Raw genomic sequence first — 129,656 nt, forward strand, 5'->3', positions numbered from 1 at the left:
CATGGGCTGGGGAGCCAGCTGTGCAGGGGGTATTCTCAAGGGCTGGCTTCCACGTACGTTAAGCTCCCTTTATGCTGCCAGAGTAGCTTAAAAGGGCCTCAGGTTAACTGAGAAGCGAGGGCCCTCTGGTTTCTATTCTCTCTTCTCAACACATCCCCAGAACTCCTGCTCTCGTACCAAGAATCTTTCCCAGGGCTGCGGCTGTGGCTGCTGCTGCTTCCCTTTGTGGTGACTCACAAGGAGAATTCTTCCCTAGCATTAACTCCTTTGCAGGCTATTGGTGCATTCCTCCTCCCCCTGCCTGTCATGGCTCAAGTATTTCATCTGCATCCACTTATCCTGCCACAGGAGATGAAATGTCTTTATAATGGGGAGCTGGAGGGGAACCCCTCTGTCTGCCTTCCCACTTCTGTACAGCTCTTTTCACCCCTGGATGGCAGAGCACTCTGACAGCTACATTACACTGGCAATTAACTAACTAAGGCTCCTGAAAGGGAGGTGAGGGTCATTACCCCTGATTTACAGATGGGGAAACTGAGGCATAGAGCACTATCACTTGCCCAAGCTTACATGGCAAGTCAGTGGCAGAGCTGGGACTAGAACTCGGAGGCCAGATTCATATTCACCCTGGGGGAGCAAGTGTGACTCCCTTGCAGCTGCTGCAGTGGGGGAGGGGGGGACAGGTGGGATTCACCCAATGGGAGCCCAGGTGAGATAGTGGAACAGTACAACTTCCCTCCATCTGGCCTGGCCTTGGTTGCTCTGGGGCCAGCTCTGGGGTTAGCCTCTTATAGACATGTGGCTGACTTCAGATCTCTCAGCAGAGTAAGGGTGCATCCTTGCTTCTCTGCATCCTTACTCATGGACTTTCTGCAGCCGAGGACCCATAGCTGTGCATTGAATCTGGCTCCAGGGGTAAAGCAGCTCCTCAACTTCTGCTCTAACGACACACACGCACAATCCTTGCTTCCCTTGTGGATTGCTGCTGGACCTGATTGTCGCACAGCAGTCATACATGGCTTGCAGGACATGTGACAGGTCCCCAGATTACTTGATCCTGGATGTTTGCACCCTGATGTTGTTTCGGGGCGTAACGATGCTGCAGCTTCATGGCTTGGTGCTGCCGGTGTTGTCTTATGATGCCAAAATTCATGGATTCCAGACCTGCTAGGGTGGTCAAAATTTGAGGTGCTCAGCATGCTGGCGAGCATTGCCTATGGACCTCAATAGAATTATTTTGTCCTACAGGAAAAAATGTTAAATTTAGTCACTGTGGTGACTCCCCTCATTTGATCCCTCGTTCCGAAATAAGGTATTTGAGCCTCTGCTTCATTAAAATCAGACCACTGTAGAAATGGCAGGTGTGATCCAGGGATAAGGTGCAGACAGGGGCACAAAAACACATCACAGGTTCTGTACAGGTGCTATTTCCTGTAACACCTTGGCATTCCATGGATGCTTGTGGCTTGGACTTTGCTCCAAAAGCCTCCACACTGGGGTTTTGAGTTCTAGATCTAATCTCTCCACAAAAGGTCTGTTACCCAGCGCCAACCTCACTGTGTCTGTGCGGCGGGGGGGCACTCACATAATGCAGCAGGAAGGGTCACGGCAAGTGTTAGCACGGCGGGAAAGTGAGAGCAGTAATAACAACTCCCCTGCACCACGTATCACCTGGGGCTCTCAGAGCACCAAACAGTGAGTGAGCCTCACAGCACCCCGTAGGGCAGGTCACTACTATCATCCCCATTTTACAGCAAAGGAAAGGGCCAGAGGGTGCCATTTATCCACTGCCCTGTGCTGGAGGCGGTGCTGAACCACCAGTCCCCAGGGAGAGCTCAGGGAGGTACAATCCATTCCTGAGCTCCCTGGCATGCAGGGGGGACACGTGCACTGCACCATCCCTTAAGAATGCAGCCTGCCCCACTCCATGGACTGGTGCGAAGGGGGACAGGGCCATGGCCCTGCATGGTGGGTTCCACGGGAGAAGCCTCCTTGCACTCTCCTGCCCATTCTGCGCAGGGGCCGGGGAAACTGGTCCCTAAATGACTTGCCCATGGTCACATCGCAAGTCAGTGGTGGAGTTGGGAATGGAACCCAGCAGCTGTCTCCCTGCCCCTTTCTCTAACCATACTATTATGGGTGGCACAGGACTCCTCCATTTGGGGAGGCTGTGGCCCCGCCTGGCCCCCCCCTTGCCTGCCCCTTCCCCTGAGGTCTCCCCCCTCCACCCGCCTCTTCCCCCGAGGCCTCCACCCTACCTGCCTGCTGACTGGCCAGCCAGCCCCTCACCTGCATGTGCCTCTTCACCCCTGCCTCTGAGGCCCCCCTTAAGGGCAGAGCGGGGACGGGAAAGGGCAGAGCTCTGGGGGAGGAGAACAAGCGGGAGCGGGGCCTTGGGGCAGAGTGCAGGCGGGGCCATGGCCCGGGCACCCTTTCAGCAGCAGGCTGGCTGTTTAGGGAGGCTTAGCCTGCCTTGGCCTCTTACACTTACCCATGCATACTACCTCTCTTGGCTTAAGAGAGGCTGAGACGCTGAAGTCCCCAAGCAGGGGAGAGGGAAAAACTGAGTGTCCTCTATGCCACGGGAAAGCGTGGCAGGTAGGCTGAAGAAGAGAACAGCCCAAGAGAGGTTTGGGAGGGCTTCCCCTTCCTGTTGTTCAACAATAGTGTTTATATTAGAAGAATGCTGCCACCCACACAGACAGCGCTAAGCTCTCCCACTCTCCACTGCAGGAGGTGCAGCTGGGGAAATTGGCACTAGTTCCCTCTGACCCAGTACAAAGAAATCGAAACTATAAACTTGGAGGCAAGAGACAACCTGATGAAAGGGGAACAATGGTAGCCCAGACATAATGAGAGGGAAGTGATCCCTGGCTTCGCTGTGACACAAATGCCCCTGGATCCTGGCCTGCACTTATGCAAGCAGATGCACACATGACATTAACCCATTCAGCGCTGCACCACACACTGCTACCAATGCTGCTCAGAGGTGGTTTACAGGAAGAGGGTTTTGTGTGACATTGGGTAAGTGGATGGACAGGGAAGTTGCATTTTCCAAGGGCATGAGCCACAACAAAACTGTAGCCTGGAATACGGACGGACGCAGTAAAGGTCTCCCGTGTATCCTGATAGTCAGTACTAGCCAAGTGTTATTTTGGTGCAAGCCAAAACGGTAAGTCTGTACATTTACCATCCTTAAAACCCTTGAAAACACACATCACTCCACACAGCAGCTTTGTGAGCGGGTTGGTGGTATTATTTCTGTTTTACAGATGGGTAAACTGAGAAGGAAATTTGAAATGATTTGGTCAGGGCCCCAGCGGAAGTGAGTGTCAGAGCGGGGCATAGACATTCCTAGCTCCCAGTCCTGTGCTCAGAACACTAGTCCATGGATCTCCCTCATAGCCTAGTGCGACTCCAGGTAAAATGTATTCAAGTACATCCGTGATGGGCACAGTATAGATCACTAGTTAGAGAGACACCAGTCCTAGTCCAATTAATATGTTACATGTGTACTAAAGCACAGCGTGACACTGCTATAATACAGTGCTTCTCTTCTGCTGTGTGTGTGTGGGGGGTGCAGCTAACCCAAGTGTTTGGCGTGCTTTCATTTTCTTGAAAGCATAATTTGTCCGTGCCAATGAAGCACAGGGCAGTGAACGCTGTCAAGCCTATTGGCTGTTGACAAGCAGCGTAAGAAATGCTCAGTATTCAAATACACTTCACGCAATAACGTCAACATGGGAGGATCTGCAGGACTTGGGAGACTAGTAATGGGGCTCAGTCTTTCATTGCCACAAGCTCAAGTCTTGTCCCGGGCAGGCCAGCAGTTTCCATTGGACGGTTGTTCAGTTGTCTCCTTCTAACTCCTAGTGGACCAGCCTTCGCAACTGGTGCTAATTGGCCCATTTGCCAAAGAGGTCAATCTTTCAGTCAGCCTGATGTCACCCCATATACATAATTATCAGGGAGGAGTACCAAGCTCTCAGACACCCAATCCTTGCTAGCGGGGGGAGGGGAGTTCACTCGTCTCACCCTTCCCCTTTAAAACAGGCCCCACCCCCGTAGTAGGATGCTCCAGGCCACTCAGAACAGCTGCCAGCATGTGGCTGAGAACTTCAGCAGGGGAATCTCCTAGAGTGGTAAGTGTTGTGAGGCGCAATGGGTACCAGTTACCATGCCATGCTATGTTCCTAGCCCTGGTATTTCCTTTCAAACATGAGGGAGGGGATAAGAGCAGGCATGTGTTGCCTGTCCCATAAAGCATGAACCCCTGGTTTTGTCTGTTAGTTGGCAGCATTACTGGTCAGTTGTTCTGCCAAGTGAAGGTAGTTACCCATTTGCTGAGACATACAAGAGGAATTCTCACTAGAGCCTTTAAGAGCAGGGCCAGCCTGGGCTTCTCAGTGCCTAGGCAAAGAAAGGCATACGAGTCCACACCCACCTTTTCTCTTCCCCCCCCCACTCCCACCTCCATGGTTCTTTACCCACCCTCTCATTTGGCCTGCTGTATCCTCCCTTGCTATATGAGTGCAATGCTGAGCATAGAGCGCAAGAAGGACAGTTGCAATCCTTGCTCCAGGCAGGGAAGCGGGGGCTGATCCTTGGGCTGGCAGACAGGCTGGCTGCATGTAGGGAGGTGGCAGTCCTGTACCACTTTGTAAGATGCCGTGACTGTTCATTGGGAAGTGAGGATGAAACCCCCTCCAAACCTTATGGTCATGGGGTCATTGTCTGCATCAGATACCTGCAAGCAAGCTGTAGCTCACGAAAGCTCATGCTCAAATAAATTGGTTAGTCTCTAAGGTGCCACAAGTCCTCCCTTTCTTTTTGCGAATACAGACTAACACGGCTGCTACTCTGAAACCTGTGTTATCGTAGAATGTTCCAGAGCTCAGATGTTAGGTAAGAGCTCTCTCCTTCCCTGGCAACTGCTCTTGGTTCATTTGACAGCTACCACATACCACATAATTACATGCCCTTGCATGATAATGGGAAAACTATGTAGCTTCTGCAAGTACTCTAAGTACCAGGTGCTGTAGCTTTGACCAACCATCAGGGAAATATAATAAAGAGCTTGTGAAAGAGGTGCTAATTAGAGACTCTCTTGCTTACATCTCCGCCTGGAGAAAGACGACTTTAAACCACTCCCTTTCCCACCCAACACTAGCACTGCAGACCAGAGGATTAGAGGGGCTTTGACTACCCATGATGTATAATGGTTTATCCACTGCCATGCCTGAGTGGGTGCAGCAGGGTGTGAGCATACAAGATCTGCTCACCTGATCAGTGTGCAATTGTGTGAGTAACCTGGCTGGAGGAGGAGCTGAAGGTGATGATGAGTAAATAAAATAACACCCAAATTGAGAATGGCAAGAGCTATCTGCAGCCTGATAAGCAGCAATCTCTTTCTAAATGGTTGATGTATGTTTATAAGGGGTCCTATGGCCTAGGAGAGCAGGACCTCCTCCCTCTGGTGCCCTTCTGTTCTGCTGCTGCCAGCAGTGGCCAGTGAGGATAGGCTGCTTCTCTCCCCAGGAGCTCTGAGTATTTACAGGCATGGAGTTGAGGCTTCAGTTCAGACACACATACACATTCCCCTCAGTGTGGCAGGGTTGAATGCTGCAATGAATTGCTAGGCTGTTGATAACAGGATCTTGTGCAAAGAGTTCTTTTTTTGCTTTGCTCTGGTGAGTAAAGAAGGGGACTGGAGAGGTCTTGCAGTGAAGATGGGGCCAGACACTTAAAATGGCAACATCTTATTTTGAAGGTTGTAGATGGGGTTTTGCTGCCCACTGAGTCCATGGTTTAGGATTATGTGGTAATCATGGAATGGATATAAATGGGATCCTCCTGGATTTCATCAGCTCTTTTTTGTCCTTAGACTCTTATTCTGATGTGCTTCAGTACCTCAAGGGGTAGGTGGATTGCTCCTTATTTGTAGCCAGGGTAGTACACAGAACTCTTAATTGGTGACTTATGGATATGTTTCTATGGCTTTCGCTTTCTAGGCTAAGCTGCCTTAGAAGTGACTTCCTTGATCACATTTGTAGTGAGAGTTGTGTTGCTGGGGAGACTTGTAAATGCCGGTAGTTTTGATGATGCATTCAGTCAAAACCCACTATGGCTAATACCCTGCTGATATAGATTGATGCAGCTCCTGTGAGGTTAATGGAGCTGAAATGGTCTACACCAGTAGAGAATTGGGCACCACCTGTTAAATTCGAGTCCATTAACTCTTATTTCTCAGTGCTGGATTGTTGCCTCTTGCTCTGGGAGGATTCATGTTAGCCACGTACTCTGTTGTACCAATGGCAGGAATGTGTTTCCCCTAATTCCACAGCAAGCCTCTGTGCAGACAATGCTTTAGGTGCTTCATTCTTCTGTATATACCAAGCCTTGCTCTGACTTCACCTCTCCACTGCCGTAACTAAACGCTGTAGGTTGATTGGGAAGTGGTGTGGTCACACCTCATTATACAGGGTTCCAAGCAAAAGAAATCTTGCCGATACCCCAGCAAACTGGGGCAAGTGCTTGGTACTTGCAAATAGGTAACAATTCTGGGAGTCCAGTAAAGGACTGCCCCTTCCTCAGTGCACCAATCTTACTATGAAGACGACAAATCCCTTAATTCCTGACCAACTGAATCCCTTCACAGCTAATCTGAGGTGTTCGGTTACAACTGTGATGTGGGTGGTTAGAAGAACCTAAGTCAGCCTGGCTTGCTGTGCTTGTCTCCAGAGCAGCTGGTGGCCTTTGGAACCAAGCTTCTGGTTACTCCGTTAGAAAAGGACACTTCCCTGAGGGGCCCATTTAGTTCTGCAGCAATTAAGATGGAAGGGTTAAAAGTAGCACCAATGAAGAGATGAGCAGACACTCTGAACAAGACAGGCATTGGCCTTGAAGACTGTTGCAGCTGTATGGAGGAGGAGGGGAATTCACCAGAGAAGTTATTCCTGGGATTCAAGGATTCTGCTATCAAGAGTCTAGTTTCTGGAGTCTGTGTTTAGAAGGGGAGACACTGAAAACAGTCTGTGGATAATGTTCTACTAACCAGTTGTGCCTCCTATGGAGGAAATTACAATAGCTATGCCTGGGGAAGGAGGCGAATTGGTGAGACGTACTTTCCACACTGTAGCTAAAGATATCAATTTAATTTGGCCCAGATAGACTGCAAATAATCCCTGTTAAGAGGTCAGAATTTGGATCTGGTTGTTTAGATCAGCGTGGTGCTGAACTTTAGTAGACAGCAGGATTTCTCATGTCTGGCTCAATCCTGCAAGGTGCTGAGGCCTCTGGCCCTGGTCAGCACATGCTTAACTTTAAACATGGGAGTAGTCCAATTGATTTGAATGAGATTACTCATGTGCATAAGGTAAGCATATGCTTTGCTGGAGCCCTTACTGTAGATCAGTCTCTTCCCTCTGAACAGGCTCTGGCTGGTCTCCTATCCCTCTAGGCTTCTGGAATCCATGTGCCAATGCAAAAGGCTCTCTTGTCATGTAGGAACATAAAGAAAAGGAGTTTGTGGCACCTTAGAGACTAACCAATTTATTTGAGCGTGAGCTTTCGTGAGCTACAGCTCACTTCATCAGATGCATGCCGTGGAAACTGCAGCAGACTTTATATATACACAGAGTATATGAAAAAATACCTCCTCCCACCCCATTGTCCAGCTGGTAATAGCTTATCTAAAGTGATCATCAGGTGGGCCATTTCCAGCACAAATCCAGGTTTTCTCACCCTCCACCCCCCCACACAAATTCACTCTCCTGCTGGTGATAGCCCATCCAAAGTGACAACTCTTTACACAATGTGCATGATAATAAAGTTGGGCCATTTCCTGCACAAATCCAGGTTCTCTCACCCCCTCACCCCTGGATTTGTGCTGGAAATGGCCCACCTTAATTATGCACATTGTAGGGAGAATGGTCACTTTGGATGAGCTATTACCAGCAGGATAGTGAGTTTGTGTGTGTGGTTTTTGGGAAGGGGGGTGAGGGGGTGAGAGAACCTGGATTTGTGCAGGAAATGGCCCAACTTTATTATCATGCACATTGTGTAAAGAGTTGTCACTTTGGATGGGCTATCACCAGCAGGAGAGTGAATTTGTGTGGGGGGGGTGGAGGGTGAGAAAACCTGGATTTGTGCTGGAAATGGCCCACCTGATGATCACTTTAGATAAGCTATTACCAGCTGGACAATGGGGTGGGAGGAGGTATTTTTTCATATTCTCTGTGTATATATAAAGTCTGCTGCAGTTTCCACGGCATGCATCTGATGAAGTGAGCTGTAGCTCACGAAAGCTCATGCTCAAATAAATTGGTTAGTCTCTAAGGTGCCACAAGTACTCCTTTTCTTTTTGCAAATACAGACTAACACGGCTGTTACTCTGAAACCTGTCATGTAGGAACATAGTCAACCAAATGCCTGGCACTGCTGTGACAGAAGGAAACAGGTGGGTGATGCTCGTGATTTAATCTCATGATTGACATTTAACCATACTCCCCCCACCCCTCACACACAATGGGAAAACGACATCAGTTCAGAAACTCTGAACAATGCTGTGGTCCTCTGACATCATGTCAAGTACTCTCATATGATTTGATGCAGGAGATGTAGCAAAATGACTGGCTGAGATTTTCAGACACCCAAGTGACTTGGCACAAGTCCTGTTGAGTTTCAATGGATTTGTGCTGTTAAGTTGCTTAGGCATTCTTGAAAATCCCACCCATCGTAGGGTTTTTGACCAGGGGATATTTCCAAGATTTCTTCATAGTAAGGGGCTACTAAATGAAGAGCCTGGCGGGGAGAACAGTGCAGGGTATGGTCTCCTTTTCAAAAAGACACGCATGATTTCCCTTGCAGATTAATTCAGGTGGAAGCCTGCATCTGAGGTTAGTCTATTCATCACACACATTGGCAAAAGATCTAGAACAGGGGTTCTCACACTGTGGGTTGGGACCCCAAAGTGGGTCGGGACCCCATTTTAATAGGGTTGCCAAGTCTGGTGTTGGCCCTGGGCCCCAGCAAGTCTGAAGCCCAAGCCTTACCGCCCAGGGCTAAGGTTACATGCCCCACCCCCCAGGGCGGAAGCCCTTGGGCTTCAGCTTTGCCACCCCACCCCCCCAGGGCAGTGGGGCTCAGGCGAGCTTGGTCATCAGTCCCCCCCCCCCCCCCCCGGGGTTGTGTAGTAATTTTTGTTGTCAGAAAGGGGTCATGATGCAATGAAGTTTGAGAGCCGCTGATCTAGAAGGTTTTAATGGGAAGTAGCTGTCAACAGGAGGCTTAGGTGGCAGAGAACCGCTCCGGTGGAGGGGGAATCACAAAATGTGGACCTTGTTTATCAGTGTTAATAACGACTGATTTCTTGGGCTAGTTTCTAGGAACAGAGAAGAGACTCAAATAATGCAGATGTGCAGTCCCAGCTCTAAAGGATCCCAAGAAATACTTTAGTCTCTGGGTACTGCCATTTCTTCTCCAGCACTTCTGGACGATGAACTGAGTTGGACAAAGCAGAGCCATTAGTTCTGCAGACTTCTTCAGGGTTGCTGGCCTGTACACTTCTTTGTATATACAGTTGTGTTTGATAACTGCATGCCCATGAATAATCACCTTTTTTAAACTAAAGGTGACCTCCAAGGTGTATGGTAGGAATTCATTTGTTTTGGGTTTTTTTCTTATAAAGATTTTAATACCTTCCGTCTAAAAGGGTGGGTGGGGGAGGGGAGAAAGTTAGGGAAGTTTCTGCTTGTTTGATAAAGTGGAAATCTGGTCTTTTCTGCCATGGAGACAGTGTAGCTGTGACATCACAAGAGACGAGAGTGAAAGCTAAGCTAATGAGAAGTAATGTTTAATTGGACTGTTTGAAACTGTATTTTTTATTAGTACTGTTTAAGAGCAACAAATAATGATTGCTTGAGGGAAAGGTAGCCTTTTCTTAAAGAATCATTTCCCCCTTACTTTTAGTTGAGGTGTAACAGCTCACAGCAAACATCACCTGAGACCCCCACCCCAAGAAATCCTCTGGCGAAACAAGATGAAACTTGACATTCTTGATATTTCTAATGTAAAAAGAAAGCTGGAACCCACCTGTTCTTTCTGCTACTTAAAGCTTACAGGTGATTTCTTTACTTCATAAAGAAAAATGGAGCACAAACCCAATTAAAACCAAAACCCCCTCGCCAGTTGCCCTTAAGAGATGGGGATTTGAACAGATGCCTGTGTATACACTTAAGGGCGTTTTCTTGAACTCTTGAATTTCTGGCATGGCTGTATCTGTTTGCCAGATGGCTTGCTGGGATCTTATTTTTCCACTTCTAAAAACACATGGGCATCAGGCCCAGGTATGATAAACTCAGAACCCCTCTTATGATTTATTTTGAATTAATCTAGTACAGCATGGAGTCTCCCTGGTGCCTCAGCAACGTCGTCTCCCTGCTCCAGGCTGGTGACTGGTCTCCCAAGGAAAATGTTGTATAGAGACCTCAAGGAATGGCACTTACAGGACAAAGCTCTTTAGAACATACCATAGGGATTAATCTGCCCTGGCCCTGAGGAACGGACTAGTTGATCTACTAGGTCAGTCCTTTCTCTAATTTCTATGTTTACATAGCTAAAAAAATCCCCAAACCTGCCAGCTTCTAGCTACATCTTTCTGATTGTGTCAATACCACTTTTAAAATCTGCTTTATATGTCAATCTTCCTCAGCTAGGTTCTGAAACTTTACTTTTATTTATTTATCTTCTTTTTGCTGTTGTGGAGTAACGTGTTTCTGGGCTTGATTGATTGTTGCCATATGGTTCCTTAGCACCATCTTAACTGGCACAAAGGAATCTAAGCTGCCTCTGCCCGCAACTCTGAGTAGGGTGGACCAGAACAGGAGGGCAGCCTGGCTGGGCTGTTCCTATGCCTTGGCGATTCTTCTCCCCTGGGCAAGAGGAGTGCAACTTACACCTGCCCTACCCTGTGCCAGGGGCTGAGCCAGCCCCAAGAGATCCTGGGTAGGGGAGGCATATGGCCCTTGTCTCTCTCCCTGAATAGTTCTAGCCCAGGCGTGAATCTGTCCCTCTGAGCATCAGTGATGATCTCCCCCTTTAAGTGAGGGGACCACGGCTCTTGTGCATTTGTTATGGTGCAGGTAGCCAGCTTAGCATCCTGTCTCTGCTCCTGCTTCTCATTAACTAGCCGGTCTATGGGACCTTGGCTGCCGCATTCGCTCAGTTTGCCCTTCAGCCACTTTCCCCTTCCACTGCTTCACACGTGAGTAAGAATACAGTGAAACTGCAGTGAAGCTACTCCATTCCCTTAGGGCATGGCTGGCTTTCATACTGTATGCAATGACTTGCAGCTATTTCGTACAGGGGGTTACCAGTTTTTCAGTCTGCTTCCTCTGCTATTTTTTGTGGTCAGTGGTCACGTCGTCTGATGTGCTGAAACGGGTTAGAAGAATTGGGGGACAGCAGTCTATTTTAATGATCAGTTATTTATATAGTCCATGCTTCTTATAGCACTCTGCACCGACCGAGGAGTCATCATCAGAGGATCTTAAAGCACTTCACAAAAGTTGGAGATATTCGTTGTGTGCTATAGATGAGGAAACTGAGGCACATAGAGGCTATGTGACTTGAGTACCGCACAGGAAATCAGTGGCATTTTGAAGTAGAACCTACATCTCTTGAATCCCATTCTCCAATCATTAGACTTCTTACTTTCATACTGTCTCCCATTGCGGGTTTAAATTTACCTTCTCACACCTGTCCTCCATTTAATCTATGGATAAATGAGACACAGTCCTGAAGGATTAAATGCTACAGTGCTGGTGATCTGAAAGTCAGGAAGATAGGCTACTGCTACACTATTGAAATTTGACTCTCCTCTAGTACAGGCTGGTAGGGCTGAGAGCTGTTGTGACCAGATGGCTATAGGGTGTTAACTATTTTATATGAAGTGAGTTGAATGGTCTCATTTCAGCATCTAGCAGACAGGAGTCCATGTCCCCTTAATCACCTGGACAGAGATGTATGCATTCTTGAGAGCTGGCTGTCTCTGGATCTGATGCTGCAACCCTTGAATTTCAAGGATTTAAAATACTTGGATTATATTCCCTAGTCTAAACTGAAGTGCACCAGGATTCTGTTATCATTTCACATCACTGCTTCTCCCACCTGGAAAACACTGGCCATTTTGTCAACGTGCTTTTCTAGCTTTCTCAGTCTTCATTGTGTTCTAAGGTTCTTGCAGCTTTAGTGTGGGATACCTGGATTAGTCACGAGTGGCAAAGCCATGAGTGAACTTCCTGAACGAGTGCCAGTAAAATTGTTCTGCTGCATTCTGTATGTGTTGCTTGAGATTTTCAAAGCCAACTGCCAGGAGATTTAACCATAAAACTCCCCTTAAAATAGGAATTTCATGGCTGAATCCACTACGTCAGTGGTCCCCAAACTGTGGGGTATGCCCCCATAGGGGGACACGGTGGAACAATCGGGGTGGGGAACGCAGCCTGGGCCTGCCCCCAAAGGGGGCAGGGAGGGAGCATGACCCAGCTCCAGCCCCTGGCCCCCCACCCCTGGCCAAGGCCTCCAGCTCCCTGGGGTGGCAAGACCAAAAACGTTTGGGGACTACTTCCCAAAGTCGTTTTGAAAATCTCATCTTTTTATATATATTTGTGCATGTGTCTCTAGAGTTGCCAATATTTGTTGGATGTATTCTTGGAGATTTCATCACGTGATATAATCTTTAATTAAAGATTAATCTTAATTCCTGGAGACTCCAGGCCAATCCTGGAGGGTTGGCAACCCTATGTGTCTCTGCTTTGTATTAGGTAGGCAGGTATCCTAACTTAAATCAGTAGCTCAGGCTGAGGCTTACTGAGTGCCTTATTATAAATGCCTTCTGTTAGGGTCATAAAGGACTTTTGATATCAAAAGCAAACTGATCCTGAAATTGCTGAAGTTAAATTCTCTACTTCTGCTGATCCAGTATAGACAGCAACAAATTGCTTAGACATCTGCATCAAAGCACAATTCGCTGGTCTTGTGGTAAACTGAGCTTCATGGAAAAATTCTAGGGGGAAATCGGATCACGTGTAAAGGCTATGCGAAGGATGTGATCCATAACCCATTCAAAAATTCCTATTGAGTGACTTTTGGATCAAACCCCACATGTGTAACTTTGTTTCAATGTGTGCTCCAAGGAACAGAAAATTCCCATGCCTGATAACCTTCCAAGAAGAAGAGATACTGAGCCTCAGGCTGAGGGAGCAACTCACCATCACCTCAGACTGTCTGCTATGGTGTTACAAAGCATCAGCTTCAGGCCAGGCTCCCTTTCAGACTGTTAGGAGTATACATGCACCATGCTGCTGACAACTAACTTTCCATGCTTCAAGTGGCACGAGTGCCCCTGGTACTCTGTACCTATCCAGGGATGCTCCAGACACTCACTGCCAGTATCTCTGCATCTAAAACAGCGTCTATTCAAACACTCCTCTTGGCCTACATCTGCTGCTATTGACTTTGACTTTAACTGGAGCCAGAATAGGCCAAGGCTGGGCGCCTTGGACGATCCAGTCCTAGATCACCTGCAGCATAGGATGCTTTTTCGCTTAGCATGAACCAACGACTTCCCTCTTCCCTAGACTTCAGAACAAATGTCCTCCACAGCACTTCTCAATGGAAGGTCTATCTGCATGACTGGGGAGCGAAGGTCTCCTGTCTCAGGACTGTCCCTCCATGTTTGAGGAGCACACTCCACAGACCATCATGGCCAGTATTTGCTTCAGAGCCTAGTGATGTGTCATGCAGGCAGGCTCGAGTGATCAGAATGGGTTCAGGTAAATCTGAAACCCTGCCCCTTCCCACCACAGGCTACTACCTTAAAAGCCCTTCCCTTATGGGCACTAGATACACTATGTGAATTCTGCCTTCCACCCCCCGAAAAACCACACTCTTCTCCCAAACTCCTCTGCCAAGCCTGTTACGTGGGGTTAGTCCCATGAGGCAGGAGGAAATATGTTCCAAATGGTGTTTTTGGAGGGAGGCGAGGGAACACTGTATGGAGGCTGCCTCTTAAACATGAGTGGGCTGAGGAAGGAGCTCTTCATACCCCATCCAGGTCTGTGGTAAAGTAGAGATGACCTGGGAGAAGAAGGTGGTGTGGCCCTGTGGCTACAGGCATAGCAGCATTGTCTGAAATGGCCCTGTGATGGAACTGTGGGTAACTGGCTGCAGTGTGGTTGTAAATGAGCTATTCGCTGGTTAGGTTAGTTTTCATGCTGTCACTTGGACAGCATAGGGGTCACTGAATGTGTTAAGGACCTCCATGATGTCCTGTCCTGTCCTGTGCCCAATCAAACGTGTTACAGGGTATGAGGCCTGTACGGGAAAGAAGTCTGATGCCATCCAGTCATCGTGTTTTGGGTCTTCCAGGAGGGTCTCTTCCATGCTGCATTCATAAGGTCAAAGTCGAAGATGATTTTCTCAGGTGTGCTGGTAGGCATTTGGAGCAGATACCAATATTACCTTAGAGGGGTGGACCTGTGTAGTTTGAAAATGGATCTCTCTGTTCAACTTGAATTCATACCATTCGTTTTTGATCATTCGGAGATGCTTCATTGGAATGGTGTCCAACTTCAAGTTCTTTCTTAAAGTTGGCCATCTTTTCAACAGAAGGGCCAAGGTAGGTGAAATCACAGACACTGTCGACTGGGTGACTGTCACTAAGATGACACAGCCTGCAGCGTGTTCAAAATGGACAACCAGAAGATTTTTGGTTTTTCTCCCAATTAATTTTCAGGCCAACTCTTGCTACTGAACTTTTCAGGGTTTTAAGTGCTTCAGCTAGTTTTTCCATAAATTTGGCAACTAGCCCTGTGTGAATGGCCAACAGCTGAGCTTAGAGCTGGGCATTTCTCTGCACTGCCCTCTGCAAATTGAATTCTGACCTAACTCTTGAAGGATGGGGGAGGGAAATGACTATCCAATCTAGAGGTTGGTCTGAATCAAAATCCTTGACCCAAATATTCTGAACTCTGGTGACATCTGGTTCTGTGTGCCCCAGATGGCCCACATCTCTAAGGACTGAACAAAACCCTGGCAACAGACACCCCAGAGCTAATGATGTCTAGATACAGCCCTGGAACACCGCTTTGGTTAGGCCTTTCTCTCATAGTGGGCAGGCAGCTAGTGAACAAAGACTAAGGGGACAGTGCTGATAAAGCAGGCAGCCAGCAGGAATGATTGCACTAAAACGCAACCCCCACTTTATTCCTACCTATCACATTGACTGAGCCCCAGACATGGTATGAATCTTTACTGGGGCAATGGAAAGAGAGATGGGGGAACCTGTGTAATGGGATCCTGTCTTTGGGCTTTTCTTATGCTGAGACTTAACTGATCTCCCACCTCTCCAAAATAATGATAATCTTTCCAGGTCTGTTTTATGTGCTATGCATGTAGGGCTGGATCCAACTCCCACGAAAATCTTAGACTCACATTTATAGATGAGTTGGATTGGCCCATAGAACTGTCAATGTGTGACATGCTGCCAGCCACAGAAGACAGTCACTGTGCTAGATGCTGTCATCAACAGAGGATGGAGGAGATGTTATGCCCAATGTACTTGGTCAGTCAACTTATGTCCCCTCTCGATATTGAGAGGTAAGGAAGTGGGGTTTTCCTTCCATGAGAGAGGTGCTTTTTTTTTTTTTTTTTAATCGTTGGAAATTCTGAGTAGGGGAAGAGGGTGGAATCTCATTCAGAAGGAAACTGCTGCCTAATTTTGTGAAAGCAACGTGTATGGTGCAGCTACATTGTGCCTGAAAGCTCTGCGGACCCAAGTTTCTTGCCTGAGGTTTTGGCTGATACTTGGCAGAGATGATTCAAGCAGGTGTCCCACCCACAGCGAGCATGGATCTGATAGCCGTGATGAGGCACAAGGACAGGAAGCTCTTTCGAAGCCAGGAAGGGAAATCTGGCCTGTGGTGCTGACCACAAACTACAATATGTTCAGTCAAGGGTATGGCAAAAAATAAAAACAACTTGCTGACCAGGGTTTCCTTCCATTCAAAGACCAATCAAAATGTGCAGAGATATTGGTAATTTCCCCCATGATAGGCAGAGGGAATGAGTGTACTAGAAAGAGGAAGCTCTACAAGCCCTACAGACTGCAGCTGGTTTACGGTAATTCTCTCTTGGTTCTCCAGCGTGCCTCTGGCTGGTCTGGCTTAGGCTGGCCTACACTTAAATCTAGGGGCAGAGCCAGGGGTCGAGCACCCCTCCCAGCACAGCGGAAAGTTGGCACCTGTGCCCTCTACTATGAGAGGCAGGGTGCAGCACAGAAAAATGGAGGGAAACCTGCCACTGAAGGATGGTGGAGGAAAGTGGCGAGCAATTGAGACAAAAGGATGTTCCTACTGATTCAGAAAATACTGAGGCCAAGTTCTGACCCTGCTCCAGCAGTATCATGCAGGCTTATAGCCAACTCAGCCAGCCAGCTGGGGAGCAATCTTGATCTGGAAGCCAGAGAGAGATGATTTATGGAGCCTCTAATGTATATTTCAGAGATGACTTTTTGACTCTTAATCAGGCTTTAAATCCTATTTTGGAATCAGCCTTGGTGTGCTGCTGAAAGGACGGTGGATATCTCAGATGGTGTTTGGGCTTGTCAGGAGTTAATCAGAAGCTTGCCTAGAAAATGGCTGGTGAGGCAAAGTATGGGTCAAGAATCAGAGCTGACAGTGAATGTCCCTGTATTTTGAGCGTTTTGAGTTCTAGCTTGGCCCATTAGTGAGCAGCCAGTGTGTTTTGAAGTTTGAATACAGAGGGTTTGAGCAGGAGTTTAGTGGCACACAGGCCTGGTGGTGTAGGTTCTCTGCACAGGGGTGAATTACATGTCCACACTTGGGGTGGAAGGCCCTCTTCCACTGAGGGCCCACCCACAGCCCTTCATACTGCATCCAGCTACTTTTAAACAACCACTACCGTAAGAGCAAGCGGAGAAGGGCTCTATTTTCTTGAATATGACACACACATCCATATTGCATACAAAGATTCTTTTTACCTAGTGCAGTTGTGGCATTCCTCCAAAAAAAACCAGACACATAACAGCTGTCCTGGCCAGCAGCCAGTATCAGTGAAATAGTCATCTCTTTGAATGAGTCTGGAAGATAGGTTGAGATAAAGAATATCCTATTCCCAAATAAGGAAATGCAGAGAATTCCAGGGTAAGGGCTCCTGGGAAAATATGAAAATTCCCTGTGATTCATGCAGGTAGATTCAAAAAGTGACTCCTCCTACCCCACAGCTGAAACTGCTTAAAGGCCTCTTGACATGGACAAATAGAAGCAGGAAAAGGTTCTAACCTAATGGTCCTATATGTCTGTGTCTGTTTATGGAGCACCTTTCATCAGAAGGATCTTAAAGTATTTTGCAAACTATATATATGCAGGCATTGCTGTCTGCCACCATAATGGTGCTGGCTCTGGGGAGGAAAGGCAGCAGCCTACCAGAGTGACACCACACAACAGTGCCAGTGGATGCTTGCCCGAGGCTGCCAGATTAAAATCTCTACTCTCCCCCGAATTGTCATGGGATCCTTAATGGCCATCCAAAATCTCCTCAGAGAAAACTGTGTGGAATTGGATTTGATCTGCCTCAGGCAGATGGAGGGCTGTGTTCACCCTGTTGGATTTGAACCAGTACTTCCAGGCAATTTGGGTATTTCCAGCCAGACACCAAACAGATACCAAGCCCATAATTATAATTTATGCTTATTGGTCTACGTCTAACAATCAGGTGCAAACAGCTTGGGCAGAGTGAATCATTCCTCAGAGCCAGATTCAGCTCTATACTGGCACAGAGATAGTGGAGGCCAACTGCACGTTCCTTATTCAGAGGCTGTAGGGACCGGCGCAACCCTGCTTCAGTGGCCCCTGTGGGCTTCCCGAGGGTGCAGAATAGCCAGGATGCAGCACTGGCCCTTTCCTCCTCCTGTGGCCCCTGCCCTGGACCCACTCTAGAATGAAGCCTGGTTCTGCAGCTCCCTGAGGGACCTTCATAGTGTGCATCCCCTTTGAATCACCCTAGCTAGTGTAAAGAGACTGGACCACAACAATAAATAGAGGCCAGTGTCCATTCCAAGAGTCATCAAGGATGAGACTTTGCAGAGGCTGGCTAGACCTAAAGTGGGTTCATACTTTCCACAGCTCCTAGCTAAACCGCACAACAATTCAAGACAGGAAGTAAATACTGTATTCAATTGAAACCAGTGGGGAATTTCGTCTAGGCAACTGGAATTTGGGGAAACTGCCAGGGCTGCTATGAAAAGTGTTGGATCTTTCGCGATCTAGTGACAACCTCATTGTTAGATGTAAGAAAGTGCAGAAAGGCTCAACTTGATATATATGGTACATTCCTATATACCAGGATCAGCTTGGTGCGTTTTTTGTGGCATTCCTCTTAAGAGGTGTAATAGCTGTCCTGGATGGTAGCTGTTTACAAAAATAACTTTCTGTTGAATGAGTTGAGGGGAAAGCCTGTATAAGGAATGTTTGTGTTTTTTGTTTGTTTTAAAATATAGAAATGCCAAATGCTCCAGGAAAATGTCTGAGTCAGTGCCCAAACTCACAAGGTGTAGCTCACCCGATAGGGCACCAGTGCACCACTTGCAGCATCTTGGGCTTTTCTTTGCAGTTTCATAGTCAAATATTGGATAGACGTGTCCCTGTTTAGCTTATGACATCAGATGTGATCACAGCACGAGATGGTGCAGCTCCAGGCGCAGGTGGAATTCTGCTACATTCTGTAGTTCTCAATGGTCAGTGATTGGCAGGTAAACAGCCACAGGCTGGGATCTGTTTAGATTTCCCTGCGACTAAGTGCTCTGAATCTCTCTTGCTCACTGCAACCCGCAGAGCCCCTCAGTGCCAACTGACAGGGGGCCCACTATACTTCTCTCATGTGAGGCCTGACACACTCACCACCCCTAACACACTGTTGTCCTAAAATGTATCCAGAAGGTGTCTTGTAAGGTATCATATAAAAACTGGTGACATACTGGTCATTAATAGGGCCAGTCTTTTCTGGCAATGAAAACAGAGTAATTTCAGATTTTAAAGCTGTCTATTTCGGATAGGCATTATAATAATACAATATATACATGTACTATTTTCCCCCTGTATTTCCGATTTTCATGTTGTCGTGCAAACACACCAGTAATTGTGAGCCGTTGCTTTGCTGCTGTCACATCGCTGCTCTCTGCCCTTTGTTTTCTTTTTTCCATTTCTGCAAAATGACGTGGGCCTTCCATGTCGCCGACTATACAGTCCTTTTGAACACGGCCAAGAACTTTGCTGCAGATTGTACCATATAACTTCCCTCCACCCACATGGAGCACATGTTTGCCGAATTCTTTAACTCTAGCCTAAGCCTTAACCGTTTTAGGCATTGGTAGTAAACAGCTTTGAAGGGCCAAAGCACAAGGTGGAAAATCAGAAGGAATCGGCATGCAGGAGGATCAGGGAGGGGCTCTAGCTGTGGGGGAACAACACTGAGCCTGCAGGCAGCTGGGGCAAGGTCCAGCTGTGTGCAGGAGCGAGATGTGAGCAGTGTGCCTACAGCCAGCTGTGTGCTGGGGGAGCAGGCAGGAGCCAGCTGTGCAGGGGACAGATTCTGGTCACTAAGGGCTAGAGCCAGGCCAGCTGTGTGCAGGGTAGGTGAGCGGGTCAAAGGTGCTGTGGATGTTGCCAAGAGCAGGTGCAAGCACCGTCTGCTCAGCAGTGTGGCCGAGGGAGTCCAGCGCCCCCCTGCCAAATGCCCTGCTTGCCCAGGGGAAGTTCTGTTGCAGTTTTGTTGAGCCCAGGCCTGTGTGAGGAGGGAAGTTGGCGGCGAGTCTCAGCACCAGTCAGCCCCAAGCCTCTGCTCTGCACTGTTGGGAGGAGGCGGATGTTTCCTGGCAGAAATCTGGGGGGTGGCTGTCTCTTGACCCTGTGTGCCCCCACCGTGCATCGCCTCTGATTGGCGATTCCAGAAATGAAAGGTGATTTCAGGAAAAAACAACAACACGACAATAGCGACAACTTCCAGAAAACACCGGCCCTAGTCATTAATGTTATTGTGTGAGGTATGTGTGGTTAGTGTGGAAAGAATGATGTAAGTTTGCCGAAAATATATTCCTAAAATACGTTCAGACCAAGCGATCTGAGGAGAGCGGATAAACAAGCTTGTCGTAGACAAAAGAAATTTGTTTCACCTGTTTGCCCGTGTCTCCAGTAAATTGAGCAAGGTGAGGCCAGAGACATTGGAAGTACAGTTACGTCTAAAGTAAACAAAGCAATCAAGCTAACAAGTGGCGGAGGAAACAGCTTAGTGAGCATAGCTGGGGGCCGAGTCTGCACCCTCAGGAAGTCTTCCTGACTCTTGAGACAATGGACTCTGGATAATATAAGACAGTGGTCTCCAACCTTTGTATGCCCAAGATCACTTTTTGAATCTAAGGGCGTGGCTACACGTGCAGCTGTAGAGCGCTGTGAGTTAAACCAGCCCTCGGAGACCGCAGCAGGGAAAGCGCTGCCGTGTGTTCACACTGTCAGCTACAAGCGCAGTGGCGTGGCCACATTTGCGGCACTTGCAGCGGCACTGGGAGCGGTGCATTATGGGCAGCTATCCCACAGAGCACCTCTTCCCATTCTGGTGCTGTCCCTTGCGGAAAGGGGGTGGGGTGGGGTGCAGGGCATTCTGGGTCCTGTCCCAATGCCCCGTGATGCATCACTTCACCACCCAGCCACCCCTGTGCTTCCGTCCACATTTGGCGCCATCTTTCAACGGTTTTGGTACTGTTAATTACTGTCTTCTCTTTTGGTCTGCGGGAATGGATCCTGAACTTGTGAGGAATATTCTGATGGGTCGCGCCATCACGTCATGAATGGCAGTCGAGTTACTCCTTAAGCTACAAAGTGACAGTGACGAGTCTGATGATGATGTCAACTCACATAACGCATACGACACGAGATTGCTTGTGGCATTCACGGACATGCTCACCGCTGTGGAACGCCACTTTTGGGCTCAGGAAACCAGCACTGAGTGGTGCGATCACATCGTCATGCAAGTCTGGGACGACTAGCAGTGGCTGCAGAACTTTCGGATGAGGAAAGACACTTTCATGGGACTGTGTGAGGAGCTCGCCCCCACCCTGCGGTGCAAGGACACGAGATTAAGAGCTGCCCTGCCAGTGGAGAAGTGGGTGGCTATTGCAGTCTGGAAGCTGGCTACTCCAGACAGCTACTGATTGGTCGCTAATCAGTTTGGAGTGGGAAAGTCGACCGCTGGAATTGTGTTGATGCAAATTTGCAGGGTCATTAATCGCATCCTGTTCAGAAGAACCATGACTCTGGGCAACGTGCATGACATTGTGGCTGGCTTTGCACAAATGGGTTTCCCTAACTGTGGAGGGGCAATAGATGGGACGCATATTCTAATTCTGGCACCAGACCACCTAGTACATAAATTGGAAGGGGTATTTCTCTATGGTTCTCCAGCCGCTTGTGGATTACTGTGAGCATTTCATGGACATTAATGCAGGCTGGTCTGGAAAGGGGCATGATGCATGCATCTTTCAGAACGCAGGCCTGTTCAGGAAGCTGCAAGCCGGGACTTTCTTCCCAGACCAGAAGATCACTGTAGGGGAAGTTGAAATGCCCATTGTGATCCATGGAGACCCCACTTACCCTTTAATGCCGTGGCTCATGAAACCCTACACAGGGAGCCTTGACAGCAGCAAGGAGTGGCTCAACAGGCTGAGTTGGTGCAGAATGACTGTTGAGTGTGCTTTTGGCCATTTAAAGGGCCGCTGGCGCTGTCTGTATGGGAAGCTGGACCTGGTTATAGCCGCGTGCTGTACCCTCCATAACATTTGGGAGGGGAAGGGTGAAAGCTTTACTCAGGCATGGACCATGGAGGTTCAACACCTGGAGGCTGAATTTGAACAGCCAGAGAGCAGGGCTATTAGAGGGGCCCAGCACGGGGCTATAAGGATTAGGGATGCCTTGAGGGAGCAATTAGATGCTGAAAGCCACCAGTAATGTTTGGTGCCCTGCACGGGAGTGAAGTACAATTGTTCCAATGTTAGTAGGCATCTGTGTTTGCTACGTATGATGCACTGACTTGCAGTGCCTGTTGCTTTTCTGGACTATAGTTTTTTATTTAATGCAATAAAGAATGTTTTCAAAGCCAAAAAATTAGTTTATTGAAAAGAGACAACTGCTTGGGAAACGGAATTAGCTTGCAGAACTCATTGCCACAAGACATCAGTGAGTCCAAGAGTTTAGCAGATTCAAAAAAGGGATTGGATGCTTTTGTACAGTAATCATGATGATTAAAATAGTGTTTTGGAAAAGAGATAAAACTTAGTAATTCAGGAGCGGAGTAACCGCCCCGCTACACAGCAATTGAAACTCAGCAGGACACACACCCTGAGGCTAGAGAGGTGCCTTTTCTTTGTCCCATGAAATTCCATTCAGTCTTGCCTGCATTATAAACTATTAAATCACCACATTCTTTCACTCTCCTGCATTCCTTAGGAAAATGCTGGCAGTAATAGCGCCACCCTCTGTGCTGGCCACTGTAGTGGGGGAGGGTGGGGTAGATGGGCTCAGCTCCTCTCATTTCCCTCCTAACACCCAATACCTAGTTCTAACATCCCAGCGCCTCCTCCTGAGGGCCAGTAGTGGTATAGACTGAATACCCAAACTGCACATTCCGGTTTGGCAAACACTACCTCAGCTCCAACTACTGCCAGAGAGGATGAAAGCTCACCCGAGCTGACCGTGCCACCCAAACAGGGTGGGAAGCAAGATGTAGCCGCCTGATGGGTGCGGGGAGGCGGTGACTGTGTTTATTGATCAGGAGTACCTGCTGGTGGGGGGAGGAGGGGGAGGGGAGAAATGTGTTATAGGCAAGGAGGGAGCTATGTTGACCTGTGCATGGGCTCTGTCACTTATGGCCTTTCAAACCTTAGGTTACAGGGATAGGTCTAACTCCTAAGCAACTTGTCCGTGTAGAAATGAAGTCTCTTACACTAAGGCTCAACACACTGAGAATGATGGTAGAGGGGACTCTGAATTGGAACCAGAGCATTAGGTTGTGCTGAATGTTGTTTGTGTTGCCTGGAACGTCAGGACGAGGGCTGGAGGAATCATCGTATAAATGAGAACTGACCCTCAGCCATCGCCTAAAACGCAAATCAAAACCAAACACTCTTGGAGTCTTAGAAACCTGTGGGTTTTTTTTTTTTTTTACTTCAACTCTTCCTTGCACTTTCTAGTTTACAGTGGGCAGCAGAAGTAAGACTCTGTCCTTGTGATATTTTGGTCCGAACTAGAAAGCACTGGATATCTCATTAGAAAGCCTCGTCCACTGAGCTTTGCAGTCTGATATTACTAGAGCAAAGAAGTTAGCCTGAAAGAAAGAACAGTCTAGAAGTTAATACCACAGACCTGGGAGTTAAGAGATCTGGGTGATTTTCTTTGTTTTGCTACAGACTATTTGAGACCGTGGGCAAGTCACTTAAGGTCTCTCTACACTGGTTTCTCCTGTAAAATGTGGATCATAAATACTTAGTTACCTCAAATAGATGTTTTGAGGTTAAATTATTAGTGTTTGTAAAGTGCTTTGTGGTCGAAAGATGTTGACGTTCCCAGCCCATACAATGGGGCTAATACTGCCTTTGTCTGGTCTATGTAGAATGTAAACTCTTCCGAGAAGAGATTTAGAGCACCTAGCGTAACAGGGCCCTGATCTGTTTTGTGGTTTCTAGATGCTGCTGTAATACAAAGGCTAAATAAGTGCCATTTATTTTTATGATCTGAAGTTTGAACGCCTTTGTAGGGTTGCTCATTGCTATTTTTAAAGCACTAGATTTGAGGGCATATTCCCATGACAACATCCCCACTGGCACCTTTGAGGCAGGGAGGTTGTGTATACTTGCTCCTTAGCTAGGACCTATTGTATGGAATGTACATGAAGGCAGGCTGACAAAATGCCAAAGCAAAGTTTAATTGGCCATGAAAGAATGGCTCATTCTCCTGTAACCTGAATCTGATTAATTCCTATGAGAACCATTTCAAACAATGACCTTCCAGGTGGAGTGGGTTAACTTCCATCTGGTGTGAGGATTTAGAAGCTGCCTGCATTGCTGATACCCGTTCCATAGGATTTGTTAGTCATGTCCCCAACTATCCTGGCATCTGCAGCAATTTATGAGGCCGAGGCCCCTACCGGACGAGGCGGTCCCTACTGCTTCCTATTCAGTTTGTATGTACAGTAGAACCTGAAGAGTTTCGCACATCTCGGGAATAGAGGTTGTTTAGAACTCTGAAATGTTCGTAACTCTGAACAAAACATGATGGTGGTTCTTTCAAAATCTTACAACTGAACATTGACTTAATACAGCTTTGAAACTTGACTGTGCAGAAGAAAAATGCTGCTTCCCCTTGATCTTATCTATCTATATTTAGTAGTTTACATTTAACACAGTACTGTACTGTATTTGCTTTTTATGTTGAGGAGGTGTGAGCCGGAGCGACATCGTGCATCGACTCTGAGAAAGGGACTGAGATACTTTTTCCGTTGGACCACATGAACTGGAACCATAAACTCACTGAATGTTAAATCTCCCCAAATGAGGGTCAATCCATCCTCCTCATCGTATCCACTCATTATACTCCACACCTGAACATAGCCATCATATGAACAACAGACATTGAGATATGAGGGTATGTACTTTGACCTGTTAACCTTTTACCCCCAATTGGGGATATTGCAGATTATGTATTCCTTATGCCATCTGATCTTAAACCAAACTTTGCACCCCTTGATAATCTGTACGTTACTCCCTGATAACCAGAAACTTCTACACTTAAACTCTGTACAGTTCACTTTTTTTAAACATCATCTTAATAAAATCTGAATGCAGGGGTAGTGAAATGTTGTTCTCAATGTTGTTGTCTTTGTCTGAGTAAAAGGGAGCAGAACTGTGCTTCCCTGCCCAAATGAGGGGGTCACCCTCAGCTGAAAGGACCTCATGCCAGACCCCTGTGAAAGCAGAGAGGGATGGGGACAGGTGTCCCAGCCAGGATTCTCCCCTCTGGTCAAAGACAGAGCTAAATCTGCTCCATTAGGAGCCTTTTGTTATTTTAAATGCTTAAAAGAGCTGACAGACACTTGTGGTGGGACAGCTTCTCTGCCCAGCCTCAGAGCTGAAAATCACTAAGAGCTGGGTGGGTGGACCCTCAAGAGACTGAGCTGCAGAGGTCACAGCAGAAAGGCAGGTGGCAGAAAGTGACCAGAGGAGCAGAATGAGCGGCTGGCAGGGCGGCCAGCGGAGGAAGTGTTCAGATGGCAGAGCAAGCAAGGTGCCTTCTTCCCTAGGTGGAAGGTGAACTCCCACAGGTCCACCTCTGAACCCTGGGTCCTCGCCGACCAAGGGCAACCCCGTGAGTGGAGTATGGTGAGTGAGCAGAGAGGGGCACAAAAAAGGAAATTTTGGTTGTAGAACTCAAGAACATGAGGCAGAAAGCACTGCCCCACGCACTCTGGGGTGAGTGTCCTATTCACAGTTTTATGATTAGGAATCCTGCTTGTGGCATTTTTCTAATTAATCGACTTCCCTCCTTTCATTAAAAGTTTCTTTTCTGCACTCAGACTCTGTGCTTGCGAGTGGGGAAGTATTGCCTCACAGAGGCGCCCGGGGTGATGTGTAATTTTCCCAGGTTATTGGGTGGGGACTCAAGCCAGTTCTGTGTTGCATTGTTAAAAAGGAACCCTGAGATACTGAACCCAGCCCTGGTTGCTGCCGGCTCCATCTGAGCGAAGGGTTACTATATCTCATCTGAAAGATGGCAGCTCCAGCAGCCCAGCACCTGCTCACTCCGCTAAGGCCACTTGCTGCCGCACACTGGATTTTCCTTAGAGGTTTCCCATTAAACTATTCATGAGGGCTGGAGGATCAACAGATATCATGGGATCTGGCAGTGAGAGCTCATTCCAAGGTGGTATGGCTTGTGATAAGGCAAAAGCACTTTAAATGCTGTTCTACCTTCAGGAAATGCCTCTAGACCCCTTCTTCCATCCCCAAAACTGTACAAGGGAGCATATGAAACTTCCAAAATAAACTGGAAATGAAAATGTTGACCGCTTTTGACTTGCTATTTATTTAAAATCTTTAACGTGTTGCAAAATGGTAGACGTTTCAGCAGGTCCAGTTGATGTGGTCACAAGATAGGCAAGCCTTCAGACACAACTCTTCTAGGGCAAGTTTTTCCTGATTTGGAGAACAGATGTTTGATCGGCTTCTTCCTTTGGGGCTGCATGGCCAAAGTTGTAGCAGCAGGGACTTTGGAAGAGGATGGGGCTTGTGAGGAGAGAGAAATACATGAAATGACAACATAACCTACTGCATAATTCACTTGGATTTGTTATGTTCATGGCACACAAAAGAAGTTAAATAAAAATAATCTTGCTGGAAAGTTGCAATGTAACCATACTTTTTCTGAGAATCAGAATGATGACACACAAGAACCCTAAAACAGAGAAAACAGGCTGCTCCCTAAAAGAGGCACACCTCACCCGACCTGACTCGAGGCTGTCTGTATGCAGACTCCCTGCTGTTGGGCCTAGATCGCACGCTTCCCTACAGAGCCCCCTAGGCTACAAGAAGGACCAGGAAAACCCCTGAAATTTCAAGTGACTGATCACAATTTTAGTACCGTTTTCAATACACCACGCTTTTGATCAGAAGATTGAGGGTTTTGAGTCCTTTTCTGGTGGGCTATAGCGGTAATGTAGTCCAGTGGTTCAGGGCGCTGGCCCAGGCCTCATGAGGACTAGGCTTGATGCCTGACTCTTCTGCTGTGTGAGACTTCAGGCTAACACTCCGCTTCTCTGTGTTTTTTAGTGTTTCTGATCTGCAATAACCTCTTATCCTGACTCAATTCTTCTTTATCTGCTGTTTCTTAAGGATATTTACTTCTGCATTTTATCTCTGATCAGGCTAGTTTCAATTACCCCTCTGTGTTAATGCTGCTCACAAGAGTAAACCATAAGGAGTGACAGGAAGGGGAGAGGAAATTAAATGAGTGCTGGGTGTCGTCTCAGTAATAAGGTGCATAGCTTTAAACTTGAGTCACTTTATTGATATGGCAAGGTGCTTAGGTACTAGTAAAGTCAGTACCTGGAGGGCCTGATGATGATGATAACATCTACCTCTCAGGGTAGAGCCAAGAACAGAGTCCAGGTCTTCTGAGTCCTAGTCTAGCTTGCCCTCCTGCTTGACTGCTCTACTCTGAAGAGACACTCAATCCTCATCTTGTGTAAATACATGCGGTGGCTGGAGCTACGCCCATTCATGCCCGATGACGATCTGGCTCCAAGTAGCTATTTCCCGGTTTTGTGGTGGTGGTAATGAAGTGAAATGCACTGTTGACTTTTGCATTGCTCTCCATTTCTGGGTCCCAATTATGGCTGGGTGGAAAAAAAGAACTCCGTTTTGTGCCTGATTTGGAGCAGGGACTTGAAGCTGGGTCTCTCACATCCCTGGTGAGTGCCCTAATTGGCAGGCTGTTGGTTATTCTGGAGTTCCTCGCTCTTAAAATTCCACCCTGGTTCTGAGAGAGCTTCACCAAAATGGAGATGTTCCCATGAAAAGTTTTGTTTTTGACAAATTGTCATCTTCCACACACCCCTCCCATCATCACCAAAAAAAAAAAAAAAAATTGTCAAAATGCCTGCCCAGCTCTGGTCCTGATTCTTCTGCAGCAGGATATGAGTGATTCCCGTCAACTTCAATAGTATTGCAATGGGGGAACAAGGCCACTTTTGCCACCTGTACTCTTCTTCTCCCTGAATTTATACAGTTTTTCTTCCTGGTTTTTGTCTGGGGATAGGGATGTTTCTCTTACAGCTTCCAATAGTTGGAGGAAATAGCTTCTCCTTTAGGAGAGTGTCTCTCACCACTTCTTCATCATGACAACAAAATATGCACTAGAAACGGGGCCAACACAACCCACCCTCTCAGATCCAAACAGCCCCACAGCCTGGAGGATTTGCATCCAAATCTGAATGTTGTGGTTTGGGCCCATCTCTGCTGTGCCCAGGGGGCTAGATCCAGAGGAGCTATGCTGTCTTGTGCCATGTGAGGAATTAGCTCTTAGAGCAAAGCCAGAACCTTTGGGAGAGATGATCAGGGCTGTGACCTTGTGTAGCTATTCTTATCATGAAAGAGAGTGTGGCAGAGTTCTTTCTGCCCAGGAACCCGTACCAACATGGCACTGGTACGTTGGGGGCGGGGAGTACCCACTGTTCAGCACTATGCTTCAGTTTTAAAAGTAACTCTCCGAGTTCTCACTCTCCTGTTTTGGGGCTTCCCCCTTTTCAGTTTCAAGCTTCCTCTGAGGCACAGATATAACTACGGCATTGTGTTTCAGTTTCCATGGGTACTTACCAGTCTAATGCCATGCTTGAGGGGTCACCTTCTGAGCTACACTCCATTCCCCCTGGCTGCGGATGGGCACTGAAGTGTTTGGCTAGCTCACTGTCTCTGAAATGCTGCCTGAAACTCAGGAGAGACTGTGCCAAGTACACCTGACTCCACCAGGTGTAAGCAAATGAGACCGAGAATGTCTTGGCAGCAATACATCCCTCTGTATTTTAAAGGGCTGGTGTGCTCTCCGGAAAGCTGGCATTAACTGGGTCCCTGAGATGGAAGGTCTGCCAGAAGGGAGACTGCAGTGGTAGTAAGTGGCTGTATCGTCTCTACCAGGGGAGCCTATGAGACCTCATAAACACCACCCTATACCGGAAACCTACTGACCGCTATTCCTACCTGCATGCCTCTAGCTTTCACCCTGACCACACCACACGATCCATCGTCTACAGCCAAGCTCTGCGATACAACCGCATTTGCTCCAACCCCTCAGACAGAGACAAACACCTACAAGATCTCTGTCAAGCTTTCTTACAACTACAATACCCACCTGCTGAAGTAAAGAAACAGATTGATAGAGCCAGAAGTTACCTACTACAGGACAGGCCTAACAAAGAAAATAACAGAACGCCACTAGCCGTCACCTTCAGCCCCCAACTAAAACCCCTCCAACGCATTATTAAGGATCTACAACCTATCCTAAAGGATGACCTAACACTCTCACAAATCTTGGGAGACAGGCCAGTCCTTGCCTACAGACAGCCCCGCAACCTGAAGCAAATACTCACCAACAACCACATACCACACAACAGAACCACTAACCCAGGAACTTATCCTTGCAACAAAGCCCGTTGCCAATTGTGCCCACATATCTATTCAGGGGACACCATCACAGGGCCTAATAACATCAGCCACACTATCAGAGGCTCGTTCACCTGCACATCCACCAATGTGATATATGCCATCATGTGCCAGCAATGCCCCTCTGCCATGTACATTGGTCAAACTGGACAGTCTCTACGTAAAAGAATAAATGGACACAAATCGGATGTCAAGAATTATAACATTCATAAACCAGTCGAAGAACACTTCAATCTCTCTGGTCACGCAATCACAGACATGAAGGTCGCTATCTTAAAACAAAAAAACTTCAAATCCAGACTCCAGCGAGAAACTGCTGAATTGGAATTCATTTGCAAATTGGATACTATTAATTTAGGCTTAAATAGAGACTGGGAGTGGCTAAGTCATTATGCAAGGAAGCCTGTTTCCTCTTGTTTTTTCCTACCCCCCCCCCCCCCAGATGTTCTGGTTTAACTTGGATTTAAACTTGGAGAGTGGTCAGTTTGGATGAGCTATTACCAGCAGGAGAGTGAGTTTGTGTGTGTGTATGGGGGTGGGGGGATGTGAGAAAACCTGGATTTGTGCTGGAAATGGCCCACCTTAATTATGCACATTGTAGGGAGAATGGTCACTTTGGATGAGCTATTACCAGCAGGATAGTGAGTTTGTGTGTGTGGTTTTTGGGAGGGGGCTGAGGGGGTGAGAGAACCTGGATTTGTGCAGGAAATGGCCCAACTTTATTATCATGCACATTGTGTAAAGAGTTGTCACTTTGGATGGGCTATCACCAGCAGGAGAGTGAATTTGTGTGGGGGGGTGGAGGGTGAGAAAACCTGGATTTGTGCTGGAAATGGCCCACCTGATGATCACTTTAGATAAGCTATTACCAGCAGGACAGTGGGGTGGGAGGAGGTATTTTTTCATATTCTCTGTGTATAAATAAAGTCTGCTGCAGTTTCCACGGCATGCAGCCGATGAAGTGAGCTGTAGCTCACGAAAGCTCATGCTCAAATAAATTGGTTAGTCTCTAAGGTGCCACAAGTACTCCTTTTCTTTTTGCGAATACAGACTAACACGGCTGTTACTCTGAAACCTATGAGACCTGTGTAGCCCAAAGAGGGGGCAGTGCTCGCTGAGGAGGGCTGCAGCCAGGGTAAGCACTGATTCAGTGTAGCCCAACCAGCTGTGGCGGCTATGGAGCCAATATTAACGGTGCCCCTACCTAGTGGAAACTCCAGTTTGGGACAGGTGGAGTGACACCCTTGTCAACAAATGGTGTCCACCCTCCACATGGAACCTAGGTGGCCCAGCTGGTGTAACTTATACCTCCTTGCCCCGGCTTCAGTGAAGTGAGCTCATAAGTAGACTTCCAAAAACAGATCACAGAAAACCTCCCAGTTACAATGTGGACCTGTTTTGTCTGCAGCTCTGTTCCCTGGCAGCAAATAAATAGGATCAATCCCCTCCAACAGCTTGTCTGAATGGCAGCAGAAGCAGTTCAGCTGTTCTCTCTGTGCCCGGGGGTTTGCGTCACACACAGCCTGGACTGCCCCATGATGCAAGATCCAGGGCGCATGGAGAGTCTCAGAAATGCTGAAGGCATCTGCTGTCATTCAGACATAGCAGGGAGGCAGGACTCCATGCACTCATTTGCCACACACACAAATTCCCCCGCTCACACATGGTTATTTTTTTTCACTGTGCAAACCCCGCTCAGCAAACATTGCTACAGCCCTGCCTACACCTCTCACCTTGTTTACACCAAGGAATTTTAGAAAGAAAATTCCCATCAGGGCTACCTGGAGTTCAGCAGTAACAGCGCTAGTCCTTCTGGGAGCAATAGCATGGACAAGGTGCTGGCACTTTGCTTCTTGGCCAATTCAACTGGCAGTTTGTTGGCTGGTTTGGAAGTTTACTGACTGGCCACTGTTTTCCTTCTTCCTGCTTTACAGAGACCGTTGCTCAGGTTGTTGTTTTGGTTAAACCATCAGAACTCCTGAAATGGATGGAGTGAGGTATTTTTATATTTAGTCTCCTGTGAAGTGCTTCTCTCTGTTCAGACTCTGGCCCTGGTAGAAACCACTTCCACAGTTTCTTTATTTGTGTTTAGGTTAAGGCCGTAACAAGGGGAATCCCTTGCACTTCTGAATGGCCTCAGCGGGGAGAGACGACCATCTCTGTGTAGTCCATGTGACTGTTTCAATATTGCCAACTCCAAAAGTTCAAAAATCACAAGTCAGCCCCTTGTGTTTTTTTGGGGAGTCTGTCTTCTGAGTTTTGAACTCCCTTCCACCAGTGTGTCTGAGTGTTGCCAGCGCTCACTGTACTCTATGAATTCGGGACTTTGGCCGTACTGCAGGAGCTCTTGCTGGGAGACCCAGCTGAGACCAAAACACACGTCTGTGTGAAATACTGTGGTGCTTCCAGCTTCTTCCCAAACCCCCAAATTCTGATTACGCCTGTGCCCCACATCTACCCATCCCAGCAATTAATTATACTCCCCAAACCCTCACATCAGTTCTACCCCCAGAGCATCTCTGCTCCTCTTACATTCCCCCCTGCCCCATTCCCAGACCTGGGAGAGCCCCTCAGGAGTCCTTCGCTTCCCCCTACCCAGGTGTTGCAGGGATGGGGAGGGGAGGGTGGAAGAGCAGAGGAGATGACTCACTTCACAGGAGGGGAGGGGGGAGCAGAGCCACTCTGAGCTGTGGGGATCTGTCTGCTTCCCCCCCCCCCCCGCCCCCATCATGTGAAGGTAGTACTGGCTGCTCCTTCTCATCACTTCAGAGGATGGAGTTTTTTGGGAAGGGGATATATGGGGGGAGTACTGCCTGCCCCCCGCAGCAATTCTGACTGACTGCTCTTCCCCAGGAGGCAGGGAAGTGGGGAAGGCAACCAGTAGGAGAGTGTCTTGCCACACTTGTTCAAGCAGGAGCTAAAATTGCTTCCTGGCCATTGGGAGTGTTGGTAACATTGGCTAATTCCGGTTGTTGGGTTTAGTGTGCAGGTACTAGGTGATTGATATACAGGAGGTCAGAGTGGACGATCTGGTGGGCCCTTCTGGCCTTAAACCCTGCCTGTGGCTCTACAACACTGCTAGCTTCCTGTTACGATACTCCATGCTCCTAATGTCATGGACCCTCAACCAATCCTTCTGAGTCTTCTTGTTTGCACTTTCCTGGCAGAGGAGATCTTATGTGGCAATAAAACCTAAGCCAGAGAAATGACCATTGCAAAGAGAGGTGCAGGATGAAGGGACCAAACTCCTGGAAAATTGTTTTGGAAGAGAGATTCTCCCTGCAAAATGTTTAGGACCAGATCCCAAGCCCTCAAATCTGATGTTTTTGCACTCTGGGAACTGCCCTAACCAGGAAACCGGAATTCCCAGTGCCTAGGGGAATCCCTGAATGCTCTGAGACCAGACTAATTAGTTCTGTGCTACCTGATCCTGACTCCCCCTCCAGTCCCACTGCAACAGAGGGGGTTTGCTGGGGCTGGAGCGCGTGTGGCTAAAGCACATTGTTCTATGGCAATACCAGGGGAAATAGCCCTTCCAGATGGCCTTAGTTAGAGCAACACTGAGAACCAGGCCCCTGGCTACCCCTAGAATCAGGGCCTTGGATGGAGCCGAAGGACAGTGGAAAGCCACCTCTGCCCCATGCCTCTTCAGGTCCACTGGCAGGGGGAAAAGGGGGAGGATATGGAGTGGACTTTTCCAAAGTGCCTAAGAGATTTAGGAACACCAGTCTCACTGAAAGGCAATCTGACTTGTGCCCCTACATCTCTAGGCACCTTTTGAGAATGTCCCCAATGGCCCTGAAAATCTACAAACCCTGAACTCTATCCCCCTTCCTGCTTTGACACACTCTTGTGAAAGGAGAGTATCACATATTTGGAATTCCCTTAGCCCAGTCTTGTATAATTGCCCAGAATTTACCAGTCCAGGCACAGAATCAATCTGCCTTTCCTTTACCAAGATGAGGATGGGAAATGAATGAGGTTTTCTTTGCCTCTCTCACAAGAATAATTTTGTACAGCTGCCTCAGTCTTCTGAAACACCCTTGTTTTTTTCATAGGAGGGCTTCATTTTGTGATACTGCTTAAAATGCCTTGGCAGATGGAGCCAGTATTTTAAGGAGCTGAAGTCAGTGCAGTGTTCAACTGACCTGTTGAAGTCAGTGCAGTGTTACCAACCCCTCGCCTTAAAAAAACCATGAGTCAATCCCCTGCCCAATCTTGACTTTAAATAAAAAATTGGGGAGGTTTTTTTCGTGTTTAGGGTGCACTTTGGTCAGATTTCCAAGCTTTCCTCTGCAACCACGAAGGCTAGAAACTTACTTTTTAAAAAAAAAAAATATTAAAGCTGGCATTCTCCCATAATCATGTGACTCCAGAAGCTGGGGCTTTAAGGAAAAACAAAAAATGTCATGAGACTTGTGATAAAATCATAAAAGCAGGCAACACTTCCATGGGAATCTTTCCATAGATTTCAGTGGGCTTTGGATTGGGCCTACAATGAACAGGGGTTCCCCAGGACTGTCCTTTCTGCCCTCTTTTACCATGCTGGCTGACTCTTTTAAGGGGAGTGTTGGTGTAGCCATGTCAGTCCCAGGATATTAGAGCAACAAGGTAGGTGAGGTCATATCTTTGATTGGACCCACTTTTGCTGGTGAGACAAGCTTTCAAGCCACCCAGAGCTCTTCTTGTTTCTCTCACGAGCAGAAGTGGGTCCAATCAAAGATATGTCCTTACCCACCTTGTCCCTTTAAAGGGAGTCAGACTCACCCTGGCCTGTGGCCTAGCAGCTATCCCCCAGCTGGTTCTGATTTGGCAGCTTAATTATAATTAGTGATCCCAGCTGTGAAAGGGTCAGGACAGACTACATGAAGAGGGAGAATGCGGTGAGGTTGTAGGGAGATCACCAGGATGGAGTTGTACCCTGTGGTGAGCGCTGGAAAGACAGAGAGGGGGTGCTCCAGGGGGGTTGATATTCCAGAGATGGTGGGAGGAGTTAGGGGAGAGGCTGTGTTAAGTTCAGGCTCTGAGGAAGCAGCACAAAGGGGCTTAGGGGCAGAAAGTGGCCCAGGGAAACAGCTGTGTATCTGAATGAGTAGGCCTAACTGCTTAATACAAGGTCCCTGACCTGGAGCTGAGGTTGGGCCTATTCCCCTACCAGCTCCGAGGAAGGGGCATGCAAGTCTGATGTAAGGGCTATTGTGTGTTCAGGGTGGGGCTGAGGATGGAATGTGAAGGACAAGCTGAGGAATAGCCCCAGCCTCTTGTTTTGGGACTTTCATTTGTACCTTTCTCACCTGGGAAGGGGTCTAGATCAGGTGGGACTTAGCCAAGGAGAGCTGAGTTGTGGACAGACTCAGGCCATCTCAAAGCCCTAGTGAAAATGAACAGGGGTTCTAGGGGTGCAGACCTCTGCAGTGCCATGCCCTGATGCCAGGGGGTGCTATGGGAGATAGTAACTGCTTACCCCCTGGCAGGAGTGAGGCTCCACAGCTACTGTGAGGCAGACTGGTATAGAATGGCTTCACTGGAACCAAACGAATGATGCAAAGATTTACAGGAAAAAAATAGCAGAGCAATGAGGAACCCCCTGCTGTTTCTCAGATGTTCTTGTCAACTGCTGGAAATGGCCCACCTTGATTATCACTACAAAAGGTTCCCTCCCCCACCCCGCTGTCCTGCTGGTAATAGCTCAACTTAAGTGATCACTTTCGTTACAGTGTGTATGGTAACACCCATTGTTTCATGTTCTCTATGTATATAAATCTCCCCACTGTATTTTCCACTGAATGCATCTGATGAAGTGAGCTGTAGCTCACGAAAGCTTATGCTCAAATAAATTGGTTAGTCTCTAAGGTGCCACAAGTCCTCCTTTTTCTTTTTGCGAATACAGACTAACACGGCTACTACTCTGAAACCTGTCATTAAAACTTAGCCCTGGTCTACGCTAGGAGTTTAGGTTGAATTTAGCGTTAAATTGATGTAAACCTGCACCCGTCCACACGATGAAGCCCTTTTTTTTTTTTTTTTTTACTTAAAGGGCTCTTAAAATCAATTTCCTTAATCCACCTCTGACAAGTGGATTAGCGCTTAAATCGGCCTTGCTGGGTTGAATTTGAGGTACTGTGGATGCAATTAGATGGTATTGGCCTCCGGAAGCTATCCCAGAATGCTCTATTTTGACCACTCTGGACAGCGCTCTCAACTTGGATGCACTGGCCAGGTAGACAGGAAAAGGCCCGCAAAGTTTTGAATTTCAATTTCCTGTTTGCATGGTCACCTGCAGCTTGCCACGCTGGCCAGAGTTCATCGGCAGAGGTGACCATGCAGAGCTCATCAGCAGAGGTGACCATGATGGAGTCCCAGAATTGCAAAAGAGCTCCAGCATGGACCGAATGGGAGGTATGGGATCTGATCGCTGTATGGGGAGAGGAATCTGTGCTATCAGAACTCCGTTCCAGTTTTCGAAATGCCAAAACATTTGTCAAAATCTACCAGGGCATGAAGGACAGAGGCCATAACAGGGACACGAAGCAATGCTGCGTGAAACTTAAGGAGCTGAGGCAAGCCTACCAGAAAACCAGAGAGGGAAACAGCCGCTCCGGGTCAGAGCCCCAAACATGCCGTTTCTATGATGAGCTGCATGCCATTTTAGGGGGTTCAGCCACCACTACCCCAGCCGTGTTGTTTGACTCCCTCAATGGAGATGGAGGCAACACAGAAGCAGGTTTTGGGGACAAGGAAGATGATAGCTCACAGCAAGCAAGCGGAGAAACCGGTTTTCCCAACAGCCAGGAACTGTTTCTCACCCTGGACCTGGAGGCAGTCCCCCCCCAGACCCACCCAAGGCTGCCTCCTGGACCCACCAGGTGGAGAAGGAACCTCTAGTGAGTGTACCTTTTAAACCATGTATAGTATTTTAAAAGCAAGCATGCGAAAGGATTAATTTGCCCTGGCATTTGCGGCTCTCCTGGATGTACTCCCAAAGCCTTTCAAAAGGTTTCTGGGGAGGGCAGCCTTATTCCACCCGCCATGGTAGGACAGTTTACCACACCAGGCCAGTAGCACGTACTTGGGAATCATTGTAGAACAAAGCATTGCAGTGTATGTTTGCTGGCATTCAAACAACTTCCGTTCTTTATCTCTCTGTGTTATCCTCAGAAGAGTGATATCATTCATGGTCACCTGGTTGAAATAGGATGCTTTTCTTAAGGGGACATGCAGTGGTGCCTGTTCCTGCTGGGCTGTTTGCCTGTGGCTGAACAGAAATGTTTCCCGCTGTTAGCCGGGGGGGGGGGGGTGAAATGCGACCTTGGAACGAAAGCACATATGCTGTGCATATAATGTTAACAGCAAGGTTTACCGTGAAAGAGTGTAGCCATTGTTCTAGAAAATGTCTTTTAAAATACCACTGCCTCTTTTTTTTTCTCCATCAGCTGCATGTGTTTCAATGATCACAGGATCTTCTCCTTCGCAGAGGTTAGTGAAGATTAGAAGGCAAAAAAAACGCACTCGTGATGAAATGTTCTCTGAGCTCATGGTGTCCTCCCACACTGACATAGCGCAGATGATGTCCGAGTGCAGGAAAGCACAATATGACCGGGAGGAGAGGTGGTGGGCTGAACAGAGTAAGTGGCGGGCTGAAGAGAGGGCTGAAGCTCAAATGTGGCGGCAGCATGATGAGAGGAGGCAGGATTCAATGCTGAGGCTGCTGGAGGATCAAACCAATATGCTCCAGCGTATGGTTGAGCTGCAGGAAAGGCAGCAGGAGCACAGACCGCCGCTACAGCCCCTGTGTAACCAACCGCCCTCCTCCCCAAGTTCCATAGTCTCCTCACCCAGATGCCCAAGAACGCGGTGGGGGGGCCTCTGGCCACCCAGCCACTCCACCCCAGAGGATTGCCCAAGCAACAGAAGACTGGCATTCAATAAGTTTTAAACTTTTAAAGTGCTGTGTGGCCTTGTCCTTCTCTCCTCCACCACCCCTCCTGGGCTACTTTGGTAGTTATCCCCCTATTTGTGTGATGAATGAATAAAGAATGCATGAATGTAAAGCAACAATGATTTTATTGCCTCTGCAAGTGGTGATCGAAGGGAGGAGGGGAGGGTGGTTAGCTTACAGGGAAGTAGACTGAACCAAGGGACGGTGGGTTTCATCATGGAGAAACAAACTTTCACACCATAGCCTGGCCAGTAATGAAACTGGTTTTCAAAGCTTCTCTGATGCGCACCGCACCCTCCTGTCCTCTTCTAACCGCCCTGGTGTCTGGCTGTGTGAAACCAGCAGCCAGACGATTTGCCTCAACCTCCTACCCCGCCCTAAACATCTCCCCCTTACTCTCACAGATATTATGGAGAGCACAGCAAGCAGTAATAACAGTGCGAATACTGGTTTCGCTGAGGTCTAACCGAGTCAGTGAACGGCGCCAGCGTGCTTTTAAACGTCCAAATGCACATTCTACCACCATTCTGCACTTGCTCAGCCTGTAGTTGAACAGCTCCTGACTACTGTCTAGGCTACATGTGTATGGTTCATGAGCCATGGCATTGAGGGGTAGGCTGGGTCCCCAAGGATACATAAAAGGAGTACTTGTGGCACCTTAGAGACTAACCAATTTATCTGAGCATAAGCTTTCGTGAGCTACAGCTCACTTCATCGGATGCATACTGTGGAAACTGCAGTTTCCACAGTATGCATCCGATGAAGTGAGCTGTAGCTCACGAAAGCTTATGCTCAGATAAATTGGTTAGTCTCTAAGGTGCCACAAGTACTCCTTTTCTTTTTGCGAATACAGACTAACATGGCTGTTACTCTGAAACCTGTCAAGGATACATATAGGCATTTCAACGTCCCCAACAGTTATTTTCTGGTCTGGGAATAAAGTCCCTTCTTGCAGCTTTTGAAACAGACCAGAGTTCCTGAAGATGCGAGTGTCATGTACCTTTCCTGGCCATCCCATGTTGATGTTGGTGAAATGTCCCTTGTGATCCACTAGTGCTTGCAGCACCATTGAAAAGTACCCCTTGCGGTTTATGTACTCACGGGCTTGGTGCTCCGGTGCCAAGGTAGGGATATGGGTTCCGTCTATGGCCCCACCACAGTTAGGGAATCCCATTGCAGCAAAGCCATCCACTATGACCTGCACATTTCCCAGGGTCACTACCCTTGATATCAGCAGATCTTTGACTGCGTTGGCTACTTGCATCACAGCAGCCCCCACAGTAGATTTGCCCACTCCAAATTGATTCCCAACTGACCAGTAGCTGTCTGGTGTTGCAAGCTTCCACAGGGCTATTGCCACTCGCTTCTCAACTGCGAGGGCTGCTCTCATCTTGGTATTCTTGCGCCACAGGGCAGGGGAAAGCAAGTCACAAAGTTCCATGAAAGTGCCCTTACGCATGAGAAAGTTTTGCAACCACTGGGAATCGTCCCAGACCTGCAACACTATGTGGTCCCACCAGTCTGTGCTTGTTTCCCGAGCCCAGAATCGGCGTTCCACTGCATGAACCTGCCCCATTAGCACTATGATGCCCACATTGCCAGGGCCCCTGCTTTGAGAGAAGTCTGTGTCCATGTCCTCATCACTCACGTTACCGCGCTGACGTCACCTACTCGCCCGGTATCGCTTTGCCAGGTTTCGGTGTTGCATATACTGCTGGATAATGCACGTGGTGTTTAATGTGCTCCTAATTGCCAAAGTGATCTGAGCGGGCTCCATGCTTGCCATGGTATGGTGTCTGCATAGAAAAAAGGCGCAGAACAATTGTCTGTCACTGCCTGACGGAGGGAGGGGCGACTGACGACATGGCTTACAGGGTTGGCTTATAGGGAATTAAAATCAACAAAGGGGGTGGCTTTGCAAGAAACTGAATGGCCCCCTCAAGGATAGAACTCAACACTTCAAGGATAGAACTCAAAACTGGGTTTAGCAGGCCGCAGATTTCACAGAGGGAAGGAGGGAGGGAGGAGAAAATGAATAAAAAACAAATCTGGTCTATTTCTTGTTTTGAGCCACTTCATCTATCTTTATACATCTTGCGGGCAGCAGACTGTGCAGTACGACCGCTAGCTGTCATCATCTCCTGGGTGCTCAGCAGAAGACGGTGCAGTATGACGACTAGCCATCATCTTCTGCTGGCCGGAGGTTAAAAGACACTGCACTGCCAGTAGGACTGAATCGCCACGAGACGAAACTTAAAAGGGAAATGATCTGGCTGAGTCACTCCCATGTTTGCCCAGGCGCCCGATTAAAAGAGCACCCAGGACTACGTCGATGACGGCTACCAGTCATACTCCACTGTCTGCTGCCAAAAGGCAATTTGCTGCTGTGTAGCAATGCAGTACCACGTCTGCCAGCACCCAGGAGACATACGGTGACGGCTAGCTGAGCGGACTCCATGCTTGCCATGGTATGGCGTCTGCACAGGTAACTCAAGAAAAAGGACGCAAAATGATTGTCTGCCTTTGCTTTCATGGAGGGAGGGAGGGAAGGGGGGCCTGACGATATGTACCCAGAACCACCCGCAACAATGTTTTAGCCCCATCAGGCACTGGGATTTCTACCCAGAATTCAAATGGGCGGCAGAGACTGCGGGAACTGTGGGATAGCCACCCACAGTGCAACGCTCCAGAAGTCGACGGTTGCCTCGGTACTGTGGACACACTCCGCCGACTACATGCACTTAGAGCACTTGTGTGGGGACACACACAATCAACTGTATAAAACTGCTTTCCACAAAACCGACTTCTATAAATTCACCCTAATTTCGTAGTGTAGACATACCCTTAGTGTGTGGGTCAGAGTGACCCTGTTTGGCAGCGGCTGGGCTCATTGCTGTGTTACTCTGTCATAGCTTTGCAGAAGTGCGGAGTTCTCCTGCTACAGGCAAAGGGTGGCAGTTTCTCATTGGACTTTTAGCTCCCAACCTAACGACTTTCTCCACTGTATCATGGCTTCCATCAGTACAAACCTCCCAGGAAGATATCTCAAAACCGCATCTCCACCAGAGAGCATTCTCGTTCACACTAAGCGTACCGCTACGCAGCAGCTGTGGGGTGAGCGTCACAGCTTGACTAAATGTACCAGCTTGTCTTGAATTTGGGCCTGAGAATAGCAATGTGGCTGCAGTGGCATGGGCTGCCTGCCTGAGTATAATGCTGGGGTATGTACCTGGCAGGGCCGTCCTTACCCATACGCAAAGTACACACTTGCGTAGGGCACCAAATTTCCTGGTGCCCTACGCAGCTGCCTGCAGCTCCAGCCCCTGCTCTGCCTCTTCCCCATGACCCCCGCCCACCCCTTCCCCAAAGCCCCTGCTCTGCCCCCACACCGCCTCTTCCCGCCCCCACTCCACCCCTTCCCCTGAGGACTGCAGCAGGGGTCAGGCGCCCCGCACTCACCGGGTGGTGGTAAGTGGAGCGACCTGGCCCCAGCCCGCTCCATGCTGCCGGCTCCCAGCCGCGCCGGCGGTGAGTGCTGGGGGGCAGTTCCCCCTGCCGCCCAAGGCTGGGAGCCAGGGGAGCGGAGTGGGCTGGGGCCAGGTCGCTTCACTTCCTGCCGCCCCGTGAGTGCGGGGTCGGGCCTGCTCTGCACTCACGGGGCAGCAGAAAGTGAGTACTGGGGGGCAGTTCCTCCCCAAGCCTGCTCCTGCCCCCCCCAGAGGCCTGGGGCCAGCCTGCAAAAGCCTGGGGCCACACACACACCCCCACGGAGTGGGGGGAGGGGGCGGCTGCGTAGGGCACCAAAATGGCTAGGGATGGCCTTGGTACTTGGGCAGCTAGGCCCTGCGGCTGCAGCCACTCTACTGTTTTTAGATGCTAGCTCAAGCAGAGGTTGTGTGTGTACCTGAGCTGGGAACTACCCCACAGCTGCTGTGTGGACATACCCTAGGACAGGGGTTCTCAAACTGGGGGTCGCGAGGTTATTACATGGGGGATCACGAGATATCAGCCTCCACCCCAAACCCTGCTTTGCCTCCAGCATTTATAATGGTGCTGAAAATATTAAAAAAGTGTGTTTAATTTCTAAAGGGGATTGCACTCAGAGGCTTGCTATGTGAAAGGGGTCACCAATAAAAAAGTTTGAGAGCCACTGCCTTAGGAGGACCCCTTCATAATGCCCTGGCAGTGGAAAGGGACCATAAAGTGGCTGTGAACTCATGCTGCCAGAGCAGTGTGAGGGAGGCTTTCTGGTAAATGAGAATTAGGCCCACACTTGGTAAAGGGGGTGCTATGGGAGAGAGTAACTGCTGATTGAACACAGAGTAGAATCATGGGGCCATATTATTTTGTCTTAGTAATTTGTGCTTGATTTTACTCACGCCCAGCTGGGTTCATTTGGGCTACTCCTAGAGTAAGGGTCTGCTCAGTGTAAATAAGGTAATTAGAATCTGACTCAGAAGACCTTGGAGCTGAAAATGACTTACCCAGGTCTTCCAGTTCCCCTCTTTCTCTCTCCCCCTCCCCACCCCCGACAGCTCCTAAAGGTGAGCAAGATGAGTGCAAATATCCCCTTCCCATTTCCATCCTCCACCCTGAGGTGCAGCATCCCTTGCAGTTGCAGGGGTTTGCACCTCCTGAATCAATCCCAGGTGTCTGAATAGTCTCTTGGCCCAGGTGTTTGCTGTCTGTGCTATTGTAGCTGGACACTGAAACTCCGGCAACCTCGGCTTGTACAGCCTGAGGCGTTTGTTTTATTAACTGGCCAATGTAGATGCTGGGGAAACAGGCCTGTACAGCAGACGCAAAAGAAGCTATGAGGTGGTGGTTACATGCTGCTGCCAGGCTTCTGTTTTGGGGTCCCCCTCTGACATTGCATTTCAGTGTTGGGAGACTTCTGCCTTTTTCCTGCCACTGATGCCCCTCTGACATACCACCCCCCCTACCCCTCCAGCGTAAGTCTGGCAGTCACCTGGGCCACAGCGAGGGCTCATTCTGCTTTCGGGGCTTGCTGCAATATCCCTCTGTGTTGTGATATGCTGCGGCGAGGAACGGCATCTACTGTCTGCATGACTTCCGTGCTAGGTGTTTGAGCCACGAAAGTCCTCTTCAGTTAGCACTTTTATAGAGACTCAGTGGGGCTGACCTAAAGACCTGCTGCAGGAGCTTCTGCTGACTCTTCTCAACTGCACTTTGTTCAATCCAGAGCTTCTGCATTCTGGCAGCAAATCACCCAGGGTGCAAAAATAAGCAAATGTGGCTAATGCAAAATTAAGCAGCTCTGCAGCATTACCATTCAGCCTAGAGCTTCCAAATGACTGACTTTGCCCAACAGAGGGGTCTTTCATGTACAGGCCAGCCATCAGGTCCTTCATTAGCTCTTACTACCCTGTATCCTACTTGTATAGATAACAAGCACTCTGGACAACAAAACCAGCACCCTCTGCTGTATTTATTTGAAATAACAGGCTCTTTGTTTTTGCTTCTATCATGACCTTGGGACTCAGGAGTTGCTGAACTAAGCCATCTGCAGGATCTTGTGGCCAGACACAATTCTCACTACGTATAAACTGAGAAAGTGAAACTCATCCGACCTGGCTGGCTGGCCTCCAAAGAAGGGTATGTCTACACTTCAGCCTAGCATGAGCTTCTCAGCCCGGGTAGACAGACTCCCGCTAGCAGGGCTTGAAATACTGTGCTAAAAAGTAGCAATGTGGACATCTCAGGCTTTGAAGCCGAGGGGGGGGGTCAAGTGACCTTGAGAGCCTGAGCCAGAATGTCCACACTGTTAATTTTAGCACACTGAATCACACAGGCATTGACTTCTTCCTTTCCCTGGGGCTTCTCAGACCCATGCCCCCGCCCCTCCTCTTCCTGCCCCTGCTATGACCCCACCCCTGCTCTTCCTGCCCCACCTCTTCCGACCCAGTTCTACCCTCTTTCCTGAGCGCACCCCATATCGGCTACTCCCCCTCCCAGCGCCTCCTGCATGCTGTGGAACAGCTAATAGTGGTGGGTGGGAGGCGCTGGGAGGGAGGGGGAGGTGTTGGTCGGCGGGGCCACCGGTGCTTGGGAGGCGCTGGAGGGGAGCGGGGGTGCTGGTGGGTACTAAGCACCCACTAATCTTTTTCCGTGGGTGCTCCAGCCCTGAATTGAGCCCCCGCTAGCACGAGTCTGTCTACCTGCACTGGGAGACTCTCTTCCAGTTGCAGTATAAACACACCCAAAAGCTAGGGCGGGGGCGTTCTGCTTTTGCAAGGAGTTCTGTTTTTGCAAGCTGCCTGCTTGGATCTGGCAATGAAATGACTTTGTGTATCAGTTCATTCATTAAAAAGTTGGGTCTCTTAATAAATTCTTCACAGCGAGAAGGGACTTCTTTTAACGCTGACGTACGCGCTTCCTGTAATGAGAACCAATAGGAATACACCAGTGGCTGAAATGTCTGGTTGTTCAAGTAGACATGGGTCTGAGTTGCAAAATCCCAATGTGGATCCGAAGTTCAGTGGTGTGGTGGTCCAGGCTTATCTGTGGAATTTCCTAATGTACAATAGGGCCTGGTGTCCCTAGAGAAATCCAGGTTACAGCCTCCTTTGTCTAGCCTTATTCCTGCCATAAAGGATACCCAAGACTCTTGGAGCTGATGTGTGTAGTCTGGACAACTTTCTTGAAAATATCCACCTCTTTCAAGCCCTGATCCAGCAAAGCACTTAAGCTCAGGTTTCATTTTAAGGGCCTGGGTTGTCCCATTGACATCAATCAGTTTTCAGGAATGCTTAAACTTAAGCAAAGCTTAAGTGCTTTGCTGGCAAGGGCCTCAGTGAGAACCTGTTGAAGATGATGCTACTTTGCAGTGGGAGGGAGAACAAAGATTTCGCTGTCAGACTGGCCTGACCTTCCCCTGCATGGTCTTGCCCTCAATGATGGTCCAGAGACCCAAGATTAGGAGTCAGGAGATATGGGTTCAATTCCTGGTTCTGACTTCTGTGTGAGCCCAGGCAAATCACTTTCTCTCTCTCAGTTCCTCATCTGTAAACTGGGGACAATACTTCCTGTCCCCTGTAGGGGTGCGGGGAAGTGTTGCTTGCTCATGTCTGCAAAGAGCTGGAACGTGCAATGGAAAGCTGGAGTAATCGCTGGGTCACTCTAGTGCCTGTGTGCTCCCCCCTGCGTCGGCTGAAGACGTTGAGTGGACTGGGGATGAATGCTGTGGACAGTGGAGGCAGGAATTAGAAAGGGATGAGACGACAGCCTTCAGGTTTAAAATATGGGACAGGAAGGCAGCTGGCTCTATTGCTGGATCTACCAGAAGTTTCCTGTGACCTGTCATTTAACTTCTGTGACTTGGTTTCCCTGTTAGGTAGGGGTTGGCTCCATCTCCCCACCCCTTCCCAAATTCACAGGGGCGTGGGAGCAGTAAGGGCCTTCTCCTGCTCCCATTGAACCCAACGGCAAAACTCCCGTTGATTTCCATGGTGCAGGATCATTACATTCATTAAGATTTGCGAGGCACTCAGACCACGGAGCTGAGGGCCGTAAAGATGCTCATAAATAAGGGCCAAATTGTGACACCCTTCCTCATGTTGACTCCTCAGCAGAGAGTCCCACTGAAGACAGGGAGGGGAAGGCCTCCTGGTGTGAGGTGCTACCAATGTGATTAATGCATCTGGTTTAATGTCGATCCTAGGCTAAAGTGGGAGTGATTGGGAGTTTTGGGTAAATTGGGCAGCACAGGAGGAATAAGTGACCCCAACGACATAGAACTGTGGGGAAGGAACAGAGAAGATCTCAAGATGGGAGGTGCTGAACATTCAGATGGATGAGATTACAGTAACTGGAATGAGTCCTTTTTCAATTTGTCCTGAGTCCAGGAATTGGGTATCATCATAGTACTTCATCCCTTTCAGAATCTCTGCACGAAGCTGATTCACCGGCACCATCTATTGGATTTGCTGTGCATTACCAGTTTGAGGATGTAACAAAAACACTTCATAAAAGCAATAACTCACTTGCAAGAAGAGCGTGTCGCTGTGCTGGGAGATGTAAATGATATTTTTTTGGGGTGGGGGGAAGAGGGTGGCTGAATAATCATCAAAATGACAATACCCACATATAGCACCGCCTTTTACCCAGGATTTCAGCATGTTCTGCTAACCTTAAGTAAGGCACATAAGGGGTACATAGGTATTGCATTGCTCACCACTGAGATGCAGCCTCCTTTGTTGTGGAATGTGGTGGCTGTTTAACAGTGTACAGAATGCAGTTTGGGTCAGGAGGAGATGAATGCTGTATCCTGCTGAAATGTCTAGTGGCATTCAGGGATGCAGAATACAATCACAGAGGTTTAAATTTAGCTGGGATGCTGCAGTCCTGCCCTTATTAATAGTGCTGTGTGCTCTGATGACCTGAGTTTAAGACCTGAGTTTTTTGTGTGATTTGAAGGATAGCTGAAGGTGTTTTGCTGAACTTACCACAACATACCCAAAGCATGTAAATATCCCATGTTACTGCATACTTAGGGACCCTAATATATAAAGTGACTATGTGTGACAATTGAATTACTGATATTGGCTGTACATTAGCCTAATCAGTGCACTATTGCTTTAATATATAAGTTTATTGGTGCAACATGATGTTGGATGTACTGTCGTGTAACTATCATGTTGGAGTGGATTGAAAATTCTATTCGGGTGCTGAAGAATTCCAGTTCTCCAATTGGAGTAGGATAGGGTATAAAAACCACTGAGAGGATGGAAGATATCTGCTCTTGTGAATGAGTGAGAGACATTGGCTTGGAAAAGAGTTTATTCATTTTATAGCACATTAATAGAATAGTGGGTGAGGGTCTTTGTGCTTTGACCATTGTATTTTGAATTTTTTTTTTTGGTATGAAAACTGTCTCTTGGTTTGCTGTCTCATGTTAAGTATTGAAACTTTACATACACCAGTAGCCACTTTCATTCAGGAATCTCAAAGCACTGAGTGAACTTAACTTCACAAATACAAGTAGGAGGTAGATAAGTATTAACTCACTTTTCCTACTGGATAAAGTAATCCAGAGTCCACAGCAAGACAAGTTTGGGAATAAAATGTGAACTCCTGGTTCACAGTCCCTAATAACTATATAGAGCCATCTCCCCCAAATAAAAATCCAGGCATCCTGACTCCTGTGAGTCCCAGCTATAACCAGTAGGTAACAGTCCTGATCTGAGCCAGATTTTTAGAGCTGCAGGTGCAGAACCACATACCAAATTTACCTGTCCAGTTAAAGACCGTGCATGTTGACTTGAGGTTTACAGTTATGCTAATTGCACATGCAAATCTCATATGCATGCAAAAATGTATGTGACCATTTGCACTGCAAATCTGACTTAGTGTTTTCCATGTTTTGCTTTCCAGCTCTTCTTACCTCTTACCAAACAGTCAAACCATTTTTTCTAACCATGTTTTAATTTTCTGTTTGGGTGTTTCCAGATGCTTTAGTATTGTGATCAGGTTTGTGCATTCATATGTATGAATATCAGGGGGTATATGCTGCTTCTAATCAATGCATATAGCTCTCAAAGCCATCAAATAGGCATTTAATGTCACAATGTGGCTCAAGATCACTCTGTGGATCCAAGTGATTTACGAGACAATATGATGGGCTATTTTCTGTTGTGTATCATTGGTTTTAATCAATCACATTTTTCCTGTGTGCAGATTTTGTCTTTCCTGGGGAAGTTCCTGCTACTCTCCTCATAATTGTGAGCAAAGTGTCTTTCATTGGAAAGAATGAGCTGATCATTTGCAACACAATGCTGTTATGGCAGTGACCAGTATCCCTATAACCATAAGGGGGCAGTAAGTGTATGCACAATTGTTTTGGATAGACATAGGCAAATAATTCAAGGCAAATTTATCTGGTCTCTTTTCTGTTCACAAATTCTCCAGGAGCAGCCCTATGATTTTTCTGAAATGCAAATACCTGTTGCAGGGAAATGTTTAGTTTGTAAGTTCACAGATTGTTCATTGATATGTATTTTTAAAGCTGCCTAAAGTTAGGCTACTAAATCCATATTTAGTCACCTAAGTAGAATGGGAGCTGCTGGCTGCTCAATGCTTTTGAATATTGATCAGTTTATTTAGGTGCCTATAAACAGTGTTGGAAGCCTGACTTTAGGCACGCATCTTTTAAATTCCTGGCCTGTGTTTGATATTTGAGCACATGGGCTGGTGTTGATTGGACACAAGTCATATGGTATTGTTTCTGTTCTCTGGCTGGCTGAGTGTAACTCTTAAAATCAGGTCTCTGGTGAGAACTCACATTTGCATTCAGTATTTACTTACACAAATACCAAATATTCAGTGAAACTTCTTTAGCACACAAATAATCATGGGAATGGCAAGAGTACTTCCTGAAAGTGAACACAGGAAGCAAATTCCTTCTTTCAGTTTCCATTCCACTCTCCTTTTTCATTATTTGAGCCTCCAAATACCTCAACCCTTTCCACAAATATTTAGGTTTTAGTTATGGGCATTGTGGACTGAACACCAAAACCTCCTATAGTGGTAAACCTTCTCTTTTTTGCTTTGCTACTTCTGTCTAAAATACTGTAACTATTGCTTTAAGGAACTTATGGCATTCTTAGAGTGGTGGTGATGGGGAAATCCAGCTGTATTTCCACTTAAATACTGCTAGAAAATTCCCCAAATATACTATTGAGAAATTTCACCCTGTGACAGAATATCCCTCTGTATACACACCTTACACACTACTGTAATAGTCTTTGTACAAAATATTCCTTGTGAGATCATTTAAAAACTAATAACTCACTGGTCAACAATGAGCTCTCAAAACTGGATACTCTCATAAAAAAACAACCTTACACACAAACTTCCTCGTGGCTGGACTTTACTAAAACTAGACAAGCCATTTACAACACACACTTTGCTTCTCTACAAAAGAAAAAGGACACTAAACTACTATATGTCACGAGGGGCCACACCAGTGGTTCCCTTAACCCACCCAGCAATATTGTTAATCTATCCAACTACACTCTTAGGACAGATTCTTCTGCTGGGCTATCTCGGGGCCTCTCCTTCTGCCCCTCCACCCCCACGAACATGATACAGTTCTGTGGTGACCTAGAATCCTATTTTCGACGTCTCTGACTCAAGGAATATTTCCAACACACCTCTAAACAACATACTAACCCACAGAGACCTTCTTACCAAGACTACAAAAAGGAGGATTCTACGTGGACCCCTCCTGAAGGTCGAGACAGCAGACTGGACTTCTACATAGAGTGCTTCCGCCGACGTGCACGGGCTGAAATTGTGGAAAAGCAGCATCACTTGCCCCACAACCTCAGCCGTGCAGAACACAATGCCATCCACAGCCTCAGAAACAACTCTGACATCATAATCAAAAAGACTGACAATGGAGGTGCTGTCATCATGAATAGGTCGGAATATGAAGAAGAGGCTGCTAGGCAGCTCTCCAACACCACTTTCTACAAGCCATTACCCTCTGATCCCACTGAGGGTTACCAAAAGAAACTACACCATTTGCTCAAGAAACTCCCTGAAAAAGCATGAGAACAAATCCGCACAGACACACCCCTGGAACCCCGACCTGGGGTTTTCTATTTGCTACCCAAGATCCATAAACCTGGAAATCCTGGATGCCCCATCATCTCAGGCATTGGCACCCTGACAGCAGGATTGTCTGGCTATGTAGACTCCCTCCTCAGGCCCTACGCTACCAGCACTCCCAGCTACCTTCGAGACACCACTGACTTCCTGAGGAAACTACAATCCATCGGTGATCTTCCTGAAAACACCATCCTGGCCACTATGGATGTAGAAGCCGTCTACACCAACATTCCACACAAAGATGGACTACAAGCCGTCAGGAACAGTATCCCCGATAATGTCACAGCAAACCTGGTGGCTGAATTTTGTGACTTTGTCCTCACCCAAAACTATTTCACATTTGGGGACAATGTATACCTTTAAATCAGCGGCACAGCTATGGGTACCCGCATGGCCCCACAGTATGCCAACATTTTTATGGCTGACTTAGAACAACGCTTCCTCAGCTCTCGTCCCCTAATGCCCCTACTCTACTTACACTACATTGATGACGTCTTCATCATCCGGACCCATGGAAAAGAAGCCCTTGAGGAATTCCACCATGATTTCAACAATTTCCATCCCACCATCAACCTCAGCCTGGACCAGTCCACAGAAGAGATCCACTTCCTGGACACTACAGTGCTAATAAGCAATGGTCACATAAACACCACCCTATACCAGAACCTACTGACCGCTATTCCTACCTACATGCCTCCAGCTTTCATCCAGACCACACCACACGATCCATTGTCTACAGCCAAGCTCTACGATACAACCGCATTTGCTTCAACCCCTCAGACAGAGACAAACACCTACAAGATCTGTATCGAGCATTCTTACAACTACAATACCCACCTGCTGAAGTGAAGAAACAGATTGACAGAACCAGAAGAGTACCCAGAAGTCAGCTACTACAGGACAGGCCCAACAAAGAAAATAACAGAACGCCACTAGCCATCACCTTCAGCCCCCAACTAAAACCTCTCCAACGCATCATCAAGGATCTACAACCTATCCTGAAGGACGACCCATCACTCTCACAGATCTTGGGAGACAGGCCAGTCCTTGCTTACAGACAGCCCCCCAACCTGAAGCAAATACTCCCCAGCAACCACACACCACACAACAGAACCACTAACCCAGGAACCTATCCTTGCAACAAAGCCCGTTGCCAACTGTGTCCACATATCTATTCAGGGTACACCATCATAGGGCCTAATCACATCAGCCACACTATCAGAGGCTTGTTCACCTGCACATCTACCAATGTGATATATGCCATCATGTGCCAGCAATGCCCCTCTGCCATGTACATTGGCCAAACTGGACAGTCTCTACGTAAAGAATAAATGGACACAAATCAGACGTCAAGAATTATAACATTCAAAAACCAGTCGGAGAACACTTCAATCTCTTTGGTCACTTGATTACAGACCTAAAAGTGGCAATTCTTCAAAAAAAAAAAACTTCAAAAACAGACTCCAACGAGAGACTGCTGAATTGGAATTAATTTGCAAACTGGATACAATTAATTTAGGCTTGAATAAAGACTGGGAGTGGATGGGTCATTACACAAAGTGAAACTATTTCCCCATGTTTATTCCCGCCCACCCCCCACCCCCCACCCCCCACTGTTCCTCAGACGTTCTTGTCAACTGCTGGAAATGGCCCACCTTGATTATCACTACAAAAAGTTCTCTCCCCCCCACCCCCGCTCTGCTGCTGGTAATAGCTCACCTTAAGTGATCACTCTCGTTACAGTGTGTATGGTAACACCCATTGTTTCATGTTCTCTATGTATATAAATCTCCCCACTGTATTTTCCACTGAATGCATCCGATGAAGTGAGCTGTAGCTCACGAAAGCTTATGCTCAAATAAATTGGTTAGTCTCTAAGGTGCCTCAAGTACTCCTTTTCTTTTCACTGGTCAATGATATCATAGTGTATGTGACAATATTATATGTACAGTTATGAACATAAGCTGAAATCATGACTGAAGTGTGTTTTCCAGATAGGTCTGGGAAATGGGTAAAAAAAACCTGTTTCTCAAAGACTAAGGACAAGCTGATGCCTGGCCAGGTGTCATCAGTGGTGATGGGCCATCACCTATTAAATGGAAATTCTTTGGCAAGGAAAGGGAGCAGGAACAAACAGATCTGCATCTTAGCAAACCACTTAGCAACCCCCGCCTCCCTACCAGACTCCATGTCTTCTTCTGCTCAGCTAAATAGAATTTTAGCTTGCGCCAGCTCAACTTCTTAGGACTTCAATAGGTAAATAGAATTTTGTGAGGGGGCAAACACCCTCAAGGTGTATCTCTGCCTCTTTGTACCCAAGAAGACAAAAGAAACAGCTGCTGGACTTCGGGGGTGGGCTCCTGACCTGAAGGTTTGGTCAGTAATGCTGTTAGAAGGTTATGGTAAGAACTTTACTTTGAATCATGTATAGTTTGTTAAGTTAGGCACTAGGAAGTCTTATATTTATTTTTCTTGTAACCACGTCTAACTTTTATGCATCGTTACTTGTACTCACTTAAAATCTATCTCATTATGGTTAAATTTGTGTTAATCTTTAATTGAAACTAATCCAGTATGTTTAAGTTAAATTGTCTGGGCTGGGTAACTCCATTTAAGGTGGCAAGTTGTTGTGTATTGTTCCCCTAAAGGGACAACATGCCTAATATCTCTGGTCTATCCAGGAAAGGACTGGACAGTACAGAACATACATTTAGGGGGACGGGTGAGGAGAAATACAAGACTGAATGTGTGTTGGGGTCACCAGGCAGAAGTAACCCAGGTTGGTAAAAGCCAGAGTGTAATCCAAGTGTGGCTGGCAGTTGCAGTTACACACACTTACACACACACACACAGGGTGTGGCTTGCGGAAGGCTGTTTGTGAGTGACCCAGGTGGGAGCTACTTCAGCAAGGGCATTGTAAGGCACCCAAGGTTGCAGGGCAGGAGTGACACAGGCCCTTGCTGGTCTGGATTGCACCCCAGTGTATGTCACACCCCAGCGTACCGGCGGGTGAGAGATGGGGGACAACAAGGGAGCAAGGAAGGGGATTTGAGAATGGAAATAGTCTATGGGGAAACACTCTTTTATAATTGGAGATCATAAGGGTCTCTCCATTTGAATATTTCAGAGGCAAAAAAATGGTATCTGTGTTGGGGGGAAGATGGGGAGAGAAATAGTAGCTGCCTGCATGTGGATCTTGGTAGGAAAAGATTTTAAAGAGAAAACAACATTTGAAAAGGGGATTGTTCCACTGAGCATATCTGAGGGGGGAAATCTCTTCCAGTGTGATCTGACTTACCTGCTACATTTTAGAATGAATGGATGCTCCACGTTCACCTGCTGCTAAAGCTCAGGCATGCGGTCCTAGCAGCCATGATGAATTTAAAACAATATTGCTTTTTTAATGCTCATGGAGGATACCTGCTGGCTTAGGCTCTGATCCTGCAAATCCTACATGCATGTGAATAGATTCACCCATGGGAGGAGTCCCATTGATTTAAATGGGGATTATTTGTGCAAGTAGAGTTTCTCAACTGCATAAGTGTTTGGAGGATTAAACTGTTAATAATTCATTTTCATATAATGTTGTTTGAAGTGTGTGTAATACACTTGGGATCAAATTCTGTGAGCTTCCACTGAAGTCAATGTACCTTCGTGCAAGGGCAACATGTGATTCTTGGCACCATCAGTGTGAACATTTGAATGCACTGGGATGGACTCCTGCCTGTATTGGAACTCTACCTTCTTGATAAACTTGTCTCTCTGATCTGTTATTTCCTGGTTAATAAAAGGGATCAGGAATCTTCCAGTTGGGTTCTTTGCCACCTGTCGTCAGTCAGAAACTTTTCAAGTCATTATGCCACATGAAAGCAGCTCAAAGCTCTTTATAGATTAGCTAAGGGAGAAGTAGCTCATTGCAGCCAGCATGACTGATCTGTGCCTAAAATTAGCAGGGTTCTGATGTAGGCTGAGCAGCACCACAAAGAGAAAACAGTATGGTGAAAGTCCTGGGCCTTTTCTACCCCCACCTCTCTTCTCTTCCCTCCCCAGAGCAAGTATTTTCCTTGTTCCTTTCCATGCTCCCTTGTACCACCCGCTCACCTTCCTGCCTTTGACTCCATACACACAACTTACAAAAAATACTGTTTGCCTGGCACTGCTAATGACTCTTCCTCGTCTTCCCTGTTGCCACCACCAGCCTATCAGGGCTGTGCTGGGAACATGCTCTAGATAGCATCAGCACTGAGTACGCTTATTGTAATCCGCTCTCTATTTTCCCATGGGATGTGGGGGAAGTCCCCTTGTTTGAGTGAAGCTAGTCTGGGCAAAGCGCTGAAGAATATGAACTAGACCGAGCCCAGTCTGGCCCTGGACTAGATGATCTAGCAGGGCCTTCTCCATCTCAAAGCACAGGTGTAAACCAGGTTAGCTCCACTGACTTTTGCGCAGAAGCTAGGCTGACTTACACTAGCTGAGAGTCTGCTCCTAGGAGGCTGTGGCAGAGCCAGAAGTCCAGTGATGGTGGAGAGGTTGGTGCACTAGGGGATGTATCTTTTCATGTGCTGTGTATTTATACCTGCCTACTGTATATTCCACTCCATGCATCTGATGAAGTGGGTTCTAGCCCACAAAAGCTTATGCCCAAATACATTTGTTAGTCTCTAAGGGTATGTCTACACTACGAAATTAGGTCGAATTTATAGAAGTCGGTTTTTTAGAAATCGGTTTTATATATTCGAGTGTGTGTGTCCCCACAGAAAATGCTCTAAGTGCATTAAGTGCATTAACTCAGCGGAGCGCTTCCACAGTACCGAGGCAAGCGTCGACTTCCGGAGCGTTGCACTGTGGGTAGCTATCCCACAGTTCCTGCAGTCTCCGCTGCCCATTGGAATTCTGGGTTGATATCCCAATGCCTGATGGGGCTAAAACATTGTCGCGGGTGGTTCTGGGTACATATCGTCAGGCCCCCGTTCCCTCCCTCCCTCCGTGAAAGCAAGGACAGACAATCATTTCGCGCCTTTTTTCCTGAGTTACCTGTGCAGACGCCATACCACGGCAAGCATGGAGCCCGCTCAGGTAACCGTCACCCTATGTCTCCTGGGTGCTGGCAGATGCGGTACGGCATTGCTACACAGTAGCAGCAACCCCTTGCCTTGTGGCAGCAGACGGTACAGTACGACTGGTAGCCGTCATCGTCATGTCTGAGGTGCTCCTGGTCGCCTCTGTGAGGTCGATCAGGAGCGCCTGGGCAGACATGGGCGCAGGGACTAAATTTGGAGTGACTTGAGCAGGTCATTCTCTTTAGTCCTGCAGTCAGTCCTATTGAACCGTCTTATGGTGAGCGGGCAGGCGATATGGACTGCTAGCAGTCGTACTGTACCATCTTCTGCCGAGCAGCCATGAGATGTGGATGGCATGCAGTCCTTCTGCACCGTCTGCTGCCAGCCAAAGATGTAAAAGATAGATGGAGTGGATCAAAACAAGAAATAGACCAGATTTGCTTCCCCCCCTCCCCTGTCTAGGGGACTCATTCTTCTAGATCACACTGCAGTCACTCACAGAGAAGGTGCAGCGAGGTAAATCTAGCCATGTATCAATCAGAGGCCAGGCTAACCTCCTTGTTCCAATAACAACGATAACTTAGGTGCACCATTTCTTATTGGAACCCTCCGTGCAGTCCTGCCTGAAATACTCCTTGATGTACAGGCACACCCTTTGTTGATTTTAGCTCCCTGAAGCCAACCCTGTAAGCCGTGTCGTCAGTCGCCCCTCCCTCCGTCAGAGCAACGGCAGACAATCGTTCCGCGCCTTTTTTCTGTGCGGACGCCATACCAAGGCAAGCATGGAGGCCACTGAGCTCATTTTGGCAATTAGGAGCACATCAACCACCACACGCATTATCCAGCAGTATATGCAGCACCAGAACATGGCAACGCGATACCGGGCGAGGAGGCGACGTCAGCGCGGTCCCGTGAGTGATCAGGACATGGACACAGATTTCTCTGAAAGCATGGGCCCTGACAATGCATGCATCATGGTGCTAATGGGGCAGGTTCATGCTGTGGAACGCCGATTCTGGGCTCGGGAAACAAGCACAGACTGGTGGGACCACATAGTGTTGCAGGTCTGGGACGATTCCCAGTGGCTGCGAAACTTTCGCATGCGTAAGGGCACTTTCATGGAACTTTGTGACTTGCTTTCCCCTGCCCTGAAGCGCATGAATACCAGGATGAGAGCAGCCCTCACAGTTGAGAAGCGAGTGGCGATAGCCCTGTGGAAGCTTGCAACGCCAGACAGCTACCAGTCAGTTGGGAATCAATTTGGAGTGGGCAAATCTACTGTGGGGGCTGCTGTGATGCAAGTAGCTCACGCAATCAAAGATCTGCTGATATCAAGGGTAGTGACCCTGGGAAATGTGCAGGTCATAGTGGATGGCTTTGCTGCAATGGGATTCCCTAACTGTGGTGGGGCTATAGACGGAACCCATATCCCTATCTTGGCACCGGAGCACCAAGCCGCCGAGTACATAAACCGCAAGGGGTACTTTTCGATAGTGCTGCAAGCTCTGGTGGATCACAAGGGACGTTTCACCAACATCAACGTGGGATGGCCGGGAAAGGTGCATGATGCTCGCATCTTCAGGAACTCTGGTCTGTTTCAAAAGCTGCAGGAAGGGACTTTATTCCCAGACCAGAAAATAACTGTTGGGGATGTTGAAATGCCTATATGTATCCTTGGGGACCCAGCCTACCCCTCAATGCCATGGCTCATGAAGCCGTACACAGGCAGCCTGGACAGTAGTCAGGAGCTGTTCAACTACAGGCTGAGCAAGTGCAGAATGGTGGTAGAATGTGCATTTGGACATTTAAAGGCGCGCTGGCGCAGTTTACTGACTCGCTTAGACCTCAGCAAAACCAATATTCCCACTGTTATTACTGCTTGCTGTGTGCTCCACAATATCTGTGAGAGTAAGGGGGAGACGTTTATGGCGGGGTGGGAGGCTGAGGCAAATCGCCTAGCTGCTGGTTACGCGCAGCCAGACACCAGGGCGGTTAGAAGAGCACAGGAGGGCGCGGTACGCATCAGAGAAGCTTTGAAAACCAGTTTCATGACTGGCCAGGCTACGGTGTGAAAGTTCTGTTTGTTTCTCCTTGATGAAACCCCCCGCCCCTTGGTTCACTCTACTTCCCTGTAAGCTAACCACCCTCACCTCCTCCCTTTAATCACCGCTTGCAGAGGCAATAAAGTCATTGCTGCTTCACAGTCATGCATTCGTTATTCATTCATCACACAAATAGGGAGATGACTACCAAGGTATCCCAGGAGGGGTGGTGGAGGAGGGAAGGAAAATGCCACACAGCACTTTAAGCACAGCACTTTAAAAGTTTACAACTTTAAAATTTATTGAATGACAGCCTTCTTTTTTTGGGCAATCCTCTGTGGTGGAGTGGCTGGTTGGCCGGAGGCCCCCCCACCGCGTTCTTGGGCGTCTGGGTGTGGAGGCTATGGAACTTGGGGAGGAGGGCGGTTGGTTACAGAGGGGCAGCAGTGGCAGTCTGGGCTCCAGCTGCCTTTGCTGCAGCTCAACCATACACTGGAGCATTCTGGTTTGGTCCTGCAGCAGCCTCAGCATTGAATCCTGCCTCCTCTCATCACGCTGCCGCCACATTTGAGCTTCAGCCCTGTCTTCAGCCCGCCACTTACTCTCTTCAGCCCGCCACTTACTCTCTTCAGCCCTCCACCTCTCCTCCCGGTCATTTTGTGCTTTCCTGCACTCTGACATTATTTGCCTCCATGCATTCGTCTGTGCTCTGTCAGTGTGGGAGGACAGCATGAGCTCGGAGAACATTTCATCGCGAGTGCGTTTTTTTTTCTTTCTAAGCTTCACTAGCCTCTGGGAAGGAGAAGATCCTGTGATCATTGAAACACATGCAGCTGGTGGAGAAAAAAAAAGGGACAGCGGTATTTAAAAAGACACATTTTATAAAACAGTCGCTACACTCTTTCAGGGTAAACCTTGGTGTTAACATTACATACATAGCACATGTGCTTTCGTTACAAGGTCGCATTTTGCCTCCTCCCACCACGTGACTACCCCCTCAACCTTCCCCCCTCCCTGTGGCTAACAGCGGGGAACATTTCTGTTCAGCCACAGGCAAACAGCCCAGCAGGAACGGGCACCTCTGAGTGTCCCTGAAGAAAAGCACTCTATTTCAACCAGGTGACCATGAATTATATCTCACTCTCCTGAGGATAACACAGAGAGATAAAGAACGGATTTTGGTTGAATGCCAGCAAACATACACTGCAATGCTTTGTTCTACAGTGATTCCCGAGTATGTGTTACTGGCCTGGAGTGGTAAAGTGTCCTACCATGAAGGACGAAATAAGGCTGCCCTCCCCAGAAACCTTTTGCAAAGGCTTTAGGACTACATCTAGGAGAACCGCAAATGCCAGGGCAAAGTAATCCTTTCACATGCTTGCTTTTAAACCATGTATAGCATTTTAAAAGGTACACTCACCAGAGGTCCCTTCTCCACCTGCTGGGTCCAGGAGGCAGCCTTGGGTGGGTTCGGGGGGTACTGGCTCCAGGTCTAGGGTGAGAAACAGTTCCTGGCTGTCGGGAAAACCGGTTTCTCCACTTGCTTGCTGTGAGCTATCTACAACCTCATCCTCCTCATCATCTTCTTCGTCCCCAAAACCTGCTTCCGTATTGCCTCCATCTCCATTGAAGGAGTCAAACAACACGGCTGGGGTAGTGGTGGCTGAACCCCCTAAAATGGCATGCAGCTCATCATAGAAGCGGCATGTTTGGGGCTCTGACCCAGAGCGGCTGTTCGCCTCTCTGGTTTTCTGGTAGGCTTGCCTCAGCTCCTTCAGTTTCACGCGGCACTGCTTCGGGTCCCTGTTATGGCCTCTGTCCTTCATGCCCTGGGAGATTTTCACAAAGGTTTTGGCATTTCGAAAACTGGAACGGAGTTCTGATAGCACGGATTCCTCTCCCCAAACAGCGATCAGATCCCGTACCTCCCGTTCGGTCCATGCTGGAGCTCTTTTGCGATTCTGGAACTCCATCATGGTCACCTGTGCTGATGAGCTCTGCATGGTCACCTGCAGCTTGCCACGCTGGCCAAACAGGAAATGAGATTCAAAAGTTTGCGGTTCTTTTCCTGTCTACCTGGCCAGTGCATCTGAGTTGAGAGTGCTGTCCAGAGCGGTCAGAATGGAGCACTCTGGGATAGCTCCCGGAGGCCAATACCATCGAATTGTGTCCACAGTACCCCAAATTCGAGCCGGGAACGTCGATTTAAGCGCTAATCCACTTGTCAGGGGTGGAGTAAGGAAATCGATTTTAAGAGCCCTTTAAGTCGAAATAAAGGGCTTCACTGTGTGGACGGGTGCAGGTTTAAATCGATTTAACGTTGCTAAATTCGACCTAAAGTCCTAGTGTAGACCAGGGCTAAGGTGCCACAAGGATTCCTCGTTGGGGTGTTTTTTTAGGGGACATAGAAGAGAGATTCTCCCTTACCCTGCACCTTGTGTTGTTAATTGTCCTCCCCCTCCCCCTGCGCAAAGGTGGGTTTCAAATGCTGCTAAATCAGAATGGTAACTATTGCATCCACTTTTCCCTGGCCCAGGGTTATTCTGGGCCAGTAACAGCACAAGGTCAAGAAGACTAGGACCAGGAGTGAGTCAGAGCAGAGGCCCAGGATGAGATGAAGGGGAACCCTGGGGCAACTTCAGCAGTAAACAATCCTCATCTGGGATGGTACTGCAGTTGAGAGAGCTGCCCATTCCATACCCTCACATATAATGTTGATTCAAGGTGACAGGCTCAGCAATTTGCTATTGAGAAATTTTTGTGATGTCAATGGAAGCTTTATGCTTTTACAGCCTGAGATCCTTCTATGCAGATGGAACTAATGCTTGGCTTCCTCCATTATCTGATAAACTGTGTATGTATTCTAAGCCACAGAGACTTCCTTGTCTAACTCCCACCCTCTGCAAGACAGCTGCTCCATGGAAACCCAGGTGTGGTCATTCAAACACAAAGATTCAGCAGCCAAAGTACAGTAGCACCAAGGGATATTAATAAAGACCAGAGGAGATAGATGAAAACAAAGTCCAGAAGACAACTGGTCTGCGTGACTTTAGTGGGGTTGCATTGATGTAAATAAGTTGGATTTTGCCCCAAATTTGCACCCCAGCTTATCAATACATGTAAGATTCTGTTCTGCCTTTTGATGACGATGAGCATCTTAAAATGGAGTTGTGCTTTCAGCTACACTGGTGTCAATTGGAGTAGCCCCACTGAAGCCCGTAGTGTCAGTGAAAGTAGAATTTGCCCCAAGTTTATAGCTCAGGAATAGGTGTGGTTGTGTATTGCTGTCAGGACTCTAGAAAAACAGACTTATCTTGATGAAACCCTGATACCATAGGAAGCTGAACAAGTGGAATAAACCAGAAATCCTGCTCTGCTAATGCCTTGCCCGTGATGCATAACTTTCTGGCCACCAGATTAACCCATTGCATGTATTGGGTTGACCTGGTGGCCGGTTTGCTTTCGGGGCCGGGTGTCACCCTGGGGTTGACCTGCTGTCCCAGAGGGGACTTACAAAAACGTCTGGCTGCTTCCCAGGGGTCGACCTGGTGTCCCAGTGGAGACTTTTAAAATTTTTTGGCCCTTTTTCCCCAGGGGTCTCGACCCGATTCTCAGCCTGACCTAGGCCGACCGTTGGGGCCCCGGCCACTTGCCCCTAGCCCGAGCCTCACAGGTACCCAGGGCTGGGGAGTCGGGCTCCGGCTCCCCCACCCCTCCCTGGCTTCCTCCGCGGGGGCCCCGGACTGAGCCGCCGGAGGGAGCCTTTCGACCCCACGAGAACCGAGGGACGGCAGTCCCGCTGGTCCTCTCCACCCGACCTTGGCGCTCCCTTCTCAGCTTGGGATACGAGCTTCTGAGAGGTGGCGACCTGGGACCCCCTCCTCTCCCCTCCGCAGCTGCTCCTCCTCCTCCTCCCCCCAGACTCGGCGCTCCGTTCCCAGCCTTGGAGTCTGCCTCTCAGCGGTGGCTGCCTCGTGTCCGAGGATGCTCGCCCTCCGGAGGCTGATGATAAAGCCTGATGCTGACCGCCACTACCCCCCGACTCTCCGAGGGATGACTACTAGGCATCCCCCCTGGACCGCCCAGGAGATGACAGCTAAGCCTCCCTCCAGATCTCCTGGGGGACGACTACTAAGCTTCCCCCCCTTGACTGCCCAGGGGGGACGACTGCTAAGCCTCCCTCGGACCTGCTCCGAGTCGACTATTAAGCCCCCTCTGCGGTCCTCATGAGAAGTACTGCGCTGCCCTGGGAGTGGGGTTACACCAGCTGAGAATCTGGCCCAAAGAATCGATCCCTTTACTCAAGACTCTCTGCTTCCACAGTCTGGAAGCACCTTGTTAGTTAGGGATTGCCAATGGCTGACACAAGGACAGGCAGTGATGGGCCGTAAAGGAAGCAATGGTGTAGTTACCCCTCCACAGTGAAGAAAGGTTCATGGCAGCATAAAGGGGGTACTAGAGGAGGACAATAAGGAGAAGGAAAAACAAAGCTTCTGTGAAGCCAAACCATAGAACACAGCAGGAAGTCTGCAGGTTTTTAACATATCCCATGGTAGCTGGTTCCCTGCCCCTCTGGGAGGATCTGATCTGCTTTCAGGCTGGCTACTGTACTAGGCCAGTTCGGTTTGGTTCTGATAATGATGTTAGATTATTCTGCTCTCCTCCTCTAAGGGGCAGAGAGAACCTGCTGGGGCAAGAGATCACTATTGCTTTATTGTGGGTTTAAATGTAGCTGCTGGAGCCAGTGGGGACCAAGCCCTGCCATGGGATAGGGTTACAAAAGGCCAATACCTATGCCTCGTGATGAGCCAAGAAATAAAGATGACAATCTTATCCGCACTCCTGGATGCCACAGCTTTATTTCAGAGACACATGTGGTCCATTCGGCTTAGCATGACAGCGATCAGAGAGCCATAAAAAAACCCACCTTGATCATCATCTAAATATGAAACAAGGAGCCTTCTACTAACTCGTGGCCCAGGTCTCCTCGCATTGGCCCCAGGTGTGACTCCCCCTGAAGAGATTTGTATACCAGTGTCCCTGTGGATTTGGGAAAGGGCTCTGTGAAGGAGAGTTTACCCTCTTCTGCCCCACCAGTAAATCAGATCAATGAACAAACCAAGTACAATACGGTTACCAAAGCAGAGGGCTACTTTACAGTAGTTGCGGGCAGCGGCAGCGCATGCTGAAATCCTCTGTAAATTAATAGGTTTAATCCTTCGTTGTGGTCTTCATGGTTAGGAAAATGCTGGATGAGGCCCAGCTTTGCCCTGTTGACTTCATTGGGACTATTCCCACGCATAAATGTAAGCAAATGCCTAAACGTCTGCAGGACTGGGGCCTGGCTTTGGACTCGCTAAGCCACAGTGGGTCACATTCCTATTCTAAATTACACCAGTGGAAATCGGGAGTAATGGCCTTGATATCACAGCGGTGTCCCCGCAAGAAGAATCAAGTCTTAAATTAAAAACAATAAAGAATAAAATACTCCATTAAAGTGTTACCAGTTTGTGTAAATAAACATTCCTGGCGTAGGGAGGAAATGACTAAGTTATGCTAATAACAGGAAATGTAATGGTATTTCCCACTACGCTTGTTTCTATGCTCTCTAGCTTCTGTGGGCAGAATGAGCTTGCAGTGAAGCGGGAGGCTGTTAATTTTACCTGGCGGGTGAATGAGGCTCATTCAGTCTCAGTGGGAACCTGTACTTCCCTTAATTTTGTGCCACTAAATGGTGGTGCCTCAGTGGTGTAACTAGCACTGGGATTTAAATGAGCCTCAAAGCAAACCTCTGTGGCAATTGCCTGTTTCATGTCAAAACCAATTAAAATGGACTCTCTGCATCATTTTTGAAGCAAAACCTGAAGTTGTCCCTGGGAACTTCCCCACTAATTAAGTTGGGAGGGGTTCATCTGTAGAGAAAGCCATAGGAAATTCACATCTATTCAGCCATTTGAAGGGAGGCTTAAGGGTATCTAGATCACTGCCAAAGAGTTCTCCTGATTGCCCCTCAGAAAAACTGGAAAGAGGGAACAGAAGTATTTTTGGAGCCCCCTGGCTGAAGTAAGACCTGGGCATAGTGCCGGTGGCCTAATAGGTAAGGCACTGGCCTTTGAAGCTAGGAACTGTGGATTGGACTCTCCTCTGGAGTAAGAAGATACTTGATTTAAATCAATATCAGCTCTGAAGGAGATGGTCTAGCTTAACCCCAAGTTATTGGGCCCAGTGCAGGCATCATTGAGTGAAGTTTTATGGCCTGTGCTAGGAAGGTCAGACTAAATAATCACAATGGTCCTACCTGGCCTTAAAATCTGTTTACACTAGAAGGCAGAAGGGGATCACGGAGAGTATGTTCGTGAAATCTGCCAGCCACCTGTTTGCTAGCAGGCCTGTCTCTCTCACAGCACAAAGAACCTGGGACCCTTAGAAAAGTGGCTTCAAATTACCCACAGTTTCCAGATTGGCAAAACTCATTTTGCTGAGCCTATAACAAAATGTCGTCTTCTGTGTCTGCATCCTGGTCAGGTTTGAGGTTCCCATTCGTTGCTTGGAGCTGAGCTCTCTCTAGAATGAAGGACACCACTGGGTCACCGTGCTGACTGCCCTGCTCATCCTCCTCATCCTCCTCCTCCTCATTCCTATCCCCGTCCCCATCACTATCATCTTCTTTGTCAACCTGGTCTTCAAGCACTACAACATCATCCTTTGTCTCTGGATCAATATCATCCTTAAACCACACAGCTTTGTATCCATCGTCCACTGTCTTCCTGTCCTTTGTGAGGATAGATTTCACTTCTTTATTGCTGTCTGTGTCCTTTCCCTCTTTGTTCTCCTCCCCACCCTTCGTGGCAGCGGAAGCTGTTGCAATGGTGCTCTCCACCCTGGGCTCCAGAGGAAGGAAGCCGTCTGACGGCTGCTGCCCGACAGGGGTACCGTTCTCCAAAGTGTCGCTTCTCAGCGATTCATTGTCTTTCGTGCTCCAAACAGGATTTTCATCATCTTGGTAGCCTTGGTTACTTAAATCCTCAAGGGGATCCTGGGGGAATGGCAAGAGCAGAAATGTCTCATGATGGGGGGGGAAAGAGGGGGGGAGAAATGAAATGCTCGGGCACCGCTCTGCGGACATCAGTGGAATTGCACCCCTGCTGCCAGCTGAGGATCAGGCTGTCGAGGGGGCCCAGACAGGAGGCATGCGATACCCTAGTGGTAACTTTTGAGATGTAATTTCCCCTCCCTTCCTTTCTACCATCAGAAAAGTTGAATCAAACAATCTATGGCAAGGCTGCCAAAACTTACTGACCCTCCGAGCCACATACGACAATCTTCAAAAGCCCAAGAGCCAGGGGGTGCCTGCATGGGCTCAGGGCTTCAGCCCAGCTCCTGCTGAAGCCCAGAGCCCTGGCAGGTGCATCCCACTGGGCAGAAGCCCTGAGATCTCCACCACCTCGCTGCAAGGCAGAAGTCCCAAGCTTCCCCCACCCCAGTCTGGTAGGTGGAGAATGGGAGGGGGATGTGGGGGGCTGTGTGAGCTGCGCTTTAATAGTAAAAGAGCCTCATGTGGCTTGTGAGCCACAGTTTGGCCATCCCTGCCCTATGGGAAAGGACAAGTTCAGAACAGCTCGATTTGTTTAAGGATGGGTGGGGGGGATGCAAGACAGTCCAGTGAACTAATCAACAGCAGCCTCACCTCCATGACTCCTCCCCTCTTCCATCAGACCTTGAGGGAGAGTGTTTTTTTTTTGTAAACTGCTCCTAACCCCAGGTAGCCTGGTGAATTATTGGGACATTTATTCCTGGCAGAGTGATTGTCCAGTAGCACCATTACTCCGTTTAGGTGTTATTAGCATTTGCTGGGGCCCATTTGTTCCTATGGAAGCCCTGACTTGGGTCAACATGTCTCATCTCAGAGGCTTGCAGCAATCACCTGAGATGCAGGCACTTGATGCATCTCTCAGTACCACCGCTGCAGTCACAGGACACCCATAAGAAGTGTATCTAATACTTTGCACTTCTAAGGCACCTTCCATCTAAGGGTCTTGCTTTACAAACGTTAGTGAATCTCCCCTCCTGACACTCCTGTAACAGAAGTATTAGTGCCATTTTGCAGATGGAGACAATGGAAGCCCAAAGACGTTAAAGCCAACATTTTCAAAAGAGGCCACTGATTTTTAGGGTCCTCCATTTCTGGGTTCCTGACTTCTCAAGTTCTGAACACCTGCAGCTCCCATTGAGTTCCTACTCCTATCTCTTTGAATCCACCTATTGTCTGGCCTCTTATTCTTTGAATTCTCTGGGGCATGGGTCATCCTGCTGTTATATCTGTACAGTGCATAGCAGAGGGGCTGGAGCCTCGACGTGCTATGGCAATACAAATCATAATGACTGTGACAGTGCGTGACGTTTGGCTCACCAAAAAATGGAGGCCTGCATACTCAGTGCGACGCTTAAACTTTGGTCCATGCGACCTGTCACAGTCACACAGCAGGACATAGAACGTGGATATCCCAGCACCCTGGTTCTTTCTTTAACCCCAAGACACATAGGTGCTGACTCCATGGGTGGTGCTCAGCACCCACCAGCCATAGCTGATGTGGGAGGGGGGGAAAGGAGGTCAGCAACGGTGGCACCAATCAGCGGATGGGGGAGGAGGGAGGAGAGCAGTGGGCGGGCAGGGGTCCTCGAGGAGGGGACAGGAAGAGGCAGAGCAAGAGCGGGGCAGAATGGGGGTGGAGCATCCCCCGGGAAAAGGAAAAGTTGGCCCTTATGCCAAGGCATCATTTCCGAGCTCTAAGGCAACCCTGAAACGAAACAGTTACAAATTAACCACTTACTTTGTCGCTCTCTTTTCCAACCAGATGCTTAATTGTGTTTGCATAATGCTTGCCGACAATCAATCCAAGCAACAGTAAGGCTATTACCAGAAGTACCGCCAACGTGGCGCCTAAAGCAGCCATGTCCTGTGCAGTGTATTGCAGGTTAGCTCTTGCGTCTTTTGTACCTACGAGGAAAACAAATGGATGTTACACTTCTCAGAATCACTTATAGGTGGCCTTTCATGCAAGACTTGATTGGAGGAGGAGAAGACAAAATTGCTTTTCTAAGATCAAGGGGAAAACTCTCCTGTAGAGTGCAAGTGAGGAAACGGACCCATTTAATCTGACAGGGTGTACTGCAGTGGCGTGCTTGAGGCGTCGGCTTTTGGAAGGACACCGAATGGAGAGGCTGGGACTTACAAAGGTGATTTTCCCATTTAAGCAAATGGGGAATTTTTCCTGAGAAAGAATTGCTGGACTGGGACAGGAGTGTTGTGTTGACATTTGGCTTACCACATTTAACCCCCAGAGCATCCTTTCCTTAATCACAGCTCCTCATCCTGGACCTTGAATGAGGTGGGAGCTGAGGTGCCCAGTGCTGCGGGGATCAGTACCTGTGGCTTAGCAAACATGTCTGTGGCACATTCTGTACAGTGCCAGACAAAAGTTTACACCCATTGTGGGAAGGCAGATTGTGGCTGGAGTTTATTACTTTAAGTTTCAAATGATTAAAAGGCAAGTAGGATCCATTCTCATCCCTGTACCTGCTTATCACTGCCTAGACTGTGTAACTGAATGAGCAAATAAACAGTGGTGTTTCCTAGAGCAGACCTTTGTGACAATATTTGCTTCACAAATTTCCACCAGCAAAAGAAAACATTTTTTTTGTTTGTTTTCTAGTGGAAAAATGAGGCATCCTTTGTGCAGCGTTCTAGCCCAGAGATTTGGGGCCAAGTAAAAACAGGGAATAAAAACTTGACCAGAATAGCATTCCGATCTCTGTTACATGGCTGCAATTTGCACTGACGTCAGTGGGATCTGAGAAGCACCTTCTACCCTCTTGTCTATTAACTGGTGGACTTACTGTGCCATATTACAGCTGTCATGCTGATAAAAGCTACTATACTGGCCATTGTGCTTGTTGCTATGCTGCAGTAAAGCGCAGAGGAAAGTGACTGACTTGGGAGTTGCATTAAGTTGCACTATTTTAAAGTGTCTTTAATCCTTCGTTGATGACAGCATCTCACTCTGATTCTTATATTCCATGCCTATGGCAAATTGCCAGCTTTTCCTGGCTGTAAGTTTGTGTTATACTTTCAGCACTTAGCAGGTACAAGAAGCCCTTACCAGAATCAGCATCAAAACTGAGACACAGTACTATACTTTCAGAGGATTCACCTATTTAGCTTACCTCTAGGAATATTTGTTTCTTATTCCATCCTCATTTTGAATAGTAAACCAATTTCTTTCAAGTTTCACAATAATTAATAGCGTGTTTTGCCCTTTTGCTGGCATGTTTTAATTGTGGACTTTGAATATTACCTGGGCCGGTGATACTGCCAACTGTTTATTATTAACGTGACAGTGAAGGACTGGCACTTGTATGAAATTTTACTACTTAATTGTGTTTGATACCATGATTAGTGATGGGAAATGCAGTCTGTAGAACTGATGCAAGACTTCACTCTTTCTGACGTCAGTGGGTGTGAAGTTATCCCTTTGGTGCACATGTCCTAGGAATTAAAGTGTACTTCAGCATCAACCTCCCATAAGTTGAGTATTATTAAAATGTACTATAACTTTCCCACTGACTTCTTCAATGCACTTTGGCTCACACCCTTAAAGTACACTCCGGTCCTTGGCATACAAATCCCTTGACACCAAAGAACAGCCTTGAGGATAGGAGTCAGAGCATTTAGATCCAGAACAGGCCTATTGGCTCATTCCTCCTTGCCTTTGATAGTGCTGACTTGGCCCTCTGAAATATACTGTGTATACAGGAAAATAGGGCAATAGTTCTGTCACTTTAAGTACTCCAAGCCAACATATTTTTAGTACAGCGGTAAAACCATTTCCTTGCCTAGTTACCAGTATGTTGTTTGTTTGATAAATAGACACGAAGGGCCAAATTTTTAAAGTCACATCTATGTTTGGGTACCTCAGTTTCTGGGGTTTCAATCTTAGATACTTTAGGTACCAAGACTTGAAAATGTTGGCCTAATTTTGGCACTTAATAACTTGCCAGGGGGTGGGGTGGTGTTTTTCTTTTTCCCTCAGAGAGGCTGAAGCACCTGCAGCTCCCTCTGAAGTCATTGGGAGCTGGAGGAGCTCAGCATTTCTGAAAATAAGGCCCCATCAGTCTAAGCCTGGGCATCCAGAAATGGAGGTACCCATTCTAGCCTGGATCTTGGAGAAAAACACAGGCTGGAGGAGGGAAAAATTTGGAGAAGGCACCAAGAACCCCATTTGGGTGCACATGGCTAGAATGCTTGCTACAGCACCTCTGCAAATAGTTCTCTTACTAAAGAGCCAGTTTAGTTTTAGAAACATGAACTCCTCATATGTTGTTACCCAGAATGCAGTACGTGAAACCACGGTGACAGCAGTCAGTCTAGTGAGAACCACAGCAAAGAAGAGAGTATGATTAACACGCAAACGAAGCAGCACCTAGAAATGGAGCAATCTGGTAGCATGGAGGGACTGGGAAAGCTGGATTTCCACACACAAATCTTTGCACGAGCAGGGAAGCAGTGGAAGCAAGAACTGAGTCATATACACAGCTGACCATGGAAAATAACTATGAGAAAAAGAAGATAAAGCTTTTTTTACTACCTCTTTGGGGATGAGACATGAGTGAGACACTGGAACAGCCGATGAAAGTGTTTCTGTGCTGGGGTCTCAAGCAGAATGAGATTGTAGAGATAGGTGATCGTTTTTTTTACCCCAAACCAAGAAGCCGAAAAGAGAATAGATGCGTACACTACAGAGCTGAGAACTCTGGCATCCACATGTAACTTTGTAGCCATGATTTAGAGACAGAGTCGTTTGCGGCACACCTGATTCCAGCTTACAGGAAAGATTGTGAAGGGAAAACAGTCTAACCTTAGAGAAAGGCTTCCAAATAACAAGAGCAGCTGAACTGTCCAGGGAAAAGATCAAAACCATGATAGCCATTAGTGCAGAACAAATACACAGACTCAGGAAGCAGGACAGAGACAGACGGATTGAGAGCGTAGGCATCATTGTCCAGCGTATGTACTGCGCAAAGCAACATAACAAGGAAAAAAGAAATTGCCCAGCCAATGGGCAGTGTTGCAAGGAGAGTGGGAAACACAACCACTTTGTCCCCGAGCTGCAGTGACCCTGGAAAGAAAGAAAAGCAGCAGGACATGCAACGATTTGTGGATGTAGAGGCTTCCAATGAAGAAAAGTATGTCTGCAGTGTGACTTCAGCAAATCCAAAGGCTATCTATGTGCACTGACAAAGAAGGCGGTCAGCCATTCAGCTATTAGCTCAATGACCAATTTGATTCCGGCTGGATTGTGGGGCCAGCAGCAAATGTAATCCCAGCAACAGTGACATAGCAATCTGAGACAGGAGAAATGTGGTTTCATTGTACACCACCAGGACTTGGTCATTCTGAGAACAGCAGGCTGTTGATAAGAAAACGTCTCCTGTTTCATGGCTATCGCTTGGAGTCAATACTAGTTGATGCACAGTAGCACCAGCTGCTGCTAGGTAGCAGGGCAGTGCAAGCCGTGGATTGGATTGTAGTACAACGCTAGAATATCCTCTGCATGAGAGAGGAGGAAGAACAGTCAGTAAGGGCCCTGCCCAGCATTTTAACAGAATATAAGGCCATATTTGAAGATGGGCACCTAAAGGGCAAGCTGAAGTTAGAAAACCATCCCCACATGCTGCCTGTGAGATCTCTTAAACAGAGTTTTAGCCTGATGAATCCACTGACAGAGCAACTGGCAAGTCTGAAAAGAAGCAAGACTGCTCAGAGGCATCGTTACACCAGTTGAAACTAGCTCAAAGTGGATCGGCAGCCTAGTAGTGGTGAGAGAATCTCCAGGTAAACTGAGGATTTGCAGTGATCCAGAACCACTTAACAGAACATTGAAAATAAGTCATTATCCGGTTGAGGACCTGCTGCCTGACTTATCCAGGGCAAAAGTCTTCACACTTTGTGATGTTTAGAATGGATTCTGACAGATTCTGTACTGTGGCACTATATATATATATATATATATATATATATATATATATTTAAAATCCCTATTAGTTCTTCACTCTAAAACACGGAAAACCAAAAAATGAGAAACTGAAATTTTTCAGAAAACTGGCAAAATGTATCTGATTTTGCAGTGTTTTTTGATTTTTGACAGAATATGGTTCCATCAAAGTTTCTCTGACCAGCTCTGGTCAGCAGCAATGAAGTGCTACCCTCCTGAGTACTGGTAGAATTGAGTTGGAGAGGGGTCTCTGAGCCACAATGCCCTTCATGGCTGCATCTGGGGTGGAGCACCTTACACTTAACTGCCTTCAAAGGGCTGTACCTAAAGTCACAATCTATTTAGCAGGTTTCATCTGAAAGAATTCCAAAGCAATTTACAAACTAAATAGGCACAGGAGTCCCTTTCCCCAACACTGAAAGGCAGCTGCCTTCGGAATACAGCAGTTTAACAGCACAGGGCAATACCAAGCAACATTTGAGAACAGAAAGTGAAGAAGAATGCTGTATCCAGTAAAAGCTGCACTGGGATTTTAGTTAGGCACTAAAAAGTAATTATCCAGATTGGGCTTTCCCCAGGACATGGGGGTTTAGCCCCCCTTCTCTTGCAAAAGGTGCCATGGGACCTTGATGACACCAAGTGGTCAGAGCCTTGCTGTGCACCACAAAAAAGGGCTATCTCCAGTAGCACAGTGTTCCCCAATAGCATACTGCTATGTTGAGGAATATTGATCCCAAAGGGTGAGTACATCCTACTGAGTCATCAATACTGCAGCAGTTCTTGAGACTTCCTTGGAAACCTCTCCCATTCGTAAGGAGGACAAATCAGAAACAGACAGCGAGAATTAAACTGAATTTGCTGAGCGCAGAGCTATTGCGGGGTGGGGCGGGGGGGGGGAACGCCTTGATTCTGAGTAGCACACACATCTATCTACCTGTTTGATGACTGTTTGTGAAGGATGTTTGAGAAGACACAGGGTCTGATGGCCTCGGAGATCTGCTTGCTACTAGAGTTGATGTAAGAGGAGGGCTGGGCCCACCAGATGGGGAAGATGGCGGAGCAGTGGATTGAACAGTTCCACCTGGGTTTGTTCCTGTTATGGGGAATTTGGTGATTCCGGATTCTGAAGACCCCACTGGATGCATGCTGGATACTGCGCTGGTAGAAGACTTTGTGGTAGCAGGCTGTGTTGTGGTTTCAAGAGGCGGGATAAGTGAGCCTGAGGGAGTACCTGTCACAGGCTTTCCAGTGGGCCCAGATGTGCCAGCATTGTTGGTTGTCATGTTCACTGAAGAAGTGGATTTTATGGGTCCTGAATTGGATGTAGAAGCCGTGTTAGTTACTCCAGGTGGTGAAGCTGATGATGAACCAGAAGGTTTTGGAGTGGTGGTTCCTGTCCCAGCAGCAGCGGAGGTGGTGGTGGTGGTAGAGGTAGGAAGAGTTGTTGTCCCTGGAGACCCAAAGGTACCCGAGGTGGTGTTTAACTTTTAGCTACAATTTCATGTTACTTTATTTTTGACAATGGCAAAACATTTTATTCATCAGAACAGAGCAAAAGTAAAGCAGGTGACGATTGATACAACAAGCCATAAAGTTTCAATATAAATAACCAAGAAAGGTGTGTGTTCTACTGGCTGGAGGAGAAGGAGCTAAAACTTCTCCCTCCTTGCAACTCTTTAAAAGTGGAATTATGTTCATGGGCAGGCAGAATTTTAAAACCTACTCAAGTCCAGGACTGGCATGAATCTTAACAATCAGCAGAAGACTTGTGGAGCCATATTTTAAAAGGGCCTCCGAAATGCACCAGCAATATTTGTGAGTGCGGGCAAATCTGCATTCATAAGGGGACTCCTCCTGTTTTTGCACATGCAAATTCTTGTCTGCATGTGAAGCTGCAGGTGTTTGCCCACACAGATGGGTGTGTCCTCAAGTATAATGGACATTTTTCAGGAAAACTTTTTGCCACTTGGCCTATTGTATCTTTCTGTGCACGTCTAAGCACCATTTTGCTGCTGTTATCCAAACACTGTTATAGTGGTGAGGTAATGCAGGATATCAACTGCAACATTCTGCAAGGTGTAGTAGGATATAAACCAAGAAGGATATTTGGCAAGGTGGCCAGGGGTTTCTGACCCACTCCGTGTATTTAATGTGCAATGCAATATTGGTCTGCCTTCATGCAGACTACGAGGTGCTCATCAAGCTTTCAAATCTGATTGAGTGTAAATTCTATCCAACAGCAATTGCTAATGAGTATGGAAGGCACAAACTACCTTGTTCCAAAGAGGTTCTGTGATGGCCAGGGGGCCACGTGAAGAGTTCCATGCATTGCCCTATGGCTATCCTATTTTGCATGAGTCACAGCTCCATATTAGTAAGAGCTAAAGATCCCAGAAGTTAATGTTCCATCTTGACCTGAGTAGGAGGCTGCTGGGATCAAAATGAAGCACAGTATGCTGGGACCTCTTGGCTTCCCTTCTCTTTTTTAAAGATAAGAGCAGCTGCCATCTGCTCCTTTTTAAGCAAACTAGGAAAAACCCGTTAGCAAGGTACCCTTGTGACTCTCACTTTTGCCAACACTCAGCACCCCTCTTCATTCTGACCAATAAAATGAAGCATTGTATGTACAACGAAGCATGATCCTAGCTCTAGTCACATGTATAAAAAACATGGGAAAAGGAAAGTGAGCTGTCAAAGGCTAAATCCCTGGCACTTTGGGTGGGGGAGGCTGCTGTGAGTGTTTTAAGGCTACACTTGGAGTGCTCTAGCTGGAGAATAGAATAGAGCCTCCTATGAGATATGAATAGGCTTTGAATTGGGACCATAGTCTCTAATGTGTGATCTGTGTTCTCTAGATTGCCTGGGGCAATGTAAAATAACTCTTTGAGAACCATAAAACAATGGGATGCCCAGCGTACCTGTGGAAGGTGTGACCTCCACCGTGATCACAGTGTTTGCCTCCTGCAGACTCTCCTCATCAGTAGCAGTGGCCTATGCAGACATGAGAAGGAGATGACATTGGCTGCTTGCTTCATTCATTCATTCATTCTCCGAACATCCCCTGAAGTAATAGTACTCTGTACACTCCCACAGCACCTCCCGCTTGAGGCACTCAGAGCTTTATACACGTTCTATAACAATCCTTGCAGCATCCTTTGCAACTATGAAGTGGGGAAGCATTTTCTTTGCTGCTTTACAGATGGGGACTCTGAAGCATGAAGGGGTAAACTAACTTGCCCAAATTCACGCAGGAAGCCTGACAGATCTGGAATCAGAACTCAGATCTCCTGAGTTCCAGTCCTGTGCTTTCAACACTAGACCATATTTCCTCCAGAAATACAGCAGGGAACAATCTGGCACTGGCAGAAGGATACACAATGTGACAAAAAAGATCTATCCTTTAAGAAAACCCAAAAGCATAAGCCCCCTTTCTTGCTCAGAGGGGGGAAAAAACAAAAGGCTTTATCAGAGGATTTCAGAGTCCCCACAGCTGGTGCATATACCAAATCAGCAAAAGTCTTTATCTCTCATCAGTCCCTTTTGGACGTAGCTCCCAGTTAAGTCATTGGTGACTTTGTGGGTCTACGGAAGGCAGATTCTTAATTTTAAGAAACATTGCCCCTCTTTGTGTAAACCCTTCTGTGTGCATGATCGTTCGGAAAAAGCCAGCTCAGAGGAAAAATCCTACACAAAAGAGAGCTCTTAACATTGTTACGACAATTGCAAATAACTTCCAGAACCTCAGCTGTTGGAACATGGCACAGCTCCACTGATGCTGATTTACATCCACCAAGGATGAGTCCCTTAGTATTTCATCTTCCCAACAAGAGTTGGTCTGTATCCTAAATGGGAACCTGGTAGATACGAACAGTGTTAATTGCACAGTCAACCTTTTAGCTGGGTCCTAAAGTCTTCCAAGAAGACAAATTTTGTTTTCTTTTTGTTAAATTCTGTGCATATGTAACACCAGGTTTACAATGATTAGTAGACAGCGGAGCTCATTGAAATCTTTCTGTCAATTTTTTTCCTGTGGAAAACTGGATTTTTGACTAAACAAAAAATTTTGTGAAAAATGTCTGATTTCTTTGAAACTTGTTAACTTTTCATTGGAAAACTGAAAATTTTGTTTTGTTTTAAATGAAAAGTTGAAATTTTCTACCGAAAACTCTGGAAAACTTGTGTGTGTGTGTGTGTGTGTGTGTGTTCGTTGAAATTTTCCATGGGTGAGAGGGAAAACCCATTTCTTGACTGGCTCTGGCAGACAGTCCTGTATTTTACAGGCTTCTCAGGCATGTTAGCTCTATGACAGGGGTGGGCAAACTTTTTGGCCTGAGGGCCACATCGGGGTTCCAAAACTGTATGGAGGGCTGGATAGGGAAGGCTGTGCCTATCCCTATCTGCCCCCTCGTACTTTCCGCCCCCTGACTGCTCCCCTAAAAACCCCCCACCCCTCCAACCCTCCCTGCTCCTTGTCCCCTGACTGCCCCCCCAGGACATCACCCCCTATCCAACCCTCCCTGTCCCCTGACAGGCCCCCCGGGACTCCCACGCCTATCCAACTGCCCCCTACTCCCTGTCCCCTGGCGGCTCCCTGGGACCCCCTGCCCCTTATCCAACCTCCCCGCTCCCTGCCCCCTTACCATGCTGCTCAGAGCAGCATGTCTGGCAGCTGCGCCGCTCGGCTGGAGCCAGCCACACCGCTGCACTGCCTGGCAGGAGTTTGCAGCCCCGCTGCACAGAGCGCTGGCTACACGGCGAGCTGAGGCTGCGGGGGAGGGGGAACAGCGGGGAAGGGGCCGGGGGTTAGCCTCCCTGGCTGGGAGCTCAAGGGCCAGGCAGGACGGTCCTGTGGGCCAGCTGTGGCCCTTGAGCCGTAGTTTGCCCACCTCTGCTCTATGATCACGATTACCTTGAGCTCCCTATCGCCCCAGCTGTTGTCTCATCATCTGTTTCTATTGTAAGGTCTCTAGGGTGGGGGCTGTCATTTTTATGATGTGTCTAGCTCTGATCGGGGACCCCAGATACTCTGGGAGCTACTGTAATACAGATAACTATCCTCTGCCTATCGGGAAAGATGACATACCAATACTGTTATAGTTGTGGCTGACTGCAGCATTATGTTTGTCAGGACAAGTCCATCTCTGGTTACAGTGAAATCACTGCTGTTTTGAATGCTGTACGTGATCTGAGGGTTGAGTTTCTGAAAAATTAGATAAGAAAGTGAGTTAAGCATCTGCATTGGCTGTCTGTGTTTTCCCAGAAATTGTTGCCCATAACAATGAGCGGAATCCTTACTCCTATAAAAATGGTTCCCTCAGGGTGAAATTCACTCCCATGCAAAGAACCAGCACAAGGGAATCCTGTTGGGAAGGTTTAAATGGGATAAAAACGTTGCATAAGCCTATTGCTGGGCTTCTGGACTGGGGTAATTGTTGCTGTATTTCTGTATGTTGTTCCATCTATATATGTCCTGTTCCTGTCACAGGCTGGCTGGCCCTTTAGAGCAAGCTAGGCTGAGCAGCTGAGCTATCCCTCAGCTTCACTGGTGATGCAGTGAATTAGTGATCCCAGCTGGGTGCGATGGAGCTTAGTTACAGTGATAGACCCCAGAACGAGGATGATTTAAAAGGAGCTGTGAACTCAGCCTGGAGAGGAGACCAGAACAAGGGGAGTTCCCTCTCTGGGAAGGGCCCGGGGGAGTCAGGCTGGAAGGCCCACAGGGATTAGGGTAGGTTCCTATGGGGGAGCCTAAGATGGGGCCTGCAAAGAGCAGGGAGATCCCTGAGCAGGGGACCTGCTAGAAGGAAGCAGCATAGGAGAAATTTTGTGGAGGGGCTGAGGGAAGGGGCCAAGAAGCAGTGAACGTCAGTGGAACCCGAGTGGGTATTTATTTGGACTTGCAGAGGAAGGGGGCTGAACTTAAGAGGAGACCTGACTGGAGGGCCAGGCCATGGACGACTTGGAGAGAGACAGGCCATCACAGGCCTGAAAAAATGGTCAACAAAGGGTGCAAGAGAGACAAAGCCCACCCTGTGCAATGCTGCATCCAAGCCTGAGGGAGTGCCCCTGAGGTGAGGGTGCAGCATAACAGGTACCCATACTGTGTTCCTGGCTGCCCTTACGCCAATTAAAACTGTCAATCTCCTCTCTTTACCCAGGATCAATCACTCTGTTGCAGACAGATAAATACCTATCCTCGCTTGCTCCTATCAGTAATGTCCCCATCAAGCTGAGCCGTCCTTCAATGTCTGAGGAAATGATGGGCCTTGCAGTGAGACTGAAAGGCTATGAGATCCGGACTTGGGATTTCTGGGCTTCCCTGTCACAGTGGATGCCATCAGCAGCTTTCGATGGGCTTGATCTGGTTGCCTCTCAAGTCAGTGGCAAACCCTTCCCTCCTATCCCCCACCCCCAATCCAGATCCACGCATGAAGTATGTAGAGTAACAGACCAAACCCTTCCAGTTCCTTACATTAGGGAAGTCGTCATCAGCTGCAAAGATCTTCAGGGGTATTGAAGGTGCTTTAGAGTCCATGACCAGACTGAGAGTGGCCAGCCCGGCAGACACCGTCCCTGTGTACCTGGAGTTTTCAAAGTATGGTGCGTGGCTACTTTTAGCGATGACCTTGATCTCTACTGTGCTGAAGGAGTATCTCAGTGCATTGTTGGCCTGGGTGGCCTATAGAGAAAGGAGACAATACAGACACACAACTATTCCCTTTGTTGGTGAGACACAAGAGGATGTGGGGCCAGATCCAAAGCCCATTAAAGTCAAAGGGATTTTTTTCTGTTGATCAAATGGGCTTTGGATGAGGCCCATGATGGGAGGCTGGGATAGGACTAAGTTAACATTTAGAGCAGGGGACTGATGGTTAGAACTGCTGTGTTCTAGCCCAGTCTCTGCCACTGGCTTTCTCTGTGACCTTGAACAAGTCTCTTAACCTTCCTGTGCCTAAAATTTTCCCACCTATCACATGGGAGGTGCTTGAGGCTTAATTTATATATGTAAAGTGCCTTCAATTCTTCAATGCCAAGGGCTACAGAAGTGCCAAATATTACTAGGATAGGATGATCCAAGCCAGCAGACATGGCTATGCTGCATAACATCAAGAGGTTTCACCAGCAGCTGTGTTTACAGCCTGATAATCTAGAGCTTGGCACATATTTTTTCCCCAAAAATGGTTTAAAACTCTTGACTTTCCTTTGATTATATTCTAGTTGGAAAATGGAGCTTATTCATGTGGGCAGACTAAATAACTGCTTTTGTGCCCACACAGATCATGCCCAAGTCCCCAGCACTAGTCCTTTCTGTTAAGTTATGATAATTTTAACCCAGATGGATGGCTCTTCAGTTAAGGTTGCTTCCTACATCCTGATTTGAGGGCACAATCCAGTCATCTTTACGCAGGTCAAAATTCCCACTAAGAAATCCCAGCAGGAATTTTGCTTGTAGGAACAAGGCAGGATAACACCCGTTTCCAGACACCTGTTGCACACTGGATGCTTCAAGAAGAAATCCTGTGTTTAATTACTCTTCATCACAAGCCGAAGCACTGTGGTTTCCTTGACTCCTAGCACATGTAAAGTCACTGTCCTCCTGGCCAGAAGCTCTGGAGCTGAGACCTGGGGTTCTGGAATGTCAATAGACTTACCATGACACGCAAAATGAACATGTCTGTAGTATTTGCTGCTTTGTTCATCGTTATATTCCCTGTATCACTATCCAATAAGAATACATCGTCCTTGTTTCCTAAAGACAATGGGAAGGTTAATTGGGACTAGTGTTGACCATAAGAGATACTTTAGTAAACGTATCTAGAGCTTTAAGAGATTTCGCTGTGGCTTATGTGTTTTGCACCTCGGATATTGCAACCCATGACATCATCTCCTTATCACCCTTGCCAGGCTTTAGGACTGGGGACACGTAACATGGACACAGTGTTATCTCAAAGCGTAGATTCAGCCTGATGAGAACAACAGGAAGACACATGCAAGCCTGACCGGAGGTAAGAGAGCGACACTTCTTATTTAAGTTGCACTTAAGTGGCTCCAGCTGATGTATGAGGCCGACTGTGCTAGTACTTACATAGTAAGAGCCAGTCCTTACCTCAGAGAGCTTACAATCTAAAAGGACAAAGGAGGTGCTCCCCTCATGTTACCGATGCGGGGAACTGAAGCACAGAGAGACTAAGTGACATGGCTAGGGTCACCCAGGAAGTTTGTGGGGCTGAGCCAGGAGTGGAATCTAGGTCTCCTGGGTCCCACTCCAGTGCCTTAGTGACAACACAAGCCTTGGGAAGGAATGAAGAGATTTTTTTACAACACAGTGGGACACGTTGCTCACTGTCAGCATCATGTTCCCTACTCAGTTCTGCACTGCCATATGGGTATGCAGCTAGGCCACGCCTTACAGAACAAATTAAAAAGATCAGAGAACTAACAATCTGTCTGATATGGACGAATTGTATTTGTCAATCAACTGACCTCTTTTTTTAAAAAAAACAAAACAAAACAAAAAAACGTTGACTGAAATAATGTGCTGTTTGACCATGGAGAAATCAGCTGATTATAGTCCAGCCTTTATCTTTTGAAATCAAGACTAACGCATGGAATCCCAGTCAGAGCTTTTCGCAATGTCCAGTGGTGCGAATACAAAATTCTCAACTAAAAATGAAAACACAGAAGGTTTCAGGAATTTTTGGTTCAGGCAGGTTGAAGACTAGCTGGAATCAGTGTGACTGGAATGGAGAAAGTCAGCCCCAGCCATTAGGATAAAGATCTGTATCAGCTGACAGAAAAGAGCTTCTCCCTCTCCCCTCCCCCCCCAAACAAACACACTGCGCTGAGCTCTGGTTGTAGTGATGTGCTGCTCCTTTTCTCCCCGTCTCTACAGTCTAAAGAGACAAGAAACCTATGAGGTTCCCACTATGTGTCTATACAGCACCTAGCACAATGGAGGTCCTAATTCTATCCTGATGGGGCCTCTAGACACGACAGGAACACAGGCAATTAATTGCAATAATTATTTTTCTGATCTAGAGCTATATTGCTGTGACTAAATATTAATTCTGAGGATTCCCCCCACTGGTGAGGGAAACTTGACAATATTACCAATGGGAAATGAATGTTTGGGAAGATAGGAACTTTACTCACCATCAACAATGCTATACACTATTTTTTCATTCAAAGTGTAGTCAGGGTCGATGGCATAGAGGGGCCCAGGTTTTAGGATCAGTGGTTCAGTCTGCAACAACAAGGCGAGACTCTTAAAAACAAGACACTAGATGCCTGCAGAACTTTCCAATCCAAGTGATACTTAGCTCACGTGCACTCTGTTACTGGAAAACACAATGCTTATTGCCAGGGGTTGACTACTGCAGAACAGAGACGACAGAGAATAGAATTTGGGGTGGTGTAGCTCCTTCCTTGCTCTAGGTATGCATCAAAAGCAATGAACCCTCTGCTGTTGGGAATTTTCAGTCTCAGTGGTTGACTCAGACTTGCCACTGCACTGACATGTCCTTATTTATGACTGGCGTCAAAAGCCTGCTCATGACTAAGTGATACAGCTGGTACTGGGCATGATCCTTGGGGGAGAGGGTGACTTATTGTTCAGTGTAACCAGTCTTCTCCCAGCCTCCCCAACATGCATTATTCTGCTGACCATAGTCTCAAATAGTTGCTGGGGAAAACAAACCATGTTTGACTGTAACCTTCTTCCGTGTGGGGTGTGAAGACATGCAAAGAGCTGTCTCATGGAACAAAGCTGAGCAAACCCCACAAAGGGTCCAGTCCTGCAGCCCGTCCTCAGGCAAGAGAGAGACCAATGTGTACCAGTATCTGATTCAGAACAGATTTTCCAAACGCCTCATGAACTGAGCTGATCAGTGCTAGACAGGTGTTCAGAGTTGATGTTCTAGTGTCATTATTATCGTCCCTCACTATTGAGAGGGAGTTACCGGAGCTCGCATTACAAAGCCTTAATTTCCCAAAGGGCTTTTTGAGCAACTGTTTTGCTAAGCACATCCACACTGACTCTATGCCAATGCTCTCATCTCTCTTAGGATGGTAATACCGTGCTGTAAACTCAAGCAACAATGTTGATGGACGTCTGATGGAGTATGGTGATGGCATAGATACAGGCTGCATCACATGGGTGCAGCAGCAGGCATCTCTCCTAAGCAGACAAACAACTTTTTCAAAGAAAGGGCACCGTATTGAGGGCTGGATTGAAGCCCTAGGCACACCCCGACACTGGGGCTGTTCCCATGGCCTACACCCCAGTAGAGGAGTGAACTAGAGGGGTGGTCCCCTCCATGCTTCCAGCAATGAAAGGCAGGGTGGCAGGATGCCTGCCAAATATGGCAAGCCCCTTCCCCAAGGAATGGACCTGGTCTGCTCCCTGATGGTGACTGCAGGACCAGTTGGCTTCCTCCCTGTTGACTATGCTGCAGACTCAGGGAGAAGTCACTGCCTTGACTTACGCCTGCCTCATGTTTTCAAGCTTTTCTGCACCACGATGGGAGCTAGGAATATAGTAATTTAAATCTGAGGTTCCAACATCACGTGAATCCAGGAACCAGGGCCTTAGGCCTCTGCTCCGATCGGGCCTGGACCATATCTGTGATGCTAAAGACCTGTCCTGGGATACAGACTGAAAGCATAAGCTCCTGTGTGGGCTGCCTACCGTTTTCTCTGAGATGTTGACCCTTCCAATGTACCCGCTGCTGATGCAAACTTTCTTATCCGCATTAAGGAAAGTGCACGGTTGGAACCAGGGCGGTTTGGTGTCAGCTTGTTGGATGTCTATGTTTATAGTTGCAGTGGCTGTATTACCATCTGCGCTGCCAGGTGCCCTGTCCTATACAGAAAATCAGAACATTCCTGTTAGATGCAAGGCATATTTCCAACCTTAGAACCCCCTTCCCGGAAGCCCCTGCAAAATCTAATGGGCTGGATCCTTAACTGATGTAAATCAGTGTAGCTGCATCGATTTGTTTTTTTCCAATGGAGCTATGCCAGCTGATACACGCTGAGAATCTAGCCCTGTAACTATTGTTAGTATGACAATTACAGCTATGTTGGTGGATAGAATACCCACCAGGACATAGCAGCTGTGAAGAATGAAATGTTTTGCTCACATATAAAACTCACCCTTGCATACAAGATTAACTGCATAAATTTATATTTGTCATAGTCCAGGGTTTTGTGCAAGTAAATGCTTGGGTTATTAATTCCTTGTATGTTAAAGTAGTCAGTTGCTTCCTGAAAAACAAGAGGGGGCGGGGAAGGATGATAGCTGTCTCCATCACAGACACACACTCTGAAATACTGTTAGCTGCTTAACATATATAACATCCAAGGCTGGGTATTTATAGGAGAAATACATGCATAGTTCATCTGTTGATGCTTTGAACTCTTTTTGGTCTCTTGTTAGTAAAATGGAATCATCTCTGGCATTTCAGTATGGATCATTAGTGGAATTTTGAACATTCTTCTCTCAAAATGATCATAGGGCTGAATTCAGATTTAAATTAGTGGAACAGAGAGCAAAACTTGGCACATCGCTTTCTACTGTAGTCAGAAATAACAGGCTTGGCTTCGCTCTCACTTACACCAGCGCCTTTCATAGCATTCTTCCTGATTTATACCATTTTGAGGCCAGAATCTGACCTGATGGGTAAAATTCTGAACTCATTTACACCTGTTTAACTCCATTAAAATCAGTGAGGTTTCACAAGTGTAATTGATGCAGAACTTTGACCCCCATCTGCCCTTGACATGATTCTCTTCTTTTTTTGTTTGAAAAAAAGTTTTTATCCATTCCTTTGTTAATTAAAACTTAAAACAAACAAAATGACAAAACACCATCCTTTATACTGAAGATTGGCATCAGTTTAACTGAATATAAATTATCCATTGGTCTTTCAACAAAATCCTTAAAGATGAAGGCTGATCTTGTGGCTAAGGCCCTGGACTGGGGCTCAGGGGATCTGGATTCAGTTTCTGGCTTTGCTCCAGACTTCCTGTGTGACCTGGGGCAAATCCCTTAATCTCTCTGTGGCTCAATTCCCTGTCTGTAAAACTGGGGTAATCGTACTTCCTTTCCCACTCTGTCTGCTGACCTATTGAGAGTCTAAGCTCTTCAGGACAGGGTCTCTCTCTTACTGTGTTTGTAGTACAGCCTAGTACAGTTCTTCCCCAACCTTGTGTTGGCTTCTAGACACTACTGTAATGTTAATGCTGAAGAGGTGCTCTGGTAATATATATTTTTAAGTGTGAATTTTTGAAGAATTAATTATCTAAAACATGGATTTCTCTGTTTCACTAGTGCCTCCTTGCTCTGTCCTTGCTTTATCTTTCTGGAAATCTCACATGTACTCCAGCAGGTGAAATAACCAACTCTTGTTGAATGTCCCACTTGTCACCTGTCTCAAAGTTGGTGCCAGTGTAAATCACTAACGAAGAGTTCTATGCTTTTGCAATGAACATACTCACCGGGGTGATCGCTGTAAGTTCATATTGTATGTTGTCCAGATCAAGGTCGCTAGCAGTTACGCTCTTCTCGGGTATAATGATCGTATTCACTTTTGTATCCTCAAAACAAATATACATGATTATTTTTCCATTTTGGCAAATGGTCACATGCTGGATATAGTGTCCTCACTGGTAAATCCTTCCTAGTCCCCTTGTGCTGTATGGGTCAGTGCTCTTGAATTAGAGAGAATCCTCCCACTGCCACCTCTGACCAAGTTTAATTGACATGGTGGTAAAAATGCTGGATGCCCCCAGAGCATTGTCTACACTAGGGCCCTTATCGGAACTGGTGTTGCTGAACTGAGATGGTGCCAGCAGAAGTGTGTATTCTAAAATTCCCTGGCGTAGATGTGATAGCTGCCATCTTGGCTGACACACCAGGGACTTAACCAGAGCTAAAAGCAGGAGCTGCTGTAGCTTGAGCTAAAGAGTCAAGTTTTCCCAAGCTGTGGCTGCAACAGGTTCCTATCCTCTGATCAGTGTGACCAAGAAGGGCAGGCCTCACAAGAGGACCTGAAGTGTTTTGAAACCTGCCAGGTTCTCTATGTGGAAGATGGGTGACACCTGGTAGCTAAGCCTGAATATAAACTGCCTGTTTTTTTTAAGATGCGTCTTCTCTGTGCAGAGCTTTTGTTCTGACTAAATAGTACTTTGCTTTATGAAAGCTGGCTGGTCGCTGATAAACCTTGTCCTTGCCTCTGAGAGAGCAGGACTGCAGGTGCTGAACTCAAGTCAGTTCTGCTGAGGTGATCACAGTGAATTGCAGAAATCTGCAGCATAGGTCTGAAGGGAGAGGATAGTGAGATCCTGCCCCAAGAAAGTCGACCACCAGAGGCCCGAAATTTGGGTGGGATCCCTCAAGGCTGCCCATAAGAGGTCAGAGGTGCAGTTACCTTAGGAAATGTGACAGTCAGCACAGAGGGGGACCTGTAACGTGTACTGAGAAGTGGGTTCCATAGACAAAGCCCCTGGAGAGCTGCACATTAAGGGGTGCCACTCTTGGCTTCAGTTTGCTTTCCTCTGTGTGCTTTGATTTTGGCTAAATAGGTTAAGTACTGATTTCAGAAGTAGTGAGCACCTACAACAAAACAGCTGAAGTCAACAGAAGCAGCAAAGATTCAGCACTTCTGACAGTCAGGTTTTAAATGACTTTGACTGCACGGGCAGTAATTCTAACCTGAAATGTCAAGGAAGCATAGTTCTCTAATTTTCATGGACGAGAACAGGTTTCATACATGCTTATAAATCATTTTCCTCTTGCCAAATTAGAGTCCCACATGAATTGGAATGATCCGATCTGTAATCTTCCCTTTATTATGACAACACTTTAATAAAACCCTTACCTCAGGAACCTTTGCAGTGATATTTGTTTCCTCGAATGACGGGCTGTTATCATTCAAATTGCCAACTTTTACTACAACATTCACAGAATTGACCTGGTCGGGAGGTAGGAAGAGGGGAGAAAAATCACAACTAAAGTAAGACCGTTCGGAGCAGCACTGACTGGTAGGCATGAGCTGAGAAGACCGTGTGAGAATCAGAATTGGAACTGGACTACATGTGCATTTGGGCTGTAGGCTGAATGAAGGCCTGGGTTTGAATTTGGATATGATGGCACTGAAATCTCATGGGCAGTGGGTTGTTTTTTTTCTTTTTTTCTTTTTGCTCTTTCCAGGAGAAGACAACATTTTAACCATGAGAATGAGCAGTTTCTCACAAGGGGTATGTGTTGTGAATAGTTAACATCCGAGCCAAGAATGGTGTCCTGTTTCTAGTTTCTATCTAGCAATATGGCAGCATATTAGAAATTACACTCACCTCGACACCCCCTTTCCAGCAAAGCAGGGTTACTAGTAACACATTTTCTGCCTGTGTTTTAAAAACAGAAACAAAAAGTCTGTCATTTTAAAAACATCCATTGTGGCACCAACATTCTTCTCAGGTGTGGCTCACTCCAGTCCTGATGCAACAAAGTAACTGAGCACATGCTTTTGTGCATTTTAAGCACGAGCTTAAATCCCTTTTACTTCAGTTGGGATTTAGGGACAAATCTCATTTGAAATCAATGGAATTTAAGTATATGCTTAAAATAAAGCTAGTGAATAAGTGCTTTGCTTCAGCTGTGTTTATACTTTTTTTTTTTAAGATATTTTTCTTTCTTCCTTTTGCAGGCCTTCAATTAGCTTCTGATCTCCGTTACACTGGTGTCAGTGTGAAATCATTCCATTGACTTCAGTGAAGTTACTCTAGATTTACATAGCTGCAGATAGGATTGGACACTTCCCCCCCATGCGTGATGCTAGGGCTTGTCTACACTACCCGCCGGATTGGCGGGCAGTGATCAATCCAGCGGGGGTCGATTTATTGGGTCTAGTCTAGATGCGATAAATCGACCGCCGAGCGCTCTCCTGTTAAGTCCGGTACTCTACCAGGGTGCGAGGCGCAGGCGGAGTTGACGGAAGAGCGTCAGCCGTCGACTCACCGCAGTGAAGACACCACAGTAAGTAGATCTAAGTATGTCAGCTTCAGCTACGTTATTCATGAGGCTGAAGTGGTGTAACTTAGATTGATTTTCCCCCTCCCCCTCCCAGTTTAGACCAGACCAAAAGTGGGGCAGTGAGAGAGAGTTCTTTGACGCTGATGCTCAGCGAGGTTTCTGTTTATACAGATACCAATCAGTCCAGCTCCTTTCTTCATGGCTACATCTGTTCCCATAGCCAAAACCCTGTCTATCTGACTGCAGAATTAACATCCACCCTGCTAGAGTGCCCCTTCATTGCTCCCACATTACAGTGAGTCTGGCTGGAAAATCTGCAGCAGATCCAGGTAAATTAAACAGAGGTTAATATTGAACAATGAGTACAATGTCCCCCACAGAGTCTGTTTTTACAGGAAATCTTTCATTGTTCGATATGCTTCAGATTTGTACATTGGGAAAAGCAGGACTGCATTGCAGAAACTATTGAGAGGGTGGGAAGGAGCTGGAGGCTTTTGTTGCTGGGGGACAGTTTAGGATTGGCACATTTGCTGGCTATTAAAATAATCGGCAGTGAAATAGTTAACAACTCTGCCATTTAAATTGCTATTCAATTTCCAAATTAGAACTCCACTAAGGTGAACAGAATCATCTCGCAGCTCTAGACTGTTGTCATTTTGTGTATGTATGTGTATGATATTAAACCAGCCGTGGGGAGTATCCAAACTCCACTGAAATGCAGTTACAAGTCTCTGCTTTAAAACCTGCACCATATTCTCCAACACACCTTATGGACCCCTGGAATAGACTTTGTGGGTAGGGAACTTAAGAACAGGCATACTGGCCAGACCAGTGGTCCATCTAGATGAGTAGCCTGTCTTCTGACAACGGCTGGTGTCATATGCTTCAGAGGGAATGAACAGAAAGGGCAGTTATTCAGTCCCAGCTTCTGGAAGTTACAGGTTTAGGGACACCCAGAGCATGAGGTTGCTTCCTTGACCATCTTGGCTAATGGACATTGATGGACCTATCCTCCATGAATATATTTAATTCTTTTTTGAACCCATTTGTACATTTGGCCTTCGCAAAATCCTCTGGCAAGGAGTTCCAAAAGCTGATTGTGCATTGTATGAAGAAGTACTTCTTTGTTTAAAACCTGATGCCAATTAATTTCATTGGGTGACTCCTGGTTCTTGTGTTATGTGAAGGAGTAAATAACACTTTTTTTTCTCCACACCAGTCACGATTTTATAGACCTCTATCATATCCCCCCTTAGTCGTCTCTTTTCTAAACTGAACAGTTCCAGTCTATTTAATGTCTCCTCATACTGAAGCTGTTCCATCCTCCTAATCACTTTTGTTGCCCTTCTCTGTACTTTTTACAACTCTAATATATGTTTTTGAGATGGGGTGGGTGAACAGAACTGAATGCAGTATTCAAGGTGTCGGTGTACCATGGATTTATACAGTGGCATTATGATATTTTCTGTCTTATTATCTCTGCACCTGTCGGCTTTCCCCCAGTGTTCCCTTGAAAAAGAGAGAGTTGGTGGGGGCAGAAAAGGTTGAATTTACGCATACAAGTTCCCTGTTCAGGATACCGAATGTCAGTAAAATGGAAAAGGTGACGCCATTTTACAAGCCAGCTGTGCTGTGACTGTCAGAGGTATTAGATCATGTCCCTTTCACGTGACCTGTACTCTATGAAGAGTGTTTTACAATATTAACTCATCTGCTAATTGTCTCTTTTTTTCCAAATAAAAACTTACCTCATAATCCAAGGACTTGGTTAGACTCAATTCTGTGCCAATAATGGTAAACGATCCGGAGTCGAGTGAGTTCTCAATTGTTACTGTGACACCAGGCTGCATTGTAATGGTGGTAACAATAGCCCCCAGCTGATTATTCTCATCTATTGTTGGGTTCTCATTTCCTACAGAACATTCTGGAAAAAGCACACAATCATTTGTATCAACGTTGGCACAAAATTGTCAGCCAGTTCTCTTTGGATATTGGAACAGTCAGACTGGATCAGACCCATGGTCCAGCTAGGTCAGTACCCTGTTGCTGGCAATGGCTAGCACCAGCTGCTTCAGAGGAAGGTGCAAGACACCCTGCAATAGGCTGTTATGGAATAACCTGCTCATGGGGAAAATTTCCTCCATGCTCGTAGGACTCAACAGATGCGGACTTACCTGTGGTGCTCTGTGCAAGAACTTGTGTTAAGGGCAGCAGCAGAAGGAGTGCAACAGCAGGGAACTGATTAGAAACTGCCATGCAGGAAGCAGAAGGAAGCCCACGTCTTTGGACAAATCTAATCCACCACATTTTTTCTCCGTATTGTCACCGAAGCGTGCTCACCCATTCGCTGCCCCAGGAAGAAAAGAACACTGCATGTCTGGAGCAGACTCCCACCTTCGGCACTTCAACCTTTGCCTCCCTGCTTTATTGTTTAACTTATTTATGACTTATTTACTGGTTCCTGTTCTCAGAATGCGATAAGCTGTGAATTCCGCATTCTTCTTGGCTCTGGATCTCTGGATTTTTAACTGCGTTAGGATTTGGTGTTGAATACCCCCAAATAAATATAGTGGAGGGGGGGTGGACGTTGGCACCTGTTACGTTGTCTGTCTCCTCCAGTGCTCCTCAGTGGCAGGTGCGATTGTAATCACAGAGTGCATGCTAGAGTGTTGTACTGAGCCAATGATTTGGAGCAGGGCTGCACTTCAGATGTACCACAGAGACTCTCTGCTTCATGGTAGGGTCACCAGATGACCTGTTTTTTTAAAGGGACAGTCCCTTTTCTGGGGACTTTTTCTTATATAGGTGCCTATTAGCCCTCACCCCCATCGTGTTTTTTCACAGTTGCTATCTGGTCACCCTACTTCATGGGAATGTTTCATGGTAGAAATAATATGGGCTTAAGCAAACCTTCCGTGTCAGATCTCAACTCACTACTAGCCAGTACTGTCCTATGCAGCCCACATCAGGTCTATGCTCAGCTCCATAGCAAGCCGTGTTCTCCAGCACATTCTCTATGCTCTCCTCCTGCTTCTCGTTACAATGTGTTGCATAGCTCTCTGGGATGTTTAACTACAATGAAAGATCTTGATAGTGCAATGGACTGAGAGCTAGAACTCCTGCTTTGTTTGGACCAGCAGGAAGCCTCTGGTCTCCTACTAGCTCTGCTGCTTCTTTCTTTGGTGGCCTGGAGCAAATCAGGTCCTCTGTTCCCCCCCCCCACATTTGTAATATGTTGATAAAACTTCTCTACCTCAGAGGGATGTTAGAAGGCCTAAATTTTCAAAAGTGACAAGTATTTTTTGGCTGCCCGACCTGAGACACCTTTGAGGGAGGCTGATTTTCAGAGAGCTGGTGCTTAGCACTTTATGAAAATCTACGCTCTTTAAACTGTTTCAAGCTGGGTGCCCAGAATTGCCGATCACTTTTGCAAATGCTGCAGGCTGCCGTATCTGCAAAGTATTTTGCCATCCTGGGCTGAAAGGCACTGGTGCATTCAGAGTATTCAAATTCTATCATAGAACGTTTCCCTTTGTCTCTCTATAAAACTACTGGAGCATGAATAAGTCAGTCGATTCCCATATGATCATGCACCATGTCAGAGCCTAACAAGTGATGGAGTTACTAACAAAGATGCTAGTTAGTAAGAAGATTGCTCAATAGAGGAATATGTGCTTTAAAATCTCATTTGTGTAAAGAGGCTCGCGCTGCATTATGGTAACACCCTGTTAAATAGAGACCTGATATTACTGTATGATGTTTCTCTGAACAAAAACTCACTGTTGTAATCATTATTGTTTTGTCTCTTATATTTACTTGGCAAGGATTTGTAAACCTAAAACTTTCTAAATAGGTTTTAAAAAAATCTTATTAAAAGGATCATTGAAGTGAAAGGGTGAATGACTGGAGGCTGTAACAGAAGAATGCATGGACTATTGATTTACTGCAGTGGTTCTCAACCAGGGGTATATGTACCCCTGGCGGAATGCAGAGGTTTTCCAGAGGGCACATCAACTCATCTAGATATTTGCCCAATTTTACAACAGGCTACGTAAAAAGCACTAGCAACGTCAGTACAAACTAAAATTTCATACAATGACTTGTTTATACTGCTCTATGTACTATACACTGAAATGTAAGTACAATATTTATATTCTAAATGATTTATTTTATAATTATATTGTAAAAATGAGAAAGTCAGCAATTTTTCAGTAATAGTGTGCTGTGACACTTTTGTATTTTTGTGTCCGATTTTGTAAGCAAGTAGTTTTTAAGAGAGATGTAACTTGGGGGTTCACAAGACAAATCAGACTCCTGAAAGGGGTATGTTAGTCTGGAAAGGTTGAGAGCCACTGATTTTACTGCGCTTGAAGAGGAGGACAGGTCTTGTGGTGAAAGCATTGGACTGGGAAAATGAGAGAGGATGGCTCTGTTTTAAGGCCCTGGACTGGCACTCAGGAAATCAGGGTTTAACTCCCTGCTCTATCAGAGTCCCTGGGTGATCCTGAGCAAGTCACTTAAACTCTCTGTGCCTCAGTTCTCCATCTGTAAAATCGGGATAATAAACCTTTCTTTCTCATGTCTATTTAAATTGTAAGCTCCTGAGGGTAGGGACTGTCTCTTACTATGTGTATGTACAGCACCTAGCACATTGAGGCCCTCATCGCAGGCCTGGTCTACACTAAAAAGTTAGGTTGACCCAGCTACATCACTCAGGTGTGAAAAATCCACACTCCTGAGTGACGTAGTTAAGCAAACCTAACTCCAGGTGTAGACAATCTTCTGTCAACTTCTCGCGGAGGCGGATTACCTATGCCGATGAGAGAAGCTCTCCTGTCAGCGTAGGTAGTGTCTACATTGAAGTGCTACAGCAGTCCAGCTGCAGCATTTCAAGTACAAGCCCTCAGGTGAAATCTTGAGGTACTACCATAACACAAATAAAACAACTTCTAACTTGTCTTCCCTGCCTTTCCTTTGGATTTTCATCTGACTGCTTGTGACATTACCAGGGTACAATCTGGACTCAATTCTCCAGCCTGAGATGCCTTTTACACTGCTTTGCTGTGAGAGCAAACACTGCTGGTTAGCTCACACACAGCCTCCAGCATGTAAATTAAGCCCAGCTATTCTGTATGAGTGCTATGGCCAGCTATTCATGAATTACACTCAAGCAACACCAGAAAATTCCCAGCCCCAGACGTTCTCCCAGAAATGTGCATTTTGTACAGCCCAGCCCTCTCCTGGACAACACACGCTCATATAAATCCATCATTTCATTAATAGAAAATGATATGCACAAATTCTGTTCTCAAATGGGATTTCCCCAAACACTTCAGTCCAAACACTCCAGTTTAGATAAAATAATAAAGCAAGTTTATTTACTACAGACAGATTTTAAGTGGTTACAAGTAATGAGGCATAAAAGTCAGAATTGGTTACAAAGAAATTAAAGGTAATACCTAACTTAACAAGCTAAGTGAATTCAAAGCAAAAGGTCTCTCAGCACATGCTTCAGCTGTCTTACAGGCTGAATTCATTTCAGATAGGATCCCTCCCTCAGTCCAAAGCTGTTACTTTGTTCCCTAGGTGTTGTGGTTGCTGAGGATGGAGAGAAAGGGAGGAATATTGTGGGGGCACCTGTTCCCCATTCTTATTCCCTTCTTTAAGAATCATCTCCAGCTGGGGTTCAGGAGACAAAGTGTAAATTTCTCACTCACACTGTTTTTCCTGCCAAAGAATGGCCACTTAACCAGGTGATGGTCCATTTGATTTTGTTGATACCTGGCTGAGGCATCAGTTTGCCTTTTTCTCTGATGAACTGGTTTGTGTCTGCTTCCCCAGATTTGGAATATGTCTCAGTAATGTCATACAGTAGAATTTTTTATAACTTTACATACAATGTTGCCACACTTATTTTACCAGGGCAATAATGACCAGTTACTTCTCTGTTTTCAAATGATACTTCACAAGGCATACTTTGTACAAAATTCACCATAGTCTTGTAATTGCGGTTACAGACGGTCATACTGCACATGGCAAAGCTTTCCTAAGAGGAATTTTACAGCAGTGTTTTGTGGCTTGGCCTTGAAGATAAGCAAAGATTTTTATTATCACTTGATGATAACCTGTCTTTTCATTCCCCTTTGGGGCACCTGCCATTGGCCACCATCAGAGGACAGGATACTGGGCTTGATGGACCTTTGGTCTGACCCAGTATGGCCATTCTTATGTTCTTATTATACCCAGTATCTTGCACTCTCATGACAAGCCATTGTCCTGAAGCTTTAATTCATTTTGATGTTTCTTTGTGTGGCACACGTTGGCTAAAGATGTTTAAAAGGTTTGATTGCTGTAGTGAGCCAGCCACGAAGCAGAGTGGATTCTTTGTGGGATGCAAGGTCATTACTTAATGAGACAAGGCTGCCACTTTCAGGATAGAAGTCTTGAGGGCTGCAGAGAATATGGTGGCTTTTGTTAGTAGGGTATGATTCACTTATGAGAATCATTAATAGAAAAAAATTTACTGAGAATGAGACTAGATGAGTGTGAAAATAGGTTTAATCTCCATAACAGAATGGTGAGGTAACTAAGTACCTTACAAAGCAAGGAACTTGAGAGCTGGCTGTGAAATGGTTGATGGATAATTTGAAGCTTGTTACTTTCCTGACTCTTCGCAATTTGTATTTTAGGATGATATCTGTGACTAGGGACATAATAATGGTTCTCTGCAATCAGTGTCCCATTGTGCTGGGCAATGTGCATACACACACAATGACGTACTCTCAGGGCCAGATTAATCTTTTGTGGGCCCCGGCGCCTGGACTGGGGCCCCGCCCCCACACTCCACCTGCGTTCTGCCCTGAGGCCCCATCCCCACTCGGCCTCTTCCCCCAAGGCCCCGCCCAGCACTTGCAGGGTGGGAGGGGGCGGAAAGGGGTAAGCAGTGGGTGTGGCCTTGGGGGGAAGAGGCTGAGCAGGGGCAGGGCCTTGGGGCAGAGCAGGGGGTGGGGTCACAATCTGGGTGCCTGGGCCCTGTCTGAGTGTGGTCCTGGCACCAGTGTAAACCCGGTACTGGATACTCTGACCTGAAGAGTTCATGTTCTAAACAAAGTGGGAGAAAGGGAGGATTATCTTCCCCTATTAAACCTTGGGAAATAAGGTGCAGAGATGAGGTGTGGGGGCTGGTTGAAAATCTTTGTCTCAATACACTTTTTCTATGGAAAACGGAGATTTTGATTAAACAAAATCTTTGGAAAGTGGCTGCTTTCTCCAAATTTGATTTTTTGATAAAAAGCCAAAAAAAAAAAATGTTTTCAGCACTTTTGTGGTTTTATGGAAATTTTGAAACTTTCAGCTAAAATTTGAACAAAAACTTCTTGTTTTCATCAGTCTTCAGGGGGGTGGGAACTCATTTTCCAATGACTTCTAAGGGTCTGTCTTCACAGAGAGTTAACCAGGCCTCTTACTTGGGTGTCATCTTTAACCTGTCTCCCTTCCACACACACAGCGCACACTGGAGTTTAGTGGTGCTTTCAGCCCAGACTGGCTGACTTGCCTAAGGCTTTAGGCTAAAACCTGAGTGCTGCTTTACCTCTGGCTGGTAACACTGCCCACACTGCAGTGAGGATAATCCGCAGACTAAATCCCTGAGTGCTGATAGTCCTCCGGTGCCTTCCCACAATTCCTCCCCACCGTGTCCCCAAAGGACGAACTCTCTCCTACAATTCACTGGGGAAGAATCAGAGTGGATCAGTTTACTGCAGCGCAGAGAACCATGGGATGTGTCCCCAGAAACCATAGTGACACGTGAGTGGGCACAGCACCAGTCCGGGCACGGTAGCTTGGGTAGGGGTTTGCAGGGGGGCTGCTTAAGCCTGGGAAGCAAAGACAGACCCTTAAGTGACCTCCCCAAGGTCATACAAGTAATCTGTGAGGTGAACCCAGGTTTGACTAAGGAGAGTATACGCTGTACTAGAACAATCAGTTTAGCCAATCTGAACAAAATCCAATCATTTTCACAAGCGGTGGACTTTCTTCTTGCTGAAAAGACCAGGATCTCTGCAGATTTCTGTCCCTGCCCCCCCTTTTGGTTTGGTTTGGTTTTGCTCTTGGCTTTGTGAGATTACATTTCACCATGTCTTTTACCTGCAATGATTGTGTCACTTCTTATTTCTGCTGTGGAGTTGGAAAGCAATTTCTCATAATGGGGTTTTAAATACAGAAGGGAGTGTAAGAAATCTAATCTGAAACGCTCCTCTCGATATTCACCCCACTTGGCAAACCTTATGGGCATTCTTCTGTTTTGAGGATTATTTTCAGGGGGGAAGGCTGAATAACACATGCTTTTTTGCTGTGTGTTTTGCATGGAGTGCTCTGCTCCTTTACCTGCTGCTACTAGTGATTTCCAATCTAACAACAATTCTGAAGCTGTTATTTGCTTCTACCATCTTAGTCCTTGTTCTGCTGCTTGGCAATATAACAGCACACCATTTTTTACATCATTTTTCTTTCTTTTCCTCTGTCTCTTAGGTGCCTGCATCATCCAAAACTCAGCTTGTCTTCTGGTGGGAGACAGAGTCATATAAAGAGGAATGTAACTTTGTTCCGTTTGAAATGACAATGCCTTGTATTCACTGCTGTTCAGCTGGGCCAAAATGTTCAAACGTGGGGACCTAAAGTTAGGCCTTGTCTACACTTGGGGATAACCCTGATTCGTACATCAGTAGCTAGCACTAGTGCTGACCCCCTAAGTGTAGATCTAATCAGGATAATCCTTGTAATCAGGGTGAACTCCAATAAGCGCAGCAGGTCCAAACCCCAGCTACACTGAGGCACCTTCCTCACCAGGCATGTAATCATATCTTAACTTTGCTTTTTAGCCGTTGAGTTAGCTGGCACAGTGCTGAGCGGCCAGTTTAGGGCAGTGCAAGTCCCACTCAGCATCATGTCTGGCTGGCACAAAGCAAAATGTGACTTAACTGACTGACCACTGCAGACAAGGGCAAGGTTAGCATTGTGCCAGCTAACTCAATTGTTAAAGCCTGTTTAAACATGATTACATTTCCTAGTGAAAACAAATTCTTAGGGGTTAACACTAGAACAATTGCTGGACTCTGGCTGAATTGAGGCTATGTTTGAATATAGGCAAGATTTGAAGAGTCCAATTCCATGTTTTAGGCACTTAATTAAACATGTAGGGCTGAATTTCAATGGGATTTGGGCACCTAATTCACTTAAACTGCTCTGAAAATCCCAATCAAGGTGCTGTCAAAGCCAGGTTTGAAAATTTTAGCCATGCTGCTTTTAGTGGTTTAATCACATAAAAATTCCTCCAAATATTCCTTTGAGATTTTTCTAATGTTTTTGTAATAGAAAGTTACAACAGCATGGTTTCCCACATGCTGCAATAAATGGAAGCTGGCCCGTGAGATGTGGAAATGGTTCTTTAAGTGTTACATTAAGGGAAAGACATATGTTTGTGTAAGACTAAGTGCTTTGTAGATGTTTCTGAAAGAAAAATGAATGGTAGTTTTCTGATGAGCTACATCATACACAGTCTTACAGGCAACATGGAATGCTCTCTACATTGTTCTTTAGCTGCCTTATGTTTAGGGATGACAGCTGAATCTATTACTTCTGCATTAGAAGTAGATCCCTTGATCTTTTCAGGAAAGATAATCAGAACCATGCAGTGTGAGTAGCATGTACAAACTTGAGTATTAAGAATGAATTTCTGCTTTTTGGTTGGCTACAGTGCCTCTCTCTAACTGCTAGAAGACCAGTCCTGTAAACAGAAGGGCAGAATCTATTGGAAATTGATCCATACGTCGCTGCCATCAGTGTAGTATAGTTCTCACGGAGATCTTTGTCACAAAACCCACCGCCCATCTGACGTTTTCTGCTTAAACAAAAGCACTGATCTCTCTTTGTCTGTGTGATGTCTCCTGCTCTGTCTTTCTAACATCGGGGTACCAGAGTAGTGGTGAGACTCTCGCTGAACAAAGAGGACCAGATCTTCAGCTGGGCTAAATCCACTGACTTCACTAGAGCTATGCTGTGTGATGCCAGCTGAGGGGGGGGGTGTGGGTGTGTGTGCGCACACGTACGTACACACATACATATATAGATATGGGACAGAGAGGGAAGGACATTTCTTGCCCTGACCTAGCAATCCCCACAGTGCTGTGCATAGCAGCCTTGCTCCTGTATTCTCAACTGCTTTCTGGTGCTTGACCAGAGGAACCAAAACACAAGCCAAAGCACAATAGATGCTGAAGAATTTTTATTAAAGTTTAGAAACAGACAGGCCTGGAACAAAGTATTGTGTAAGCTGCTTCCATCATTCACGCACCATCTACTAACCCCACCCTCTATTTTACACTAATATACACAGTGCCCTTGATTACATGCTTTACTGTTATTTTGGCAGTTTCTGATCCCATCATTTACACTTGAACCTGATTCAGTAGCTTCCTTATTTATTTGTAGGCTGCACACGGAACCCACCCCACCAGGCTGTAGTTTATGGAGAGGTTTGGCTGCTGTTGTCCCCTTCATTTCTAGTCCAGAACAGACATGTCTTCTTTCATCTCTTCAGTCAGTGGTTTGGAGGCTGGGCAAATGTATTGGCCGGTCATCTGAGTGGCTTCTCTTGCATCACTCTCTGACAGGCTGTAGTAGGACAAACAACAGGGAAGAAGTCCAGGATTCCACAGGGGAAGTGGACTAGAGGGTAGCGATGAGACTGAGTTACAAAGTTAAGGAAAAAAGTAAAATGAAACACCTGCCAGTTGCCCTAAATTATCATCATCCACCTGATGGTGGTAGACTACAGCCAGAGCAGGTCTCGTTTTACTAGGCATAGTACAAACACAAAGTAAGAGGCAGTTGCTGTCCCAAAATACTTACAACCTACAGGGACAAGATGGACAAAGGGTGGGAGAAGGCAACTATTATCCCCATTTTACAGATGGAGGAGCTAAGGCACAGAGAGATTAAGGCCATGTCTACACTGTAGGGACTATAGCGGCCTAGCTACAGCATCATAGCTATGCTCTGAAAACCCTGCAGTATAGACACATCCTACTGAGACACAAGAGGCTTTTCCACTACTGTAGGAACACCACATCCCTGAATGACAGTAGCTGGACCAACTGGAAGCATTCTTCCATCAACATAGCTTCGGCCACACTGGGGGTTAGGTTGGCATAGCTTCGGCACTCCGTGGCTCTGGATTTTTCAGACCCCTGAGATCCATCACCATGGCGACGTGAGTTTTGAGTGTAGACTGGGCTACATGACTTGCCCAAGATCACACAAGAAATCTGTGGCAGAGCCAGAAACTGAGTGCGGATCTCCTGAGTCCCTGTCCAGTTCCTTAACCACAAGACCACCCTTCCCTCTCCTAAGGGGACCAGGATGGTTGATTAAATGCCAATAAGAAAAAATAGTGAGATCACCTTTGTGGCACTGTCAGTAACTTTAAAAATTAACTGATGACCTGGCTCAGAATATTTCAAATTCAGAAAAACTAAATAAAGATGGTATGGAAAATGAGTTAGAATAGTTAGACTTTTCGACAAGAAGTGGAAGATGGCTTGGTCCAGAATGTTAGATCCAGCCTCTCTACAATCAGAGAAATATTTTATTTTCCCCCATATTACTTCATTTTAATAACTACCTCATACAAGGGGTTTTTTAGCCATCGATCTCAAAGACAGGTAAGTGTCAGAAGGTGAAACTGAGTGTCGTATGCGCTTAGATCTCCATAAGCATAACATCAAAATTATCCTGAAGAATTGCATAGAATTTAAATGCATTTCTATGATGATAGCTACATGCTAACTTGTGTTTCAGCTATGGAATTGTCCCTGATCTCTATGCAAACAACCTCTCATACATGCAGGCCTCGGCAGGATGACACTGGATGTAAAAATTTATGACAGACCCAAAATAAGAGACAAATAAGCAACAATAAAACGCTTCAGGAAGGGATGAGGAATGATGCAGGTTTGATTTAGTTAAAAATGTGTTTAAAATTTTCTCTGGATCAGCTGCTGTAAGTCCACGGAGGTCAACTAAGCTATATTGATTCACACAGCTGAGACTCTGTCCCGGTAGCTTTAGTGTTAAATGTCTCTGATGATAATAGTGAGGTACACCAAGGTTCTATGTAAAGTTAAGGCTGTGATCCTGTGAATTCTCGCTTGTGGGAATAGTCCCATTGGGATTCATGAGAGCAGAACCCTTGATAAGTATTTGCAGGATCAAGCCATAACTTTGAGTCTAAAATGAGTGACTTATAGTACCCAGTCATGAGATGTCACCATCTAGCATGTACAGAATCCAGTTCATTTTCCTCTCTCATACATTGTCTTTTGAGGCTAACCATTACCTTTATGAGAATTTAATAGAGATCCTATCGGAGTATCACATTTATAACATTAGATCTAAGGAATTGGCATCAGTTGCATTATAATTAACCCCCATTATTTCAAAACACTACAAACCTTAATTACCATCCCTTGAGTCCATTGGCATAGAACTTGTCATCTCAGCTGTGCATTTTTCCCCTTGTGTTGAAGCTATGAGCTAAAGACCTAGTTCTGCAAAGCCCGTAAGGGTAGGATTTTCCAAAGTGACTTAGAGCCAGATTTCAAAGGTTTTTAGGTGCCTAAAGATGCAGAGAGGCTCCCAGTGGGATTTTGAAAAGTGGCTAAGCCTAACTCATAACTGAAATCAACAGGCCTTAGGCATCTAAGATGCTTTGAGAATGACTGAGGTGCCTGGGCACCTATCTGCATCTTTAAATGCCCAAAGAACTTTGTAAATGTGGTCCTATGTCATGTAGTCAATAGGATTTGTGCTCCTAAATCACATGCTAAACACATGGACAGCTTTGCTCATGTGAAGTGTTCCACTGAAGCCAATGGAAGGAAAAGAGAAGTGTAATAAAATTAGACATGTGAGCCTGGCTAGCCCATTGACAGAACATCAGCCTTTGGCAGGCTTCAAGTCCCTGTTCAAGTAAATACTTTAGCCACTCAGATGCTATGATAATGAAGGCCATAGAAGTACCACAATCAGTCCAGGTTATTCTTGCTGATAGAATAGAAACATACTGTACATACCTATCATTCAGAAAGCTCTGGTATAACCACATGAAGCAAAAGTCATCGTAAGAGCTGCCGGTCTGATGTGTCCTTGGTATATCTGTATGGATTAATCCTTCAGAGCCATCCACCTCATCACTGATTTGGAGGAGAGGGGGGAAGAATACTGTTAATGTCACCCATGCCACCTGCTTTTGGGGAATGTTTTTCCAAGCAAAAGCTGAGCTACTGTGAACAAGATGTTGTGATCTGACACCTTGAGTAAAGCCAGTTCCTGAAGGTTACACTGATTCCCCTGTATCTTAATATACAGTGACAGCCTGTTTCCTTCTGTGTTTCCAAAGGCACTCTAGTATTTCCTAAACCAGAGAAGTTTAGTAAAGAAAACAGCTACAACAACTGATACAAACGAAACAAGTTCCTGTACAGCTTGAGTCCCAGTTTTGGCTCTCTTATTCAGCAAGGACTGCATGCTGCCTGGAACGCTATGTAGCACACAGAGACATTTAGTGGCTGAATAATATACTGCAAGTAAGCATGGCATTACAGGGCCTATCTCCATCATGTTCACAGACGGACACAGGTTGCCTTGCCACCTCCTGCTAGGCTGCAGTTGTGACATGTAGAAGCAGTGACTTCTGATGACATATGAAACTGACCTCCCACATACTTCCCTGCCTGATTATTGATGGGACGTGCTACAGCTGGGTGTGAAGGCTTATTGCGGTTGTGACATAGGTGAAAGCACATGTGCCATTGAAAATCACTAATTTTCTGAGGCAAAAAATTTTGGGCCTTTAATTAATTTGCTGCTGCTATTCTGGGAGCTCACTTCTGTTCTAGGGAGAGGAAGCCAATACAACAAAGACAAACAGAAATGCCGGTAGATGCTTCCTCTCCAACAGAAATCCACTTTGTTGATCCTCTGAATAGGGGCAAATTGTGCTCTGATCTCCTTCCTGGCTGCTGATGGCAGTATATATACTAGCCAGCTGGAGTAGGGGGCTGGATATGCTCAGCAATTAAGCCGGCATTCCTCCCAGTGCATTCTTGTGTAGTGTGGAAGGATTCTGCCTCGTTTGTGGTATTGAAGCAAGAGGAATGATTTTTCCTTCTATGACCATCTTCCCCTTGCATACTAGCAGAAGACAGGCTATAGTTATATAGCTGACTCCTACTATGCTAATGATTGTATTGTACAAAATATCACGTCTACTTCAGGTACGTATAGGTGCACTGTAGGGGTCAATGAACCAGACAGTGTCTCTAGCTACACCTCAGCTGGGGAACAGAAGTGGCAGCAGAGAGAGGCTGTTAGAGTTGTTTTTGGTTGACTTATCTGTCCCCTAATATACAGGAAACATTTATGTAAATATGAAATTCAAGACATGGAAATGAAATTCAGGATTATCATAACCTCATCTGACACAAGAGGAATGATAAGGCAGGGAAACAGTGGCCTCAATCTTGCAACATCTCTCTATAAACTGACCTTCTAATCCATTGTAGATGTTAGCTCTGGAGAAAGATGCACAGTATTCTTACATGGCTAGAGTTACTATATGAGTCAATGGTCACAAATTGGGATGAGAAGGGGAGAAAAGATGGGGAAATAGTGATGCCCAGAGAAAAGAACACCAAGAGATGGCTTGCTATGCCCCTCAGTAGCACTGCCAGTGGGAGTTCCTTTCCTTTCCCTTCTCTTGACCAGGAAAGGGCCAGGACTGAATTAGGCCTTAATGCTTCCATTGATCGTTGTGCTCTAGTTATTTGCTAGAGCCCAGGGGTGGGATGGGGGTGGAATGTATTGCACTAAGTGCCTAGAGGCCTGACTTAGATTGGGGCCCATTGCACTAGGTATTGCATGGAAAAAGACAGTCCCTGCCCCTGTCGCTGCAAATTGATATAAAAGGCAAGACTTGACAGGTGGGGCAATGGAAAGGGCATTGGACGGGTACTTGGGAGACCTCTGGTCTGTTCCTAGCTCTGCTACAGACCTGCTATGTGACCTTGGGCAAGTCATCTCACCTCTGTTTGCCCACCGCTCACCCTGTGTCTGCCTGGTTTATTTAGATTGTAAGCCATTCAGGACAAACTCTCTCTCTTACTATCTGTGAATGCACGTGTGTCGTATGATGAGATGTGTAGGGCAACCTTAATAGGTGATGCTACACAAGTGGGGGCGGGGTCATGTTGCAGAGGGGTGTTTACATGCTTGCGACTGTACATCAGACACAGGCAGTCAAGGAAGGCTGAGCTGTCGTAGTGAGTGGGCGGGGAACAGTACAGAGCTAGCTCTGGTGTCTGAGGCTTTCAGAAGTCCAGGAAGTACACACTGCTCTCTCTCCCTGGAGGATGGGGACCTGTCACTCTGCATTCTGGGTGCCTGTTTTCTAGCTGTAAGCTGACACCTGCGACGGGTTGAATGGCCAATAAGTCACTTTCCTTTCCCAGTGGATATATTTGTTACCTGCGCTTGTAGCCCACCAGAGACTTGATTAGTTTCTGAACCTGAGCGTTTCCTCTCATCTTGCTGAGTTCGCTGGTGAACGTGCCGTCAGAGTGCCTTTGGTACCTGTGCTTCGGGAAAGAGAGAAGAGGCATGGACCTGCCCTGAGGCTGCTCTCTCTGTTCTACGGGACTTCGATTACACCTGCCATTGCTGCACAGTGGGGCCTTTCCCGCTCAGATAGGCTCCTGCTCCCAGCACTGTGTATTGGGATTGTCCCACAGGCTCAGAACTTAAAGGGGAGACAAGCTGCCTCTCTTGTGCCTATGAATTATGCCCTGGCGTAGGTAACTGAAAACGAACAGTTCTAGATGGGCATATGGCTTACTCTAGACAACATACGATCAAGCCAGCTGTTCATATTTAGAAAGGATGATCAATTTTTTTTATATAACGGTGCTGTTCTCCCCCCACCCGCCCCCCGGCAAAAACATCCTCTAGTTGCATGAATTTCAAGGGAGTTAAATGGTGTGTGGCTTCCCCCTGTTCCTTAACGATAGCTTCAAAATGTTGGCATCTGTATAAAGTTACAAACCTTGGGCTAGATCAGGGCCAGGCAAACTTTTTGGCCTGAGGGCCACATCGGGTTTCCAAAATTGTATGGAGGGCCGGTTAGGGGAGGCTGTGCCTCCCCAAACAGCAAGGCATGGCCCGGCCCCTCCCTGCTTCTCGCTCCCTGATGGCTCCCCCAGGACTCCTACCCCATCCAGTCCCCCAGTTCCCTGTCCCCTGACAGCCGCCCTGGGACTCCTGCCCCATCCAACCACCCCTTTTCCCTGTCCCCGACCACCCCTGGACCCTCCATTCCTGACTGCCCCCCACCGCCCCATCCAACCCCCACTTTCCTTCCTGACTGCCCTCCCAGGACCCCTGCCCCTATTCAAACCCCCTGTTTCCCACCCTCTGACTGCCCCGACCCCTATCCACACCCCTGGCCCCTGACTACCCCCTCGAACTCTCCTGCCCTCTATCCAACCTCCCCTGTTCCCTGCCCCCTTACCGCACTGCCTGGAGCACCGGTGGCTGGCGGCATTACAGCCACGCACCGTGCAGCACCGAGCACCGGGTCAGGCCACGGCTCTCCAGCTGCGCTGCCCCAAGAGCTCGCAGCCCCCCCCCCCCCCCCCCCCGAGCATTGCGCCGGCGGTGCAGTGAGCTGAGGCTGCGGGGGAGGGGGAACAGCAGGGGAGGGGCTGCGGGCTAGCCTCCTGGGCCAGGAGCTCAGGGGCCGGGCAGGAGGGTCCCGTGGGCTGGATGTGGCCCTACCTCTGGCTAGATTGTCACTTTACCACCTGCCCTGGGTAAGTGGCCCTGCGCAGCTGTGCTGGCCCAGGAGCACACCAGGGAGGGAATTGCGACTCTCAGACTTGCTCGAGGGGGGAAGCCGCCGGCTACCAGACTACACCATTAGAGCAGTTCCCTTCCCACTTCACACCAGCTCAGCTCAGCCCATGGCTGCACCCAGTCCCTGCTCCTTCCCACCCTGCACCTGCTCAGGAAGGGGAGAACTGGCCCTGCAGAAGCTGCTCTCCCACCGGTGCTGCGACCTGAAATGTGGGTGTCCCATGCAGGGGAGTAAGGGAGCACCGTACCTTATTATTTGTATTGCAGTGGTGGCTAGGAGCCCTAGTCATGGACCGAGACTCCATTGTGCTAGGCACTGCCCAGACAGAGCAACAAAAAAAAATGGTCCCTGCCCCAAGGAACATACAGGGTAAGAAAACCTTCTAAGCGATAACCTTTTCCCCCCTGGTGTGCAGGCACGTAGGGTGAGTGATGATTTAGCCCCTTAGTCTGACATGCAAGGAAGAGGAGAAGGCAGCAGACTCTCTCTGTTTTTTCACTTGTTACCTCAGGCTTGGAATTGTGAGTGTACAGCGACACACCACACCTCCATTGGCATGGACACCCCAGGGGAAAGGGGAAGTCCTTATTCCAATCTTCCTCAGGCAAAACTCCCTTCCAGTGCGTTCAGAGGGAGCTATGCCTGAGTGAGCTCTGCAGGGCTGATGAATGAGCTCTCTAGAGTCAGACCTGGTTGCATGCAAGGTAGGGTATGTTCCTGAAGCACTAGGGCTGGATTCTGCCCCATGCTGGCTCCCCTTTTGGGCTGCTCTCGCTACCAAAGATTTCACCTAGAGAATTTGAAGCTGCCTTGAAGCAGCAGTTATGGATTCCTGTGTGGAAAGTAATCACCTGTGGCTTAGCTGGCTTTATGCCACTCACTCCTAGCCCCCCTCTTGTTGGAAGTAATGGGCCATTGGAACATCCCCGGGGGGGGGGGCATTACAGTGTGTGCCAGTTAGAGCAGCCCTGAGATGGCTTTAGCTTTTGCAGCAGCTGATCTGGCTTCTGGGTATCGTCAGGATGGACGGTTCAGAAGCTCAAGGTGCACCTGAGGATCTGGCCCCAGATTTGGAATCAGGCTCCAGAGAAGGCCAGGCAGTTTGCTTGCTAGTATGACTGGCTTGATCTCTAGACCCAGTCTATAGTCTCTCTTTTTTGAGGCTCATCATGATCTTCTTATACTTTGGAGTTCAGAGGTCACAACAGCACCAAGCAGGGAAGAACCAGTATTTTTTACCTTTGATTGAGGCCCACAAGAGATTTGACTAACTTCTGCACGTAGGCATTTTCATTCATCTTGCTGAGTTCACTGTTAAATACCCCGTCAGCATGTCTCCGAGCCCTGGGAGTTTAGAACAGAAAACCAAAATGGCTGCAATGCCATGCTTTATATGGTGTGGGTGTTTAAAACCATCCCTTTGGGAGAGGGGGGGAACCTGGGAGGCAGGATCATAGCTAGCCATTAATAGAAATCATAATGACCTTGACCCAAAATGGGAAACGGGAGCTTTCCAAGTAGGGGCGGGGGAAGAGGGTAAAAAGGCAAAGGTTCAAAGCATAGAAGGAGCAAATATTTAAAGGTTTAAATATATTTTAAACTAACCAGAAAGTAAAAATGTCTTATTTTCCTTTCTTGCTAGATTTAGAAAAGCCTGCTGATCATATATGATGGAATACACCCCTGTGTTCACACCCTACACACAAGTGTAGTAGTCTTTTTACAAAGTATGCCTTGTAACATATTGTTTGAAAACCCATAATTTGTGGGTCAGTATTGTCCTGGTAAAACGTGTGTGGCAACATTGTATGTGAAGTTATAAGATTCCCCTGAAATTATAAAAAGGAGGGACAAACACCCCAAGGCTTCCTGTGTGATGTTGGGCGAGCCACTTCGCCCTTCTGTGCTGTAGTTCCCCATCTGTAAAATGCGGAAGGTACTGTCCTATCTCCACAGGGGTGCTGTGAGGAGAAATACAACAAAGTCTCTGAGGTGGTAGAGTAATAGGGGACATAAAAGTACCTGAGAGCAGGGGTGCTGGAACAGTTTTTATAGTGGGGGTGCTGAGAGCCATTGAACCAAACTGTAAGCCCTGTATATAATGGAAACCTCTTCAAATCAGAGGGTGCTGCAGCATCCCCCTGCACTCCTAGTTCCAGCACCTATGCCTGAGAGAGATGGGATTTGCAAGCCTGGGCCACTAGAGTGTCTCTTTGGTGCAAGGATCTCTATGCCTACAGGTCTAATAAAGCACCTAGCATGCTTTGGCATTGTGTAGATCAGGTAATGATACTTGGTGTAGCAAAGAACTTCTTCAAAACAAAAAAGACACCTCACTTAAATGGATGTTTCACTGAAAAGAAATGTCCAGGGTCTACATAATATCACTCCTCAGAGCCCATAAGGTCAGACCTTCAGGGGCTCTACTTTAGTGGAGTCACACTGATTTACCCTGGCTGAGGGCCTGGCAGTACCCATGTTTTGTCACCAGTTGGTTGGACTAAACTAATCTATACAGAGGAACTCTTAGTGTGGAATAAGAATATGCACACAGGGAGCTAGTGCAGAATAGCTATTGTGCTTTAAATTAATACCCTAGCTATTTTGTACTAATTTCCCCATGAATTCGCTATGTAGAAAAGCCCTAATTTAGTTACACTGTTGCAAACTTGAGTGTAGACACTTAAAATGGTTGAAGAGTGAGTGGGTCTTTTCAGTTTAGCTTATTCTGTTCTGACTGCCAAAATAAGAGTGTCTACACAAAAACTTGCATTGGTTTAGCCAAATCAGTTTAAAAACCAAACAAACAGTTGCAACTTCTGTATATAGACTAGACCTTAGTTTTCTAGCTGCTGGAGCCTTAGAACAGAAAGTCATGGAAAGAAGAAGGGGGATGGAGTCCCAAAAAGACTCTTACCTCTCTAGAGGAGGAAGCGTTGCTGAGAGCTGAGACAGGACAACCACAGAAATAACTAGCTGCCAGAGTCCAGTCAGCAGGGAGGCCATGATGTCTCCTGAAATGAAGCACTAGGTTTTGTGAGCAGTAAAATGAATGACCCTGTAATTTGTTTGGAACAATTTACCGGTTGCACAGCACCAGATATTGCTATGTTACTAACACCATTCTAATTAAATAAGGCAGTTCTTGCCAACAGAGAGAGCATTCTGTTAAACGTAAAAGATGAGCAGACCCAAATAATTTGCCCAGCCAGTAAATTACAAGCTGTTTGTACTCTATATGCCCCAGTGAAACCACGGTTTTGATGTTTTAATGTTGGTATTCAGCGCAATATAGAATGAATAGACTGATAATACATCTGGGGCAAAACACAATGGAGCAAATCCCACTCTGTTGCAACTCAATATAAGTCAAAACTCCATGGATGAATTTGGCCATATATTTAGAATTGGGAGGATTAAAAAAAACTCGCCACCACCACTGAACACATTCAGCTGTCAAAATACCTATAGAAAATCCAAGTCTAATATTTCAAACTGTAAGGCAAAAAAGTATATGCAACACTATATTTCATCCGGACAAGCTGGGGGCTTGCCAGTGCTGATAGCCATGTTCAAGCATCCATTTGACACTGGAAAGGGGTGAGTAGCCAGTCTCAACATCTGCACCTTCAAGGAAAATCTTCAGGCAGATGTTTATATGTGTATTTTTTTAAAAGATTAATCTGAAAGATTATCACCTGCAGTTGGAGCATGACATGTTTTATGGACATTGGGGTGTAGCCATAGCATAAATAAGGACAAATCCCCCAGAGAGGGCAAGATCATAGGAAAGCAGTGGGAAGAGAAGCATGTTCTACTCCAGGCTGATGGAATGGAGAAGGAGGAAGAGGACAGTGGCAACCTGCAGAGAATGCTTGCTACATGAGAGGTTCCTTTCAGTGAGCTTTGTCTAGGCTGACTAGATATGTACTGGCCTCCCTGTTCCCCAGAATCCCACAGAAAGAATACCTAAACTTCACTAAATTCCAGTCTGAAGGATCACCCCTGAACCAGCAGACACCCAAACAGCTCCGTTCCAAAGCCCATGCCATCAGCACAAATTATTTTAGCCTACTGCACATCTCTTAGGGCTTGGGAAACCTGGAGTCAAGTCCCTGCTCCACCACTGATTGCCTGTTGTGAACCTGGGCAGATTACTTCGCCTCTCTGTGCCGCCGTTCTCATCTGTAAAATGCAAACAGTACTTCTCTACCTCACAGAGGCGTGCTGAGAAAAAATAAAGCTTGTGATGTGCTCAGGTACTGTGGTGCCATATAAGTCCTTTGGATAGATAAATTAAACCACTATCCAGATCAAAGATATCATGGTTTTCTGCTTGCAAAGAAATAGATCCTAAATTTCAAAATAACACGCACAATTTTCTCCCAAATGTCTTGGTTCAAAACCCTCAGTGCATATCTGTGCATGTGAGAGCTAACAGCAGAATACTTCTACAGAATTCAGGGTCCTCATGCTTGGATGCTCAAATGAGAATCTGAGCAGACAGTAGGAAAGAGATTACTTAAGGTAACATCCAATATGTTAGGAGAGCTGTGAGGAGGACAGAAGTTCTGTTTCACAAAGGATTTTGAGATTCTTAAATTTGACTTTGTTCTGAATCAGAATGAAAGCCAAACATATTTGAAATAGTTTCCGAAGGAAACTAATAATACAAATTTTTAAAAAATTCAAAACAAAAAGTCCCTTCAAAACAAAAAATCAAAATGTATTGTTCTGAAAATGTCGAAATGGGACATTGTTGGAACTTTCCCCCCATTTTTCTTCTGAAACAAAATTCCAGCAAAATCAGCCTTGTTTTCAATTTCGACAGAACTACGTATTCTGACAGAATATGGTTCCCCTGCAATTCCTCTGAGGAGTTTATTATCCAAGGAGAGAGAAGTAGAGAGAAGCAAAGGGAACAGGAGGGGAGGGGCCTTGCAGATGAGTTCTGGGAGGTTGTACTCTGCACAGGGAGAAAAGGCACAGAGGTGAATGGTGAGAAGCTGACATACAAGGATCAGATGTCATTAGCCTCTTTGCCTCTTCCCATGCATACAAATCTTGCTATTGGTCAGAAAATTATTCAGCCCTCTCTAAAACCCTGATTTTTGGCATTTGACTCACTGCCTTGCTCTGACCCTACCATGTGAAGAATTTTCATTTACCTAACATTCATTTTTAACAGCTGACCCATTATTCTCTTACTATAACCAGGGGGAATAAAAGCCATGAGCTAGGGCCACTGGATAACCATATTCTACATTGCAAAGAAAGAGAAAACACTGTGATTCAATAGAAATGTGCCCCTTTGTCTAATTCACCTCCCATTCAGCACCATTAACAAATGTCAGCATAGATTTTCAGTACTTACTTGCTATGTTCACGCAGGGCTTCTTCACTCTCTCACACCCGCAATGTGCCACTAATCCATTCTTGCCTGCACCCCCTATAAATATTCATCCCTTATCAGGTACACTAAATTAGGTAAAGATGGAAATGAGATTAACATTTATTAATGGCACTGATATCCTGGCTGAAATGTATTTTTAATTGCACTGTAAACCCAAGCAGGTAGGTACAGCCGTTTGACTGACCATTTTGCCAATGTTTGTTGGTTCCTGTTTCGGGGATGTAATAAAACTAATTTGTCAGACAAACATCCCTGGACTGATACTGATGATATCAGTAATGACTAATTGGTTTTGAATGTCACCAGCATGACCTCTCCTAGCTTTAACTATCTGCTTGATGGGATTTTAATACATTTCCCCCATTTTTGTTAGGGTTTTGTTTTCAAATAGCTGAGAGAGAGAGTGTGTGTGTATCCATACAAGGAACGCTCTTGATATTTGGATGTATATTACAATAATTTGCAAACAGTAATTGTCGAGATTCAGTATCTGCACAGTGGGTGAGGTTCTGGAACATCCTCCCAGAGTAGGAGCTGTGGAGGCAAACAACCTAACTGAGAGCTTGAAAAATTTATGAGTGCAGTTGTCTGATGGAGTTGCTTGTGACAGTGGGGGGCCAGGCTGGGACTCCTAAAGCTCATGCTTCAAAGTTTCAACCGGCCACCAGCAGGGGTCAGGAAGAGATTCTCCCCCCTCCTTACCCCCCAAATGTTTTCTGTGAGGGATTTTTATGTCCTTCCTCTGAAGCATCAGGGATGGCCACAGCTGGAAGTGGTATATTGGATGGGGATAGCCGGGGCTCTGGGGTGGCACTGAGGTGCTGGGCTGGCTGGTCCCTGCTCACATGTGCAGGATCTAACTGACGGCCATAGGTGGGGCTGGGAAGGAGCCTCCAGATCAGCTTGGCAGTGATGGTGAGGTTTTTTTCATCCTTCTCTGCACCATGTGGGTGGCTCACTTGTCAGCATTTTCTGGGTATATCTCATTTGCTCATTGTCCTACCATTGTAGGGGCCTTGGGCACTGGTGCACCTCGATCCTTCCTATTCTCTGCCTTTATCACATTGTAGTCTAATCTCCGGTGGCCTGTATACTTTGGTCTAATTTCAGTTGCTGGGTTTAGTGTGCAGCTGCTGGCTGGTGTTGACAACCTGTGATACACAGGGGAGGTTGGACTAGATGATTTGGTGGTCTCTTCTGGTCTTAAACTCTGACTCATTTTAGGGCAAACCTTGACTGGTCTTAGGTAGGAATAACCCTGGCTTTGGAAAAACAAGGCTGATGCTGCTGAGACTGGAGTTGCCTGGACAGATCAGGGAAGAGTCATTTCCTGGAATAGCAGAGTTTGCTGCAGCTCAGCAGTGGGCTGCCTACTTAGAATTGTGTGGGGAATGGGCTGGGCCTAATCAAAATACACTGACATCAGTGGAAAGACTCCCGTTGACTTCTGTGGCCTTTGGATCAGGTTAGGTTCAGTCAATGTTCTTAAAGGGCTGGAAAGAGAGAGAAAATAGAATTATGCCCTTTCGTTGCATCTTCATGACATATAAGGTAGCTTGAAAGTATTTTTCATTAAAAAAATGAATCTCCTTGTCCTCTACCATAGAAGTTTGAGGAATATTAAGTCTTGTCTTCCCAGTTTTGTTCTGGAGGATTCTTTGGAGGAGTAGAGGATTGGAGCTTTCTCAGCTCTCAGTTAAAGAGCTGGAAGGGACCTGAATTTTCACAAAGAGATCTTTTATCCTGACTGTTTGGCATACATTAGGGTTAAACGAGAGTTAACAAAAACAAACAGATAACAGAGTTATAAATAATGTGATGGAGGGCCAGAATGTGACTATAAGGGACAGCCTTAAACAAGGAATGGTGTGTAAATTTCACCACCCTAGGAGGAGCCCCCAGAGGCATTTTGACTCAGACACCCTTCTTAGGCACGGGAGCTGAATCATGGATGTACAAACTAAGAAGAAAAAAGCTTTCAGGCTTCTTTTAACATCATAGGTAGCTAAAAAGGACCCAAGCAATTTTCTCCTTTTCCAGGGATCTGTTAATAGTCCTGAATTTCACGCCACCTTTGATGGAGCTCGATTAGTGTTTTGCAAAGCCCTTTGAAGCACTCAGATGAAAGGCACAAGGAAAAGATTCATCATGATGATTAATTAAATGGCCCCATGATGGCAGCAGAGGGTGAGTAATAGGAGAGAGCTTTTGGATGCTTGAAGAGTGACGGCCTCTGAAAACTGGAGTAACTGGACTCACCTACCTTCCTACTAAAAATACATTTTTCCTTCTCACCAGCACAGAATGAAAGGGCTGTGGAGAGCTGGAGAATGCAGAGCGTTCTTTCAGCATCTCTGGATTCGAAGGAAGTCTTTAAATAGAGGGGTTTTCTCTCCTTTAAAAGTCCCCCTGTTGTAGGAAGCTTTCTTTATAGCACAAAATCCCCTAGCTTTTCTGAAATGGCCTCCTCTCTGGGTAAGAGTAGTCCCCAAAGGGCATCCTAGAAGATGTGCCAAACCCATGGAGAACTGAAATGCCACCTGTGACCACCACCCTCATTTTTAATATGGAAGTGCCACTCCCAACTTGCAGCGTTCCGAGTTGAGATGAGCGCTCTGGCTCCATTAGACTGTAATAATTAGTGGGATTTCTGTAGCACCTCGAGGCCCCAAACTAGATCAGGGCCCCATTATGCAAGGTGCTATACGAACATATAATAAGACACTCTCCCTGTCCAAAGAGTTTACAATCGGAATAGACAAGACAAAGGGAGGATCATTATTCTCATTTTACAGAGGGGAACTGAGGCACAGAGTGATTAAGTGACTTGCCCAAGGAGACACATAGAATGTGGCAGAGGCAGGAATTGAAACCCACATCTCCTGAACACCAGTCCTGTGCTGTAACCGAAAGACCCTCCTTCCTCTCATGAGTATGTGGTACAAAGATTTATGCAGCAAAAAAAGTACATGTGGCTATTTGAATGGCTGTAGGATGCCATTAGATACAAGGACTTGTGCAAAGTGCAATGGATACATGAATAAAACAGATCCCAAAATCAAATGCTTACTGACAAGAAAAGAAATGACTTCCTACTCCAAAATTAACACCCAATCCTGCTCACACTGAAATCAATGATATAACTCCCACTGACTTCAGAGGGAACACGAACAGGACTGTACTTCCACAGAGCAGGGATTTAAAGATGGGAGAATGTACCAATCTAAGCCATGGCCAGATCCTTAGCTGATGTAAAATGATGTAGTCAATGGGACATTGCTGATTTACCCCAGCTGCAGATCTTACCCCATATCTTCCTCTCCCTATTTGAGTAAGCATTCGAACGTGGGGTGGAGATTCCCAGTGAAGCACATGGAGTTTGATTAATTTTTGGCTGTAATCACCATAATCTAACCCAAAATCACTGTACAGGCATCATTACAGTGAAAAGCTTCCACTCATTTACTTTAAAGAATGACAAGGAAATGAAAATTATAGCCCCTGATTGATTCCTGCTCTTCAAATACCCATCGTGCACACTAAGAAGCATGAAATCTGCAATCTGTGGCTAGGGCTGAATTTATACTTTCTTGATGACTGTCATGCATATCTACAGTCCATTTATCAGGGTCCAACTAGCCTCATGTCTGCCCCAAGTCAGCCTCTGTCTGGGAAAAGGATGAAAATTATTTGCTTGGAGATTTCACATGGGATGGCTTTTCTTATCTTTTACAAAGAATAGGGTCAAAAGGTTCATGTCTTTTTTTATGGGAGGCTGGTGCTAGTGGAAACTGACCATAAACCACTGATTGCTGTTGCCAGAAAGGACCTGCCAAACACACCCCCTCCCCCAAGAATACAGAGATTATTTTTTCAGCTACAAATGTCTGGTTTGCAAATTGAACACAAACATGGGGGAGATTTGGTGATCGCAGACACATGCTAAAGAATTTGACAGAAAGGCAGTGGAGCGAAGTCTGGAGCTAGGTATAGTACATGTTAATCTGATTCAACAAAACCCGTCCGGTCTCAGATGAAATGTAGACTGTGATTGCTAGGCCTACATCTCACGCTGAGACCCCGGAGAAAATAATTGAGGCTATTACAGCGTGTCCAGGGAAGTATATTCCTGGTCCCTATTATCACTTTACGGTGGAGCTCTCAGTACTAAATGGGTTATTTTTTAAACTCACTAGGATGATGTTACAAAAAAATGTTTAAAGGGATCGATTAAGGTAATTTAGGGATTGAAGAGAAGGTCCAAAGACATTTTATACTGGCCTCAAATGAACAGCAACATTGAAGAAGCTGTCAAGGCTTGTCGTATATGCCAAAAACACAGGCCAAATCAAGCAAGAGAGCCCATATTAGTGGCACAGGAAAAATTGCCCACCATGGAGCAAAGTATGCATAGATTTGTTTACATTGGCTGGAAAGAAAAATATGTGCTTGTCCTAAAGTATTATTCTCACTTCCCTGAGATAGCCTCACTGGACGATACTACAGTTAAACAGGTGATTATACGTGTCAAATCTGTTTCTGCGAGACATGGTATACCTGACGTAGTAATGTCTGACAATGGCCTGCAGTTTAGTGGGCATGAGTTTAAAATGAAGTATGGGTTTTGATATGTAATCTCTAGTCCCCATTATTTCCAGGTCAACAGGTTGGTGGAAAATGGTGCCATAATAACAAAGCATCTACTGGAAAAGGCTGTGGAGTCAGATTCTGACCCATATTTAGCCCGGTTAAATGACCGAACGGACCCAGTGAAGGAGGGTTGGCACCTGCTGATGTGTTCAACAGAAAACTGAAAACAAAAATGCCTGCACTGTTAGAAACTGATGCCAGAGCACTGGGGACTTGAAGACATATACATGGACACGGCTAAACAACAGCAATATGATTTTATATCCTGGGAGCTGCTACCACTTAGTGAAAATGACACTTGTGCATATCTATAGCAGGAAATGGTTACAAACACCAGTGGTATCACATGAGGCAGCCCCAAGATCATATGAGGTTGGCACCCCAGACGAGTACCTACTGCAGTGCAATAGATGACACCTTCTCCAAAGGGAGGGAGATAAGTGGCACTGAGTTGGCCATCTTGCCTGAGAATGTCTCAGACAGATGACAACCACAGCAGGTTGAGATGGCTAACTCCAGGAAACGGCACAACCAGAATTCATAGACTCACTGCTGCCGGACAGCAATGGGGCTGACGTCTCAGGGGAACCCAACAGGTCTATGCAATGGCACAGCGCACCTCAGAGACTATTGAACATTGCTACTTAGTTTAGTCAGTAGGCAGGCTATAACTATTTGACATTCTGTATTATGTTAATGTTGATTGTTACATTTGTCTGGGGAAGGGAGATATGGGGAACTGTACCTTTAAGAGGTTCTGGCAAGAGCCCTTTGGAACCCATTGCGATTAATAGATTTGTAGATTCCCAGGCCAGAAGGGACCATTGAAATCATCTAGTGTGACCTCCTGCATAGCACAGGCCAGAGAACTTCCCCAAAATGATTCCTAGGGCATGTCTTTTAGACAAACATTCAATCTAGATTTTAAAATGGGCAGATAAGGAGACTCCACCATGATCCTTGATAAGTTGTTCCAATAGTTACTTTCATTGTTAAAAATTTCATTGTTAAAAATTTATTCAGATTTCCAGTCTGAATTTTGCCAGAATTCTATCTTCAACTTCCACTCATTGGTTTGTGCTATACCTTTCTCTGCTAGACTGAAGAGCCCATTATTAAATTTTTATTCCCTATGTAGATACTTATAGACTGTAATCAAGTCACCACATAACCTTATCTTTGTTAAGCTACATAGATTGAGCTCCTTGAGTTTATCACTATAAACGCAGGTTTTCTAATCCTTTAATCATTCTCGTGGCTCTTCGCTGCGCCCTCTCCAATTTATCAACATCCTTCTTGAATTGTGGACAGCATAACTGGACACAGTACTCCAGCAGGTAGCCACACCAGTGCCAAATACAAAGGTGAAATAGCCTTTCTACTCCCACTCATGATTCCCCTGTTTATGCATCCCAGGGCTGCATTGGCCGTTTTGACCACAACATCACATTGGAAGCTTGTGTTCAGCTGATGATCCACCATGACCCCAAAATCATTTTTAGAGTCATTGCTTCTCAGAATAGAGTCCTCCATCTTCTAAGTATGACCTACATTCTTTATTCCTAGATATAAGTGTTTCCATCTAGCAATATTAAAATCATATTGTTTGCTTGCACCCAGTTTACCAAGAGATCCAGATCACACTCTGTGTCAGTGACCTCTCCTCTTCACTTCATTATTTACTCAATTTACCACTTTCCCACAATTTTTGTGTCATCTGCAAACTTTACCAGTGATGATTTTATGTTTTCTTCCAGGTCATTATTAAAAATGTTAAATAGTATATGGCCAATAACTGATCCCTGCAGGATCCCACTAGAAACCTACAAGTTTGATGATGATTGCCTGTTTACACTTACATTTTGAGACTTATTAGTTAGCCAGTTTTTAATCCGTTTAATGTGTGTCATGTTAATTTTATGTCGTTCTAGTTTTTTAATCAAAATGTCATGCCGTACCAAGTCATATGCCTCTCAGAAGTCTCAGTGTATTACATTGACACAGTTACCTTTATCAACCAAATTTGTAATCTCATCTAAAAAAGATCTCGTTAGTTTGATGTTATGCAGAGGCTCATGTTACATGGTGCTGATCAGTGAGAACTCACAATATGTCTAGGCTGAGAGAAAAAACCTGCAGCACCGGGGCATCTGACTCAGGCTTGTGGGGTTTGGACTATGAGTCTAAAAATTACAGTGTAGATGTTCGGGCTCAGACTGCAGCCTGAGCTCTGAGACCCTCCCACCTCACTGGATCCCAGAGTCTGGCTCCAGCCCAAGCTCAAATGTGTACACTGCAATTTTAGCCCCGCAGCCCAAGACCTGCGAGCCTGAGACAGCTGACCCAGGCCAGCTGCAGTGGTGCTGCGGGTCTTTTATTGCATTGAATGAAGCACGGCTCTGTCAGACTCCTTGGCTTGGAGTGACTACAGGACACAACCGTGGTTAAATTCCTGGCCCTGGGTGACCTGAGGTCAGCAGTTTGTTACTTTCAGTAAGCCTTAGGCAGTGCCTAACTCACTTAGGCACTTTTGAAAATGTGAGCCTTGGTGCCTAAACCCCCTCTCATTTACACTGGAATGATTTCATTGCAGTCAACAGAGTTATACTCATGTAAAACCAGCAAAACTGAGAGAATAATCAGGCTCAGTCTGTTTCTCACTTCCCCATCTGTAAATGGAGTATGATAATACCTGTCCACTTGGACTGCAAGCTCTTTGGGTCAGGGACGGTCTCTTGCTGTGGGTCTGTACAACACCTAGCACGATGAAGCTTTGATCCCATTCGGGGCCTCCAGGTGCAACTGTCATACATGTCATATTGCTGCCCTCCCTGACTCTCAACCAGACTGGCTGGAGCCTGCAGTCTTGCTAGATAATTAGAGCCCTGTATTTAATCTGGCTGTTGGGACAAAGCATCACGACACAGTGAAATCATTGCACACAGCAGCATGGGGACGTGAAGGTGCAGGTGACACAATATGATTATTGTGCCATCCCCAGAAAGAAAATTAACTTGATGATGGGCTTTTGTGGCACTGGGCGGCACAGTGCAGCAGCAGGCCAATAATAAAGAGCTCCTTGAAGTCAATGGGAAAACCCTCTTGATTTCAGTGGGTTTTGCATCAGGCCTTAAGTGAAGGGTGAGTTGTCCTGTGTTGGCTACAAGGGAAGTTACCATCTGTAGAGCAGCTGATAGCTTTGCACAGTCTCCTCCGGCATCCTGCCCTTGCTTGGATCCCTGACAGTTTGAGCACATGTGCCGAAAGCATGGAGAGACCTGCCGTAATCTTCATTACTTAAATCCAATTAACGTGAGTGGGGAGCTAATATGGTTGCAAATGTTTGGAGTGTGAAGCTGGCTTCCCACTCAGCCAGAGAAATGGGGCCCTACAGCTGAGCCAAGGACCATCCTTGTTTGCGTGGGGAAGAGGCAGTGGAGTGGAATGGGAGGGTGGGTCAGGCTGACCAGAGAGAAAAACATTGCTCTGTATTTCTGTAATGAACAGCAAAGAGAGGGTGCTCTCAGCAGAGAAGGAGCCTGTCTAGTGATCAGAGACATGGGGCTGGGGGGTCTGGAAAGCTGGGTTCTATTTGCAGCTCTGACACTGGCTCGTTGCGTGACCTTGGGCAAGTCACTTTGCCTCTGTGCCTCAGTTTTACCATCTATAAAAATGGAGTTGATGATGATAATGACTAGTCTTCTTGGGATTTTAAGTTCCACAGGGAGCATCTTCCACAAGAGACTATTTAATGGCCCCTCAGAAGAATGGCATGCCCACAGTTCACTACCCACTACCTCCCCCAGGCCAGCACTGCCCTGTAGTGTCAGTGTGCAGGGGGCAGGCTAAGGTCATTAGCCCAGCTATAAGGGGATCAAGCATTCAGGCCATGGCTACACTCGGGAATTTTACTGAGCAAACACCAGTGTGGGCCCTAGTGTGGACATGGCTCTGGTAGCTCCCAGGATTTTTATCACTATGTCAATGAAACCTGCTATGTTAAAATGGATCCAGCTGCAAGAACCTAGTGTAGACGAGACTGAAGAGACTGAGTGCAGGAAGGAGCTAAATATTTAGGCAGCTAGGCCAGGAGGGTTAGAAGAGGGGGAGAGAAATGTCATTCATGGAGCAAAGAAGCCAAAGAGAGAAGAGGGTCAAAACTAATTAATAAAAAAAGGTACTGTAGCCCCAGCAAGGGGCCTGATTCAGCTCCCATGGACGTCTGTGGAAAGACCCCCAGTGGCTTCAGTGGACGTTGGATCATGCTCATGGTAGGCTGTCAAATGAGGAGCAGTGGCTTAAATGGGATGTTCAGTCCTGAAGATAGCCTGCCCCCTGAAAAGCCCTCACCCTGACACAGAATGGAGGGTAATATCCCGTCTTGATTCACGTGCAGGACTGTACATCCAGGAGAGCGGCTTTATGTGTTAGGCTGCATCTGCTGCTCACCTCAGGACTTGGCGCCAGTCTTGCCAGCCCTCGCTTGTGTGCACCATTCCTGGCCTTGGCAGCACAGCCATCAGTCAAGATGTTTAAGGTTGTGTGACCCAGGGAAATCTTGATGCCAATTGGCAGAGACCCAAGGAGTCATAGGGGTATAGGGATCCCCTCGGTTCACCAAAAGGATATTGTGTAAGGTCTGTAATAAAAGCCTGTGTCACACCGATCATCACATTCACTGCGAGATGACTGTATGGGGAATATGTGAGGAGTTATGGATATATGCTGGAAAGTTATGTGCTCTAGGCCTAGTAGTAAGTTAAAGGGAGGTCACTCAAAGGTATGAACCCTGTGACAAACTTCTCCGGAAGGGAGGTGGGAAACACTTATCTCCCCGCTGGACCACAGTGTCTTGTGCGTCTCACAGTAGAAATCTATCCGCATACTGAGCCAAATGCTGCTGAAGAGCTTGGGGTGACTTCAAAAGGAAATGATCAGGAAGAGCTAAAAAGTCGTGGGGAGGGAGGCTGTTTTGAAGTGAAGGTCAGTGGTCCAGTCTGGTGTATCTGTGGGTGCACAGAGACACTCTGGCATCCTTCAGTCTGTGACGACAAGCTGCCGGTGGTCTTGATCTTATGAAAGGGGGATCTCAGCCAACCTGGCTGAGAATGCTGGGAAAAGGACTTGGAGTAAGCTCTCCTGTAGGAGACAGGAGTTAAGTTGAGGCTGTAGAAAGCGTGTTATGATTTTGTTGTATATGTAACTGTCTGTTTCCAGTGATCCTGTTTACTGTCATTTGAATCTCTCTGTTCTTTCATAATAAACTTACTCTCATTTTCACTATAAATATTGCTAAGCGCTGTGTGTTAAGTGGAGTGGTCATCCCGAGTTAAAACCTGTAAGCTGGTGTGTGCTGTTCCTTTGGGAGGAGCGAATCTGAGAGCTCTGTGAGTGCTCAGTGGAACCGGGGCTGGGCACTCCAGGTGGACGTTTGGAGGACTTGGGGGTTGGTGGGTGCCCCTTACTAACCTGTGCAGAGAGGGCAAGGCCTATTGAGGCCTGGAAGCTATTGCTTGTGTTGCCAGAGGCTGGGGGTTTCAGGGACCTGACGCACAGCAGGCTCAGACAGGACCTCCTCATGCTAAAGGCAGGTGGTAGCGAGGTGCCTCACAACCTGCGGGAGCATCCCAAAGGCCTTGACGCTGCTGCCACTAAGCTTCTCTTGAGGCAGGAGGGAACAGGAGTGGGCTCTGAAAGGGAAACTAAAGAACAAGTGCGGCAGCAGGCTGGGTTTGCAGCCTCAAAAGCGGGCATGCTGCCAGTCCTGACTCGAGCAATAGAAGCTTTTTTGTAGGATGCAATGACCAAATTATATAGCGTATTGGGCACAGCGCGCTGCTGGCTGAGAGGAAATTCCATGCTGGGGAGTCCCCTTGCAAACCTTGACATTGACTCAGTTAGTTGGTCTCACACTGGAATAGTGTCTGCTGGGAGTGCTGAGCCCAGAGCAGAGAATGTGCATTTTCACCTTCCCCTGCAGCGTGGGGCACGGGTCACTTGCTGGAGGATTCTCTGCTCCTTGAAGTCTTTAAACCACGAGTTGAGGACTTCAATAGCACAGACATAGGTTAGGGATTTGTTACAGGAGTGGGTGGGTGAGATTCCTTGGCCTGCATTGTGCAGGAGGTTAGACTAGAGGATCATAATGGTCCCTTCGGACCTTAAAGTCTATGAGTCTATTCCAAAAGGAAGGATGGCTCTGTGCTGAGTGCACTGGATTGGGACTTGGGGAAAGCTAGCTCTGCCCCAGGCTTCTGGATGACCTTGGCCTAGCCATTTCGTGTGTCTTTGCCTCAGTTCCCTGTCTGTAGTATGGGGATAACAATACTTCCTTTCTCAGTCCTGTCTATTTAGATTGGATGGTCTTCGGGGCAGGGATTATCTCTATGTGTTTGTGCAATGCAGGCCCCGGTCTTGGTGTGATCCTCTAAGATCATAATGAACATGACAGCTGTGAATGGGGTACACATTGTCATAAACAAGGGTTACCCAAATGTGACTGTCTAGCATCACCCAGTGCAATCCCACTGAAACTGGCTGTCATGCCACTTGTCCTATTATATACAGCTGTGCTTCTTTCATGACAGAGAGATCATCACAGCTAGAGATGGAAAAGACCTATTAGATTACTGAGTACATCTTCCTGCAAGATTAGGATGCAGTCCCCAAATAGAGGGTGTATTTGATAATTACTCTGATACCATCCTCTGACTTCAAATTAAAGGTCAGAATGTAGTGAGAGATGCAGTATTGCCAGACCCAAGCATTCACAATTAAAGAGTCTGACCTAAAAAATTCAGGAGATCAGCTTAACAATCATGTGACTTTTACAAAATAACGAGTGTTGGGTTCTTTTTCTTTTCCTTCTGGTTCTGAGTCTTTAGGGTGTACTTGGGTCATGTTTTCAGGCTAGAAACTTTGCTTTTAAATGAAAGCCGAGATTCTCCACAACCATTGGAGCTGGGGTGATGAGAAAAACACCAACTGTCATCAGGGGTGAAACTAAGTCGGTGACTTACCGGTACTCTGGGGCCAGCTCTGGCCCCCGGGAAGGGGCAGGGCCTAGGGCGGAAGGGGCAGGGTTGAGGGGATCAGAGTTAGCCCCAGCCCACCCTGTAAGGTAAGTGCTTCTCACGCCAGGGTAGCAGCAGCAGCCCGGGGCTCCAGGGGCTATTTAAAGGGCCCGGGGCTCCCCTCTTCTACCGCCCCGGCCCTTTAAATAGCCGCCGGAGCCCTGGGGAAGCGGCGGGGCTCCAGCGGCTATTTAAAGGACCAGGGCAGCAGAGGCAGCTGGAGCCCCGGCCCTTTAAATAGCCCCTGGAGCCCCCACTACCCCAGGACTCCGGGAGCTATTTAAAGGGCCCGCTGCTCCCCTGCTTCCACCACCCCGGTCCTTTAAATAGCCGCTGGAGCCCTGGAGTAGCGGTGGTGGGGCTCCAGCGGCTATTTAAAGGGTGGTGGAAGCAGGGGAGCCCCAGGCCCTTTAAATAGCTACCAGAGCCCTGCAGCCGCAACCCCAGGGCTCCAGCAGCGGGGGTCTGGAGGCAATTTAAAGGGCCTGGGGCTCCAGCCACTGCTGGGAGCGCCAGGCCCTTTAAATTGCCCCCTGGGGAAGCCAGGCTGCCCCAGTACAGTGCACCAGCTCTTGCTGGTACACCGTACCGGGGCGTACCGGCTTGCTTTCCCCTCTGACTGTCATGAGACTTGTAACAAAATCACAGGAACTGGCAGCACTGTGGATGCCCCGCCTATTTCATGAGCAGCAAACCAGCTGGCAAATTAATGCTGCAGCTTTTTGTTTTCTGGTGGCAGCATGATGTGGACTCAGCCCCTGCCCCTGCACAGAGGCTTTTCTTCACCTCTGGGCTGCTTGGTGAAATGGACCACCGGGCCACCTAGTCCACAGCACACCGCTGCCAGCAGAGTGGCGAAAGCACAGTCCTCATCAGTATTTCCTTCCAGGCTGCTGTCTTAGAGAGTCTGAGAGTATGTCAGAATTAGACACCTGCAGCTGGCAGGCCTGGGCTAAGGGGCTGTTTAACCCCTAAACCACAACCGACCCCAAACCAACACGCCCGAAACAAATCAGCCTTCAAAGTGCATTAATGGAAAAAATGTAAAACAAAAAGCCTCCTCCAAGCAGGGTTTTACTGTGAAAGGGGAGAAGAACTAGAGACTCCATGGAGATTCCGCTAGAGACTTGGCTATTGCTAATAGATTTAACATGGAAGGCGCCCAGATGCCATGGTGATGGGTGGTAGAATAAATCCTCAAGACAGACGGAAACATATGTCCCTCGTTACCTTAGCACCTGAACACCTCCTGCTACTTAAAAGATGACAGTTCTGTCTCTTTCTTTCCTGCCACCAGGAGGAAGGCTTAGGGGGTCTTGTTTAGAGCCAAATGTGAGACCCCCTCCCTTCCATGTCTTACATTTGCCCTGAATGCAGTGAGGGCAGTGGCCATTCTCACTTCGTCTGGCAGAGACTTCCATATCCTTGGTCCGGCTCCCGTGACAACTCTGTCTCCGACAGTCGTGCGCCTCCCCCACTGCTCGACAGAGACATCATTCCATTTGCATGTAGCAGTTGCAGGAGGTCCTGGCCACAGAGGGAGAGACATCTCTTGGCGGCCAGGACCAATCCCAGCTGCCAAACTCTCCCACGACCCCCAGAGACAAGCAGGTACAACCTGCGCTTTCTCTGGCACACAGCCTCTAGGAGACGTCCCCCAACTGACCCTCTTTCCCGCTCCACATGTCAACGTCTTCCTCCTCCCTCAACTGCCAACTATTATTTATTTATGATTTGTATTTAGTAGCCCCCAGGTACCCTAGTCGTGGATCACGACCACACTGTGCCAGGTGCTGTACAAACACAAAGAGCTGACAGTCTAAAGAAAGTTAGAGTTCAAGGTTTTCTTGTTTCAAAAAACTGCTTTTCAATTATCTGTTTAAAAAAACCCAGCCACCAGGCTGGTTTATTTATAGAGGAAGTGACAGCATCTGTTAGACAATTCGTGTTAGTGTGAAGCTGTGGATCAGGATGTGAAGCAGTTATCTCCTTTAGTAATATCCACAAAGGTTACTTGCCAATAATACTGCCTGAATGACAGCACCTGCTGAAGGTGTTACAGACTCCAACAATGCTGGGCAAAGCACTTAAGAACAGGGGTGCTGGAACAATTTGTATCATGGGTGTGCTGAGAGCCATTGAACCAAACTGCAAACCCTGTATATATGACAGTTCCAGCACCTATGCTTAAGTAACATGCCTTAAACACACACCCCCCAAAACCAAAACCAAGCAATCTACATGGACGATAGACACAGCACTACTCTGGCAGTGTTAAGGGGGAGTTAACTGGTGTAAAGAGGCCTTAGTGCAAACATCAATCAGCCCCAATGGCCACATAAGACTGATGCGTGCAAGATCAGAATTGGGCCAACAGGCACAGTGCATGAATCTATACGGACACCGAAGGCACAAATCCGGGGTTCAGAATGGACTCTGTGCAGAACTCAAAACCTTTATAGTGTCTCTCCAAAGCAGGGGTGGTCAACCTGAGCCTGAGAAGGAGCCGGAATTTACCAACGTACATTGCCAAAGAGCCACAGTAATACATCAGCAGCCCCCCCATCAGCTCCCCTCACTCCCAGCACCTCCCACCCACCGGCAGCCCCACCAATCAGCGCCTTCCCCTCCCTCCCTGCACCTCCCGATCAGCTGTTTCCTGGCGTGCAGGAGACTCTCGGGGGGAGGGGGAAGGAGCAAGGGCACGGTAAGCTCAGGGGAGGGGGTGGGAATGGGTGGAGGGGGGCAGGGCCTGTGGCAGAGCCAGGGGTTGAGCATCGAGCACCCCCCGGCACATTGGAAAGTTGGCACCTGTAGCTCCAGCCCCGGAGTCGGTGCCGATACGAGGAGCCGCGTATTAACTTCTGAAGAGCCGCACGTGGCTCCGGAGCCACAGATTGGCCACCCCTGCCATAAATGTATCACCTTAAAGTTCTCCGGCGATTCCAGCCAGCTGGAACACAGGACAGCAGATCGTGCAGACCTGCCCTCAGCCCATGGTGTTCCTGTGTTGCGGCTGCCCTGATGCTGCTAGTTTGTGCCTTTGATTTTATCAAGGTTAAATGAACTTTCAGAGACCTAATCAATGTGATTAGATGCAAGTGGAAAATGGAGCCGCGTGATGCACAGCCACATGGTGGTGACTTGCAGTGCCGCCGTCTTTCATTTTTCCAGAAAGCACTGAGCAAATCCAGCCTCTTCAAAGTGTCTCATGCTGGACACCTAAAACCATTAGTTGCTTTTGAAAATGTTGGCCTGTTCCTCTATGAGCGAGCCGCTTTCTTGTCTGGCTGACGTATTTTTATAGTAATTTTTTGTCATCTATCAGGTTGTCTCACACCGATCCCCTTCAATAGAACATCAGAGTATTGGCAATACTCGCCCAGCTGGCAATCCTCAGACTTGTCAGCTGTGAGATCATACCAACTGGACAAGCTGCAGTTTGAGTTCAGAATGGCGGTGCAGCCCCTTTTCAAGTCCTGGGTTATACATCTTCGCTGTGATTATTCTGATTACAGGGTTGCCAGCTCTCATGATTTTGTTATGCATCCCATGATAACAATTGTTTTCCTTAAAGCTCCAGCTCCTGGAGTCAAGTGGCTAGGTGATGATTTCAGCCTTCATTCTTAAGGAAAAAGTAAGTTTCTAGACATTGTGGCTGTGGAGAAAGCTTCAAAATGTGACCCCAGTGCCCCCGAAAGGCTCAACAAGCCAAAGGCAAAGAAAAGGATCGCCCCATCTGTTGTCTTTACATAATCTCGTGATTTTAATGCCAATCTCATGATTTTTGGTGAGCCTGACTCATTCGGGGTTGGCAATACTGCAGACCCCAGACTGTGCCTCTCAAATATCCATTATTTCAAGGACTCTCACTCATTTTAGTCCCGAAGTTACCAGGCAAATTTCATGCAACCCTCACTTTTATTGCTGAACAAATATTTGCCGCAGAAATCATCACACAACTAGGGGTAGGTAGAGCTATCTGCACTAAAGGAAGGGATCCCCCACAGTATTTTAAGCTTCCTACCTGGATGACGTTTGTGTTCCTTCTTTTGGGTCTTTGTTCCACATTGCGCCCTGTGTTTGGACTTTGGCAGGTTGAGAGGTAACACCCAAGGCACTGGGCCATTGTAAATCTGGGGTAACTCCACTGGAGTAAAATTACTCTGGCTTTACACTTTTGTAACTGAGATCTGGATGTAGCGCTCTGACTTTTAACTTGTGCTCAGTCACTGCCAGCCATCATCGTTCCTCACGCTCTCCCTCCATTCCCTTATAATACAGTATTCTGATGAAATGTCTACCAATTCGACAGCCTCCACATTCCAGTCATGTTACTGCGGAAGTCGGGGCCATTGGTATCATGCTGGTCTTTGAGTAGCAATGCAGCTGTGTGGGGAAGTGTCTTGCTAACCAGGAGCCACAATAATACTTTGCTGTGGAGTCTATCCCAGCATTTGGCATCACCCTGCACTACTCTGCTTGGCTTGAGGGGTGTGCGTCTGCCTAATCGGAGCATTCGGGTTGTACTTTGTCATGATTTCTAGGGAAAGTTTCACTGGTCTTTCAACAGAAACCAAAAGGGAGGATGGATGGTCTGGTGGTTCGCATGCTAGTCTGGGACTTGAGAGAGCTGCTTTCAGTTCCTTGCTCTGCCCCAGTCTTCTTGCGTGACCTCAGGCAAGTCACTTAGTCTCCCTGTGAGTGCCTCAGTTCCCCATCTGTACAATGGAAAGAACAGTTCTTCTCTGCCTGAGGTGCTCTGATATGACACTCGTGGGGGCCATAGAAGTACCTTATCCTAGACAGATATGGTCTTGTCCTTGTGCTCCTGCCATCTGTTTGCCAAATCCAACTGGTGTGTCTCTTGTTACTTAGATGATCAGCTGTTTGAGGTAGGGACTCTGTTTTCATTCTCTGCGTGTACATCTCCTAGCACAATGGGGCCCCAATCCCTGACTGGGACCTCAGCACTATCGCAATGCAAATACTCCATAACAAGGTCATGACCCCCAGCCTAGCATTGTGCCCACCAAATGCCAGGCCAGCCTATTGAGGTCAGATGGTACTAGGGACTGCCTGGCTAAATCCTTTCTATGTAAAAATAAAATACCCTTTAATCAGCTTAAGAGAAGTGGGGAGAGGAGAAGAACTTTATTTTACAAAAAGCCCTGCAGGAACCTGCCCGTGACTGTGCTCTTGTCCGGGAGCAGATTGCACTCATTTTCAGAAAAGCTCCAGCAGCCTCATAAGAAAGGGCCCTAATTGGAATAAGAGGATTGGAGGATTTAGCTTTTCAAATGCGCCTGTATTGCACAGGATGGTTTCAGGAGTGGCATTAATCTTTAACACTTGATTTCTGGGTTCAGCTGCAGTAGTGGGCGGGGGGGCGGGAGGGAAGAGGGATGGGAGAGTGAACAGAGAAAACTTCAGGGATGTAGAAGGATAATTTCCAATAGCTCTTGCCACTGGTCTGTCCTCTTGTGACACCAAGGGTCTGCAGGGAGGATACATACAGGGCAGACCAGACTCCAGGGGAGAAGGGATCTCACTAAACTGGGTGCCTGAGCAAAAACATGGCAGCTGAAATTCAATTTTAAGTTCAAAATAATGTTAATTGGAAAACAATCCCAACTATACATATAAAATGATGGGGTCTAAATTAGCTGTTACCAATCAAGAAAGAGATCTTGGAATCACCATGGATAGTTCTCTGAAAACATCTGCTCAATGTGCAGCGGCAGTCAAAAAAGAGAACAGAATGTTAGGAACCATTAGGAAAGGGATTGATAAAACGACAGAAAATAGCATAATGCCTCTATATAAATCCATGGTACGCCCACACCTTGAATACTGTGTGCAGGTCTGGTCAGGTCACCCCATCTCCAGACAAGATATATTAGATCTGAAGAAGATGTGAAAAAGAGAAGGGCAATAAAAATGATTACGGGTATGGAACAGCTTCTAAACAAGAAGAGATTAAAAAGACTGGAACCGTTTAGCTTAAGAAAGGGATGACCAAGGGGGGATATGATAGAGGTCTATAAAATTGTGAATGGTGTGAAGAAAGCCAATAGGGAAGTATTATTTTCCCCTTCACATAACACAAGAACCAAGGGTCCCCCAATGAAATTAATAGGCAGCAGGTTTAAAACTAACATAAGGAAGAATTTCTTCACACAACGCACAGTCAACCTGTAGATCTCGTTGCTGGGGATGTTGTGAAGGCTAAAAGTAAAACTGGGTTCAAAAAAGAACTAGATAAATTCCTGGAGGATAGGTCCATTAATGGCTACTAGCCAAGATGGTCCAGGATGCAACCCAGTGCTCTGGGTGTCCCTAAACCTGTAACTGCCAGAAGCTGGGACTGGACAACAGGGGATGGATCACTTGATAATTGCCCTGTTCCGTTCATTCCCTCTGAAGCAGCTGGCACTGACCACTGTCAGAAGACAGGATGCTGGGCTAGATGTACCTCTGGTCTGAGCCAGTATGGCCGCTTTTCTGTTCGTAAGGACTGAGTTAGGGATGGATGCCCTGGGAAATAGTGTCTTGAAGGGCTTCCTTCCCTCCGTGCTGCTGGGTCTCCATGGGGATTATTGCAATGTGCCATGTCCCAGCTGTGAGCTCTGCTGGAAACTTCTTCCTCCAAAGGATTTGAATTCCAGCAGGTTAGGGGGCATTTCTCTCCCTTTCTCCCCATCACCAGTAGCATCAGATGCACGTTAGGGTCTTTTGGTTGTCTTAGCGCTGAAGAGGCTGCACTGCCTCCTACCCTGTGCGGTTTAAAATTGCAGGCGTCATGCTGGAGGCTAGGCCCTCCTGCTGGTACCTCCCTAATGTGTCTGTTTAGCACTCTGGGTCAGGAGGGGAGGAAGACTGAATCCTGGTTTCTTGCACCAAGTTCCTCCCTGTAATGTTTTTGCAGCCTTTGGGGCTTCTTTTGGTGCAGAGAAGCCTGATCCCGCTAGCTAGAGCCAGGCATGCTGTGGGTAGGAGCCATGCAAAGTTCCCACACTTGACTCTGGATCTTGAATCTTGAGTCCCGGTCCTGAGCCCTAACACAGCTCTGCCAATGCACCTCGTCTTAATCCCTCTTGCCCTTCCTTTTGTGGCCCCCGCACAGCTCTGCCATTGTGCCCCATTACTATTTGGCAGCACCCGCCTACTGCTCCCATCCTGGGCCCCTACACAGCTCTGTGAATGCAATTCCTGCCAGGCCTGCAATTTCCCGGTCGCTGCACTCCTGAGTCCTGTCAGGGTATGGGCCTGTGACGTGAACCAACCCCTGCTGGAGGACAGGGCTCTCAGTGCAGAAGTGTGGTGGGTTGCACCCCCCGCTTGCAAGTCACACAACAGGAACTTCATCCACATGACTGTCCCAGTGCCTCTCAGACCTTCTCATCTTCTCTTGTTCTTCTCCTCAGCCTTGGAAGCCCCTCCCCTAGTTCAGTGACCCTCCCTCTGGCTGAAGAAGGATGGATGCTGTTCCCAGCATGACCAGCAGGGTCACTGCCAGCCCATGAGAAAATGGCCAAGTTTACGCGCAGATCATGGACCCCCTTGGTAGCTCGCAGTGCCACAATATGGGCTTGTGTACATTTCCAATGCTACAGTGGCACAGCTGCACAACGGGAGCACTTCAGAGTTCTCCCTTTGGCATAGGTACTCCACCGGAAAGGCAGTCGATGGAAGAAAGCTTCTGTTGGCCTAGCACTGGAGGTTAGGTTGGCTTAACTACATTGCTCAGTGGTGCAGATTTTTCACACCCCTGAGCGACAGTTAAGCCAACTTAATTTTCTAGCATAGACCAGGCCTAGATCACAAATTGCAGAAGGCTTCAGGGTCCTTCACACAAAAGCTGCTTTGCACCAGCTCGGGAATTTAGCCTTTGATATTTAGGGGTAGTGTCATCACCTGAGAGCTACTCTGCTGAAACTGCTTAAGTGGGGTTTGGTAATCCATCTGGGTGCCCAGAGTGCAATTACAACGGATGGTGCCGTGTTAGTTTTCCATTGCAATTCTGAATGGCTCAGGAAAGGCAAGGATGTGAATGCAATCTCCTGTAACAAACGGAGCTAACTGTGTGATGGCACATGTATAACTCAGTGACATGTACTTAAAAAGACAGATGGTGAAAGCAATCAGGATGTGCAGGCAGCAGGCAGAGTTAGAAGGGCTTTGTTGTGAAGAATAACAGCCATGTGGAAGTAGGGCTGGAGGGAAGGGTGGTGTTTTGACTCCGAGGAGGTGAGTGGAACTCTGGTGACTGCTCCAAAGCTGCTGTCAAAAGCACCGTTGTGCGAAAGGCAGCTTTGCCCAAATTGGTCTGTACCGTCATGGATGGAGTGTATTAAAGCCGGAGGAATGGGCTCTCTGTCTCACCAGACACGTAGGAAACACATAGGCGGGGAGAATTCATCCCTTTCTTACCGCCTCTTTAATGAAATCAGTGCTACTGTTGGTGTCAGCACTTTCATGTCTTTGCCTGCTGGCCATTGTGTGTTCCGCTCCGGCCTCTTTGCGCTGCTCCCGTGGCATTAGAGGGGCTGTGAAGGTAATGGAACCTGCCCCACAGGATTACCCCAGTGCAAGGTCAGGGGAGCACATCTGGGATGGCATGGAATTGTTATGTCTGCTTTATACCACCTCCTTTTGCAGCCCCCGGTATAGGGCAGGGTGCCAGTGAACAGAAAGGTTTGGGCATGGCCAGACCACACTGCACACCAGCTAATCCCAGCTGGTGCAACGGCTTCTAAGGGGTAGTTACAAGTATGGAGACAGCATTAAGTTGTTGTGGGGGGAGAGCAGACCCCCCCAGCAGGGTTCTGAATATGGGAGGCACAAAGAGAGGAACCCCCAGATGTCCTGTCCAGCCCCTTTTCACTGCAGATGTGACCTGAATTGTTTAAAAATGGGCTTACCCAGCTTTGGTCTTATTTCCACTTAAAAGATGACACCAAGTGGGGAACATTAGAAGGGTGTTTTTCTGAAGATGTAGAGGGGAATTATTGATTCGGTAGCTCCATGGATCCTGATTTTGAAGCAATGAGGCTGGATTCCCTCTGCCATTGAAGTGTTGTGCTTTTGACTTCTGTTGCTGTAACAGGATAATGCTTTTATTTTTCCTTTTGGAAGTGATACTTTGTTGCAACATGGCTGTTTGAATGTGGGCTTTTATACTCCTGGTTTGTTTAGGGATTTTTGGTTGTGCTCGGCTTCTGAGCTGTTCTTAGATTTGCTCAGCTTCCTCTTTCTTTTTCTGCCTCTTTAGCTCTGTGGTATTTCCCCTTGGTTTTGGTCAAGGTCTTTAGACACGGGAAGTATTAAAGGGAAGCTCATATTTGATATGTATGTAGCACAATCCTGATTCTCCACTAGTACAGTTTGCCTTCTTTATGTCCATGGATTCGGGTTGATTTATTTTTAAATCAACAACAAAAAATGTTAACTGGTGAATAACAGGGAAAAATGCTTCTTTGCTGCAATGAAAGGGCAAGGGTTTGGATTCTTGAAAGAACAACTATTCACTCTGTAGTATCAAGGAAACAGAGTGTTAGATTTTTGGTGAAATGCTTTTATTATAGGTGGGGCAGGTTGTGCTGCCTCGAGTTAAGTTGTCCTGATACTTCCCAGTCTAACACCCTGTTTTCAGTTGCTCATAACTTTCCCAAACATTAACTGTTCAGGCTGAAGTTTTCCATGCTGGTGTTTGCCTCAAGCTGAATATTTTGAGACAGTTTCAGCAAAAATGGCCCAGACATTTTTTTAAAAATGGGGCTAGGGAAAAGTATGCATTGCCCATGTTCAAAAAAATTCATACAGCTGTTTTGCTAAGAAGCTCTAGCATCTCCATGCTTTGAAATTTGGTAATGGGGTTATCCTGCTGTCATGCCTTTGCTGTTCCCATGAAAATTTACCCAAATATGGCCAAGCTATAAAAATTTCAGTTTGTACATGCTCAGTAGCTACTTGTTAGAGTTTGGCTGCTAAAGGTACAGAAGATTCTGCCTGCACTGAGGATGTTCTAGCCTGGGGCTGCCAGGGCTGAGCAAGTCTTTCCCTGAAATGGCTTCTCCTGTCCACCAGGGGCACAGGTATTGAGAGAGGGAGACTATCTAACCTGTGCTCTAAGTGCTCCTCTTGCTGACACCCAGGCAGTGTGGAGCAGAGAGCTGCCTGAGTCAAATGCAGTGGGGACAATAGTCAGGCCCTGGGGCAGAGTCAGTAGAGGTTGGAATAAGGAGCCTGGGAGGGAGGGGATATCTTCCACTCCCATGGGGACAAACCTTAGCACTAACCAGAATCGGTACATATGTCACTGTTGGTCCTATTTGCTGCTTCCTGTCCTTGCATTTGGATGTACTCCTAGGCTGTAAGAACTTGACAGCAGGGACTGTCTCTCTTTACACATCTGTACGGTGCCTAGTACCTTGCTGGGGCAATACAAATAACATAAAAACAATGAGGACTCTGGTGGTACCTTAAAGACTAACATTTATTCGGGCATAAGCCTTTGTGGGTGAAAAACCCACTACTTCAGATGAATGGCATGAGCAATGAGGTCTCCATGCATCTGAAGAAGTGGGTTTTTTACTTATGAAAGCTAATGCCCAAATAAATCTGTTAGTCTTTAAGGTGCCACCAGACTCCTCGTTGTTTTTGTGGCTACAGATTAACACGGCTACCCCTCTGATACAAATAACATAGGAGCTCATATATGTAATGTCTCTTCTGGTTTCTGCATGGCAGAGCTGTGCATTAATGCTTCCCACTGGTCTAGCCCTGCAGGAGGGTGTAAGCATCTGTAATATCATCCTCCAGCTGTTTGCTGCATGGGGAAGAGGAGAAATCACTTTGGAGACTTAATTCTCATTATAAACAGGATATGCTCTGCTTTCTGGCTGATGGGAAATCCTGCCCCAGCTGTTCCAGGTGTGCCACGCCAGCAAAAACCAAAATGGCTACAAATAGCTGCTATCTGCTATTGGTTTATTATGACTGCATCCCTGTCTAAAGTGCATTCGTGACCTCAAGAGAGATAAATATCTGGCAGTGAAGGGATTGGCTTTGCAAAAATGATTGCTTCGTGCAGAAAGAGGCATTGTTAGATGCTCGATCTGTGTGTTTGCAAAGTCTGCAGCCCCTTAAATTCAGCTGCATTTCCAGTCTCCAGCTGCTTCCCTTTATGTGCTTACTGGGTACAGGTCTGTATTGTTGCTGAGGTCTGCTTGTGGCTCTACGGTTAAGCTTGCAATTTTCAGTTTAAAGTCACCTTAGTGACCACACCTAATTGTTGTTGTTGATTTGTATTGTGGCAGTGCCTACCAGACCCAGTCGTTGACCAGGACCCCATTGTGCTAGGCTCTGTATCAACACAAGACAAAAAGACAGTCCCTGCCCCAAAGGCCTTAAAGTCTAAGCAACTGTTCTAATAATCAATATGCAAACCCTGATA

At 46.9% G+C, this 129,656-nt stretch overlaps 2 protein-coding genes and 1 long non-coding RNA gene across 5 annotated transcripts; 1 reads left to right on the forward strand and 2 right to left on the reverse strand.

Moving 5' to 3' along the window:
• The first annotated feature begins 10,402 nt into the window (after positions 1–10,402).
• Positions 10,403–37,289, forward strand: LOC140913816 (uncharacterized). Its single transcript, XR_012159666.1, has 3 exons — positions 10,403–10,581; positions 24,565–24,770; positions 36,772–37,289. It is a non-coding gene; the product is annotated as an uncharacterized LOC140913816 (long non-coding RNA).
• A 23,551-nt stretch (positions 37,290–60,840) lies between these two features.
• Positions 60,841–86,492, reverse strand: CDHR5 (cadherin related family member 5). 3 transcript variants are annotated; one of them, XM_073347133.2, is made up of 15 exons: positions 86,271–86,492; positions 85,845–86,020; positions 83,418–83,468; positions 82,943–83,035; positions 81,561–81,659; positions 80,217–80,327; positions 79,750–79,923; positions 78,216–78,306; positions 76,715–76,812; positions 75,535–75,741; positions 74,146–74,262; positions 71,981–72,053; positions 69,997–70,512; positions 64,842–65,008; positions 60,841–63,046 (listed from the first exon to the last, which is right to left on the reverse strand). In XM_073347133.2, exons 1-15 carry the CDS (start codon positions 86,401–86,403, stop codon positions 62,495–62,497), a joined length of 2,658 nt encoding a protein of 885 aa, XP_073203234.1. In that variant the 5' UTR covers positions 86,404–86,492; the 3' UTR covers positions 60,841–62,494. The 3 variants fall into 3 exon arrangements, with proteins under 3 accessions (XP_073203234.1, XP_073203235.1, XP_073203236.1); XM_073347134.2 differs by having other exon boundaries at positions 70,294–70,512; positions 86,271–86,488; XM_073347135.2 differs by lacking the exon at positions 69,997–70,512 and having other exon boundaries at positions 86,271–86,484.
• An 8,034-nt stretch (positions 86,493–94,526) lies between these two features.
• SCT (secretin) lies at positions 94,527–104,068 on the reverse strand. The gene is made up of 5 exons (XM_073350612.1): positions 103,980–104,068; positions 102,302–102,406; positions 99,679–99,783; positions 97,227–97,346; positions 94,527–94,767 (listed from the first exon to the last, which is right to left on the reverse strand). The coding sequence occupies exons 1-5, from the start codon at positions 104,066–104,068 to the stop codon at positions 94,656–94,658; spliced, it is 531 nt and encodes a 176-aa protein (XP_073206713.1). The 3' UTR covers positions 94,527–94,655.
• Between the last annotated feature and the right edge of the window lie 25,588 nt (positions 104,069–129,656).

This window comes from Lepidochelys kempii, chromosome 6, assembly GCF_965140285.1.
Source record: "Lepidochelys kempii isolate rLepKem1 chromosome 6, rLepKem1.hap1, whole genome shotgun sequence".
Taxonomy (NCBI): Eukaryota; Metazoa; Chordata; order Testudines; family Cheloniidae; genus Lepidochelys; species Lepidochelys kempii.

Bases quoted from the DNA above. Each gene is read 5' to 3' on its own strand.
- SCT (XM_073350612.1), bottom strand. From the start codon at position 104,068: ATGGCCTCCCTGCTGACTGGACTCTGGCAGCTAGTTATTTCTGTGGTT. The intron at 97,347-99,678 runs GTAACAAATATA...CCTCCAAATCAG, and splicing joins CTGGTGGGCTACAAGCGCAG to TGATGAGGTGGATGGCTCTG. The intron at 94,768-97,226 runs GTATGTACAGTA...GTCCTACTACAG, and splicing joins CAGAGCTTTCTGAATGATAG to CCTGTCAGAGAGTGATGCAA.
- CDHR5 (XM_073347133.2), bottom strand. From the start codon at position 86,403: ATGTGGTGGATTAGATTTGTCCAAAGACGTGGGCTTCCTTCTGCTTCC. The intron at 70,513-71,980 runs GTACGCTGGGCA...TTGGGTCTCCAG, and splicing joins GGAGGTCACACCTTCCACAG to GGACAACAACTCTTCCTACC. The intron at 63,047-64,841 runs GTAAGTGGTTAA...CCATTCCCCCAG, and splicing joins TTGGAAAAGAGAGCGACAAA to GATCCCCTTGAGGATTTAAG.